This window comes from Zeus faber (assembly GCF_960531495.2).
Source record: "Zeus faber genome assembly, chromosome: 13".
NCBI lineage: Eukaryota > Metazoa > Chordata > Actinopteri > Zeiformes > Zeidae > Zeus > Zeus faber.
In genome coordinates this window covers 23,500,636-23,609,792 of record NC_137198.1, presented here as the reverse complement: position 1 = coordinate 23,609,792, position 109,157 = coordinate 23,500,636, and the positions used below count along the sequence as shown (strand labels likewise).

Below are 109,157 nucleotides of genomic sequence, written 5' to 3'. Positions count from 1 at the left end.
TCCGCTGACGGAGAGGGGACAGAGCCCCGTCCCCGGACGCAATAACCCTAACCCAAAGTTATTAGATCAGTTATTAGATCATTTTCAACCTGTCCTACACTCTCTGCCACCGGAGAAGGAATGTTCTCCACCCGTTCTCCCTCTCCATGTCCGCTCGCTTCCTCTGACTCTGGACAAGCGAAGCGTTTGTGCCCGATGTCGCCGCACTCTACGCACTTGATACTTCCTGAACTGACATAAACCATGTAGTGCCCTTCTTCGCCCCTAACTCTAAAATACACCTCTAGAGTCTGAGTGGCATTTTTAAGAAGAAAAATAATAAAATGTAAAAATTACAGACCTGTCTCCGTAGAGACTGGACGCATTTAAGTTTCTCGTATTTGCAGCTGAGCTCCACGGGTCGGATCGGACTCGTCATTTTTCAGAATGGTTTTTTTTTTTCCCAAAACAAATAATTAAAAAAATGTTTGTACAATATTGGAAAAATTTTGCTTTTCCTATTTGTTGTGCTTGGCCAGTATTCTGTCCAGAGTGGGGACATTTACGGAACCACTTTAACGGAACATCGACACCGGCTCCTGTTCCCACATTACGGCGATACGGAACATTGCCTGTGGATTTACGGCTTTGAGTACAAGTGGGAAAGGGACTTTATGATTGCGGTTCACAATTATTGTCGGTGGAAACTGAGCTGTATAAGCTGCCGGTGCTGCTGGGCAGCTGACAGGTTATTCTTCCGGTCTCACTGTGTGAGCACTCAGGCTTGTCCTTCACAATGATGGCTCTGTGCTCCCTCGCAGATCCCCACTTTTCGCTCACAGCGGATCATGTTGCTAGCTCTTTCACAGAATTTCTTTTTTTTTTCTAGCGTTGAGACTGTGTTCTTTTATGTTTTTTTTAGCGTGTGTGTCAGAGGATCGAAAGAGGTTTTCGGTCAATAATGCATGTTCTTTCTTTGAAAGGCCACAGTCAGCTGGAGGTGACTGTGTATTATTTTTCGTGTTGGTTTCGGCTGCATGAATATAGAAATATGACTTCCCTGACATCTCACCTGTGTCTAATGGACGAGTGGATTCACAACATGATGCTGGAAATGATCCTAGAGCATACTCATATTCTTTTTTCTGCCCTCCTTCTTTCCTTTATTGATACAACACATAGTGTGACCTGGCCTGACAAGACAAATTGTTATCTATTTAATTTTATTTTATACTTTTTTTTTTATTTGTTCTTTTTATTTATTCAGTTTCATGGGTTTATTTTAGTCATTATTTACTTGTATTTCTTTTAATATTTAATTTGTATTTATTTTATTATATTTATATTTTTTTATCATATTTATGCTTTTTCTGTCAATATACTACTGTATATACAGTGCAGCAGATCTGCATGAAAAAGCTCATCATCTCGACTAGAGTTCTGCATAATCTTTGCGAGCTCGGTTCATGGGGAATCAAAAGGAGATATTCATCCTTTCAAAAGCAACGTACCCCTTCAACCGTACCAAATCCTAAGCAATAGATAGAAAACTCAGCCTGCGTGTGTGTATACTGTGCAAACAGCAATTCCAGCAGGGTGACTTTTTTTTAACATTTTTGAGGGCATGAAGGGACCTCAATCACATGGTCGAGTGAGTGGTGTATTTCCATTTCGACTTCTCGCAAACCTGCATCTTAAAAATGTCACTGGCTGCAGAGGCCTCTCCCAGGCAAGGAAAATTGGAAGAATTGAATTTGTACAGTACAAGGCTTCATTTTGGCCACCACAGGGGGTATAGACAGGGGCAAATTTTCAGGACCGATGGATGTATGGATAGAATACACTCTGGGTGTCTGGGATGTATAAAAGACTCCCTGAACCCCCCCCCCCCCCCCCCAAAAATTTATTCACAATTTTTTTTTTCCCCCAAAATTAATGACAAGGACTGGAAGCCGGGCTGGCTCTGGCTCTCGAGGTGAAGAAGCGAGGTGGAGAGAACAAACATGGCATATTCACTGATGAAAGTTCTGCCTCAGGTCCTTCGGTACATGCGCCAGGGGGGATAGAATTATCCAAACCCCTGTAAAATATACCCAGGAGCAGCTCCCTATAAAAATCACAAATAATGAGAGGGTTTGAAAATCCCCTCCATTGCTTTGCTGCACAAGGCCGGCAAACGTTTATTCCAATAATAGCTTTCTGATTAATTCTTCAACTTCTTCTAAGATCAATGCGTGTTGGGAAACTCTGACAGTAGTTCTCGATCAAATGTCCTGATTGCCACAGCAGACTGAAGGTCATTTCTTATTTAAGAACATATTAACAAAAACTTTGTTTATTTTATAATATAAAATTGGTGATATTTCGTCCCCAACCCATCAACACTGTTTACCCCAAAGTGTTTATTGGGTTGTAGTGCTTATTTATCTTTCTCGCACTTATTTTAATATTGATTTATGACTTTTTTTTACATTTTACCAGCACTTGTACACGTCTTAGTCAAAGTCCTTTATTAATCGTTCCATTTATTTATATTGGTTTATATAGTTCTTCAGTTCTGTCCATCTCTGTGCAGACGTCCAGTTCCCTGAAAAGACGTGATGGGAATAGAGGGACCAGGTGAGAGAAGCCAGACACCTGTCTGGAGTGTTGCGGTGAGTGAATAAAGAGGACGCGTGTAAATTATTCACATGCTCGCTGCCTTTTCATTAATCTATGAGAAGTTGAAAGTTTTTCGCCTCTGCAGTGGTTATTAATAGCTCCTTTAAAAGAGTGGGAGAGGGAGAGGGAGAACGAGAGAGAGCGAGAGAGAGAGAGAGAGAAAGAGAATCGTTTGGTGGGAATACCCTTACCTGCAGGCTCTTGACGTGGTGCAGCGCTGCAGCATTCCAAACACAACGGTTACTCGTCCAGTACCTGGGGACCGGGCTGCAGCTCGGAATAGCGCAGTGATCGCATTGCAAAAAAAACCCCTCAACTTTAGCATTGTTTTGGGATCCTATGGTACACAGTATATGTACAGATTTTTTATATTTTAATAAGAATTTTTGCAAACTTTCTCAATATCCGAATATTGTCAGAATGTAAATTGTTGATATCGATTTTAATTGTTCATTTTTGTTTTTTTATGATTTGTGTTACTTTATCTCTATCTATCTATCTATCTATCTATCTATCTATCTATCTATCTATCTATCTATCTATCTATCTCTGCCGTTAAAATGTGTTTCTAAGATGGTTTTGTGAAAATTATGGGATGGAAAATGCAGTGCAGGAAACTAAGTAAAAGCAAACACTTACATTCATAGCTGATACTGAGCTTTCAGTTACCACTACTATAATTACTACTACTACTACTACTTATAGAATAGATAGATAGATAGATAGATAGATAGACAGACAGACAGACACACAGACAGATAGATAGACAGACAGACAGACAGACACACAGACAGATAGATAGACAGACAGACAGACAGACAGACAGACAGACAGACAGACAGACAGATAGACAGATAGATAGATAGATAGATAGATAGATAGATAGACAGACAGACAGACAGACAGACAGACAGATAGATAGATAGATAGATAGATAGATAGATAGATAGACAGACAGACAGATAGATAGACAGATAGATAGATAGATAGATAGATAGATAGATAGACAGACAGACAGACAGACAGACAGACAGACAGATAGATAGATAGATAGATAGATAGATAGATAGATAGACAGACAGACAGATAGATAGACAGATAGATAGATAGATAGATAGATAGATTGATAGATTGATAGATAGATAGATAGATAGATAGACAGATAGATAGATAGATAGACAGATAGACAGATAGACAGATAGACAGACAGATAGACAGATAGACAGATAGATAGATAGATAGATAGACAGATAGATAGATAGATAGATAGATAGATAGATAGATAGATAGATAGATAGACAGACAGACAGACAGACAGACAGACAGATAGATAGACAGATAGATAGATAGATAGATAGATAGATAGATAGATAAACAATAGGTGATAATAAAAAGTAATACAAATAAAAAAAAGAAAATGAGAAATAAAAAATAAAATAAAAATTGCAATACAAGAAAAATAAAGATACAAACATTTCGCAAATATAATAATCCTAATTTAAAAAAAAATAATGATCATAATAAAATTGTTTTTTGCATTTAATTGCTTTTTCCTTATTTTTAATAATCTTTTACTGTAAAATGTTCACAGAATAGAAGGAAATTAATGAATATCTACGGATCGCAGAGTCTCACTGACGAGATCCTATTGACCTCTTTGGGGAAAGAAACCGAGCTCCGAACGTTAATTAACGAATCAATCGCTAAACTCGATGACCATCGGCAGCGCTGCTTAATTAGCAAAACCCCTTCATGACAAACGACTGAGGGATTGAGATATGTCGAGATATATCTTTCTTTTCAGTTTAAGTTTGTCCTACTCCTCATCCCAGAACATCTCCCTCCGCTCCCTCGGTTTCGGTCTCCTGCGACCGACACCCACTCATGCCGAAAATAACTGATAACGGCTCGAGGATTAACTTCAGAGGAATGCGGTCACGCCGGGGGTCCCAGCTTTCCCGAGCTTCCACGCGAAGTCAACAGAGGACAACGCCTTCCTCGAAAACGTTCCCCGGGACGCCGAGACCCACAACAGTTGGAAGGTAATCATTATCAGCGGCGCGGTTTAATCCCAGGCTGGTCGCACTCAAGTAATTTTCTGAGACCGCGCGAAGATGCTAATCTCCTCTAAAGATCCGTACGTCACTACTCGAAGCTGGTGGTCAATAGGGCAAGAGAATTAACTGTATGGAAAAAGAAACAATGGCCTCATTAGCTAAATGGCTCCATGCGGAAAAGGCAAATACACATATAAGTCACTGTTGCCATTGCTACCTCTAGTAGCAATGGCAAAAAAAAACAAAGAATTTTTCCTCGATATCTGTATGGAATATTCCAAGGGAAATCCCAAATAACAGTGTTTATTCCACGTCTAACATGGTTGGTCTAACATCGACCTGAATGGACCGGCTAGGGTAAGAGAGCATCAACCTGAAGTTCACCTTCAAGCGGCAACTGGCCGACCATTCCCCTCATATAATTTGTCACGGCGATGATAGTTGTTGTATTTTCTACTGCTCATATATTTCACTTCATCGCAGCTAATGCATTATTCTTTCCCGCAGATGTTTCTCCATCCGCGGCGCGCGACATATTCGGCTGATGGGCGAGATGTTCGTCGGGTCAGAAGACGGTTTGGTTCTTTAAAGGCGATGGCTAGGTTCACTTTTTTTCAATCCAGGCTTCTCACTTTGCGTAGTTCAAGTCAAAATCGTGTAATCTCCTTTTTGAGAAGCTGACAATATTGCAAGACTCTATGTTATACCAGAAAAAGGGTCGCAAACATGGCTTTTATGACTCTTTTGCACCGTCATAAATCAGCTCTTTTGGCAACATCAGCGTGAGCGAGACCAGAAACAGGAAATTAAGCCGCTTCCTACTGACAACCTATTGTAGCCAACGTTATGCGTTGGGTGTACTGCGACGAGAAATTCAGTATAAGATGTGTTATAACTTTTGTACTTATAAAACGTCTTCAAAAGATACAGGAAAGAAACATGTGACCATAATGGGAGATTCCTGTTTTCTAAAAGATGATTTAACGTTACCCTTTAAGGTTTTAACATTTGCCCCATTGGACTGCATTCAAAGTATCGTGAGAAGAAGCAGCAGAGTGGTAAGTTTTTCAATAGTAAAGCCTTCACTGACAGTTGTCGAGTACATGTTTCAATGGTTAGCTTAAAGGCCTCACAGATCAGCACTAGACTGCGGCTGTGTGCGGTTACTGAGTCAGGGGCTGCGTCTTGCTCTGGGGCAGCAATGACTTTAACCGGCGCCCCGTAGTTTTGTAGCAGCATCGAGAGTGGTAGGAGAAGAAAACAATGAATGTCAAACAGAAATTGTACCCAAGCCTGCAGCAGACCAAATCCACAGGGAGGAAATTACTGTGTGCAATAAGTCAAGGTGACTCCAACTGGGGGTAAATGTACAGTGGTCAATAACAGCACTCCAACACTCCTTCCCAAGCCACTGTTCAAATATCTATGAAGCTATATTCAGGAGCCGAGCATTAAAATGAAAGACTGTTTTAGATGTGGTTATTATTGATCATTTCAATTTGATATTTTGGATTTCTTTCATGAACTTTGACTCAGAAAATATAATTGTTACTTGTAATTGTTGCCGGCAAAATAATTGTCCCTTTGATGCACATTATACACCAAAGGAATTAAACTTAGACATTTGAGTCCCAGAATTTATATATATATATATATGTATATCATAAGGGAATCTTAAGGAAATCTCTTGTCTTAAGGGCCGTTAATATTCGCTTGATTTGAGATGTTCAGAAACGCTTGTGATCAGTCTCACACTAGTCTGGGCCTCTTCGAAGGATATCTGGTTGCTTTGATGTTATCTTAAGTCTTGATTCCTGGGTCCTATACTATGTGCAAGAATCCCAAGATGTGTGTTCACTTACAGTATCCCTGTAATCATCCGTCCTTGCCAAATCCTCTGGTGTGTGCACTATCAGGATGGGGATAAGTCTTTAAGTGTGTGATGATACAATTTTAGAAAGAGAGTCTTTAGGATGTCTTTGAGTGTATCCCTAACATAATGGTAATCTAAACGGAAGGCATTTGGAAAAGATATATCTGTCTCCGTAGCAACATACAGTAAAAATAGATGAGGTTTAACAGATTCCTGTCCGTCCTACTTCCATTTACAAAACAGGTGGTTAATTTGAATATCCACACATGCTAGCATAATTAACGTCGGGTATGGATCGTTTAAGTGTACTGACAGCAGTTGGTTTTACCCACGTGCAGAATTATGCTTCCTCTCTCGCAGTAGACAAGTCACTACCCCCGCGGTGTGGAAGAGGGAACACGTCTGGTAGAGGAACAGGGAGAAACCCATCATTTGAGGAATCACTTCCAAGATAAGTGCCGGCTTTAAATACCACTGTTTAATCGCTGTGTCATGTTGGGATAATTACCCACATTGCCATTCTAGCGGTTCAAGTGGACTAATACGCTTTTGCCTTGTGGACCACCTCAGATTGCGTGCTTTGTTCAATGCCGGCTTGCCAGAGCGGAGGACATTTTTGTTGGTGAAAAATGAACCTAAGTGTCACGTTTTAGCATTTGAATGGGAGTGAGCGAGCATGAGCATTCATTAGCGGATCAATTTGAAAACATCATGATCTACTGAACAAAACATAATGCTCTAAATCAGTGGTATTCAAGGGGACCTACAACGTACCGGTAGGAGTAAAAGCTGTAGACATCAGGCTTTGCTGGACTCTAGCTGTTCTTAGACGATGCAGCAACGCCTGGTTCGACCTGGGGCTTTGGTGGAGGCCTCACAGGTGGAGATTCGGTGTGTGCATACGGATATTAATTTTCGTACCAATAAACATACCAATACATTTTACAAAATTTCCCTGTGTTTGAAAATTACAGGAAAATGTTATTACAATTACAACAAATAAGCTGTTTATTGAAAAGTGTCATTAGATTGAACAAAAAATATCTGTATAAATTGACAGCCTGTAATTTACTGCCTATACGACTGAGGAAAGAACAAACAAAGTCAGTAAAGTTTGTATTGTACTTATGTAGATTTATCACAACGGGTACAGCGATGGTGCACTCTGGTCTGATACTAAGGTATGAGCGATGAGAGGCACTTCTTTCTTTTCTTTATAGCCCCCAACAGTGGAAAACAACTGGAAGGATGGCACACAGAATGAGTTATAAAGTACAGAGTTGTACAAAATCGAAACACAAAGTTACAGAGTTTCTGTTATGACCAGGGCTAGGGGGTACTTGAACGCAAGACACGGAGATGGCTGGCAGACGGGGTTTATTAAGTAGAGTTTTATTGTCAGTCACTGGAGTGTGTGGAAGAAATTCTTCCGCAATGATCGGTGAGGTTAATCTGCCCGCTACAAGAAAACAAAACTGAGTTTCTTCATCTCCATAGAAGGTAAACATGGACAAATGTGCTCTGATTCTTTCATGTTACATATTAGACTTTGTAGGGGGCAAAACATTTCTCTTTACATAAACTCTGGGGGGTTCCTGGGGAAACGGAGACAAATTTTTTAAAACCCCCTTCTGGAGGTAGAGGCCTTTGTCCTCATTTAACATAGTTGATCGAATGAATTTTTCTCTCACAAGTGACAGAGGTTGAGACCAGGTCAGGCTGGATCAGGCGGACGGGTCCTGGAAGATGCGACCACTGGATGGGACGAGGCCAGACAGGGCAGGGACGGCGTGGATGAGGAAGGAGGGATCCAGGTTCCGTACGGGTGGACAGGAAGCCGGGATCGACGAAGCAAGATGGGAATGGCTTGGACGTGGAAGGGAGAAAGGCAGATTAGCACGGTGACTTGCACACACAAATTCTCAGAACTTTAGAAGGCGCCAAGAGGTAATAACTGAGTTAGAAAAGCTGGCGATGAGTGGAAGGAAGGCTGGGGAATAAATACTGCAGGCTTTGTTGAGTGATGGACCTCAGGTGTGTGGGACGGTGCAGGAGAAAGGAGTTGCAGAGGGGACCAGGAAGGGGTTAGCGCCAGGCGACATGTCCATGATAAAAGAGACCAACAGCCCCTAGTGGGGCTAGGAGGCTGTGGGCGTGACAGTGCCCCTGCCTCTACGGACGCCACCTGGAGGCTGCCTGGAGCCGGGAGGATTCAAGATTCACGATTCAAGATGTGTATTTATCACATTCTTATACATACGTTCATACATATATGTAGTGAAATGTATTTGCAACGCACCCGGAGATTATGCACAATAAGTACAAGGACACAATAGCTAAGTAATTAGGTGAGTAACTAGCTAACTAAACTAACTGATTTGTAAAATGAAATTCAGTTAATAAATCGAATAAAATAAGCATAAAAAGGTAATACAGTATACTGAATGGGGGAGTGGCACTGTGAATAAAGTGAGGTAGTGTGTGTTGAAATATACAGTAGAGTATACCACAGTATGACACAGCAATTCAGTAACAGTATAGTATGCAGTACAATGTGCAACATACATTACAGTAATGCAGTGGGGCCTATGTGTGTGTCTTATTGAGGGCCCCTGGCGAGTTCAGCGTTGACAGTCCTTCTGGTGTAATTCAGTTAGTAAATAGAATGAAATAAGAGTAAAAAGGTAATATACTGAGTGGGGATACACAATATAAATAAGAGGAATAGACTATAATATATAAACAGATAGGTACAGTAAAGTGACGTGAATAAAGAGAGGTAGTTTCTGTTGAAATATACAGTACAGTATACAACAGTACGGCACCGCAATACAGTAACACTGAACACAACAGGTTCTGGCCTACAATTGCTCACAGCCATTGGTCGATAATCCTGTCCAAGGGCACAATGTCAGGGCCGTCATCTCCTGGGAGAGGAGACAAAAGCAGGGGATCAGTTTACGCCATCATAGCCATTTGCTGCACCCCCACAGCCAAATCATAACACGGATGATCGGAGCAAGCTGGTGATATATTCTTAAGGGCAGGTACATGTGCATAGTGACAGGGGCCCCTCATAAAATAATAAGACCATATCTTTATCCAGTGTCCAGGCGTTCGAAACTCCTATCAAGCTCTGAGAAGGAGTTCTTTGTCCAACCGCTCTGACACTCACCATCGTTCCCCCGTTGGAGATCGAACACATCCACATAAGGCACGCAATAAAAGAGGCTTCAAAGAATGCAGAATAAAATGAATAACAATGAAATGAAAAATGCTTAACAAAATGAAAAACACATCCCAAAACCACACAACATCCGATGAACATCAGAATGAAACAAATAATGAGCAATATAACGTCGGCTTTGGCTAGTAGGGCTCACCATTTGCCGAACATTTTGTTAGGCCAGGCAGGATTCCACTGTCCATGGCTAGCATTGTCCTTTAACTCTTTCCTAAGGTTTTTAAGTTCGGCCCATGCAACAGTAAATTTTCCATCTGAGGCCCTGTTGTTAGGGATAAACGTATAAGACTTCACACCAAACATAGCACATACGCCTTGCTGTTCGGCTAGGATCATGTCTTGTGCCAAACGATTTTGCCAGGCCACTCAGGAAGTTGTGTCTAGCTGCTCGCCGAGGGCCTCGAACAATTCAAACGTGTCATTTGATTGTAATAGATGTAGTTCACCCGATGTGGTTCACACCTCGACATTTTTGTCAATCGTTCACCAGGGACAAAGTATAGATGCAAATTCACCTGAAATTTGTTAGGGGACGCCCCTTGGAATTCCAATGGCATCTCTTTAGACACCGGGAGCGTCCTCAAACTGTTTGACAGTAAGTTTACGGTGGATGTTCTGTGGTTCAACGCGCATAATCAAGAGAGCGTCCAAATCTGGCGATGGAATTACCGAAGTAATTGGCGATAGTGGCGATAGTGGCGCCGCCCCTAGCGGTCGCCTGCGCCGGCGCTCCGGTTTCTTTCTTACTCTTTAGTATTTTTTTCCTTTTTTTATCACAATGTTCGCCAGAAAAACATCAACAATTAACTCATACGGCCGCGATGCACTCATGGATATAAAAATTTCCCTAAACGAACAACTTTGGGACTTTTTATCCGTGGGAGCAGAGTGGCCGGCGGAAATCCTACGCGGGAACACTCGCAACAACAACAAAAATGGAGTCGCTGTTCCACGAGCCGGCCCACGGAGGAAGCACCGAGGTAAACGAGGCGGCATTCGGGTCAGAATGAGGACGCAACCTTACCGTCCACCTCTGCCAAGCATCCTTCTTGCGAACGTCCAGTCCCTGGAGAACAAGATGGATGAACTTCGAGCGAGGATTCAATTCCAGCGTGACACGAGGAACTGTTGCGTCCTCTGCCTGACGGAAACATGGCTGAACCCACTGGTGCCGGATGAAGCCATACGTCCAGCCGAGGCCTTCTCCGTGTTCCGCGGCGACAGAACGGGAGAGTCGGGGAAATCCAAAGGTGGAGGCGTCTGCCTAATGGTAAACAACCGCTGGTGTAACGCCAACAACACCAAATTCCTCTCCCACTCCTGCTCGCCGAACCTGGAACAGCTGACCATACTATGCCGTCCATTTTATCTCCCCCGGGAATTCAGCACGGTCATCATTACAGCCGTTTATATCCCACCGCAAGCGGACACCGACGCAGCTCTGTCGGTTCTGCACGATGTGTTGTGCGGATTTCAGAACAGACATCCCGACGCGGCTGTGGTGGTGACTGGGGACTTTAACAGGGCCAACCTGAAAAAAGTTCTGCCGAATTTCCACCAACACATCACGTGTGCCACCAGGGGAGACAGAACTCTGGACCATTGTTACACTCCTTACAAGAACGGATACAAGCCCGTGTCGCTTCCTGCTTTCGGGAAATCAGATCACGCCGCGATCTCGCTGCTTCCTGTTTACAGGCCTCTGATCGCGAGGGATCTGGTGATGACGAGGGAAGTGAAGCGGTGGACGGACCAATCAGAGGCTGCGCTTCAGGACGCTCTGACTGACGTAGACTGGGACATGTTCCGAGCGAGTTCAAGTGACGTCAGCGAGTTTACGGAGGTTGTAGTGAGTTTTGTGGCTACGCTCGCGGATGAAATCGTTCCCACGGTGAAAGTTCGGATTTTTCCAAACCAGAAACCATGGGTTGATAAATCCATCCGCTGCGCTCTGAATGCGCGCACGGCCGCTTACAACGACGGACTTGTATCTGGTAACATGGACAATTACAAAGCGGCGTCGTACAATCTGCGGAGGGCGGTGAGGGACGCCAAACGGACGTACAGAGAGACCGTGGAGCTGCAGATGGAGCGGGGGGACACAAGACGCTTGTGGCAGGGGCTGCGAACAATAACTAACTACAAGAGCAGCTCCTCCCCAGCCACGAGTGCGGACGCCTCCCTGGCCAACCAACTGAACTCCTTTTATGCGCGGTTCGAGTCTGGCAGCAGCACCGCTAGCTCGCCTGCTAATTGGAGCTACACCGCTGGGGATGAGCGCGCACTCTCAGTGTCCGTGCACGAGGTCAGGAGGGCTCTGATGCGGGTGAACACCAGGAAAGCTGCGGGTCCAGATGGCATATCTGGACGAGTACTGAAGACCTGTGCTAACCAGCTAGCTCCGGTGTTCACCACAATATTCAACATCTCCCTGGCTGAATCAGTGGTCCCATCCTGCTTCAAGAGGTCCACCGTCGTTCCTGTCCCGAAGATCGCCTCTCCAACCTGCCTGAATGACTACCGTCCGGTGGCCCTCACCTCGGTGGTCATGAAGTGTTTCGAGAGGCTGATTAAGGATTACATCTGCGCCTCCCTCCCCCGCACCTTGGACCCGTTGCAGTTCGCGTACCGGCAGAACAGATCCACGGATGACGCGGTCTCTCAGGTACTGCACACCACGCTCACGCACCTGGATGGCCAGAAGGGGGCCTATGTGAGAATGCTGTTCATTGATTATAGTTCAGCTTTCAACACCATAGTCCCCACCAGACTGGCTGTCAAGTTGTTGGAGCTAGGATTGAATGCTCCGCTGTGCACCTGGATCCTGGACTTCCTCACAGGCCGCCCCCAGGTGGTCAAGGTGGGGAAGTACATGTCAAGCTCCCTCACCCTGAATACAGGATCCCCCCAGGGCTGCGTCCTCAGCCCCCTACTGTACTCCCTGTACACACATGACTGTGTGGCCAGGTCCAGCTCCAACACCATCATCAAGTTTGCTGACGACACCGTGGTCGTGGGCCTGATCACCGACTGCGATGAGAAGGCCTACCGCGAGGAGGTGGCTGACCTGTCACTCTGGTGCCAGGACAACAGCCTCCACCTGAACGTCAGCAAAACCAAGGAGCTGATTGTGGACTTTAGGCGTGGATCACAATCGAGGACGCACGCGCCGTTGTGGATTAATGGGACTTCTGTCGATAGGGTGAGCAGCTTCAGATATCTGGGAGTCCACATCACAGAGGACTTAACATGGACTGTTCATACAGACACTCTGGTGAGAAAGGCGAGGCAGCGTCTCTACCACCTCAGGCAGCTGAGGAAATTCCGGGTCTCGGTGAGGATCCTCAAGTCCTTCTACTCTGGAGCAGTGGAGAGCATCCTGACAGGCAACATCACTGCCTGGTTTGGGAACTGTACTGCCCAGGACAGGCGGGCCCTGCAGAGGGTGGTGCGTTCAGCTGAACGTACCACTGGAACTACCCTCCCCCCCTTGCAGGAGTTATACACCAGGAGGTGTAGTAGCAGAGCCCGTAGGATCATGAAGGATCCTCATCACCCCAACAACGGACTGTTTCAGCTGCTGCGGTCAGGCAAGCGCCTCCGCAGTCACGCAGCGAGAACAGAGAGACTGAGACGGAGTTTCTTCCCTCAAGCCATCAGAACTGTCAATGCTGACCTCACCAGGGGTCCTAACTGAGCCATGCACTAGGCTCCACTACCTACTGTACTGTATGTAGCATACTGTACCGCATACTGTATCACTGTTCAGGGTTGTTCGTGATGCCGTATTGCTGCGCCGTACTGTTGTATACTGTGCTGTATTATCCCAAACACTACCTCACACTATTCACATTCACATGCCACTTTAATTCACATGCCACTTTAAATGCACATATCTGTATATACATAGCCATATTCCTTCAACCTATTCCATTTTATTTCAATTTATTTTTTATTGTATTTTATTCTATATATTTTTTATCTTATTCTATAAGTATTCCACTTACTGTATTACGTTTTAGGAGTCAGTTAGTCGGTCTATTAGAAAGTAATTTTCTACTTTTTATTTTATTTTATTTTAGTACTTTTTCCTAGGACTTCTTGTGTGCTATCACCGGGTGCGTTGCATTACATTTCACTGCATATATGTATGGAAGTATGTATATGTATGTGACAAATAAAAATCTTGAATCTTGAATCTTGAATCTTGAAGTTCGCAGTACTATAGTAACTTGTGCACAAGCGCCAGTCCAATTGGTGGGCAGGGTGGTATTATTTATTCAGATTTGCTCTCAGATTGCTGTTGTCATTCAGATGTATCAGCGCTAACTGGTGTGTATGTGTTTACTCAGCTTAAGATGTAGATTCTCTCTGAGTAATGTCCTCCGCTGGCTCTCTCAGGTTGCCTTGGATCGTGGCACAGATGGGTTGGCTTCTGGAGCAGGCCTGCAGTGTGTGACGTGGAACCAGACGTTCTGTTTTTTTTCGTTTTTTTTCCGTGAGCTTTCACAGCTGTGGGGTTAAGCAGAGTTATCTGAAAGAGGCCCTGTAAGTGGGGCTCATCCCACTTTTTTTGTGTACGTTCAGGTACACCCAGTTGGCGGCCTGAAGTGGTGAAGTGGTGTGCACTGGTCTGTCGTCTGGGATCACAGTTGGTTTAGCCTGTCGGAACATGGCTACAGTGTAGGTGAAGGGCAGAGAGATGTTTTGCATAGTTAATCAGTTCATTTTGACATTGCTGAAGGGAGAATCATTTGTGGGGCTCAGCACTAGGGCAATTGAGGCTTTGAATGCCCCATGATGGATCCAAATGTTTTGTTCGTAGACATCTGCTTGCATCTGGAGTGGAAGTAAATCTTCGACATTGGGTGGCAGCAGGATTTTTGTTACAGTAACTTTAATGGTCTGTAAATATTGATGTATAACATGTTTTATCTACAATGGCACTTCGTTCAATATTCCATTCATTAAATATCAAATTTGATGTAAAAAAAATAATACTATACTATTACACACACAAACATTCATGACCCACAACTCAAAGTGGATAAAACAAAATCCAATCTATTTGGTTAACTACAATTTTAAACAATTTAGCAGCAGCACAATTCTAGACCTACCACCTGGATGCACAATGGCTTGTACTGCTGCCTCACAGCAAGAAGGTCATGGGTTCAATTCCTGCGTGGGGTACTGCGCTCTGTTCTCCTCTCTGTGCATGTTCTCCCCGTGCTCACATAGGATTTCCTCCTTGTAACACCGGTAAGGACTCCCACCAAAAATAATGCAGCACATTATCATCTGACCAGCAATGGACATTTGTAATTTGTCACTATATGCTACCCACTGCTCCTGGCAGAAGGCAGGATGGGTCAAAAGCAGGGAACTTATTTCACCAGCTGCCACTTAAAGCATCTGTGTTGGTCACCATGTGTGATGAATAAAGATTCTTTATCTTAATCCATAAACAACAGCTTGAGCTGTCCTAATACTCATATTGTCCAGGGGGTTATCAACAAAAGGTCACATTCAGCTTCAACTAGTGGTAACTTTCTCGACTTTTTTCCAAACAATTTTTTCAAATTTTATCCAAGTGCTTGATATTCAAAAAAATAATCAACTTTTATAATAACAGTGATTCGAGAAAAAATAGAAATAACAGTTGAACATTTTACTTGGCCGCAGATCTATCAATTGTCGCTGCCCCTCTTGGTATTTAATCTTTTATCTTTATGTTTATTTGGGCTGTAGATCGACTAACTAATTAATCGCACAATTTGCTGTGATTAATCACGAGTAATTAAATTTTTTTTTTTTTTTCTTCTAGAGACTGAGGAGCTAACCATGTAGGAGATGCGGATGCTCACAGTTGGGAAACCGAGGGGCAATGAAAGCTACAGAACCGTGCCGAGATGGAGGTGTGAATGAAACAGCCAAACGCACGTAGCCAGAACGCCGACGAACATGTGGTCTCCCAAGCCGCCACAGCGTCACCGTCGTATTGCTCTGAGGTAAATGGGGCTTTAAAGTACCACCCGCTGAAAGACAAAGTTGGCACTAAACTGAACAGAAAGATGTTTAGGGAGTGGCTCACGGCTACATACAGTGAAATGGTAACCGAAGAGAGAAAGAGGGTGATTGATACTTACCCCTCAGACGCTGGTGCACAGATGGCCGCTAAAGTTAGTTAGCAAATACGGTCAGGGCCCTTTACCAGCCTACCTGCCCCGCTGCGGCATGGTTATGACAACCTGACCCCAGCCTAAGCCTGGTTAGCCACCAACCTCCCAGTCCAACTACTGCCACGGCCTTCACACAGGCTGTGGGGGTCTCTTCCCACGGGTAAGGGTTTAGGGAGGGAGGCGGAATCTTTCTGGCAGTGGTGTGCCGACATGGCGAGAGTTTTATTGTTCATTTCAATATGCGTTACGCAGACCACAATTATATGTATCGCTGAGGATTATTATCTTTTTGTTAAATGTTATTATTTCTTTTTTGTACCTGTGCTGTCAGCATGCTGGGCATACAACACAGAGTATTTGTAAGCCATTGGATCTAGGACAGAGTTAATCTGCAATTGGAGTTCAACTTCTCAACCTGCAGTGCAACTCTTTATTAATTCTTAAATCATCAAGAACTGCTGCAATAACTCTGTCCTGTGGATGACCTGTAGGATGACAAGAGCACAGTTTTTGGTTATAGAGAACCACCACCAACCCCTTTGGAGTACTATTTATCATGTTTGGGTCTATAAACAACTGATCACTACTCCAAGAGGGGGAGAATCACCACGGGTGAGACAAATAAACATAGAAACAAACAACATTTACACAAAAACATAAACTTTGGACGACAACATGTATTGAAAAACAGTTAATTAGGTCCAGGAAAACTGTAACTATAAGTACCCCCTCCCCCCAGACCCGACTGTGCCCTAGCACGCCCACCTCCCGTACCTGGTGGAGGCCAACCTACAACGATCAGCCACAGGCGCAGAGCGGTCCGCCATGCGCCTCCGCCATGCCGGGCAGCTCCACGCCCTCATCCGGCCCCTGGTCAGCCCCCAGCCGCTGAGCATATGGACCACAGAACAGAGGGCGGCAGATGGCACCCCCACCCACAGCCCAATGGCATGGCAGACGGCTCTGCGCCTGTGGCTGCGCCTGTGGCTGATCGCCTGAGGCTGATTAGGGTTAACCCTAACCCTAACCCTAATGACAGACCCCCAAGCCATAGCACGAGCTATAGAACGACAGTTTGGGGGCCCCATCTCTACGGCGGCTGCTGGGCGCCAGTTCAACGAACCAATACAGAGGAACGGAGAGAAGCTAGGGGTCTATGCAGCAGATCTAAGTTACCTGGCCTGCAAGCCATTCCCAGGGTCAATGAGGAGCAGTGGTTTATCCTGGCTAAAGACACTTCAGCAACCCAGCCTCCTGGGAGGTGGCACTGGAGCGAGCCCAAGAGGCGGAGCAGATTTTCTGGAAGGAACAGGGTTTCGGATGAAACGGAGAGCTCAGCAACCCACACCTGGGTAGCCACAGGTTCCACCCCCGCCTCTGTCTGCCCCCAGCTTCCCTGCTGATCCACAGACCCAGAGCTGTTGGAAGTGTGGTCAGAGAGGCCACATACAGTCCCACTGCCCAGCCCCCCCCAGTGAGTTCCCATCAGCCCTAACGGAAAACGAGTTGGGGGCGGCGCAGGAGGAAGTACACCCGCCCCAGCGACCAGGTCTCCCCATCCCTGCCGATGACCAGTAATTGTGTACAAAGAGTAGAGGCCAAAACTCCACCACAAATAGCTCATGGATGCAGTCTGCTGATGTAAATAGAGGGGACTACCGTTCATGCGCTTGTAGACACCGGGACTACAGTTACTCTGATTCGCCCGGATCTGTTAAAGAGCGACCAACCTCTGGCACCCACCACACTGCCCCTTATCACAGTGACAGGTGGCCGCGCTGCTATGGTGAAGAACCACCATGGTCAATATCCGGATGGGGAATAAAACCTACCTGCATCCAGTGTGGGTGGCTAATATTCTCAAGGCATGCCTGCTTAGTCTAGACTTTCTCATAGCTGCCGAATGTGTGATAGACCTACCACAGAACACAGTGAGTCCGATGGACGGGTCGACATTCTCCCTGATATCTAACGGACAGGTGCCGGAGCTGGTCAAAGGCAGCCCCTTGCTTGCCCCCCAATTAGAACACCCCCCGGCCGGCAGCCTAGAGGGCCCAGCCCTACAGCAGCCCACTGTAGGGCTGTGATTAATGGTCCGGGGACTGCTCCACACCTCACACCGGTGACCGCAGTCCCAGCGAGGCAACCACTACCTCAGCGATCCCGGCTTAAGCGGCAAGCCTGGGCCAACGCTAACAATGCAAATACAGGTGTGGACCCTGCACCTTCTAGGGTAGAAGTGACTGTCAAGGGTGTGTTTTAACAAAACAGAGAGGAGCTGACGGCAGAGAAACAACAACGCTTCGCCACCTCCCCCAGTGATGTCGGCCGCACCCACGTGCTGGAGAACGATATCAATACTGGCTCTGCCCGGCCCATCCGTCAACGCCCATGATGCATTCCTATTCACAAGCAGGCAGCAGCCCAGCAGTGCTTGGAGGAGATGTGAGCAGTGAGGGTTATAGAGCCTTCCGAGAGCCCATGGGTTTCCCCCGTCGTGATGGTGCCCAAGAAGATCACTGATTCATGGCGGTTCTGTGTACATCTGTGGAGGCTGAATGAAGTTACTGAAAGAGACTCTTATCTCCTACCCCGCATTGATGAATCACTAGACAGGATAAGGGGCTCTGTCTGGTTATCATCCCTGGATCTAAGGAGTGGTAACTGGCAGGTGCCCCTCTCTGCTGAGGCCAGGGCAAAAACCGCCTTTACGACAGGCTTGGCCTATGGCACAGTAATGCCCTTTGGTCTGTTAAACGCACCTGCAACATTTGAGAGGCTTATGGAGAAGGTGCTAGCTGGTGTACCACCCCAGAACCTACAGGTGTACCTTGATGATGTGCCTGTCCATGCACCGAACTTTGACACAGTCTTGGGGTCTTGCGGCTCGTCTTTACCAGGCTACAAGGAGTGGAGCTCAAGTTACACCCAGAAAGGTGTAAGCTACTGCGGAAAGAAATCTCTTTCCTTGGTCATCATGTGAGTGGTGACGGGGTGGCCCCCAAGTGAAAAAAGTTGTGGCGGTCCGGGACAGACACAAGAACCTGTCCCAACTGTGGTCCTTCCTGGACCTAGCCTCATATTATCGCCGGTTCATCCAAGGGTGGAGGGAGCTCCCCTTAATTGGCTGATGAGCAAGAATGTCAGGTTATACTGGGGCCTGGATCAGCAACAGGCATTCAATGCCCTCAAAGAGTCCCTTTGTCAGGCCCCTATCCTAGCTGCCCCTGACCCTGATGGGGAGTTCATCTTGGACACCGATGAGGGTTAGGGAGCGGTCCTGGCCTAAGTGATGCCCAGTGGCGAACGGTTTATTGCCTACTACAGCAGGACCCTTGCAAAGCCCGATCACAACTACTGTGTGACTCGGAGAGAGCTACCGGCAGTGGTTGAGGTGGTGAACCACTTCAAACATTATCTGTGCGGGCTGAAGTTTCTCATACGCACGAACCATGCCTCCTTCAAGTGGTTGCTGTCCTTAGGTTGACCTGAAGGGTAAGTGGCTAGGTGGATTGAGCAGCCACAGGCATTTAACTTCACCACCAGCCTTGCGTAAGGGGATTGTGGTCCAAGTGGGAGAGCTTGGCCCTCTGTGGTGGAGTACTCTGGAGACACTGGAAGGTTCCAGCCACTTGGGAGAAGAGGTGGCAAGTGGTAGTACCTAAAAGTCTGCAGGCTGAGCTACTGGACTTTAATCACGGCTAGCCTGGTGTGGGACACTTTGGGGTAAACAAGACCCTCAAAAGGAATCATCAGTCCTTCTACTGGAGAACCTGTCGGCCTGATGTGTAGACCTTCTGTTGAAGATGCGACCCTTGCATGGCATGAAAGGGTCGGACAGGCCAGAGTAGGGCCCCCCTCCAGCAGTACCATGTTGGCGCCCCTATTCGACCGAGTCACTGTTGACATTCTGGGCCCCCTTCCCCGCACACCCCATGGAAATCATTATGTGCTCATGGCAATGGACTACTTTATGAAGCAGCCCGAAGCCTATGCCGTGCCTGATCAGGAGGCGGCCACTGTTTGCGAGGTTCTGATCAGGGGAATGTTCAGCAGGTTTGGGGTCCCGTCTGAGTTGCATTCAGACCAAGGGAGGAACTTCGAAGCCCAGTCGTTTGCGGAGATGTGTAACCAGCTTTCCATTCACAAGACCCGCACCACACCACTCCTTCCACAGAGTGACAGGCTTGTGGAGAGATTTAATTGTAGCTTGGGGGCTCAGCTCACCCTGGTTGTTGCGAAGGATCAGAGAGACTGGGACCTTCAGCTGCCACTGGTCCTGCTTGCCTGTTGCTCTGCTACCCAGGAGACCACTGGGTGTACACCTGCCTTACTAATGTTGGGAAGGGAGCTCCGCACTGCCATAGGAGTGCCGGCTGGTTCAGAATATGCGGCACAGCTACAGGAAAGACTAGATAGAGGGGGAGGCAGTGTAACGCTGTGTGTGTTTATTTAACTGTGGTGAAAGACGGGGGCGTGTTCAGGTTAATTGGGGGGTTGTTGTGTTCTTGACTTCATTTGATTGGTAGGGAGGTGTACAGGTTACAGTTGGTAATTGGTAATTGGGCGAGGGTAGAGGGGGCAGGTGTGGAAAAAGAAAACAAGGAAGTGTTCGAAGGGTAGAGGAAATGGGACACGGCCAAACAAAGTTGGATTATTTAGTTCTTACTGGACACCTCAACCAACGGGGTTAGTTATAGGCCTCGCAGCAGGGTATAAAGACTGTTCAGCTTCCCACAAAGATACATTCTGCTTCTCCTTCATTTCGTCCGTCTGGTTAACACCGTTGAGCGTCACAATATCTATATATATATCATATGTAATATATGTATAAATATATCAATATAAACTAATCTTTGAATCTTGAATCATTCTTGGTCTACGTTCCATTCTCAATGATTTTTTTCTGCCAGACGGGAACAATGAAAGTCCCTATAGGATATTTTTGCAGTAGCTGGCGTCTAATGACTCTCTGAATGGGGTGGTCGTCACTCTCTATGTCGAGGACAGGCGGAGCTGACCCCATCGTGCTGTGTTTTCAATGGCTGCTATTTTGACAATCCTGACTATGTGGCTGGTTTAATAATTACTCAAGGTTCACAGTATCTTGCTTTATTGGCTTATATGTCAGGTTAAATATTAAATTGAGGATTGCTTTGGGTGTTTTCTCTAAGTTGTGGGGAAAAGACACGCAGTTCCCTTTGAGGCTGGGTTAGTCACACACACATAGGGGAATTTAGATCACAACCACACTTAAGCTACAAGGCGGCAGCTTCCGCATTCCTTCTGACTCTGCTCTAGCTCTCCGCACCAACACAGAAACGTTTCAAGCTATTTTACTTTCACCACAACCGTCTATTTTACTCAAACTATAATTCTCCGATTAGCCCAACTATTTTCTGGGGCTCCCATAATTCAATGTCCGTTATATTTCTGAGTTTGCATTAACCACAACATACACAATCAATCACAGTTTGGTACCATACAGATTCCATAATGACAGCTGTTTCCACACAATTTTCCGCTCTGCCTTCTATCACCGACTCTGGAGGGACAGAGACTAAGGCCTTCCTGCCTTTGACTTATCCGGATGGCAACGTGGCCCTGCGGTTCTGGTTGTTCATCCACTATTCAAAAAGCAGTAACAATTCTATCTTTTAACACTATTGTCCTGTATAATTGTTGGCCTCTCCTGACCAGAGTTGGATCCCAATAATTTTATGCGAATGTGCCCATTTTCTATTAATTACCATTTATCTTGTCATCAATTATGAATTACAGGCAATCTGACTGAATTAAGAATTTAGGTTTATACAGGAGGTACGCGATCCCCAAGACACACACAGTCAACGTTTCTAAAACAGATTTTTATGAAAAAGGCTCTGCTCACCGATTTTTCCGAGATTTGGCATTGGCTGACCGGACCAGAGACCGATGCGTGTCCAAGGATGGCGGCACCTCCTGCTTGCTCCCCAGATGATGGCCTGTAATTTACTGCCTATATGACTGAGGAAAGAACAAACAAGGTCAGTAAAGTTTGCATAGTACTTATGAGATTTATAACAACAGGTACAGCAATGGTGCACTCTGGTCTGATAACAAGGTATGAGCGATGAGAGGTAGTTCTGTCTTTCTTTATAGCCCCGACGAGTGAAAAAGTACTTGAAGGACGGCACACAGAAAGAGTGAAAAAGTCCAGAGTTGTACAATATTGAAACCGAAAATTACAGAGTTTCAGACTTCGAGAGAGAGAGTGAGAGAGGGAGAGGGGGGGGGGGGGGGGCAGAGAGGGAGAGAAGTTTGACCGAAGCTCGTAAAATAGACTTCAAAATGGAATACATTAAATATCTGTTTTTTAACACTTTTAAATGAAAACTTTAACAAAACATGTGCCCCCCCACCCTAACCACCTGGGGCTGGGCTGTGAGGAAGTCCAGGATCCAGGCACACAGCGAAGTGTTCAGTCCTAACTCGGGCAGCTTGACAGCCTGTTGGGGACTATGGTATTGAAAACTGAACTATAGTTGATGAACACCAATCTCATATAGGCCCCCTTCCAGGTGTGTGAGCGTGGTGTGCAGTACCTGGGAGACCACGTCGTCCGTGGATCTGATCTGCTGGTATGCAAACTGCAGCAGATCCAAGGTGCGGGGGAGGGAGGTGCAGATGTTATCCTTAATCAGCCTCTTGAAGCACTTCATGACCACCGCGGTGAGGGCAAATGGACGGTAGTCATTCAGGCAGGCAGGAGAAGCCATCTTCGGCACAGGGATGACGGTGGACCTCTTGAAGCAGGACAAGACCACCGACTCGGCCAGGGAGGCATTGAATATCCTAGTGAACACCGGGGCTAGCTGGTTAGCACAGGTCTTCAGTACTCGTCCAGATATGCCATCTGTGCCCGCAGCTTTCCTGGTGTTCACATGCATCAGAGCCCTCCTGACATCATGCTCGGACACTGAGAGTGTGCGCTCATCCCCAGTGGTGTAACTCCAATTAATTGGTGAGCTAGCGATGTTGTTGCCAGACTCAAACTGCGCAAAAAAAGAGTTCAGTTCGTTGGCTAGGGAGGCTTCTACATGTGTGGCTGTGCATGTGATCTTACAGAATATGTAGAATATGATGAATTGCTGTAGCATAAACTAACCAAAAGTATTATAAAGTAGTTAAAATTAGCACAACCATAAACATCTAGCAGCAGTAAAATGCAACATACACATTAATGCAGCAGTAATATTAATCCAAAAACATCTTATATAAAAGTAAAACACTAACGAATGATGAGTATTTTTACTTCTCATACTTTCAGTACATTTTGCTGATAATACTTACATACTTTTGCGGTTTTGAATGCATGACTTTTACCTGTACGGGGGTATTAGTAATTTAATTTTAATTATATTTTGTATTACTCCATGTGTTTCAGGTAAATGCAGACTTAACCCACATCACCACTGTACCGCTGCTGTCCACATTCATGTCCCAAATGGACTACTACGGAAACCAGTTAATGAATGCACTCGGAAAGAAGGGGGGGACAGCAGTATGTGACTGAAGCCTGATCATGCTCTCAACTCTGCCCCGGTCTCCGTCTGTTTTACCTCTCTGATACTTCATTCATTAAGTAATGGGCAACTATTTTAGTTATAATGTTCAAGTAATTTTTTAAACCAAAATGCCAAACAATAGGTTACCTCTAGCTTCTCAGATATATATATATATATAATTGCTACTTTATATATTTGCTACTTTCTGTTTTATATCATGGTAATCAAGCATCTTTGGGTTTTTGACTGTTAGATGGACAAAACACCTCAAGAAAATGCTTTGGGAAATTGTAATGGGTATCTTTTACTATTTTGTGACAATTAATAGACAATCGATTGAGAAAATTAGATTAATTCAAAATAACATAAATTTCTACTGAAAATGTATGATATTCTTTGAAAGAGATTTTCATTTATACCGTGTTCTAATCCCATTTTGAGTGTGTTGATCCTGGCGTGAGGAGAAAATAAAGGAAACGGTCTTTACATTATCTTCGTGAAGGAGCAGAGCCCACGGGGAGTTTATACCCTCCCCTTCCAGTTTCTCGCCCAGGAGACGACTTGGCCGGCAGAATAGTGACCGTTGGATGTGTGCATGGAATGCATTTAAACTCTTGGAGGCTGCTGATCATAGAAACAACTGGTGCAGCTGTGTGATGGGAGTTACAATACTTACAAAGTTGTGTGGTTGTTTATTATCTTGAGCATTATAAAATCTGGTGTAGTCATGGACTCGAGCAAAATTTCAACAGCCACATTAAAACAATTACAAAGTCAGCCTACTATCACCTTAAGAACATATCAAGGATTAAAGGACTTGTGTTTCAGCAGAATTTGGAAAACTTGTCCATGCATTTATCCTTAGTAGACTAGACTACTATAACGGTGTCTTTAGAGGTCTCCCTAAAAGATTGATCAGACAGCTGCAGTTGATTCAGAACGCTGCTGTTCGAGTCCTCCCTAAGACAATGAAAGTGAATCATATCACTCCAGTTCTCAGATCTCTACACTGGCTTCCTGTCCATCAAATAATTGATTTCAAAATACTACTGTTGGTTTATAAAGCACTGAATGGTTTAGGGCCAAAATACATTCCTGATCTTCTGCTACGTTATGAACCGTCCAGACCTCTCAGGTCGTCTGGGACAGGTCTGCTTTGTGTCCCCAGAGTCAAATCTAAACATGGAGAAGCAGCGTTCAGTGGTTATGCGCCACATAACTGGAACAAACTCCTAGAAAACTGCAGGTCTGCTGCAACACTCACCTCTTTTAAATCAAGGCTGAAGACTTTTCTGTTTGCCGCTGCCTCTTACTGAACCACATATTTATCTCTTGCACTGCAACTTTTGTGACTTTATTGTATGCATGTCTTAACTTTATAATGTGTTCTTAATAATCTCTTGCACTTAATGACTTAATGACTTAATGACTTAATGACTTCCTTTTACAATGTGTTTATTTTGCACTTTGTCTTGATGCTTCTAATGATTTATTTAAAGCTTTTTGAATTGCCTTGTTGAAATGTGAATACTAGTGGCTTTGTGTGCACTGTATTATAACTGCTTTGGCCTATCTGAAACAGCGATATCAGATCGGGGAATAGGTGCTATTCGGGGAATAGGCAAAATAATTGTTAACAAAGAGTAAAACAAGGTTTCTTTGATTCATTTCCTGCACTGCACTATAACTTTTATGCATTCTTTGTATTCTGTTTTTTAACTTTATGCATTATATGTCCTTTTATAATGTGTTTCTTTTAACTTTGTCTTAATGGCCCTACCCATGTGTTTCAAAATGAATTTAACTCAGGACTTGTTGGTTGAGGGGCACCCTCACTACCGCTTACGCCAATGTTCCCATGTTGGTGTATACAGTGATACTTAGACGTATATCAAACTATAAGACGCTATAACTGTAAGAACTTTGTGCATAGGATATTTTATTACTGGACATTTAACACAAAAAATAGGCTATATAGTATAATCCAAAATACACAAGCTGAATACAACACACAATACAATTAATATTTTTTATTAATACGAATTAAATAAAACAAAAATTACATCGACAATCTTTTTAAAACTGTACTTCAATAGAAAAATAGATCAAAATAAAAGTATAGACCAAAGTTAAGTAAAGTATAGTATAGACCTCCCCCGCACCTTGGACCTGCTGCAGTTTGCGTACCGGCCGAACAGATCCACGGACGACGTGGTCTCCCAGGTACTACACACCACACTCACGCACCTGGATCGCCGGAAGGGGGCCTATGTGAGATTGCTGTTCATCGACTATAGTTCAGCTTTCAATACCATCGTCCCCACCAGACTGGCTGTCAAGCTGCAGGAGCAAGCACTGAACACTCCGCTGTGTGCCTGGATCCTGGACTTTCTCTCAGCCCGGCCACAGGTGGTTAGGGTGGGGAGGCACATGTCCAGCTCCCTCACCCTGAACAAAGGATCCCCCCAGGGCTGTGTCCTCAGCCCACTACTGTACTCCCTGTACACACAAGACTGTCTGGCCAGGTCCAGCTCCAACACCATCATCAAGTTTGCTGATGACACTGTCGTGGTGGGCCTGATCACCGACGACGATGAGAAGGCCTACCGCGAGGAGGTGACTGACCTGTCACTTTGGTGCCAGGACAACAACCTCCTCCTGAACGTCAGCAAAACTAAGGAGCTGATTGTGGACTTTAGGACGGGATTACAACCGAGGACCCATGCGGCGCTGGTGATTAATGGGAATTCAAGTACCTGAGAGTCCACATCACGGAGGATTTAACATGGACTTTACACACAGACACTCTGGTGAGAAAGGCGAGGCAATGTCTTTACCATCTCAGGCAGCTGAAGAAATTCAGGGTCTCGGTGAGGATCCTCAAGTCCTTCTACTCTGGAGCAGTGGAGAGCATCCTTACAGGCAACATCACTGCCTGGTTTGGGAACTGTACTGCCCAGGACAGTCGGGCCCTGCAGAGGGTGGTGCGTTTAGACCAAACGTACCACTGGAACTACCCTCCCCTCCCTGCAGGACCTGTACACCAGGAGGTGTAGTAGCAGAGCCCGCAGGATCATGAAGGATCCTCACAACCCAAACAACAGACTGTTCCAGCTGCTGCTGTCGGGCAAGAACCTCTGCAGTCATACAGCGAGGACAGAGAGACTGAGATGGAGTTTCTTCCTGCAAGCCATAAGAACTGTCAATGGTGACCTCACCAGGGGTCCTGACAAAAAGCACTGAGACACTCACACAGGCCCCGCTGCCTTACTGTACTGTCTAGCATACTGTCCTGCAAGTTACTGTATCACTGTTCTGGGTTACTGCATACTGCGCTGTATTGCTGTTCTGTTCAGTGTTACTGTATTGCTGTGTCGTACTGTTGTATACTGTACTGTGTATCTCCATACACACTACCTCACTTTATTCACATGCCACTTTAATGCACATATCTGTATATACAAATAGCCTATCCCATATCCCTAACTCTATTCCCTTATATTTTCTACCCTCACTTTGTATTATCTTTTTGAGTCTTATTAAATTTTTTTTAATATTATTGATATTATTCTAAAGAGTGTCCGGAGTGATCTGTGACAGAAGGGTTCCAGCAAGAGTGAAGGGGAAGGTCTACAGGACGGTAGTGAGGCCAGCTCTGTTGCCCGGTTTAGAGGCGGCGGCTCTGACAAAATGCAGGTGGCTGAATTGGAGGTGGCAGAGTTGAGGATGTTGAGATTTTCATTGGCGTGACAAGGATGGACAGGATTAAGAATGAGTACATTAGAGGGACAGCTCAGGTTGGACAGTTTGGTGAATAAGTGAGAGAGGCCAGATTGAGATGGTTTGGACACGTGTGTAGGAGAGAAGGACGTTACATTGGGAGAAGGATGCTGAGGATGGAGCTGCCAGGCAAGAGGAAAAGAGGAAGGCCAAAGAGAAGGTTTATGGATGTGGTGAGGGAGGACATGCAGGCTGTTGGTGTTAGGGAGGAAGATGCGCAGAACAGAAGGTATTGGAGGCAGATGATCCGCTGTGGCGACCCCTAACGGGAGCAGCCGAAAGAGGAGGAAGAAGAAGATGATTGTATTCACTAACTGCATTAGGTTTTCAGTTGGTTTCAGTTAGTTAGGTAGTAATTAGGTTAGCTATTATGTTCTGTTTAGTAACTATTGTGTATAATCTCCAGGTGCGTTGCAAAGACATTTCACCACATACTGTATATGTATGATTGTATGTATACTGTATGTATGTGACAAATAAACCTCTTGAATCTTAAATCTTGACATTCATTGTTCTTTTCCGCCAACAATAGGCAATGTTCTGGCTTAGAAAACGCCACTGTGTCCACTCAAAATAAGGCAGTAAATGCAACCCAGCATTCCCAATCAACAAAACGGGTGTTTTATAAATATAAAAATAATATTTGCTATGAACAGCCAGTGTCAGTCAGTCCTCACTCATCGGTCTGACTAAAAAGGTGAGATTTATTAAAAACGAAACATACTAGAAGAGTCAGGAGGTCTGACCAAGCAGAACAAAAAGGAGAAGCACCCAGACTATAATCCATCATAGCCTTGCTGAGATATGCGGCAACTGGCAGTTGGAGCTAAGTGGTTTATTTAAATGTCCCTTGGAGCTACTGTAATCAGTCATGACCAGTTTAATTCAGGTGACGCTGGTGAGTTTACGTGCACGCTCCCACTAGATCATGGACACCGAGCTGTGGAATGCAGATTGCGACAATTAATAATTGCAGCCTGCGACGTTTACATTTCGGCCGCTGCACAGGAGATACTTATGGAAACATACGAAAATGAACACATCACAAAAAGGCAACACTGCAAGAAACAATAAAGCCAGAGGCCTCCAGAGGACTACACTCCTGCAGAGGAGCTGACCCTGGATTTTAGTGGCCGGCCACTCATGGATGGAATCTCGGGGGGTGGAAATACTTTCCACATTCTATCCCCTAAACACATTTTGTATCTGCAGACACTGACTATTGTGTTGTACCTCTGCAACCTCCCGCTAGTCATCCCAAGGTAAGCGGCTGGAAAGCAATGCAGTAATGCTTTGAATATTGACATAGTAATTTATCCTTACATGTATTCTAAGGCATCCAACTGCAGCTGGGTGATGAGTTTCTGCCTTTTCTGAAAGGCCTTTAGAGGCCGGTAATGGAAAGACTCACTCTACAAATGTTTGCCACAAGGTCCCAATTAATCCTGCACTTGTAGGAAGTACCAGGCACATCATGAGCACCTGTCTGGATTTCGGACTACTTTGCCTTTTGTTTAGCATAAATGTTTTAATAGAGCAATTTCTTTTTAACAGAGAGATGTGAAATCTCTGTTTAGAGACTTGAAATTGGAGGAGAGAAGGCACGCCATACAGAGAACTAAAAATGAGGAAGTTGGAGCTTGAAATGAGGAGTGACACAAACAGGGCCGTTTCTTGCTATATGCGAACTATGCAGTCACATAGGGCCCCAAATTCACCAGGCGGCGCCCAAGCTGCCATTTTAGCCTTTTTTTCCCCACGGTGAAGTCTGTGAGCTCTCACTTTTCAAATGGGTCCCTCTCACATCAAGATATCTGAATGAAATTGGGGTCATTAGAACGGCAAGAGTTTCACCTTTACAACAAAGACTAACATATGTAACTACAGGCACCCAACGCAAACACTCCAGCCCCTCCACCTCACTCGGATATCAAGAAAGGGGCTCGCTGCTGAAGAGGTGAAGGGTTTTTCTCTGATCTAGCCTCTTTTCCTCTTAAAGTGCACCAGATTAATGCATGTAAATGTTAAATGCATGGGCCCTGGACCACCTTTGAGGGTTTGGAACCCCCCCACCATAGTTTAACAAAATAGGGGCACCCAAACTGTGAAGAACACTGACTTGCAGTTAGAAACATCTGATTTTCACCCTGTCCTATTCCTTTTCAGGACAAATAAAATAAAATAAAATAAAATAGTTCGTTCAAATAGTGTTACTTTATTCAAATCAATTGTGTGCAATCACATCTGTCTTCACTCTGCCAGCCCTGTGGTCTATGCAAATAGGTCCACCTGCAGGTCCTCCACCGGGGTCCCTCTCCTGCCACAGCTTTCCCATGTTGTACAAAATGGCACAAGCAGCAGTAACATCACAGGCCCTTACTGGTGACACCCTGAGATGGCGTAGGTAGTTGAATCTTGACTTCAAATGTCAACATCATCTCTATGCACACCCTCAAGTGTCTTTGGGGCATCGGGGTAGGGCTTCAGGAGGCGTCGCTGCCAGGCATATCGCATGTCTCACCAAGAAGCTGGCCCCGAAATTCACCTATTTGACTTGCGCCAGAGTCCAAAACCGACTCAGATACATCACCTCACCTGTTGCACTTAAAATGCATTCTGATTACTTATGACATTTTAGGCTACCGTGTTTTGGTGTATAAACAGTAGATAAGCGTACTTTGTGCAAGTCTCCCGGCCACGGTTGAAGCTCTAAAAATCTGGGAATCGTGAGCTCTGCCGGGCCATCTCGCCTCAACGGCAGTAATGAGGCAGTTGGAATAGATCATCCAGGATAAGAAATAATGTGGCAATAATATTGCAATTCTTCTGCGCATTGGGCATAGATATGTTGTGCCTGTATGTTTGCCTTGTGAAATACTGTGAAAATGCTTGCGATTAATGAAGTCGCCCTCACGAGGTCCTGGGGGCGAGTTAATACGCACATGCATTGTGCAGCCCACTGTGCCTATAACATTGGGGAACCCTGGGTGGAATTTAGAATACAATCAGGATTCAAGCATTGGATCAACAGTATGTTCTGTAAAACTATAACTATAATAAATAAATACCTGCAATTGCGTAAAATGTATGTTTCGTGTTCCCCACACTTCGGTGGCCCAGGATTATGATAACAGCATGGCAGAGCCTCTCAGGGCTAGGCACATCTTTGACAACACACGGCACACTGCAGCTTCACTGAGATTTTCAGCATCTCGATAAAAGCCTCATGCAAATCATAGACAATGATCTGTTCTTATCTGGGTAAATCACACAAATACAAAATGTTAGTCCGTGGAGGCCTGGGGGACAGAGTAGAGGTAGAGAACATAGAAATTGAAAGAACAATGTCATTTAAACAGAAACGTTTAAGGGAGGGACTGAGAGAATCTCCCTGTTATGCACAGGGACTTTGTTCTTAATTATTTCATTAGGAAAATAGGAAAGGAAAATAAAATCATCTACAATAAAAACACGCTGCTTTTATTTGTTTGGAGAAACAGGGAACGGGAATGTGCAGTGGATCGGAGATTGTTTCTGAAATTTCTTTACACGTTTCCATTATCTTTATATTAACTGGTTTTTACTGATCTTACCGTGGGCATATAGCTTTATTTGAGGCTCGTTTTTCCCTCTTTTTTAAGTCCCACAATTTTTTTCATTTCATGGGGAATGTCTGTCGAGAAAAGACAGGAACAGAAAACAAACAATGTCACCATCAATGAAGGGTAGTTATTTAGGGAGAGCGCGCTGATAAATACCCGCATGACCGAAAACAAGTACGCAGCGCCATCTGCTGCACACAATATTGCTTGCAACACTGTTTTCCGTCCATTTGACAGTTTATTTGCGACCGAATTGATTTTAACATTGGTGAACTTATTGCCGTGCATCTGTAAATCATACCCTCATCCAAAAACGTTATTGTTACGGGCTGCAGTTGACGCAACACACGGCATGCAGCCGGTGAAGCGCAATTTGACAAGGAACCGGAGAAGGGGGAATGATGCTTTCCAGCGACGTCGTAAACTCGGAAAATTCAACCTTCTCCTGGGAAACGTTCACGCCTCACACCACGGCCGCACAGGCCGTTAACGGCGAACAAAGTTCCCCGATAATACACATTAAACCTCTGGTTTATATGTTATTGCACAACTTCCATAATGTGAGTTTGTTGATACAGCGGTGTATGCTTACTATTAGTTTTTTTTTTATGTTTATGACCATTCTGCTTACTGTTCAATTCAACCAATTTGTCGGTTGGTTTTTTGTCTATTTTTCAGGCTTATATTTAATGTTTTGTCATTGCATTTATTGTATGTTCACATTTTATGTTCAACTTTCTGCTTCGCTGGTAGCTTTATTTCATCAGTTGTTGTTATTTTTTTTGGGGGGGGATTATACATTCTATTGTGAACGCTGCAATTTCTGCAACACTGGGTGAATAGAATATGGATATTTGCCTCCGAGGCCCGGACGAGGAACCCACTCAGAGTCACCGACGTCCGAGTGGCACCAGAAGGCAGCGTTTTACATGCCTACGCCTCTTCCGGTCGGGAACGTGCACGGATTGGCCGGTAATGACCGCGCCCACTCCTACGCCCCGCCCACTCGAGCCCACTCCCCCGGCCCGCGTCGCGCCGCGCCGCGCGCCCGGCGCCCAGAGACGGCCCCGCTCCCGTGGCGTCGACACCCGATGGCCGCGATCGGAGGCTTGTGCCGGCGCTGGGGAGAGGGACGCGGCTCCCCCGGCAACTCCGCGCCGCACTTCGTCAGACTCTTGGCGCTGTGCGCGAACGGGAGGGGCCGGCGGTGGTGCTCCGGCGCGACGCGCCGCGAGAATGGGCTCGAACTCGCCGGGCCGGGTTCAGTTTCGCCCCCGAACTTGGACGGGTCCCCGCGGACCAGGCCCAGGCAGGTACGCAAGTCGACGCTGTTCTTGTTCCCTGCTCAGATGTGTAGTTGTCAGCGTTGAACGTAATCCACTGAAATACTGCAGCAGCTGATATGACGTGCGTGCTGTGTGCTGACCCCCCCCCCAAGAGAACTCTACGTCAACTAACTAACATTGGTTTGTCCGATCATTAGACAACAAAATATAACAAACAACAACTTTTATTATTCTGAGTGGATGAACTCTTTTCACTTCTCATGTGACCTGCTGTAATGTATGCTTGTTTATTTAATATTATTGTTGTTTTTTTTATTATTATTATTATTACTATTATTAGGGATCCTTCCTGCAGGGATATTGTAATAGTTCGGATTATTATTATTATTCTTCTTGGCCTTTTTCGAGCCAAAAGTGTCCGGAACAGGACAAATGCTGCAGCGGCGGACGTGGTTGAAGTCTCGTTAGAACCGGGCCGCGGTTCCAAGTTGAATTCGTGTCGATCCTCACACGGAGCAGAAATGAGTGGAAAAACGGTTCAATTCGCCCGGGAGCAGTCGACAGGTTCGTGCATCACCGCCGCGCCGACTTTCAAAAAACTTCCAGTCGGATGGTGGAGCGAGATGGGTTTTTGGAGCAAGATGCTTTGTGACATCATCATCCAATTTGCTATTTATGTGCAGGTTGTGGCGACGAACATACATTTTCACTTTGTCAACCACTTTGTAGTGCTTGCAAACCGCACGCACGTGTCTATGGCCTTACCTGCGTGACGTCGGCGGGGCTTTCGTTTGATATTTTATCTTTTGTCCTTTTTTGTAAATAGAAATGCATTCTGTTCGCATCGAACCCGGTGCCGCGTCCCTTCTTATTTTGCGGCATTCGAGCCAGTCGTAACATACAAACCGAAGGAGTCTTCAACAGTCAACAACATATTCCGTGTTTGTGTCTTTACACATGGAGTTTGCTTGCCGCTCCAGAGCAACGGGTCCGAATCGTTGTTTCAGTCCCAAAAGTTTAAAAAGTTGGTGAAATGTCTCTGAGGGACATGCAGTCAGCTGTGGACGCCATCCCGAGGGGGGGGTCACGTAGAGTGAGCGATTGGGGTGCATTTTGCGCACCTGTCTCCGCACACTGCTTTAACCTGTTCTATTTGGAGGAATGGGCATGGCAATCCGGGTGCACGGAGAGCCGTGTTCGAGTCCGTGTCTGGATGATTCACACATATAATAATATATTTATGATTCCCCTTATTTATAGTTCCCCATTCAAATGTTATCCCTATGTTATCAAAACACTGGGCATACAGTATGTGATAGCTTATTGCCCCTTTTAATTCATGGCGTGTTACATTTACCTTGGAGCCAACCCGAGTTCTACTACAAGTCAGAAAACCAATATAGACGAGGCGTCTATATTGGTTTTGTTAGCCTTTGTTATGCTTGCTCTTATTGGAATACAAACGACAAAGAACAAATATGGGACAGGGGAATGGAGTGCTCCCCGGGGGTCCATCCAAATAGACTATAAAATAAAACAAAAAACAAAACATTGTTTACATCACAGCCGTAACTACAGCTTTCACTCACTGCTCATGCGCAGAGCAGCCTTCTTGGATTTTTGAGGTCGGGGTTGGTGAGGGTCTTCCGCCTTTCCGAGTTTCCCACTGGTAACTCTGAAATTCTGACTTCCCAGTTCAAATGGAAGCAAATGGATAATGTTTTTTTTACAGCATTTTAGATTCAAGTGTTATGAAGTTGTATCATGCCCTTTATTTTGAAGAGAAAGTAGTCACAGATGCCTTCACAATGGCCACTGTGGCACAATGGCAATGTCCGCATTTTGGTTTTGTAAATGAAAAAAGGGTTATGTGTCACGTATTAACAAGTGATTCGCTGCTTTCACCATAACTGACTAACTGTATCCTCCGGAGCCATAGGCCGGCTCTGGTGTTGGGATCCTTATGCAACGCTTTATTGACATTCAAAGTTCACCTGCAACTTACAATAGCATGGGTGCACATGAGTAATGTATGTGTAAGTACAGTTCTCACAGTTGGGTCACGGTTCCCAGAAACTGTACGACATCTCTTCTCACAGGAGCTGGCATCTCTCCAGAGCCGGAGGCAAATGTTGAGGGACGACGACGTCCCCTTTTCGTCTTTCCTGACCGACAACTTTGGCCGCCGGCACAGTTACCTGCGGATTTCGCTAACGGAGAAATGCAATCTCCGCTGTAAGTCGCGCTCCATCCTCCACCGCCAACACCAGGCAATCTGGAAGACGCCACATTGACTTATGATGATGTGACGCCGTCGCGCTGCAGGGTGATATGAGGAGTGTACAGGATGTGGCCCGTGGCAGCCTTAGGAGTGGCTTTGTTTGACGCATTATCAGGATTCAGGCTCGAACTGGAAACTTCCAATGTAAATGAGATTCTCAACCTCAAACATCCTATCCAACCTTCCAGTTGTTGTTCATTACATCCACCGGCTTGTAACATATCACCACTTGGCCTTTTTATTGTATTTGAGTATTTGTCTTTGGGGAATTCCAAAGCCTAAACAAGGGGTTTTGGGATCAACGAGGGCCCCCAATTTGGGGTAAATAAATTCAGAATCAGAAATACTTTAATTATCCCAGGGGGAAATTACTTGGACATATGGCCCGCGGTGGCATACGTCTTCCCTTCCAAGACTTCCTAGCACCTACTTTATTTATATTGTAGATTTGCAAAGGATTCCCTCCAAGACGTCTCTCAATTTAGCGTGACACTGACTCAAAGCAGTGTTTCGCGGCCTCTTCTCTGCCACTGCCACGGCAACAAGCCCTTATTACTGTGCTTATTATTATGGCCTCACTTTTAGGGTGGAGCTTGAGTTTGTTCTGATGAACAGAGAGCTGCCATTCGGGCTAGAACTGATGAGTAAGTACAGCTTTGCAGTTTAGATCACAAAAGCTAATTTCCATTATTTGTCTCTTTTAAGTGGAATTAGCAACATTTTCACAGCTCAAACCTAAATCTACAGTAGCGCAATAAGCCACTTGTAACGCAGTGGGAACGATAAAGCTATGTCTGTGGTTGGATCGGTTGTTTTCATGTGATGTAATGGTAATGTGAATAAATTACAACGTATTCTGATTTCCATACTGTGTATGCTTATCAATTCCATTTTAGGTACAGTATACACACATAGCATTGGACACAGCAAGTTAAAGTGGTGAATGGTGGGAGAAGACTAAGAAATCTGACCTAATCTAACTCAAGGCATACCTTCCCAGTAAAAGTTGGTCTTGCGGCGTTTCTGACATTAATGACCACTCGCTCCCAGGTCAGTACTGCATGCCGGAGGAGGGAGTAAAGCTCACGCCGCGGGGGCAGCTCCTGTCCACCTCCGAGGTGCTGACGCTGGCCCGCCTCTTCGTCCGGGAAGGGGTGGAGAAGATCCGCCTCACCGGGGGCGAGCCGCTCATCCGCCCCGACGTGCTGGACATCATCGGTGAGGAGCCGCCGTCCATCCGTGGGTGTGGGGGGTGGGAGCACGGGAGAAACATGGGTCAGAGTGGAGAGTTGATCCGCTCATTGCGCTGATATGGTTGTGGTATTCAAAAAAGGAGTGGAATGTTTGAGTCTCACAGGTTGTCATAGCTACACTTTTACAGAAGATCCACCAACCCCTACGGTTGTTGGGAAAAGAAAGATTCTAAGGCTGCCCCCTGAGAGTCGACAAGTCAAATCCAGAGTTCCCATTAGAAAAAAAAAATGGTGCAGGTCCAGGTGTCCTGGAAGATTTCAACATCTGGGACAAATGGGACGATTCCAGTCAAATTGTGTGTGTGTGTGTGTGTGTATGAGGCAGGGTGTATAAACAACGAAATCATGAAGGCATGTTGATTCGTGATATTTTTTTTATTGACTATTGAAAATAAGTCAGTTAAGTTATTTTAAAAAGAAATAAATATTACAAATATTACTACTCTAAATAAAATTATTTTCGTTTGTGAACAATAAGTAACAAGTGCAGGTGCTTTGATTAACATTTCACTGAAATGCAATTTTGATAAAATCCAAAACAAAATAAATGACACGTAGGTCTTAAATAATTGCGTCTGTGGTGTTTGTCTGTCTTCGTCGGGGCGTTTCGTCGCCATATTTCACACACTTGACACAATGGATATTTACCGTCTCCTTTGGGTTGGAACTTAAATATCCAAAAATATTGCCAAACTATGGATGTATGTGTCCCTGTTGTCAATGATACATCATCTTTCTGCTTCTCCTCCGAGCTTTGGATGTTGCGGCTCCCTCTCCACTCCGTGTGTACTGTGTTTACAAACGGCACCTGTGGGCGGGACTTATTTCTATATCGACAAACGTGATTGGTTAGAGGTGAAAGGTCAGCTTTAGATCATCCAAACTGATTGGCTTTCAGTTGCAACTTGCCGAACGCGGAAATGAACACATCTGCGGGATCAAGTCTATTTTATTTCGACATCGAGGAAAAAAATATGGCGATAATTAACGTTATTGTTTTATCGTCCAGCACTAATTAAAATTCTGCTGAGAGGGAATTATTTTCACCGGACATATGTCCGTAGAGATTTAAATATGTCAGACTTTTCACGGTCACAAACCAGCAATTACCGGATGACGGAAATTCTGGTCGAATCATCAGGCGGAAACCCGTCAGTCGACTGAGATTCTCGAGCAGTGTTTTTTTATTTTTATTTTTATTTAAAAAAATGGTGTCAGTCAGTGTGCATTAAAAAAACCCAGGATAAAACAGATAGAAGCTTACAAAATGCACAGGGACACCATTTCAATGGGGAATTATAAATGTGGGGAGTCATAAATATATTTTTTATATGTGTGAATCGAACCCGGGTCTCCGTGCGTCGCGATCACTGTGCGACCTGATTGCGGAGAGCAAAGAGGAGAGCCCCGTTCCTCCAAATAAAACAACTAAAAACAGTGTGGGGACGGGGCATGAAGATTAGTTTCTTCGCATAACTCATGGAGTAGGGGGTGAGTCGCGGAGAAGGTGTCCCCATTTCGCACTTTTTCGTTCCATGCTGTTCCATAAGGAGACGTAAAATAAAATAACCTACATCTGAAATAAAAACGCACTGTTTTGCCGCGCCGATCACGGGGAACCCATCGCTGCTCACTAGCACGCGCACCCTTGGAATGGCGTCCTAGGCGTCTACAAGAAGAGCCAAGAGCCCTGCTGCCGCCCCCTGCTGCCGTCGAATATTTGCATTGAACAGCCGAATCCGATCCGACTGACAAAATTCTGAGTCGGGTACAGCCCGAAAAAAATCCCTAACAAGTTATAACTATACTGTTTGTTGGCATCCTTTTGAGTCACAGTCAACACTTATTTTCACAATCTTAAACAGTGGCTAGTACTAGAAGGAAAGACTTATCTCATAGAGCTAGATCCAGGGAATTTTCCCCAATTTAGTAACTTTTCAAAAGAAAACGGCAGACTTGGATGCTCTTCGCTCTAATGTCAAGACAGTTTTTATTCTTGCTTTAATTGTACTTAGTTAAAGTGTGTGTAAAGAATGCCATTTTCCCTTCACACCCAATTGGCAGATAATGTTGTATTCTACATTTTTTTTCCCCACCTAAATGTGCGCCTTTTCTACTCTGTTGGCATAGAAGTTTAGCTGTGAAAAGTGGAAAATGCTACCCTGGTTTTTGTTTTGCTGAGATGAATTATGTAATTCACAGTAGGTCTCAACAGCCTTTACTAAAGAATAATGAATATCATTTGGACCTCAAAGCGTAGTTTTGCAGACATAGATCAGGCCTAATCTTATACAGTCCATACATATATGTAGTGAAATGTCATTTCACTACATATACTGTATGTATGCTTGTATGTATATGTTTGTGACAAATAAACATCTTGATCCCGAGACTATATTACCCTTTGAATCTGGACTAACTGGGAGGATTTTAAACTGTGACTGAGAAAGGCCATTTCAGAGTCTTGGTTTAAAAACAACTCTGATTTCCCAGAAGGAAGATTATAGCTAGATCTAGGTCTCAGTGAAGGTTTCAATTCAACCTGGCTGGAGGCAGGTTTATCTATGGATGAATGGATGTGGGCGTCCAGGTGGAACCTTGACAACAGACAACATGGATTATCTGGACTCAGACCAGAACCAAGACCAGACAGAAGGAGCCGACTAGTCCTTCATCACCTTAGTCTAGGACTTCCCAGTCGAGCACTAATTCATCCTGTATTAGGCAACCTCTCAGAAAGGCATTTTTAAATTCTGGATTCTTTTAAGTAGGATTATTTTAGTCCTGATTTTGATTAAAACCTGTCTGCGAAACCGCCTGCGAATAACTCATGAGGTTATTCTCTTCTTTGAGCAGCAGCAGACACTTTTGGTGTATTTGTGCGTCTGAGTGGGTGAGCGGGGCAAATCGGATTTAGCCATACACCCCCGCCCCCCTCCTCTCCATTCAAATTCACGGCCTGATCTGAATCTGGACTGGACAAGAAGGGATGCGGTTGTTTCTTAACCTTCTGATCCAGCTGAGGGGAAGCTGATGCCGGGTGTCGCCAATGCTGATGTTCTGCTAGCAGCCACCTCCTCGCTCACATGAGCGCGGGCAGTGGCCGACAGTCATGTGAAGAACAGCACATGGCCTCCCGCAACCCCACGAAAAAAGCCAAACGAAGCGGATGTTTTTGATGTCGTTAAACGGAACCACGAGGTCAACGGAGCTTTTTGTGAATGACGCGGCCATGGGCACAATCTTTAGTTCCTGTGTTCACTTCTTGTACGTCACATGTTGGTAAATGCTACCTCACTTTCAGGTGGATATAGCATTGAGCGTAGATAGATGGATATATGGATACATAGATGGGTAGATAGGTATACTGTATACTTAGATACATGGATGATAGATAGATACTAAATGATATAGATAGATGGATATATACTCAAATAGATGGATCGATAGATAGATACTTATATATTTAGATGAATAGAAGGATAGATACTTTCATACTTAGATGAGTGGGTAAATACTTAGATTGATAGATAGATAGATAGATGCTAGGGATGCAACGGTACAATGGGCTCACGGTTCGATATGTATCACAGTTTTGGGGCCATAGTAACGGTACAGTTTCGGTATCTTAATATAAAAAAAAAACAATTAAAAAGTTAAACGGTGTAACAAATGTTTTTATAGCAGTCTGCCACAAATAACCAGTGTAACGCTGTGTGTGTATGACTGAGGTGGGAGACGGGGGTTCAAGTTCGTTGGTGGGTTGTTATAATTTGCATAAGTTCATCTGAATCGAGGAATGGTGTCCAGGATTGTTCAATGCTATCAAATATTCATTTCCGTCAATATGTTTTTATATGTATATTTTTTTTTTAGTGTTTCACAATTAAAATAAATAAAACCAGTACCATAGTTAGTTATTTTTTGTGTAGAACAGTTATAAACAGTATTTTTCCAATGTAAATAACAATAGTAAAATAACTTAAAACCTCACAGTCACAGGACTTTGTGTGTGCCTTCGCTTTGTGAACCTGACGTTACAGTGGGTGTGCTCCTTTTCCACCAGGGCACCTCCCACCGTGGGAGGAGCGTCGGTGTTCTCTTACATAGAGGGGGAAACATTTGCCGGCTGCAGGAGACGGCAACTGAAACAAACAACACAATATAGAACTGTAAAACTTGACAAAAAAAAATGAAGGGCTCATTACCCAGCGAGACTCAGTTCCCTTCATTCATACAAAAGAGCCGTTCAAAAGAATCATTAAGCGAAGTTTGTAATAAAGAGGGACACGGCCATCCCCGTGGTTATTTTCCGACTGGACACCTTGTTTGATTGCACTCTTTACAAAAACTTTTTTTTATCTCGTGTTTCTATTGAAAAGGCTTGCGTAGCTGAGTGCAGTTGAAAAAAATAATAATAATTATAAAAAAATAGACCTCTTGCACCAAAATACAGAAATGCTGCTCGACTCCACGTGGACCCTGCACGACTGACGTGGCTGGTGGAGCCAAAGTGGTGGATTGCATAGGAAGCAGCACTTATGGCACAGCGCGCCAACACATCCAGTGGGCTTCTACCGTGATATCGTAATACCGCGGTTCACATGTGCCCCGTGTCGTGTAAACTTTATTTCACCTCACCTTGTGTTGCCGCTATGCAGTAGCAGACGGCCAAATGTTGTAATAATCCGTCCAATCAGTAATTTCGCCAAGCGCTGGGTTCCGCCATCTCTGTTAACACTTGCTCCCATGCGCACGCAAGTAACGTAAAGCACCGTGCAGGACTCAACGCTACCATTTAAAATTGGTTGCCAGGCTGACAACCAGGCATCAGCTTTTGGTTGCCAAAACTGAAAATATGGTTGCCATTTTTAGTCACCTTATATTTTGAGTAATTAAGATATTATGCAGTTGTGGTGTAGAGATGGGATGGTTTGAGCAGCCACACCGGACCTGGATCTAGGTGACTGGGTCAGGGTGGCTGCATACTTGTTGCTCAATGGTTGGGCTACTGAGCAACAGGTTAAAACCACGATCCTCACACACACACTCAGGATAGGAGCCCTGTCATGACATGTTCCATCTGCTCCTGGCTAATTCCACCTACCCTCCTCTCTACAATAAACTGATGTCTACAACCATCGTCGTCCGTGTCTCTGCCGGAGGGCACTGGAAATGCCACTTTGGGGGCATGTGGTAGGGGAAACAACCATAGCAGTAATATGTCTTAATAAGCTTAATTAGGAAAATGTGGCATAAAAGAATGTTTAAAAGCTTTATTATAGTGAACAAAAGACTCTTTGTAGTTTGTGTTTTATGATACTTGATTTTGAATAAGAATCTCATCCTGTTTGTCTGCTTTCATAACAATGGTAAATTATAATTTGCATCTTACCATTTAAAAGTAGTGCTCTACCAGATGGATACCAGAGGTCTGAGTCATGCTCATTATTAATGCTCTCTGTCTACAAAAATAAGAACTGGTTATTGTAATGGCTATATTTTGACAAATTGACTAGAAAAAAGACTTAAACTAAAGACATTTCCTGTATATTTTTATTTTTGTTAGTTTTGTAAGGACACAATATTGCAAAGGGGTCAAATTCTGGCCCGCGGGCCAAATATAGCCCGCAGTGTAATTTATATTTGGCCTGCGAGGCAATACCAAATGACTACAAGAGCTGGCCCGCCAGTATTATACGGCGCATGTACCGCTAATACTACAAATCCCAGAATGCTCTGCTCGTGTTTTGGCGCGTCAATCAGTACAGGACCCATAAACACTGTTGACTGTTGACAGTAGTCATAGCGACCTCATGCTGCTACTGGCACCGTGCTACCCATCCCAAAAATGGCGAAAAGAAAGGCATAATATCTGTTTACATATGTAAAAGACAGACCTGTTTGTCTTGTATGTGGAGCCAACGTGGCTATAACCAAAGAGTACAACATTAGAAGACACTATGAAACGGTACACCACGACAAGTACAAGGACATGGACATGACTCAAAGGCGCCAGAAAGTAGAGGAGATGAAAAGAAGTTTGGTTTCACAACAGACTATGTTCAAAAAAGTAATATCACAAAGTGAGGCTGCTGTAAAGGCAAGTTTTATTGTGGCAGCAGAGATCGCAAAATCAGCCCGGCCCTTCAATGAGGGAGAGTTTGTGAAAAAGTGCATGATGAAACTTTGTGACCTCGTGTTCCCAGGGAAAAAGCAAGCATTTTCAAATGTGAGCCTGAGCAGAAACGCAGTAGCTGATCGCACATCTGATCTTGCCACAAATCTATATGACCAGCTGATGGAAAAGGAAAAAGATTTCATTGCATTCTCCTTTGCTGTGGATGAGAGCAGCGACACATCTGATACTGCCCAGCTGGCAGTCTTCATCCGTGGAGTGGACTCCAATCTGTGTGTTACGGAGGAACTTTTGGGATTAAAATCACTGCATGGCACAACCGCGGGAAAGGAAATCTTTGAAGAGGTTTCCAAATGTGTTACTGAAATGAAGCTGACTTGGGATAAACTCGTGGGATTAGATGGTGCGCCAGCGATGTGCGGTCACAGTGGCGATAGTGGCGCCTGCCCCTTGTGGTCGCCTGCGCCGGCGCTCCGGTCGACTTTTGAACATTTTAGTATTTTTTTCCGTTTTTATCATAATGTCCACCAAAAAAGCATCCGCAGTTACCGCTTACACTCATGCACTCATGGATATAAAAACTTCCCTAAACTAACAACTTTGGGACTTTTTATCCGTGGTAGCAGAGTGGCCGGCTGAAATTCTACGCGGGAACAACAACAACAAAAAAAAAAAAAATGGAGCTGCTGTTCCACGAGCGGGCCCACGGAGGAAGCACCGTGGTAAACAAGGCGGCATTCGGGCCAGAATGAGGACGCAACCTTACTGTCCACCTCTGCCAAGCATCCTTCTTGCCAACGTTCAGTCCCTGGAGAACAAGATGGATGAACTTTGAGCGAGGAATTCCAACGAGACATGAGGAACTGTTGCGTCCTCTGTCTGACGGAAACGTGGTTGAACCCACTGGTGCCGGATGAAGCCATACGTCCAGCCGAGTCCTTCTCCGTGTTCCACGGCGACAGATCGTGGGAGTCTGGGAAATCCAAAAGTGGAGGCTTCTGCCTAATGGTAAACAACCGCTGGTGTAACCCCAACAACCCCAAGTTTCCCTCCCGCTCCTGCTCGCCGAACCTGGAACAGCTGACCATCTTATGCCGTCCATTTTATTCCCCCGGGAATTCAACACAGTCATCATTACAGCCGTTTATATTCCACCGCAAGTGGATACTGACACAGCACTGTCGGACCTGTGCGGATTTCAAAACAAACATCCTGACGCGGTTGTGGTGGTGACTGGGGACTTTAACAGGGCGAACCTTAAAAAAGTTCTGCCTAATTTCCACCAAAACATCACGTGTGCCACCAGGGGAGATAGAACTTTGGACCATTGCTACACACCTTACAAGAATGGATACAAGACCGTCTCGCTCCATGCCTCTTGCTGGTTTCCGTTTACAGGCCTCTGATCATGCGAGAACTGGTGGTGACGAGGGAAGTGAAGCGGTGGACGGACCAATCAGAGGCTGCGCTTCAGGTTGCACTCGCTGACGTAGACTTGGACATGTTCCAATCAAGTTCAAGTGACATCAGCGAGTTTACGGACGTAGCGGTGAGTTATGTGGCTACGGTAGCAGACAGCATTGTTCCCACGGTGAAAGTTCGGATATTTCCAAACCAGAAACCGTGGGTTGATAAATCCATCCGCTGCGCTCTGAATGCTCGCACGGCCGATTACAAAGCGGCGTAGTACAATCTGCGGAGGTCGGTGAAGGATGCTAAACGGACGTACAGGGAGACTGTGGAGCTACAGATGGCGCGGGGGGACACAAGACGCTTGTGGGAGGGGCTGCGGACAATAACAAACTACAAGAGCAGCTCCTCCCCAGCCACGAGTGTGGACGCCTCCCTAGCCAACGAACTGAACTCCTTTTATGTTGCGGTTTGAGTCAACAGCACTGCTAGCTCACTGGCTAAAAGGAGTTACACCACTGGGGATGAGCGTGCACTCTCAGCTTCTGTGCACGAGGTCAGGAACGCTCTGATGCGGGTGAACACCAGGAAAGCTGCGGGCCCAGACGGCATTTCTGGACGAGTACTGAAGACCTGTGCTAACCAGCTAGCCCCTGTGCTCACTAGGATATTCAACATCTCCCTGGCTGAATCAGTGGTCCCGTCCTGCCTCAAGAGGTCCACCGTCGTTCCTGTCCCGAAGATCGGCTCTTCTGCCTGCCTGAATGACTACTGTCCGGTGGCCCCCACCTCGGTGGTCATGAGGTGCTTCAAGAGGCTGATTAAGGATTACATCTGCGCCTCCCTCCCCTGCACCTTGGATCTGCTGCAGTTCGCTTACCAGCAGAAAAGATCCACGGACTACGTGGTCTCCCAGGTACTGCATACCACGGTCACGCACCTGGATGGCTGGAAGGGGGCCTATGTGAGAATGCTGTTCATCGATTGCAGTTCAGCTTTCAACACCATAGTCCCTACCAGACTGGCTGTCAAGCTGAAGGAGCTTGGACTGAATACTCCGCTGTGTGCCTGGATCCTGGACTTCCTCACAGCGTGGCCCCAGGTGTTTAGGGTGGGGAAGCACATGTCCAGCTCCCTCACCCAGAATACAGGATCCCCCCAGGGTTGCGTCCTCGGCCCCCTACTGTTAGATGGACAAAACACCTCAAGAAAATGCTTTGGGAAATTGTAATGGGTATCTTTTACTATTTTGTGACAATTAATAGACAATCGATTGAGAAAATTAGATTAATTCAAAATAACATAAATTTCTACTGAAAATGTATGATATTCTTTGAAAGAGATTTTCATTTATACCGTGTTCTAATCCCATTTTGAGTATGTTGATCCTGGCGTGAGGAGAAAATAAAGGAAACGGTCTTTACATTATCTTCGTGAAGGAGCAGAGCCCACGGGGAGTTTATACCCTCCCCTTCCAGTTTCTCGCCCAGGAGACGACTTGGCCGGCAGAATAGTGACCGTTGGATGTGTGCATGGAATGCATTTAAACTCTTGGAGGCTGCTGATCATAGAAACAACTGGTGCAGCTGTGTGATGGGAGTTACAATACTTACAAAGTTGTGTGGTTGTTTATTATCTTGAGCATTATAAAATCTGGTGTAGTCATGGACTCGAGCAAAATTTCAACAGCCACATTAAAACAATTACAAAGTCAGCCTACTATCACCTTAAGAACATATCAAGGATTAAAGGACTTGTGTTTCAGCAGAATTTGGAAAACTTGTCCATGCATTTATCCTTAGTAGACTAGACTACTATAACGGTGTCTTTAGAGGTCTCCCTAAAAGATTGATCTGACAGCTGCAGTTGATTCAGAACGCTGCTGTTCGAGTCCTCCCTAAGACAATGAAAGTGAATCATATCACTCCAGTTCTCAGGTCTCTACACTGGCTTCCTGTCCATCAAATAATTGATTTCAAAATACTACTGTTGGTTTATAAAGCACTGAATAGTTTAGGGCCAAAATACATTCCTGATCTTCTGCTACGTTATGAACCGTCCAGACCTCTCAGGTCGTCTGGGACAGGTCTGCTTTGTGTCCCCAGAGTCAAATCTAAACATGGAGAAGCAGCGTTCAGTGGTTATGCGCCACATAACTGGAACAAACTCCTAGAAAACTGCAGGTCTGCTGCAACACTCACCTCTTTTAAATCAAGGCTGAAGACTTTTCTGTTTGCCGCTGCCTCTTACTGAACCACATATTTATCTCTTGCACTGCAACTTTTGTGACTTTATTGTATGCATGTCTTAACTTTATAATGTGTTCTTAATAATCTCTTGCACTTAATGACTTAATGACTTAATGACTTCCTTTTACAATGTGTTTATTTTGCACTTTGTCTTGATGCTTCTAATGATTTATTTAAAGCTTTTTGAATTGCCTTGTTGAAATGTGAATACTAGTGGCTTTGTGTGCACTGTATTATAACTGCTTTGGCCTATCTGAAACAGCGATATCAGATCGGGGAATAGGTGCTATTCGGGGAATAGGCAAAATAATTGTTAACAAAGAGTAAAACAAGGTTTCTTTGATTCATTTCCTGCACTGCACTATAACTTTTATGCATTCTTTGTATTCTGTTTTTTAACTTTATGCATTATATGTCCTTTTATAATGTGTTTCTTTTAACTTTGTCTTAATGGCCCTACCCATGTGTTTCAAAATGAATTTAACTCAGGACTTGTTGGTTGAGGGGCACCCTCACTACCGCTTACGCCAATGTTCCCATGTTGGTGTATACAGTGATACTTAGACGTATATCAAACTATAAGACGCTATAACTGTAAGAACTTTGTGCATAGGATATTTTATTACTGGACATTTAACACAAAAAATAGGCTATATAGTATAATCCAAAATACACAAGCTGAATACAACACACAATACAATTAATATTTTTTATTAATACGAATTAAATAAAACAAAAATTACATCGACAATCTTTTTAAAACTGTACTTCAATAGAAAAATAGATCAAAATAAAAGTATAGACCAAAGTTAAGTAAAGTATAGTATAGACCTCCCCCGCACCTTGGACCTGCTGCAGTTTGCGTACCGGCCGAACAGATCCACGGACGACGTGGTCTCCCAGGTACTACACACCATACTCACGCACCTGGATCGCCGGAAGGCGGCCTATGTGAGATTGCTGTTCATCGACTATAGTTCAGCTTTCAATACCATCGTCCCCACCAGACTGGCTGTCAAGCTGCAGGAGCAAGCACTGAGCACTCCGCTGTGTGCCTGGATCCTGGACTTTCTCTCAGCCCCGGCCACAGGTGGTTAGGGTGGGGAGGCACATGTCCAGCTCCCTCACCCTGAACAAAGGATCCCCCCAGGGCTGCGTCCTCAGCCCAATACTGTACTCCCTGTACACACATGACTGTGTGGCCAGGTCCAGCTCCAACACCATCATCAAGTTTGCTGACGACACCGTTGTCGTGGGCCTGATCACCGACTGCGATGAGAAGGCCTACCGCGAGGAGGTGGCTGACCTGTCACTCTGGTGCCAGGACAACAGCCTACACCTGAATGTCAGCAAAACTAAGGAGCTGATTGTGGACTTTAGGCGAGGATGACAATCGAGTACGCATCCGCCCTTGGTGATTAATGGGACTTCTGTCGACAGGGTGAGCAGCTTCAAGTACCTGGGACTCCACATCACAGAGGACTTGGTAAAGAAGGCGTCTTTACCACTTCAGGCAGCTGAGGAAATTCTGGGTCTCGGTGAGGAGCCTCCGCCCAAGCCATAAGAACTGTCAATGCTGACCTCACTAGGGGTCCTCATTGAGCCACACCATAAGGCTCCACTACCTTCTGTACTGTATGTAGCATACTGTACCGCATATTGTGTCACTGTTCTGGGTTGTTCGGTGATACTGTATTGCTGCGCCGTACTGTTGTATACTGTGCTGTATTATCCCACAAACACTTCCTCACTTTATTGACATGCCACTTTAATGCACATATCTGTTTACATAATTGTCTCATATACATAAGACTATCCCATATACGTAAGCCTATTCCCTTTATCTATTCCATTTTATTTTAATCTATATATTTTTATTTTATTCTATAAGTATTCGACTTACTGTATTACGTTTTAGGAATCAGTTAGTTGGTCTAGTAGAAAGAAATTTTCCTAGGACATATTGTGTGTAATCACCGGGTGCGTTGCATTACATTTCAATGCATATATGTATGAAAGTATGTATATGTACAGTATGTGACGAATAAAGCTCTTGAATCTTGAAAGAGTGGAGTGGTGGGCAGGGTATGGGAGAAGATCTGCGGGTGAGCTAACTGTTTAGCATTGCATTGCATTATTGCATTATTTCACTGCATATATGTATGAAAGTATGTATATGTATGTGACAAATAAAAATCTTGAATCTTATACATCAAGAAGCACTGTGTGGCAAAGCCCTAAAGATGGAACATGTTATGACCACAGTAACACGAGTACGGTAGAAGAAGAAACAGTCTTTATTTATCACGCAACACACCACACTATAACACATGCTTGCACACACACACACGCACATGCTTTTGATGGTGGCCGGTGAAATGGATTCTCTGCTTTTGACCCATCCTGGGTTGTCCTTCCTCCGGGGGCACACCGGGGGATAAATGTCCATTGCTGGTCAGACAATGATGGGTGCATGTTTTTGGTGGGGGTCCTTGCTGACGTGAGGTGGAGGAAACCCCATGTGAGCACGGGGAGAACATGCAAACTCCACACAGAAAGGCTCCTGTTTGGGAGATAACCCGCCGGAGCACGGTGCCAACAGCGCCCCAGGCGGGAATCAAACCCAGGACCTTCTTGCTGTGAGGCAGCAGTGCAATGCACTGCGGCACCGTGCCACGGTAGTTATCTTTATAAGAGCCAAAGGTCTAAATCACCGCTAGTTCAAGTCTCTTTTGGAGGAATGTGGTTTGGAATACGCAGACGTGCCTTATCACACAGAGGTGAGATGGTTAACCCGAGGAAAAGTACTGAACAGATGTTTCGAGCTCCATGAGGAAATATGTCAGTTTCTGGAAAGCCAAGGGAAAGACACAGCAGAGCTCCGGGAGAAAATCTTTTCTGTGTGAGCTGGCCTTTATGTGTGACATCACGAGCCATCCTGATGTGCTGAACCTGCAGCTTCACGGGTGGGGGTGTATCATCACAGACATGTACGCTGCAGTGAGGGCTTTTAAAACTAAATTCTGCCTGTGGGAGAATCAGATGCTGCAAGGAAACCTGGGCCATTTTCCCTGCTGCCAAACAGTTAAAACGCAAATCTCTACCGCCCTGTTCCCATGTGCACAGTTTGCTGAAAAACTCAGCGTACTCTGCGCCGAGTTTACCTGGCGATTTGCCGACTTTGATGTCCAGAAATGTAGGTTTGAACTGCTCACTAATGGGGTGGCGCACAGTTTCCACATTTCATCCCTGACACAATGCCTCAGCTCCGCACCCAAGCTGCTCAGATGCTCTCCATGTTCGGCAGCACTTATCTATGTGAGCAACTGTTCTCCTCCATGAAGATGACCAAAACATCTCACAGGAGTCGTCTGACAGATGAACACCTTTGCTCGATCCTGAGGATTTCCTCAGCTCAGAGCCTGAGTCCAGATATTGATGAACCAGCATCCAAGAAGAGATGCCAGGTATCTGGCTTGAACACAGGGTAGATCAGTGTGTAGCAAACTGAGCTACTATTAAAGTTGTCTCTATGCACTTTTTCTTGCTAGTCCAAGGCATGGGCTTGAATGGTTGCACGTTCATTGAAGGATATTATTTTTAGTCAATTGGTTTATTATTGTTATTTTTAAATTTATTATTAGCCTGTGGAAAAAGATAACTGTTAAATTTAAAGAAAGCTGCAAATAAAAAAGGAGGCATACAATTTTAATTTTATTTAAGAAATGAATGCCATTGATGTGCTGTTTTTTTTATTTGAAATTTGATTTTGCATGTGTGCAATATTAAGTTATATCAAGCTTTGCTTGTTCCATATTGTTTGAACTTGTTAAGGTCCATTTTTTCAATAAATATCAACGTTGTCCCGCGACTTTGTCCAAGTTTTAAATTTTGGCCCACTGTATATTTGAGTTTGACACTTCTGCAATATTGTTTCAGTTCATTTTCTTCTGTCTAATTTTAACTAAAATGTTTTTTTCGCATCTAGTTTAGTTTTAGTTAAATGTACAGGGATGCAAACACACATGGTGAAAAAAGGTCTAATATAAACTTATGGTGGTAGCTAGTGGTGTAAAGGAACGTAGATGATCCGTGATCCGTACGGGTTGCCCCCCGCGGTTCGTCACGCATGTGAACCGCAGATCAATTGCAAAATTTGATCAGAGTGAAATCCAGTTTTACTGCTGCTGTTACTTTTTATCTCGATGCAGAGTTGCAGCGAAAAGAAGATAGACAAGACAGATGCGTGCTGTGTTTTACTCTGAAGCGCAATGATTGCTTTATGGTACGTCGCCCTATGTTGCTGCCACTTAACCAAATACGGTGAAGCAAATGTTGCTTCTATGCGTCTGTTTGTCTGCCAGTTAGTTTGTTCTAAATGTGGGAACATGATACTGGTAAGTTATTGGAATTAAAGTCAGCGATATAATCATATTTTTTCATTCACCAATATGTTTAAAGGAAGGAGAAATTTAATTGAACAATTGAGTATTGTTGATAATTGTTATTATATTGTTAAACAATTGTATTATTTTCTATATGTTAAGATTTTATTTTAACATTAGACCTGTCTTGAATGTTGTTTTCATTTAAGACCATGGACGCGTCACTTCCTGAAAGCAGCATCGCTTGCTTGCTTTCAAGCTGTGTCTGCGTCTTAGTTTGAACGTAATATCAGAGAATATATCAGAGTCCACTTGCGAATCGATTGCGGATGGGGTCGTTCTCTCGGACGAATAAAAAAAATGCAATAATGGGCTCCCTGCACCCGAGAAAAAAAGTGTTTTTTTTAATTTCGGCTCTGGACGAGTCACACAATTAAGTCACCCAAATTGACGGGAAAAAAATACATTCGCCGAAAAGCGAGTTGTTTGCCCTGACTGTAATAACCTTGCTCTACTGTCGTCCCCTGGTTGACTCTTCGGCAGACAGCGCTGTCAGCAGCCCGGCAGGAGAGTGGGGCACTGGGATATTATAGCTCGACTATGAGAAGGACTCACACTTTTACTTTCTCCGACTACGTGGAAATCTGATGTTTTCACATCGTAGATAACGAAGAAAGGCATTAAAATGTGAACAGGTGCCCGTGTGGACCGGTGCGCATGTGAGTTAACTAAACGCACCAACGCACGTGCAGTGGTCCAGTTCCGACTGTAACAACAAATAATAACAATTAATTATTAAATAAAATAATCTGAGTTCCAGACAGATTTTTTTAATGTTATTTGTCTATAGAGTACGTGCCAATCCTCACCACAACATCAGATTCCTCATATATGTAAATGTACTCGGCGGAATAAACTACATCTGATTCAGATTGTTTTGGTTGTTGAAGAACAGCTAATAAATGGAGAATTTGAAGCCCCACATTGTTTGGTTGATCCTTGGTCTTCTTCCATTGGTCCAGCGGAGTTGAGGAAGCTTGACGGCCTGAAGACCATCGCGGTCACCACCAACGGCATGAACCTCTCCCGGCTGCTGCCCAGGCTGAAGGACGCCGGCCTGGACCTGCTCAACGTCAGCCTGGACTCACTGGTTCCTGCCAAGTTCGAGTTCATCGTCCGGCGGCGAGGTGAAGGAGGCTGTTTGCTGAGGCTGTTTTTGCGGGAAATGAATTTGCTACCTATGGGGGGGGAGCGATTTCCCAGACGAGGTTTAATTGAAATTTAATTGAATAATCCTACGGAAAACTAGTCAGCTAGTCCTTAATTTCAGGTTTAAGTTGAGCTTCATTTAGACCTAGATTAGCTCTAATCTTTCTTCTTGAAATCAGATACTTTTAAACCCAGACTAGGGCAAGACTGAGACTATTCTAAACCATGACTGACTGATTTGAGTTATTGCCATGAAAATAAGCTTGAAATTTGCTAATATGAAAAAATGGGACTCGTCACATTTTGCCATTTTGGATGCAGCTGAGCGGCAGCTGGAAAGGAGGTGACGCTCGGTAATTTTTAAAAGAAAAAAAAAAAGAATGAATAAAAAAAAAAAAATTGGCAAATTGTCTGACTGAGATAAGAGAGAGAGTGGGTGAGAACAAAAGGAAAATTCAGTGGAAATTCTGGACTTTCGGTGAAAGGCCGATCCACGGATCCGGCAGTAAGGAATGCACCTTTTGCATCCACTTTTCAAACAATTTAGCAGTCGAAAAATTTGCTTTCTCGGCTCCAATTCGCTTTTGCTGGGTTTTTGGAATTACCGTTGCGATTATACTTTGGGTACAAATAGTTGCAAACTTAGAATGAAACGTTCGGTCTTGACATGTTCAAATTCGCCTTCACACAGGAATTTGCGATAATGACGGAAGTAAAGCCGACCTTGACAGTCTGTTAAAAGCTTTGACTGTTTTGTCTGCTCAGGATTCTGGTGCTTTGAGGGTCTGGGGTTTTGGGCAATGCAAAAAAAAAAAAAAGTCTGGGGTGAGAACACAGCAAATAGTTATTTTTTTACTTTACATTTTACCTCTGTTTCTCTAAGGTCACAAAATCTGATTGTTTAACAGGCTTCCACAAGGTCATCGAGGGAATTGATAAAGCCATCGACATGGGCTACAACCCCGTGAAGGTAGTGTCATACACACTGTTTCTGCATGAAGTAAATAATCAGTTCCGACATTCCCAAAGACTAAATAAAACGCCATTTTGCACAAAGTATCCAGATGAATATGACTACACCGCGTTCCAAATTATTATGCAAAATATATTTTTCTCTGATTTTCCTAAATAGTCGATGCAAATGACAGTATAATTTTCAAGTCATCAACCATTAGGGTATAATTTGAAAGTTATTGAACAAACCTCCCAATGATAACAGTATTTTTTTCAAAAATAAAAAACTCAAAATGCACGGTTCCAAATTATTATGCACAACAGAGTTTCATGAGTCTTCATGTATTTCTGGGCCCACTGCAACCGTTTCTGCTTGTGAGCATTTGCTTAGGGGTGGCCCAATAGTAGGTTTATGCACAACTGCACAAGCCTCTGCAGGATCCTACACCTTGAGGTTCGCTGGACTCCAGAGGCACCAGCAGCTTCAAATACCTGTTTGCTGCTTTGTAACGGCATTTTAGCAGCTGCTCTCTTCATCCCATGACTTTGTCTGGCAGAAACCTTCCTCATGATGCCTTTATCTGCACCAACCCGTCTGTGCTCTGAATCAGCCACAAATCTCTTCACAGTACGATGATCACGCTTACGTTTTTGTGAAATATCGAATGTTTTCATACCTTGTCCAAGGCATCGCACTATTTGACACTTTTCGGCAGCAGAGATCCTTTTTCTTTCCCATGTTGCTTGAAACCTGTGGCCTGCTTAATAATGTGGAACGTCCTTCTTAAGAAGTTTTCCTTTAATGGGGCTCACCTGGCAAACTAATTATCACAGGTGTCTGAGATTAATTTCAGTCATCCAAAGAGCCCTGAGACACAATACCATCCAAATAAATTAAATGTTTATGACACTTAAATCGAATTTGTATAATAATTTGGAACGCGTTATATCTGCAATATACTGGATATGTTATCTATACCTTTCATTAAAGGGATACTCTCGTCAATACCAATTACATCCCTGTGTCTCCAGGCAAGATTACAGTTATGGAAAGTGACAAATACTTTGTTTCTGTACTTAAGTACCTTTTTCCATGTATCTGTACTTACTGATGTATATTCAGTTTCGGGGACTTTCAACTTTTACTTAATTCACTCCAAAGCAAATATTTATTCATTTTATTCAACATTTCTAACTTTAGTCCAAAAATCAGATTGCTTAGCTTAGAAATGTCAATGTGGTATTTTCATTTGGACTCATCATTTTGTATAAGGGTATTTGTATTTTAACTTAAGTAAAGGATCTGAGTACTTCTTCCACCACTGTGTATGCTAACTGTGTTAGCTCAGTGCATGGCTGCGGAGGGGATCAACTAGCCTAGCTTCTGTGAGGTAGGAAGTCAGGAAATACACCTTCCAGCTTCTCATAAGTTTAACTAGTTAGTTATTTTAGAAAAACATCTTGCGTCTTTATGGCCTATAAACATAACAATTAGATATTCTCTTCTGAATATGGGTAAGATGGACAAAAAGAGAATTTCCCCCAAATACTGAAGTAAGCCCCCTGCAGGTGAACTGTGTGGTGATGCGAGGCCTCAACGAAGATGAGCTGCTGGACTTTGTCGCGCTGACAGAGAAGAAGCCCGTGGAGGTTCGCTTCATAGAATACATGCCCTTCGACGGTGAGTTGAAGTTCCGCAAAACTCTGCTCCAAGGTTCTGATAAGAAGTCTCTTGTAACATTGAAAAAGTGAATTTTTCCACAGATGGATTCTTTAGTGTTCAGCGACAAGGCCTCTCCTTTAACTTGTTTTTATATTCAGCGAAGCTGACAAGACGGGTGTTCTCATTTAAAAATTGTAATTATTTTAAGTCAATTATTTGCTGTTTTGGCGATTTTATGGTGTCCGTCACGAAAGCCAAATCAATGGTAAATTTGCCTTGTTTTTAATTTGTCATTTTTATTGATTTCTTTTTGTTACTTTATGGCACTTCGATATAATAATATCAAATATATTGTGATTTTGATATAGTAATATACTCTGACAGACACAACATTAAAACCACTGACAGGTGAAGTGAATAACATTGCTTGTCTCATACCAAAGGCACCTGTCAAGAGGTGGGATATATTAGGCAGCATGTGAACAGTCACTTCTTGAGTTAATGTGTTGGAAGCAGGAAAAATGGGCCATCGTAAAAATCTGAGGGACTTTAACAAGGGCCAAATTTTGATGACTAGACGACTGGGTCCGAGCATCTCCAAAACGGCAGGTCTAGTGGGGTGTTCCCGGTATGCAGTGGTTAGTACCTAACACAGGTGGTCCAAGCAAGGACAACCGGTGAACTGGCAACAGAGTTATTGGCGTCCATGGGCTTGATGGCTCGGGGAACGAAGGCTAGGCCGTCTGCTCCGATTCCTACAGAAGAGATACTGTAATACAAATTGCTGAAAAAGTTGATGCCTCTATGATAGAAAGGTGTCAGAACACACAGTGCATCACAGCTTGCTGCGTATGGGGCTGTGTGGGGCGAGACAGAGTCTGAGCAAGAGCAGGGAGGGAGAAGTGTTCAGTGGTTTGGTTGTTGGTTCGATGGTGTAGGTTATGGCCAAAACAGTGGCCTGGGAGTTAAAAATAAACCTCAGTGTGTAATAACAACTGTGTTGGCTTCTTCCGCCGTCCAGAACGTTTCAATACCATAATCAGTTGAAGGCACGGTGAGACGCAGCGCAGGGTTCAGGCTGAACAGCGGAGCTGCCAAGTCTCACGCTTTGACCGTGAGACTCACGCCACTGTTTCCCATAAATTGATTTATTTCTGGCGGCCCGCCACAATATCAACATTGACCACCACAATTTATTTTTCTAGTCATCTCTCTTATCCCGCTCTCACCAACACATTGACAACGGACCCGTCTGTGAAAAGCCCCTCCTCTCCGTTAGGGGGGTCATGGAACGTAGTTGATCCATACGGATCGCCCCCCATGGTTGGGCAGACGTGAACCATGGATTTATTATGGATAGACAAGATAGATGGGTGCCTTGTTTTACTCAGAAGCACCGTGATTGGGTTACAGTACATGACACTATGTTGCTGCTACTTTACGGTGCTCGTGAATGAGCTGTGGATATAGCTTGGTAATATCTGAATTGGAGTCTCTGTCTATGTCCCATGTCAATTATATTATATATCCCAGCCAGCACATGGTCTGCTTTATTCAGTGATCTATCACCCATGGCTTGCTCTCAGTGGCAAATTTAAGGAATTAAAATCAATCACTCCAGCAGCTGATTCACCTAATTTGTTCCCCCCTGTTGTGTTGATGATGTGTTGGCAACATGTGAGTTGCCAAGTGATTTTGCTGAGTCTGACCCACAAAACCTCTTGCTCTCCCTGCAGGCAACAAGTGGAACTTCAAGAAGATGGTCAGCTACCAGGAGATGCTGGATCACATCAAGCAGCAGTGGCCCGCCCTAGAAAAGCTTCCCTCCGGACAGTCGGACACAGCCAAGGTCAGTTCCCCCTCGCTAGGAACCTCTGAAGCGATAAACTTGTACCTGTTGAACGCCCAGGAAGAAATATTATTATTATTAGTAGTGATAATAGTAGTAGTAGTGGTATTATTATAATAATAACAACAACAATAATATCATTCATTATCATATCAGTCAGAATTGTATGGAATATTATCCTAATTGCCCAGGGAAGCACTGAAAGATCCATGAAATGCACACACCACTGCGTCAGTGGTGTGTGCATTTCATGGATCTTACGCGGTCACAGACAGGATGAATAAAATGTGTATTTCGAGGCAGTCCCGACATGCTGTTGTCCGAGATTGATCCAGATCGGTCCATTATTGTGGAATAAGTTAGTAAAAAACGTAATTCTTTTATCGCTGTAGCGTGCGCGTATGCGCAAATGATGGTGTGCACATTTCACGTGATAGCATTGCAGTCTAGTGATTGGTCAACAATCTGGACCTAACCAAGATTGGCGGCACAGGCAGATGTAACTGACGTCAGATCTTTCTGGATGTCATTGAGCCGCCGATCCCACAGACAAAATGAATAAGATGTGTATTCGGGGCAGTTCCAACATGGCGTCATCCAAGTTTGATCCGGATTGGTTCAGTATTGCGGAAGAAGTTTGGGATCAACAATAGCAACCTCATCAACATGGCGCCACCCACAGTTCTATGTCGCACGTAGTACACGGATCACGTGATAGAGCTCCAATTAAAACCTCACCAAGATAACACTACGCACAGATACAGAATAGACCACAATAGGACAACCGCTGCAGCTACGGACGCCTGGTTCGAGTTTCATCCAAATCAATCCCCATAAAGAGAAGGAATTAGTGAAATACTTACTAAATATGACCAGAAGTAGCCTAACATTCAAAAACTTCCGGTCGGGTTGCGGAGCGAAATGAGTTTGTGGAGTAAGACGTTTTGTGTCATCATTAGCCAATTGGCTTTATAGAGGTACTCCTCACTTAACGACCTACCTGTTTAACGACCAGCTCTCTGACAAGTCTGTATTGTACGCTGCGTCTCAGAGTCAAGCATGTCATCACGTATCACCCTTTATATACATCTCGTCTTTGTTCTCAGTCTCGTTCCTGCAGTCTGTCAGTATTCACTACGGCCACGTCCCCTTACTGTGAATCAACAGGGGTCCTTGCTTATTGACCAGTTCGCTTTACGACTTGGTCCTAAGAACGGAGCTCGGTAATTAAATGAGGAATACCTGTATTTGCAGTTTGTGGCTACGAATGCACATTTGCACCGTACAAGCTACGTTGTGTGGACTCAGTCGCTCCGTAGTGGTTAGTAACCGTATGTGTGGGCGCATCGCTTTACCTGCTTGACTTCCATTTCGTTTGATATTTTATTATTTCCCCATTTTTGTAACTATAAACGTATTCCGTTCCATCTAACCCGGTGCCTTGTACCTCCTGCGGCATTTGAGTCAGTCCTAAGACTGGTGAGACCGGAGCTAGGAGGGACCCAAACGTACGACACAGAGATGGGAGGCAGACAAGGGGTTAGACGAAGGATGTTTATTCGACAGCGCGGTGGAGATGGCCGGAGAGATCCGGTCGGGTAGGGATGGAGCAGGGCAGGGCAGGGATGATGACGACCGGGCAGGAGGGGTCCAGGATCCGGGTGGAGAGAAGGGGAGCCGGGCTGGATGGAGAGGGACGGACAGACTTGGTCGAGGAGAGGAGACAAACAGGTTCGGGCAAGATGAAACAAGGAGACATGGACAAGGAACTGGCCAGTAGCAGTACAACTTGGGTAAGCTAGTTGACGGTCTGGCAATGAGTGACTGGGGAGCTGGAGAATAAATATTGTGTGGGTGACGATGGTAATTGTTCCCAGGTGTGTGGAATTGGCCAAAGGGAGGCGCAGCGGATGGGGCAAGAGCGGCCCCTAGTGGCGCTGGGAGGCCTTGGGCCTGAAAAAGTCCAAAACATACTCCATGTTTGTGTCCTCACACATGGAGTTCACTTGCAGCTCCAGAGCAAGGGGTCTGAATTGTGTCCGTTTTATTTAAGTCGCGAAATTGTAAAAAGTTGATGAAATGTCAACACTGCTTCTAACACGTGGTTATATCAGAATACAATGTCTTCATTTACAAAAACACAGAAGAGATAAAATATCAATCGAACAGCCCCTACAGGATGGACCCTTAAATATAATAATAATAATAATAATAATAATGAATGATATTATATCATTCATTCTTTCACATGCACTTTACTGCACATATCTGTATATACAAATAGCCTATCCTAATATACATAACTCTATTCCCTTCAATTTTGTACCCCCACTTTGTATTACCTTTTTGAGTCTTATTTTATTTAATTTTAATTTATTTTATTTATATTATTCTATTCACTAACTGTATTACATTTTAGTAATAGGTTTGTTTCAGTAAGTTGCTAGGTAGGAATTAGGTTAGCTATTATGTTTAGTTTAGTAACTATTGTGGGTGCGTTGCAAAGACATTTCACTCCATATATGTATGAACGTATGTATATGTATGTGGCAAATAAACCGTATCGTATCTCGTATCGTATCACTCACCAGTCAGAATTGCATGCATTACTAGAAGACTAACAAACAAAAAATGCTTAGTGGTGTATGCTTGTCTTTCATTTATTTTCTATCTCTTATTTATTTTTTTCAGAATGAAATGTTATGTTTTACCTCCCTACATGGTATGACTTGTTTTGTTATACATGTGATCTGTTCAGTTTATGTACGAGACCTTTGAATAGTTTATAGAATTAAAATCGACACATTAAAAATAAAAGGGCAAACATTTGCCGAACTGGAAAAGCGGGGCAATGCTTAGAGTCTAAAATGGGTTATGGGCCCCCAAAAGGACCTATGATTGAGTCCTTTTTAAGTTGAAATGTTTGAAAACGTGTGTGTATATATAGAACCATACCTCCCCTTTTTAGTTGAACGTTTGCCTACCTTGTCTTCAAGACCTATAAGGTGCCAGGTTTCCAGGGTCAGGTGGGCTTCATCACCTCCATGTCCGACCACTTCTGTGGCTCCTGCAACCGACTACGCCTCACTGCTGATGGCAACCTGAAGGTAAAGCCCTGAATCTCCATTGTCAGGCTTCCAGGAGTTATTTTTTGCGCGTGTATTTTCATCTACTTATTCGCTGTGGGTCCAGGTGTGTTTGTTCGGCAACTCTGAGGTGTCCCTCAGGGATGTTCTCCGCTCAGGGGTGTCGGACGAGGAGCTGCTGAAAATCATCGGGGAGGCCGTTGGACGCAAGAAGAAGCAGCATGCAGGTAGAGATGGCTACTTCTTCGTCATGACATCCCGTTGTCCTTCACAAAACATCTCAGACTCAGGTGTTACGTTTGTAAATTCCTATAAATGAGGCGTAGCTCGTAGAGCTAGTTCTGTCAGACAACTCGACAGCGCCTTATGCTTCCACGCCCTTATGGGCCAGCCTATTTAAGTAGCCAATCCCTCTTGCCCAACGTGCCTTGCTGCCTGCTTTGCTGCCTGCTTTGCTTGCCTGTTGGGCTCTACTCTTCTATCCGGTGGATAGACGTCTATCCAAGCTCATTAAGTACGCCTATGTTTTCATCTCGCTGGGAGTTATGACCGCAGAGCCTCGATGCCAAATCTCAAATGATGATAAATAAATAAAAATAATTTCAAATTAAATCCAACAGTTGTCCGTCAGAACTCACTTTAAGGCGACAGAGATGAAGCAGGTTCGTTTTGAAAGACCATCATCTTAGATTTATTTTCTCCATATTGACTCATTCGTTTGACTAGATGAGCATCAATTTATTCGTTATGTACTTATTCATGTTGTCACAATGTTGTTAAAGGTCTACATTGGAGGTAATGGTCAATCATGAGCACTTTACTTGAGATGGAGGCTAACCCCCCTGGTTTGAATGGAATGGAAGACCTGTTGAGTTTAATGAAGTGCAGTTTCCCATGATTGCTTCCCCTCTTTCTCCCGGTAGGAATGTTTAAAATCTCCCAGATGAAGAACAGGCCCATGATCCTCATCGGTGGGTGACGTGGCTGTACGTACGTACACACAGGCGGTCTCCTTTAACTGCCTCAAATATCGGCTTTTTGGCGTCTAATTGTCACTTACGTTTGTCTTGAAGGCCGTTTCTACCGTGTCTTTTCTCCCTCTATCAGTGGTGTTCAACCGGGGCTCCGTGACCCCTGGAGGTTCTGCAGAGGTGCTGCAGGGGGTCCGCTTTTTTTTTCCTTTTTTTTTTATGTCAAAATTATATCGTAAAAATGTTAAAATGGATTTTAGAAAAAACATTAATATTGAGTCGACTCCAACCATTAACACTAGAACAGTGGCATTTTTATTTTATTTCAGTGATCAGCTAAATAACTGGCGCATGGCTCAACTTCAATAGAAACACTTGGTAAATGGTTTGTGTTTTGATATTAAACAGCCAAAAAAACCTGATTTTTGGAAAAAAAAAGAAAAATTTACAGAGAGAGGGTGGATTTTTCCATGACCAGGTCTAGATCAAAAAAATAAATAAAAACACTGTACTTATAGTAGTCAAACCTGGACTAAATTATAATTAAAAGCATTTCAAACTCTATTTCAGATTTGTGAAAACTTTATTATATTTGTGAAAACAAGAAGGTAGATTTCAATGTATTTTTATAATTGAACTAAACAAATGGAAATTAATCAAAACCTAAAACAAAAACACTGGAACCGTAAGCAGTTTATAAAAAGGTTAATAAGGCATTATAAATGTGTTCATTATAGGCCAGCTTTTAAATGTAACACTAAACCTTAATACAAAAAAATCTAGGGGGGGCCCCTGCTCTGTTTCTGTATCCACCAAGGGGTCCTTGGGCTGATAAAGGTTGAAGACCCCTGCCCTATTTAGACTGTAGCCTGTCCAAATTGAGCGATTCCAGCCTTTCCTATAAATGCCCAGGTCTCAACCCTCTGCTTCATCAGTTACATAGCCATGCCTCTCCATGAATTTCAGTCATCCCTACTGTTGCCAATCTCACCTTTTTGTCTCAGCAGGGGCTAGGTCCCATCGAGATTTTGTTTTGTGCCTTCCAGACTGCACCGGTTTGACTGCTGGGGCCGCTGGCGGAACCCTCAGGGGTCCGAAGCACAATACGAAGAAACAAACCCCCAGCAGGCCCGACGGCGTTCGAACGGAAGCCCCGCTCCATCCTTACGACTCCCCTGATAGACGTCCTTCAACCCGCCGTCATGATCCGGCGGCAAATTTCGCAGCACGCACAAGAACAATCACAGGCCATCTCAGGTACACGCAGCCCCGGGGTCCACATCCAACCAGCCACTCAGTCAGGACCCTGGGAACCCCTTACTTAAGCACACTAATGGAGAGCTCCAAACCAAGCCCCCTCGAGCGTCACGGCGTCCGGCCGTACCACAGGGAACCCTCCGGCAAAGAAGTGCGCGTTAATGTTACACGGTCTTCCGGCGACCAGGAGGACGAAGATACCGGCGCCGCCCGACTGACGCACACGGACACCCAGGGCCGAGCTGCCATGGTGGACGTGGGCGGGAAGCCGCCCACGCTGCGCACAGCCTCGGCCTGTGCCACTGTCCTCTTGGGCGCCGCTGCCTTCCGCCTGCTGCGCAACAACCAGCTAGCCAAAGGCGACGCGCTGGCCGTGGCGCAGCTGGCCGGCATTATGGCCGCCAAGCGCACATCGTCACTGATTCCGCTTTGCCACCCACTGCCGCTGGACCACGCCGCCGTTGCCTTCGACGCGGACGAGAGCCGGGACGCTGTGGTCGTCACGGCGACCTGCCGCACCACCGGTCGGACCGGCGTGGAGATGGAGGCCCTGACGGCCGCAGCTGTGGCGGCGCTGACGCTCTACGACATGTGCAAGGCATTGAGCCACGACATCAGCATCACCGACGTCCAGCTGGTCGCCAAGACGGGCGGCAAGAGGGACTTCCACCGATCGCCATGACGACCCTCATATGCACACGCTAGTCAGCGCACACATTGTGTCACTACATTAAATGAGCCTTGACGGTAGTTTTCAGCGCTGTTGTGATTTTCAACACACTACTGCCAACGCACGCCGGCAAGTTGCTGGATTGCCTGTTTGCCGTTCTGTTAAAGTCTGCGTTCGCCATTGTTGGTTTCCATCATTTATTACAGTTCACAGCACAACCTCTGAATGCTTTACTAGTGAGAAGCTCACCACTCCGCTGCAGCTTCTCACTGTGCTTCAGTGCAGCCCAATGGGCCCGCCATAAAAACCAGAGAAGAAAGCTAAATTGAAAAAAAGCTTTTGGCTGATTTGCGGAACTGGCAACCTACTATAGATGGACTGCGGCAATTGCAAAAGTGAGATTCAATTCGATTGTGATATAAGAATAAGTCTTGTGGGACGATAATGAGTTTCCCGTTTTCAAAAAGTTTTTGCTTCTGCCCCATTGGACTGCATTGAAGTACAAGGGAGAAGCTGCAGCAGAGCTATGTTTCTCAACAGCAAAGCCTTCAGCGCTGAGGTTGTTCTACGTTGTGAACAGCTATAAATGGCGGGAACCAACGTTTTAATAAGGCCTCCGCTGAAATATAGCCAAACCCCATCTCTTAACCCCTTCCTCGCATCGCCACCAACACCGATCACATGATCTGGATGTTTGCACTTAGTTTGTTTGCTTTATTTGGCTTTTGTCTACGATTGAGTGATTCAATTGCGTCGCCAAAAAATGTTGTTTGATTCATGCCTGATTGAGACTTAAAGGTGTGGCGAGCGACAAGGTTTATCATGCTGTCCGCTTATCTTGTCTTATGCAGGCAAGTGTGAACTTTAACTGTGTGTGTGTGTGTGTGTGTGTGTGTGTGTGTGTGTGTGTGTGTGTGTGTGTGTGTGTGTGTGTGTGTGTGTGTGTGTGTGTGTGTGTGTGTGTGTGTGTGTGTGTGTGTGTGTATGAGATCGTAGCCAGTTCAAGGAATCACCGCAGGTGTGATGTGTTGAGACGTACAGTACCTTGTAGTGTTCATTCGGCCCATCAAGTCCATGACAGGTGTATGTTGTCATTTTGATTTTGTCTGTTTTGTTTCACGTCAAGCAGGTGCTGAAGTTTTCACATCGGTCTTATTTGATGTCGCTTTTTTTTTTTTTTTCCCGCTCAAAATGTCACTGGTATGTGGGTGGATTAATCATAATGACAACCTTGACAATAAACCAGAATTAACAATCAGGTCCGCCTTCTGTCCTGGCGTTTTCTGTGTGGTCGGTCTCATTTCTTCAGGAAAGTTACTGATTCTGCCCGTGTTTCGGAAAAAGTAACTTGCCCGAGCGAATTCCGACTGATGAAGGAAATTGCGCAGTGTTGGTGTCGATCGCCATAAAGCTGGCTTCACACCGAAAGCGTATCCGCATCCGACAGTGGGATCCTCAGCCGCTGGACGGACTGCGTCTTAGTTTCAAATCACAAGATGGCGGGTACTTTGATCAGTTGGATCATTTTCCATCAATGAGAGTTTAAAATCCCCTTTCTATAATGGTTGCAAAGTGTGAACAAGAATAGAAAATACACCATTCACTTACTGTACCTTAAAAGAGATTTATTCATAGTGCATATGGTGACATCCAAGGTTAATGTTAATAAGGTCATTATTCTCAATACTCGACTTATTCACTTAGTTGTAAACCCAGTTCCTTAAAAAAGAAGCTGCACCCTGATCGCTCCCTTCCGAATACCCCCGAATAATGTTAATCAAATTATTCTCTGAACTAAATGTTACATTCATTCACGTAATCATCTTCTTCTTCTTTTATCTCTGAGTGAGCAGCACAAGCGATATATATATATAAATAAATTCAAAGTCTGAGGATAGAAAGGTTCAAGGTTAAAACCATGCATGTATGTATTGTTACTGAATATATTGTCCTCTTAGTCTCATAATGAATCCAATAATTTTGTCCTCATAATTAAGTGTCCGCATAAAAGGGCTTTAATGCTGTTTAAAACAAATTCTGTATGTTTTAATATGCATTTCCTGATTTACTCTCTTGAATCAAAAATGTTACACCTGAGGAACTCTTGAAAACTTCCAAGATCCGAACTAACCTATCGTTTAAATGCTTTTCTAGATTACCCTATTAACCACCGATACTCGTGCGTCGCCACAAGGCGGCAGTACAGGCCAAATAAATGGACAAATTGGAACTGTTGCGAAATGATTTGCAGAAGCCAATTATAGCCTCCATATATACTATGTTGGATACTGTAGGTGTTATATATGTGTATTATGTGTTTTATATATATATATATATATATATATATATATATATATATATAGATATATATATATATATATATAGATATATATATAGATATGTATATATATATAGATATATGTATATATATAATATTTTTTTTTTATTTGAATATACATTTTAATTTAGGGATATGGACAGAATCTCAATTTAATTGTCACACAAATGCAGATATAAAAGAAAACAAGTCATCAGGGACTCACTGTCGTTGATTCGCGCCGTTATAATGGTGCACACTCCTCAATGTCAATGGGGACATTTGCTTTCTTCTCCCACTCCTTCCTCTTGCCATTTTCACCACTCATTAAAGAAGAGTGATGGCTTCCACAGATGCATGACACACTCAAGGGAGAGACACACACACACACACACACACACACACACACACACACACACACACACACACACCCACACACACACACACACACACACACACACACACATCAGGTACAACGGTTAAACCAGAACAAGAACCTGGCAAGTATGGGAGCAATTACCTGGAGGCCACATGGATCGACTCTTGGGTGAGGTCCTAGACACGTGTGTACACACGCACACACACACACACATACACATACACACACACACACACAAAGTCACCACTTGGATAGAAAAACGAGTACACACGCACACACATTCTTGTACTGGTCCAAAAGTGAGGACCGGCTAAATACACCTGGTAAGTAAGGACCCATGCTCCTGGTGCACTGCTAAACCAAATAAATTGTCAATTCGAAGACCATTCCTCACAAGTATAGGAAAACAAACACACACACAGTCGCCACTAAGATACACACAGAGTCCTCGTGGGGACTGTGTGTGTGTGTGTGTGTGTGTGTGTGTTACTAGTGAGGACCGGTCTCTGAATTGACTATTTCCTTGGTTTACACACATGGTTAAAGCCCTGTCGCGACCAACTGTCTTCAAAGAGGGTCCATCAAAAGCGTGTGCTATTCTACCGACAAATTCATATTCCATTAAGGTAATTGTGTCATTACAGGATGTGTATGACAGAGCTTTACTGCCAAAGTATAGTTCATATTATTTTTTAGGTTTCCAACACCGAGTTATCCTTATTCCTGATCTTATATTGCCGCTAAACGTAGACCCCCCGTCTCCAAAAAAAAGGTACGTCAGTCCATAGCAGGGTCACACATGGTGTCCACACATGGGCAATTATTGGTCTCAGATGAGTCCAACCTGCATGTTTTAGGATGTGGGAGGAAATGAGGAGGAAACACAGGTAAAAAAAAAAGGCAAGAATATTCAGAAATGGAGTCCCCAATGTAACTTTTACGCCCGTTTCTGCTCTGTGAAAGAGCAACAGACAACCTCTTTGCATTCACCTCTCATTATGATGTTAAAGTACCTGTGAAGTGAAAATAAATGTGTTCTGAGTTTGTCACACCACAGAAAATGTGTTCTTAACCACCCAGCCAAACGACAAAAAAAAATTGCAAAGTATATCAAATTAAGTTTAATAAATTGTGGAAAAGTTCCCTCTGATCTGAGGGACGTTGGGGACGTGTCCACTGAAGACGTGGAAACCACGACTGGCTGCGTTAACCGTGTAATATTATGTAAACGTTCACATTGGAGTAACGTCATGTTTAAATGTTCTGCTGAACCCCGTCCTCTGTGCCTTGTCCCCTCAGAGCGCTGTCCGGCTGCGGGACTCCGTACTCTCTGGGGCCCCCTGCTGGCTCCTCCGGGAGGGGTCTTTTAAAATAACTTTTGGCTTGGTTCACATCCTCACTTCACATCCGCGTCCTCCCTGAATAATGCCTCTTACTCCAGGTGTTTATTCCTGAAACAGCGTTTTATCCCAAACTCCAGGCTGTGTAGCGTAGCTCAGCTTGTCTCACCGCGGATGCTCCGCTTCCGACCTGGTGTTTGTATGGCGTTGGGGGGCGGGGCCAATGCAACGGATGACCTCGCGTGCGTCATCGGGTCATGATTCAGTCCTGCCCAAAGAATCCAGAGCAGAAACTGTCAACAAACAGTTTAACGCTCTAACTCCACAACTCAGTACTGCACCGTTCAGTGTTTTCCACATGTTTTCAGCAATTACTTTCTAACATTTACAGTGTGTTTAAAAACAAATCACTGAATTCACTTTGCAGGGACTTTAATGTTGATTGCACAGTGTAATGGTTATAGAATAATCACACCAATGACAGCGTTTAGATTGCTTCCCTATAAGCCTCTATATCACTATGCACTCGGACTTCCACCGGGTACGATCTCCCGGGAAAATGATGGATTTACGGCAGTGCGAGACAGAAAGTGCGTCAACCAATGCACAAGCATTAGTGGAAACGGCGGACGGAGAAATCTACTCCATGCAGATCATAAACCCTTGAATATAAAAAGTACTCACCGAAATCGGTTGAGGAATATAAACGTTACAGTACGTTTTATCCAGAAAATAACGCAGCTCCCTGTTCACTTGCATTTGTTTACAGGCCAGTCTTTCTCGTTCCAATATGGCGGCGACGCTGACGTATCACAGCGACGAGCTGAAGCGGTCAATGCAGCGTCTGTGTAAATATGTCTGTGATTGCGCGACAAGAAGAAAGGAAATCAAACTGAAATTGTGACAATTTCAATTTAGCTCTTCAGTGAACATGCTTCTTTCTTCTCTTATTTCCAAAGGGGTGTTGATCATTTACACGCAGCGCTCTGAGGAAGACATGGAGCGATCCAGTTGTCTTTGCAACAGCGATGCAAACAATAAAAAAAAAACAATAATCAAACAATAACAAAACAATAAAACAATAATAAAACAATAATCAAATAATAATGCCACTTGGAAACGCTAGGGCGGGGCAGTTGAAAAGTTGTCTATCGCCCCTTTTCAGCTAAAGCACGAGATGAGACTTTACTGCATAAGATGAAGATGTTAACATTCAGCTGGTGCTTATATTTTGTATTCATTGGGCGCAGTGGTGAGGTTTTTAAATGTCCATTTCTCCGGCGTCATTGTCTTAAACTGGAATGTTCGTCTGATGATACTCTTTTCAATCGCATTGTTCAATCAACTGTTTTTCCAACACTTTTTGTCATTCCTTTAGTTAATTATTCCCCTGTTGTTGTCCTGCACTAGTTAAACCCCACCGGATTTTCTTCAAAAAAAAAAAATATATATATATATATATAAAAGACGTTTTTTTCCAGCAGACTTATCTAGAAAGGTAGCCTACAAAAAACAATTAAAGGTAATCTCAGCAAGCTTCATGAGTATCACTGCTCGAGAGGTTTTTGAAAGGACTGACCCACATCGGGTTCTTTGCAGATCCCCGAAATGGTTCTCCCATGGCGTTGCCCTGGACAACCCTAACTGGTTGTAGCCTTTAACTTCCTTCTTCTTAAGGTTGCAGAGGCCACGTGGGAGGAATCTGCTCTTTATGCTTAAGTGATAAGATGAGATAACACAAGGCTTTATAATATAAGGGGAAATTCAGGCGTTGGCCCTCATCCAGTAATATTTTTCATTAATCGAGTGAAGCGTTAGTTTGACGATATGCCTCTTCGCAACATCGTTCAATCAGTGGATTTCCCACGCATTTTCCCGTTCCTTAAGTGAATCATTTCCCATTTTTTGTTTCGTATTTGTAAAGATCCTGACGGGTTTTCTTTGTCTTTGGAATGTTTGTAGAATCTTGCATTTTTCCGCCAGAACTAGAGTATCTAGAAAGGTTGCCCACATCGAACCAATTTCAGGTCCCAATTTTACGTCCCTTGCCTCCATCAAGCCATTTTTTTGCATTTTAAAATAGGCCGTCTAGTAATATCTTATTAAGGAATGAAAAGCATGACGTATGCAATAAGTGTAATGTATTATTATTACCATACCATATTAAAATTTTTTATTATCATTGCAACCACAAATGTATTATGTATAATTATGCATAAATGATGTACAAATGTATAAGGACAGATGGAGAAGTCAAACTGGAGGTTACGTAAAGGAAGCGACGAGCCCACTCTACTGCGGGATATCGAACTTACATTAAGTTAAATGGGTTAAATAAAAACCATGGATTGATATAAAAGCTGTTTTCTCTATTTACTAATTGCTTGGAGGCCGTTTGGTGCTTGTAGCATAGAAACCGAGGGAGGACACGGTGGCCTCGCGTGGCGCGGTGGGTCCGGTGATAAGCTGCGGCTCCTGGTTGTTACATATATACGGTAATGATACAATTGAATATGAATAATAATAATGATATGAATAAGAAGTGATAAAGTTGCCAGTAGAAACCAGGTGATCAGCCGTTGATCGCTCACTTACCAGATCATTGATCACCACCAGGAAACAGATCTCTATAGGTGCGCTCTCTCTCGAAGCTTCCTAGGTCCATGTGTCTAATGGGAAATTGAGTCGTTTACCGCAGACGATGTCTCAGACGAAGTTCATTGAAATACCCTTTTAGAATTTTTTTTATTACATTTCAAATAACACTTTAGAGATCCAGGTGTTGAGTATCACTGCCCTGGAGCAAGGCATCAAGAACAGGTTTTTTAAAGGACTGACCCACATCACGTTCTTTGTGGATTACTGAAATGGTTCTCCTAGGGCATTACGCTAAAGAACCTTCAATGGTTGTAGCCTTTAACTTTACTTCTTCTTCTTCTTAAGGTTTTAGGCCTAGAGGCCACATTGTCCCAGTCTTTGATGAGGTCCCTCACAGCTGGTGTGTGTGTGTGTGTGTGTGTGTGTGTGTGTGTGTGTGTGTGCGTGCGTGTGCGTGCGTGTGCACTCTCGAACACATATGGACACATACACAGCATTCATTCATTCACACACACACACACACACACACACACACACACACACAGAGACTGCTGTAGTGCACGTGGGCAAATATTTACACTTTCCCCCCAGCGATCCTTCTTCCACAGTATACTCACCTTTCCAAGTGATCCACGTCCTCCTCTGTGGGCGTTCGCTGATCAAAGTGCTGATTCTTCCAACCCCACTTGCAATTAGCTCGGAGCCCGCTTTTGTCCAAATAAACCCCAAATGGAGTATCTGAAAAGATTTTTCTAATCAATCCCTAATCCTAAATGAAGGAAAGGAACATTTATGTGTTGGCCGCTGGGATTAGTGTATATAACAAATACCATTTATACCTTACGCTGAAAACGCCTTCACGTTGACACATTTCCAAGGACTGGTTCTGATTTTTTTTACATAAATCTTTGGGGGAATTTTTTTTTTTTTTTTACATTTTCCCTCATAGCAATGAACAAAAATTAAATAGCTTTTTCATAAATTACATTAATTTATTGACTCGGACAATTATCCACATGGGCGAATATGCACAAAATTTGCAACCGCCTCGACCTTGGATAGTTTCCACCGTGAACAGAAACGGAGAAAAGGAATCGTTCAGGATTTTGAATGTATTATATTATGGGTTATAATAGGTTTTTACATCAAACCAAACTTTCCTCCCATGCCAGATCTCATGGAAGTGAACTGCGAGTTAAACATTTGTTCGGTTCCGAAAAGCATTAAAAACATCATCTAACGCCACAGGAGACTCAATCTTATACACCGTGAAGGTTGGATTCGACTCAAAATCACATTTACTCTTCAACAAAGTCACTTGAAGGTAATCTGATAATGAGGTTAATTCAAAAAAATAAAATAAATACAAACAAATTCAAATCCAATTTCCTTTCACCTCTCTTAATTTGCTTAAATGGCACGTCTATAATGTAGTTACTTATTATCATAGTATAGGTAAGTATATTCATTAGAATAATTTAGTATTTCATAAATTATATTTGCGGGCATATGTTGGATACAGACACGTCATTTATTAAATAAATAATTTAAATGCATATTTTTAGTTGTGACCTTTTTCTCTGCCCGAGCACACTTTTTTTACGATGAAGCAGCTTATTATTGAAGTGCTTATTATTTTGGCCTCCTAATTGTTAGTGAGCGAGGGTCGCGAACGGTTCGTTCGTAGCGACTCTTTTCAACGACTCAGCAGTTGAGTCACTCTGGCAAAAGAGTGGGTGAGTGAATCTTCCAAGCCACCAGCGGAAAATATTTAACTCTTGTGCATCGTTCACCGGAAGTGCTCCCTCGCTCACCGGCCGTCTGAACCAAATGAGTCGGAAGAATCGAACAACTCCTTTTACCGAGTGGGTTTACTGAGTGAAAAAAGAGTGGAACCTCTCGCTACGATCGCGACAAATAGTCATTACCTTCTGAGCGAAACTCGTTCTGGTGAACGCATAGCCACTGTTCCTGCTGGTAACGATGGATCTGATGAATTAGGTGAATTAGCGCCGTCTTGCAATATTGATCTTGCAACACAAGAGCGAGTTCATTATTTTTTCTGGTGAGCCCTTTTAACTTCCGGCGACCTTTATATCTCTAGTTTGGTGCTCAAAACCCCCTTTCATGCTGTAAAAACGTAGCTGTCAAAGTAAATGCGGCAGCTTTCAAGTCTCTACAGACCTAGTGTAGCAGCGTTTATCAGAAATCATGGATCTGTGTGTGTGTGTGTGGCACGTGCGATTATGTGCAATTCACGGCTGCCTTAGTACACATCGTGCACGGGTGGAGGGTGGAGGGTGGAAGAAACACGCTTCGGTGGCTCTCCCTTTCATCCTCCTGGAGGAACGTGGCGATGCAAGCAATTAGCTGGCTGCAAAACAAATTATTCCATGACGATCTGACCTTTGTTTAGGAAGGGGGGGGGGGGGGGGGGGGAGGGGGGAAGACTTTGGCAACAAATCTGTTCTTTACTGAAGGGTTCCACTGTTGAGGGTGGGGTGGTTGGAAGGGTGGCGTTCCAGTGGGGCGTCTCACCTTGCACCCACCCATGGGCTCGCCGAGCCGACAGGAACAGCCTTCGGCGGTTCTGGGGTAAGGACGTAGAGTTGCCTTCCTTCTCCCCCTTCGGCGGCGCTACCTCGGGCTGGAAACCTTCCAAGATCCAATCTGTAGCCATATGGAAGCCATTCCTTTTGTTTGTATTTATTTATTTATTTATTTTACTGTTCTCTGTGGCCCTTCGAGATAAGGCGTCCGGCGCTTGTGCGGTGATGTATTCTTTTTCTTTATGTATTAAATTATATTTGATTATATTTCTGATGGACAAACTTCGATTTATTTTGAAATTATCTAAAAAAAATTGTTTTTCCCCGCATCGTTTGAGTTTGGCCGTCTGGGCTCTGCTGCTTATCACTGCCGGCGAGGTGTGCAGCAAACGCAGGCACACTTCGTGAGCTGGAAATAGAGGAGTGATGAGCTCGAAACCCCACCCTTGAATAGAAGAGTAGAGCCCAACAGGTGGATGAAGGGGAGGAGGCAGAGCAAAGCAGGTAGGGAAGCGGGGATTGGGGCGTGGAAGCATGTGGCGCGGGCAAGTTGTCTGACAGAACTAGCTCCGCAAGCTATGCCTTATTTTCGGTCATATTTGTGCATCTATCTAGTACTAATACTAACACGGAAGCACGTATTCGATTTGAGCGAGTGGCTGAGTTCCCGCTGCGTTAGCCTCTGCCGCGCTTTTATTTTGACGGACGATTCAGTCACTCGGTTGCAGGGCGATGTGTACGCGAAGCAGACATGAACAATTTCCAGAAAACCGCCTACCTTAGTTCATCTAAAACAATGAAGGAATTTCTCCTTTTTTTACCTTTAATACAGGAAGTAAAACACAACAAGCACGCACACACACACACACACACACACACACACACACACATACACACACACACACACACACACACACACACACACACACACACACACACACACACACACACAATGCACACATCGTGTATATTCCACTTCTCTTTGGCTGAGAGAAGGAAGCGAAGAGGAACTTTCATTTAAAAGAGAAACAGCCCCGACATCTGGAAGCTCTTTCCACCCTCTCGACCTCGTCCCCAACCCCACTCCTTCCTCTGCGCGCACCCCACACCCCCACCCCCAGCACCACCCACCACCACCACCCCACCTCCGCCTGTGTCTCACTCCAGATCATCCAGAGCTATGTCTGGAAAGAGTTAAGTGTGTGTACCTGTGTGTGTGTGTGTGTGTGTGTGTGTGTGTGTGTGTGTGTGTGTGTGTGTGTGTGTGTGTGTGTGTGTGTGTGTGTGTGTGTGTGTGTGTGTGTGTGTGAGAGAGTAAAGTTGGGCCTCTCCTTGTAAGCTGGGCTTCTGATATCCTCAGGTCAAAGGAAATTATCCACAATCTCCATAACTGACTGACTAACTCACTGACTGACAGACTGGTTGGCTGAATGAATGGCTGACCGTCTGGCTGACTGACTAGTTGCCTGACCGATTGAGTGGCTGACTGACTGACTGACTGGTTGACTGGCTGACTGACTGACTGACTAGTTGACTGACTGACTGGTTGACTGGCTGACTGACTAGTTGACTGACTGACTGGTTGACTGACTGAATGGTTGACTGGCTGACTGGCTGACTGAATGGTGGACTGCCCGACTGAGTGGAGGACTGACTGACTGGATGATTGACTGAGTGAACGACCGACCGACTGGCTGACTGACTATTTCAGTTCACAGAAAACCCCCAAAAAAGCAGACTGAAGAAGGAAGTACTATTGGTAGAAGAACAATGTGGGATTATTCCTCTCTTGGCGAGCGAAGCTATCCAGCACAGCAGCTAATGTCGAGCTTTCAGCAATGAGATATTAAATGTTTTCTACTTACTTTTCATCAAGATGGAATTCCAATAATCTTTTTTGCTTGTAATTTATTCGTATTTTGGAAAGGTTTAAAGTCTGGTTTATATTTCCCAGCGATCAATTGTGCCAGCAATTGTTACCGCATAAACCCCTCAGCAACATTGTCTCTAGTGCCATGGAGGTATTCTTGCAGAGTTAGAAGCTTGTTATGAATAAATATATGGTGTGGTATGGAGACGGTGTGGTTTGAGCAGTCACACCTGTCCTGGCTCTAGGTAATTGGGGCCCAGGATCAGAGTGGCTGCATACCTGTTGCTCGTTGATTGGTCTTGTGAGCAACAGGTAAAACCCCCATCCCCACACACACTCAGGAGAGGAGTCCTTGTCATGACACGTGTCCATCTGCTCCTGGGCTTGTTCCACCTTGCCCACACTCTACAATAAACTTGTGGTTTCAACCACATTGTCAGTGTCTCTGTGCTGGAGGTCTGCCACATATGGACAAATATATTTATTACGCATTGATAAGAGTAGACTTAATAGTAACGAATTCTGGCTACGTGAGCTAGCTAGCTAGCCAGCATGATACATGTTGCAACCCCCAAAATAGGCCAGAGGACAACAGCGGATGGGTAAATCTTTAAAGTTACAATAAGTTATATTAGCTCATTGCACAAATTGACCACGATATATGGCTTTGCATATGTTATCAACCAATGCTAGTCAGTCCATTGCTATCGCCATGGCTGCTGAGAACTCACGCTTTCAAAACAAGCAGTCCAGTGCGGACTGCCCCTCACCCCTAGACCCGCCAATGACGGCTCAGTCCCTGCCCAACGAACTATACACTTACACGCCCAAACTGGTTTCATTTTAGTTTGCGCAAACATGAACGAACATTCGGCGACCAAAGGACCAACATTGCAAGACCCTTCTGGACCCTTGCAAGACTTAGCCTCCTACTGAGGCTAAGTCTCCTCAAGGAGGAACTGTCATGTTTGGCAACGTTGGTGTAGTTTATATGGCTTCATTTAGCAGTCTCTATCTGTTGCTAATTGTCCAGTGTTACTGATTACGCCTTTGAGCTGCATTACTGAAGATTTTTCAAAATTGCATATATATATGCATATGACCCATGAAGTACCTTCTTCTTAATTTCCCAAGGTCCCCATTGTTGTTTTTTTTAAACTGTAGTGGAACCATGATATTTAAAAGGTCGGATGCATTGTCATATTTGTTGATTATTGAAGGAAGGAAGGAATTCAGCTATTACATCATCTACTGGACAAATCAACCATAAACAGCTCATAAAAGTACAACAGGTCAGGTGCTGTTGATAGAATCTAATTAAAAGTTTAGTCATGCAAACTTCTTGGAACACGCTGCAGACTCACCGACTCACTGTTAGCATTGGACTCTCAAAACCAGACAACACATGGCATTATGATGGCCTTGCGTATCAATACAATGTGCCCTTGAGCCTGTAGGGATTTGTGTCGTAGGTGTAATTTACATCCATCTATGAGGCAGATTTGCGCTGCTGCTATCCCCCCCAAAAAACCTTTGAAGCTCATGGGCTCTCGTCCATGCCTGGCAGTCCAACACTTGTCTTCAAACAAACGCAGGCGTAGGCTCCATTGAAACTCAGCAGGCTTAACAATATAAGGCGTAAATTCACCGTTGTGAAGAAAACCTTGCGGTGCAACCATCTCCAAAGCAGGTTCAGAATAATTTTATTGGACTACATTGTAAAAAGTGTTGCTAGTGGAGATCACCATGGAGAAATGGCAGAAAACCAAGCCCGTGCCAACTTTGGTATCGCGTTACATTTTCGCAAATTCGCCAAATTGACTTGTTTTTCTTATTTACCTCTCGTAAATGTTTTGCCATATTTTTCCGCTAACATACAGCTTGCAAGCACGCGAGTGCACCTAGTTTGTGTGTGTGCGTGTTGTGTCTGCACATGCTGCTCTTGTTTATTTGCTCTTTCTGAGAGTACGACTTGGAAAGCAAATGTGTGTGTGCCGCCAGCGTTGTTTGTGCGTGTCCTCAAGCTGGACTGCGGTTTTGTTTGCTGCGAAATTAGCTGTTGAAAGGCCCCGCGGAGCCATTTCCTTTGTCGGAGGCGGCGGCCGCCGAGACTTCGATCTCCCCGGGGAGCCCTGGTGCGCCAGCAGTTGGGTGAATGAAAGCGCTTTGGAAGAAGGTTCTGGAGTGCGCTTCTCTTCCATCCGCTCGCTTGCTCCGGTGAAAATATATGGAGTCCTTATTGTTTTCAGATGCTCCGTTCACCCCCCGCCCCCAGTTCTTTCCGTTACGTCTCATCACACTTTTAATTTTATATTTTTCTGAAGGAAGAGGAGGCTTTGGGTTTTCTCTCTGCGTTTTCCTGAATCAGTCATCGGGAAAGAATCTTTATTGCAGCTCGAAATGCGATTGCATTGGAGTCAACAAAGTCTGTATAGTGCAGCTGGGAGACCATAAAAATGGACACTCAATGAAAATTGGGGGGGAAACTCCAAAGAAGAGTTCCCGATTATCTCTAGGCGTTTGACAGAACTCTGTCTCACTTCAATCCGTTTTCCTAGATTATGACCAATTGACTAGCCCCAGAGGGCCAAGAATTTGGCGCACGACATTGGCATCAAGTCTCTGGACTAAATGCCAATGTACAGTAGCTTCACCAATGGCCCAGAGACGAACATGTGCTCCAATGGGAAGCACGTGGTGGTGTGAGGAGATCGCCGAGGGAGTTCCCAGATCTCCACTGTTGGTGGTATTTTGACCAATTTTTCATGCTTGGGGGCCAGATTTTTCTACACATCCCCTTCTTGGAGCCCCCATCTGGTCTGGTCTGAATCACAGACTGTAGATGATGCAACATGTACCATGAGGCACGCGGGCCGTTTTCCGCACGTTCCATAGATCTCCGCATGTGTCCGCCATACATATGTACTCGTCTTTCTGTGTCTCTGGGGTCTTAGGTGCACACACTGTACACTCACACACTGTATGTACAGGGGCGTGCATTCCCTCTTCCTGACACACAGCGTGGAAACACTGGGCTGTCCGTCAATAAGTCTTTCGCCGTCAGCTGCGTTTTCCCACAGTGTGCCGACGCAGCTGGCTCGAGGATCTGGGAAAAGGAAAGTTTCGAGAGTGTGTGTGTGTGTGTGTGTGTGTGTGTGTGTGTGTGTGTGTGTGTGTGTGTGTGTGTGTGCGTGTGCGTGTGCCCACGGGTGAGTGCCCACAGGCATGCATGAGTGTGTCAAGTGCTTAGATAAATTACTAATTGCATGTGTGTGTCTAGAGAGAGAGAGAGCGAGAGAGGGAGAGAGAGAGAGAGAGGGAGAGAGAGCAGAATTGGTTGCAAATGTGGAGTTCTCAGATTCCTGAGCACTCCACATTTGTAACCATTTGCTATTGGAGAGTTCCCGATCCCAAAAGGATTATCTCCACAGAGGATACTGGTCGTGAACTTGCTTCTCCGTCCAGATCGCAACAGGTTCTTAAGCCAATTAGGACTTTCCTCATTATTGTTTTGCGTACTTTCGTATTTATAATTTGGAATCTTAAATAAACCCCAATAGTGTTTGACATCTCATCTCCGCATTATGTAAAGGCATTTTGTTGTCACAAAGATATTGCAACTTCATTGTTTTCGACATACGGCATCATGGCTTCTGTTTGGGATTTGAGTGAACAATTGAATGAATTGAAGCCTCCATTTCACTGAAGGTATTAAGATGTCTTAAGACGTTTGCCGCCAAAATACTACAATGTCTCCTTTATGGTGTTCTCTCTCATTCGTGGCGGTGGTGGTCGTTGTCAACATTTCGGCCATTCTATATGGCCATGCAAAATGTGCTTTTGTCCTACTGCCTGGATTCTGCCCTTCACCATGACGCTTACCCGGGGAACTGATGAGAGGAATCCGTGTCCTTCGCTTCCTAAAGGAAGTGATATCTGTTCTTCCCCCAGAAGAGACAAACAAGGGTGTCTACTCTACCTCTACCTCTACCTATGGCATTATTTGAGCTTTACCTGGCATCAACAGGCATCAATATATCATGGTGATGCCCATGAGATCATGTAGGTTAACATAGCAACCACTGACGTTTACTCAATTAGGAATGAACTTAAATGGGAATGAAGGTTGTGTTGATATGGACATTACTATATTACATTCCAAGGACTAACTAACTGTTTTTGTCTGTTTAGCTGTTCTTAATTGGCTAGTGTACTGCAATTAAAACAATAACCATTGGCGAACATGTCCCCCAACACCATTGTCATTATGCCCAATAGTTCATCTATTCTCAACAACACAGTGAGGAAATCTACTGTTTCTAAGTCTCTAAATGTGTCTTTTTTCCGCGAAAACCTCTCATGACCCATGAGCATTGGGTATCCCTAGCACCACCTATAGCAAACCTGGAAAGTCCCTCTCACATGTCTGTGTTTTCAAGGTCTCCTCCATTTTCCCCTCTGGGCTTTTTGTAAGAGTTTTGTCTTTGTCCGTTTGAGGAACTTTAGAGACTCTAACTTCCTTGATTTGCCTCCAGCGGTATTAAGGTGACGGTACACACCGTTCACCTCGGAAAATTCATTTGTTTTGGATCAGGTTGACATATTTCCTATATTGTCATATTGGATTTCTGTGAAGTCTACGGTGAGGTTACAGTCAAAGATGTGTCCAAGAGGAAGGCCAATGGAAAGAAAATGAGGGGAGAGGTAAATTCGAGCTTAATCCCATTCAGATGTTGAATGAAATGAAATTATATTCACAACTTCGGGACCGTACGTCTGCCCCAAGTTTGTGAGACCAGGCTGGGTTGGGACCGGGAGGGCGGGGTGTTCATGGAAGAATCCTCGAAGTCGTCTTCGGAAGGCCCGCCGCGCACAGCGACCCTCGGCGTCCACCTCCCTGCTTCCGGAAATGTTGTCCCCGCTTAAGTAATTCTTACCAGTCCTTTGGCTCCCGCCGCCCTTTGACCCCCAAACCGAAAAGGGGGGGTTGGGGGGCGGACGCAAATAAGGCCAAATGATCCCCCGGGGATCAATAGAACATAATTCCCTCAGTCGTCTTGGCTCCGTCCGTTGGAAGAAAAACAAAAACAGTTGAGTGTCGGGGGGCGTGTCGGAGTCCACTACTCCCTCAGTCTTTGTGCGAGTATATGGATTTTGTGTACATCTATAGTATATATATGTATCTATGAGTGTATATGTACAGTATATCCGTGCACCGCTCAACAGACTAGGTTAAGTTAGGGTTAAGTATTATAGGTTGGGTTCATAGTACTGCTTCAACTTCCAGTCCATCAGCCTTCCGTTGTTTTTTTTTTATGGCGCGGGCCCCGGACCCTTTCCCCCCTCCTGGCAGAACTTCAAACAGACCCCTAATCTTCCCTCCCTCTGTCTCTCTCTCTCTCTCTCTCTCTCTCTCTCTCTCTCTCTCTCTCTCTCTCTCTCTCTCTCTCTCTCGCTCTCTGTCTCGCTCGCTCTTTCGCCCTCTCTCTTTGAAATGTTGTTGAAAGCAGCTCACTGCATACCTACCTCCTCTTCTTTCTCTTCCTTCTTCTTTCCTCTCCTCTCAATTTTTTTCCACTTCGATACATTTTTGAAAATACTAAATCACATCTATCTATCTATCTGTCTGTCTGTCTGTCTGTCTGTCTGGATGATAGATAGATAGATAGATAGATAGATAGATAGATCTGTGCCCAGTTTGGGCTGCTTGTGTGTGCGTGTGCGTGTGTGTGTGTGTTGGGGGGGGCTTTTTGAGTTGCCATTTAAGTTTGAATTTCAGAGCTGATTGCTCGTGCCTGAGTTTACCAAACAAACCTGGCGTCACGGCAACATGGTGCCGCGCACTGTGAACAACGTTCCCTTCCTTTAGATTATTATTTATTTGAACACGTATGACATGGCTTTGAACCACTCTGTAGATTTGACGTTATGTGGACATGGGCACTACCGACACAAATTACAGTTTTCCGAGTTACCGTACAACGCAGCATCACTTCCTGCCGTCTCTCGAGCTGATACGAACTTGGAGTGCTTTCTAATCCACATGAACCAGAGCGTGTGGGCAGCGGCCTTTACCAACAATGGCACCAGAGCTGGTGGAGTAGATAATGAGTGAAGCCAGCTGTTTCCACCAAAAAGGTGCGTCATAGAAAACGCAAACGGGGATGACCACCATCTAAAGAAATCCCCCGGCCATGTCCATATGATCAATGACGTCATGGCAACCCCGGCCGGAGTGGAACAGAGTACCGGCAGCTTGTCAGAAGTGCCGGTACGCAAGACAAAGTCACGGTACACCAAAGAGTAAAAGGTAGAAGTGCCGGTACTACATACCAGTGAGTACCGGCCCACTTCTAGCACTGGATTAAACTAAATGTTGATTATTTTAATGTGGCATGTTAATGATTGGCCAAATCAACAAGGCCCAAATACAATTTTGGCATGAAGCGGGTCAATTTGGTGGGGGGCAGTCGGAGCATTATGTGGGGCAATCCCTCTCCTCCCCCACGCAGAACCACCCCGGTATCTATCTATCTGTCTGTCTGTCTGTGTAAAAGCCTGTCTGTCTGTCTATCTATCTGTCTATCTATCTGTCTATTTGTCTATTTGTCTATCTATCTGTCTGTCTGTCTGTCTGTCTGTCTGTCTGTCTGTCTGTCTTACACTTTGAGGACATAAACAGGCCTACCTGAAATCATCATACTCATTCGTCTTGAAGTATATGACAAAGAGTCGCGTCGTTGCAACTTAATTTCTCTCTCTCTCTCTCCTGTCTCTTGTTTCCACACTATCTCATTCTATATCTCTTTCTGTCTCTTCTTTCCTTCTCTCAACCCTTTGTCATCTTTTGTCATCGAGCTCCTTTCGCCCCAGGCGCGGCATGTCCCGTGACCTCCTTCTCTCGTGTTGGTGAATGACACACACTCACTCTCACCCACACACACACACACACACACACACACAAACAACCCCCCCCCCCCCCACACACACACACACACACACACATATGATACATGTGCACAAGTGACCTCAAACCTTTCACTGGTCATTTGAGTGTCCTCACATTTTTTTTTATTAGAAATAAAATGTGTAAGTACACAGTAATACAGTAATTCATATTTATAATTGATACCCTATATACCCATAACAATAATGTATCCTGTTCATAGCATCATATTCTGCATATTCTGTATATTTTTATATATCTGACTATTTTCTGTTTTCATTTTTTGGGGGGTATTTTTTGGCTACTTATATAGTATCTTTAAAAATTTGTAATTACTTTTTTATTTTTCCTTTTTATTATATTAATCTTATTCTCTAAGCTTTTTTCTATACAAATGGTCCTTAGAGAAATGCGCCAAACCTCACCAGAACAAATTCCTTGTATATGTAAATGTGCCACTTTTGGGTGCAGGGTGTGTCATGGTGATACATGGAAAAGTAAGAGAGTGTGAGGGATGGATAGATTTCCAAAGCGGGATTCCTTTTACATGATTTCCCTTTATGAAGAACCACAAATATGTGTGTTTTTGTTTTGTCCTAGTACTAATCTGATATATGCGTCTATGCTTATGTTATGCGTAAATGATATCAAAAAATGATGAAAATAATGAAAAATGCTATCATTTTACATAAAGGGAGCCCTAAAGTCACCACAAATATGTGTCTAGACATGTGTGTGCGTGTTTATACCCCCTAAGAATCGTGTTTGGTTTTCTCTCTTATGCTGGAGAATGGACAAACACGTTTATTCCATTTCTTCAGCGGTTTGAAAATCTTAAAATTGTGAATTTTCTGGCCGAAGGGTTCACGTAGCAAACATAGTTCCGGTGATCGCCGCTTGGGGCCAGTGTAATCAATCATTCTCTCGGAGCAACCTCCAAGACGCAAGATTTGGATCGTCAAAGGCACGCAGACAACCAGGGTGCAATACTGAGTCATGTGTAGTGAGGAATGATGAGAAAAACAAAACATTTAAGCAATATCAGCAAAAAAAAAAAAAATACATATAAATATAATCGGCAAAAATAAGAGCAAAGAATAAACATAACCAGAAATTGGGCAATTTACCTACATTGACTTGACCTGACTTTTCCCCTGGAAGCTGCCTCGTTTAAAAGCAGGACAAGTGACCCCAACACACGGGCTTAGACACACGCGTCATTACAGTAAGCCAACCCAATGCGATGTATTATTATTACTATCATTATAAGCCATGTCATATAAACCAATGCGTAATCAATAGGATAAAAAAAAAAAAAAAAAAAAAAAAAAAGCCGCCCTTCCTTACGTCACCGTGCGTGTGTACGCGTTTTGGAGGTTGGTGGTGGCGCGCGCAGTGCCATACAGCTCCCCAAAACCTGCGCAGACGGACCGAGGAGCGCGCAGGCCGACGCGCGCCATGCGAGTCCGCAGCTGCGATTCCGACTTGCAAAGTTGCTCCCCACATTTCGCAGGTTGGTTGGCGGTATCTCATCGTCATCACCGCCACCGTCATCTTCATCGCCAGGTAGTCAGAAGTTGGCTTTTTTTTTGGGGGGGTGGGTGGGTCTCATTCAAGGCGGATCTCGTGCCGGGCTTGCATTTGCGTGTCAGGGTGGAATTGTCCTCCGGTCTCCAGCCCCCCGCAGACTGGATCCCAGCGACGGGTGCGAGGAGGATTTGTCTGTGGGAGAAGAACAGCCCCCCCCCCCCCACACACACACACCCCCATGCCCCCCACCCACCACCTCCCCCACCCCAGATAACCGCGGACCGTAACGCGTCCATGGACTAGAACCATGGACCTTGATTTTACGCGCCGCACGCGTAATGGGAACGGAGAGTCTTTGCTGAGATACTGAGTGACAAGAGCTTTGCCTTGGGGGAGAAGTCTCTCCATCGCAGCGATAATATTCTATTCTGGAGATACCAGCCACACGGGAGTAAAAGTTTCTTTTTTTTTTTTTTTTGTTTTGTTTTTTGCGGTGGAGAAGATGCGGAGCAAAGTGCCCAAGCTCTGGATGGTCGTCCTGGCGCTCGGATTGGTGTCCGTCTGCGGATATCCCACCAAGGGTCTGAAGAGCATCGCGACTAAGGATAAGGACACGTCTTCTACCATCGAGGTATAAAACTTATAGTCCATTATCCGAAGCTTTGGTAGTGGTGTCAGTGAGTAATTAATTATACATGGCATTATATAGTTCAGTCTGAAGATCAAACCCCATTTTAATCGTAGGTGGAGTAATTGGAACAGTATTGCCTGGTTCGTATAATCTGGTAATTTCACTTTCATTATCTGTTAGATGTTGACAATTAGAGATGTTTCCGATATTTATCCCGCCTCCAACACACTCTCAACATTGCTGGTTGTACTATATCAGTGATTTTCAACTTTTTTCATATCGAGAACCTTGAACTTTTCCCCATTTGATAAGATTTTGCCATCGGGACTGTGAGAAAATCTGAGAAGATTTGCATTGTGGATTGGTGGATTGTAAACTTCCATGCCTGGATAAACTATGGTTCATCTAGTTGATATGATCAAAAAAGTCATACATTCAAGTATGACAAGTATATTCTCTAATGGTGAAGTTTCACTATTGATCATTTTGCCGCGGACTCCCTGGAACCTCTTGGCCGGTTCCCTGGCAGGTCCCCATGCTGAGAATCACTGCACACTATATCACACCAAAAAGGCTCATCATTACAGGTTTATTGATATGAGAAAAAAAAAAAAAATTCATAAACAAACACCTTTCACAACTCAACTCTCAGTGTAAGAGTATCCCGGCAGTGAACTCCGCCTGCTCCCTGGCTCTTGCCACAGGTAAAGGGGTCAAAGTTCCCACAGCTCAGAGGCAGAGGAAGTGAACACCGGCAGGCTGTAGATTTGCCTCTGATAACCAATGATATATGGCAGGAAGCAGGTAATAGCCCCCTCTCTCTCTCTCTCTCTCTCTCTCTCTCTCTCTCTCTCCCTCTCTCTCTCTCTCTCTCTCTCTCTCTCTCTCTCTCTCTCTCTCTCTCTCTCTCTCTGCCTCCCTCTCTTTCTCTCACCCTCTGTCCCTAGATTTTTGCCTCCATTTGGCCCCTTTCCAGGTTTCACCAACCCCCTCGTCAGTCATCTCTTCCTTCGTCTGTGCCCGTAAAGAGCGTTTTAGCTATGCTGTATAAGTCTAAAGGTCTTAACTGTACGGACAAATTATACGAATGTGAATAAAGTCCTTCTGGGCGTCTGCGAAGGGAAAAAACCCTTTTGACGAGTCATTTGACTGACACAATTCTCACTAAAATGTCAAATTTGAAGATTTCTTTGTGTTTTGGCTTATTTTCCCATTGGAAGATATAAGCAGAGCTAACAGAGCGCGCTCATAGCCTCCCCAATACCACAGTTGCACTTGGTTAGAAAGAGAAGATCTTAAGATCCAATTTGAAGAAAGAAAGAGCATTAAACAGACTTGTAGTGATTCTTTCGCGGCACCGTCAAACAGGGGACATTCACTTCTTGTTCGTTTTTCCAGCGGCGTCATTCAAAAAGAATCCCATATGTTTCAGTCTCAAGGGTGATGCTGGGATGATGACAGCAGAGCGTCATCCCCGAAACGCAATCCGGAATTAGGAATGAAGGATGAACCCGCAAAAGGGACGATTGTATCGCGTTTTGCAAGGCGGCTCACTAGCGACGGGAATTCAAAATTCTCCGGACCCGAAAAAATTGCCAAAGCTTACCTGGGAAATGTTTGTATTAACCCCTCTTCGTTATTCCCTCGGCCTTTCCCGTTTGGCGAAAAACGGTTTGCCGTGTTTGTTGACACGTTTCTTCTTCTAAAGTTGACATTTCAGGCCACTTCAACCGTTACCCTCCATGATCCCCCACGAATGAGCTCTGCATCGTCACCTCTGCTCTCCACCTTGACACCCCCTTCCGTCTCTCTCTCTCTCTCTCCCTCTCTCCCTCTCTCTCTCTCTCCCTCTCTCCCTCTCTCCCTCTCTCTCTCTCTCTCTCTCTCTCTCTCTCTCTCTCTCTGTCTCCCCTTCTCTTTTCTCCCTTACTCTGTGTTTTCATTAAAGTTCACATTTTGCCCATGGGGTTAGGGTCAGGGTTATGGTTAGGGTTATGGTTAGGGTTAGGGTTAGGGTTTCGGTTCCGCTCAAGTCCTGCTATGGAATGCGAATGCTGCGATATTTCAGACTCTTCTCTGAACTGAAAGAGTAAACTGGGTGGGGTTTGGGGTTTGAGCGCTTGGGTGGGGTTTGGAGCATCTACTGAAGACCCCCCTCCCATCACACACGCACACAACCACACACACACACACACACACACACACACACACACACACACACACACACACACACACACACACACACACACACACACACACACACACACAGGCCTAGGTACCAAATAATGGCACTGATAACCTGTTGCAAAATAATTGCAATTGTTAACTAAATAATCCAACTCCCCCGCCCCTCTCCCCTTCCCCTCCCCCTCCCTCTCCCTCCGTCTCACTCCCTAGAGGGTTGCGGTGTCGAGGGCGCATTTCGTGGAGGGTGTCAAATATTTCAGCCATTTGGGTGTACAGTGAGCGGTTTTTATTGCGGAAAGGATTACACAGGGGGGATGGGTGTGGGGGTGTGGGGCTGTGGGGTGTGTGTGTGGAGGGGGTCACAGGGGGCAGGGGGGTCGGTGGGGGTGAGCGACGGTGATGGGGGACGGTGGGGGTGTCAGCTCCGAAAACTCTCAAATGTCCGGCGCCGTAATTGAGGTTAAGGCGAAATCGTATACCATAATCTGTGCGTTGGCACAGGGGTGGGGGGTGTTTTTTTTGTAGATTTAATCGTTAACTCACTTATTTATCTATTTATTTATTTATTTATTTCCTAACAAAATGTTGTGTTAATCTTTATACTTATTTAACTTACCTATTTTATTATGTTTTATGTATTAATTCATTTATTTACTTACTTACTTATCTAATCATATATTTATTTTTTATTTTTCTGTCATTTATCCATTACTTAATCTTATAATGTATTTATTAAGTTATTAATTTATTTAACTAATAATTTATTTACTCAGTTATTTTTCTAACCCTTACCATTATTAACTTACTTACTTACTTACTGACTTACTCATGTAATTTATTCATGTATCATTAATTAACTAATCTAATAGTTCATTTATTAACGTATTTATCTAATCAATTATTCATTCAATTATTTATCTGAGCCTTACCATTATTTATTTGTTTGTTTGTTTGTCTGTTTGTTTGTTTGTTCATTTTTTTATTTACTTACTTACCCATTTAATCATCATTATGTAATAATTTATTATTGTATCTACTTACTTACTTATCTTACAATTTATATATTAATTTGGGTGATGGAGAAGCACAAGCTCGTGTTTCATTGGACACAACTGGTGCTGAGTTTAAGAGCACACACAGACTTATGTAATTAGGCTCAAGTGCACACACACACTACATGTGCCCACACACACACCACACACTGCAGACTCTATAGGGAATGAAGTCACATTTCTCTCTCTCTTAAACAACCTCGGTTTGTCACGTTGAGGGCAGCACTTGTGACATTTCTATCTTGGATTGGAGTTTGACTCCCCTTGACTCGTTTTCATTGTTTAAACATTTTATTTTTCTACCTTTTTGTGAAATGTGATGTGAATAAACGTTTCCGTGCAAAGCGCTAATGTCATCTGTTGTCCCTGGGAGGGCTTGGCTCCGCTTTGGGGATTGCTGGGGGGCAACAAGGGAGGGTGGGAGGCTGGGTGGATGGACGGTCGAGGTGGGTGAAGCGTCCATTCTACGGGTCAGAGAAGGCGTGCCAAACCCCTTGCTTTCTTTCTCTCTCTCTCTCTCTCTCTCCCTCTCTCTCTCTCTCTCTCTCTCTCTCTTTCGCTCATATTCGTCCTGAGGTGAAGTCCTTGGGCTTGACATCCGCGTTGGCCACGGCAAGGTGTTTAACAGCCCACCGTCCCCTCCCCCAGCCAAGAATATGGTGGGGGGGGGGGGGGGGGGGGGGTGTTGGCTCTCGTGGGGTTATTAATATATGGGAGGAGGGATGGGAAAATGTGCATGCACACACACACACACACACACACACAGACAAACACACACACACACACACACACACACGCACACACAGACAAACGCATACACACACACGCACACACACACACAAACAGACAAACGCATACACACACACACACACACACACACACACACACATGAGCTTGCCAGTCCAGTGTGTCCCTTCAGTTAACTTACGAGCTGGGCCCACCCGGTATTTACTGCCCCAGACTTTTAATCGGCTCCGAGTCGTATAAGGTTTATTGTGGCTTGTCACTTTCTCCTCCAAGGCCACTCGTTCACTCTGGATTGATCCGTTTTCTTTTTTTTGAGGGGTAGATGTTCTGATTAGTCTCGTCTCACCTCCTCGAGTAGGTATGACCTCAGTTTTTTGACTCAGAAAGTGGGGAAAATACAAAAGCAAAAGTCCAAGAAAGAAGGGAACCTACTCCAGTGAAAAGGGCGTGTGTGTGTGTGTCTGTGTCTGTGTCTGTGTGTGTGTGTGTGTGTGTGTGTGTGTAAGACAGAGTGGTAGATGTGAGTCAAGGTGAGACGCGTGCGAGAAGATCGCCAGAAGGCTTTCATCATCGTCATCATCATCATCATCATCATCATCATCACTGTCAACTCTCTCCATCCAGCCGTTCTCCTCCTGCCTTCCTTTTCGTTCCAGCCCTCCCCATCTCATTCATATACTCCACCCACCCCCCCAACGCTCCCATTTTCTAATCCTTTAAACTCGTTTCCTGTTCATTTTCTCCCTGTGAAACGTCCTTAAGTAGCTGCAAAAAATGTAATTAACCGAAGAAGGAAAAAAACCAAACGGAATGTCCCGATATTTACTGTATGTTGATGTTCTTACCAGCTGCAATTTCACACGCCGGAGGTTCGCCATTGGGTTCATGGTCATATCATCCCAATTTTTCCACACAGATTATTTCAGTGGCATTTATAAATTGGTTTCCTGAAACATGAATAATTGGTCATAAACCAGAAGCGCAGATCTCTTCCTGACCCTCTAATCTCGTCTGATTTGGCCAAATTAGTGATACAATGTCGAGTTCGACTCTTTTTTTTTTTGAGACTCGTTTCTCGATACTTCACTCAGTAAAAACATTTGTTACATTTTGTGAATGAAAAGAATGAAGCAAATAAAGCAAGCTACTCCCAACTTATTTAAAATATTTGTTAGGCTATGAACAAATGGTTTGTGAGTCTCGCATCCCAAAGCCCAACTTCTTCGGTATATTTTTCTTTTTTCAATATTCACGAGTGTGCAAGTGTGTAAGAGCAATGCACGTCCGGAGGTTGCTCTAGGATTTGTTTTATTCAAGTTCGTCCTCTGCTTTGCCCCCACGCTCTCTCACGCGACGTCTCAGAATGGCCGCGGAAACGGGCGTCCCAGTCTGGCGGAGCTGGAGCAGGAGAACCTGCTGCAGACGCTGCCCTCCACGCCCTCCTCTTCCTCCAGGGGAGCCGGAGGAAGACGCTGGTCGCAGCGGCGTTCCCAGGGCGTACTGCCCCAGCCCGAACCCGAGGAGGAGGACAATCTGGAACCCTTCATCCTGGACCTGAGGAACTTTCCGGAGCTGGCCAACGCAGACCTGGGCTCACATAACCCCAACATCCAGGTATGCCATCAGTACCAGTACCGGTATCGGATTTGGAACTTTCAAACCACACAGGGGACTGTCTTTTATCCCAGTAGTAAGGAGCATCGTGTTGATAACTAGTCTTTCCCAGTTCCGTGACCTGGTTCATGATTATCAGATTTTAGCTCAAATCAGAGGCGTACTCGTGGTACGCGGGTATACGCAGTATACTCCAGGATTTCCGTATTGCCACTTAAAAATGTACAGGGGTACGTAACAGCATTGTTTTGTGACAGAACTTTCACTTTAGTGATTTTGTTTTGCATATACAGTATAACTGCAATAAAAATATGTTTTGCCGGGGAAGGCTTCACCGCCATTCATAGTATTTACCCTGTGCGCTGTGAAGGGGAGCTCTGCGGGTAGCTCACCTATGGGGACGCGCACACACACACACACACACACACACACACACACACACACACACACACACACACACACTATTGTTGGGTCGTTCGCAAACAATCTGATTTTTTTGAACTTTTGTAGGAATGAAGGGAACCGGGTCTCGCTGGGTGATGAGCCGTTCTTTTTTTGCTGCCAAGTTTTCCAGTTTTATGTCGTCTTGTTTGTTTGAGTTGCCGTCTCCTGCCATCGGCAAATGTTTTCCCCCTCCATGTAAGAGACGGGCCTTCGCCAGGAGGCGCCCTGGTGGAAAAGGAGCTCACCCACCGGTCACGTCAGGTTCACAAAGCGAAGGCACACGCACTATTCTGACTGTGAGGTTTTATTTCAATAAGTTATTTTACTATTATTATGTATGTGTGAAAAATACTGTTTAAACTTGTTCTGCACAAAAATAACTAACTAAAGTACTTTTTTTATCTTTTCTTTTTTATTGTGAAACGTTTTTGAACTTTTATTCAAAAATTTAATATTAACGGAAAATAAATAAATATACGAACGGAGCCATGAGATCCGGTTCCCTTATAAGAGCCGTAATTCCCATCACTACACACCACATATTTCTCCCCTCTGCTGGATTCCCGAGTAATTAACCCCCTCATTGCCACATTGCATTTCTGCCTCTGTTCCAGTAATTCTCCAAGGGTGCACACTTGGACTTGCACTTGCTTATTTATTCATCCATACTCTTTGTCTGTGTTAACGCGGTGGCTTCCCATAGAGGAAGGAAAATAAAAGGGAAACAAAATAGGTTTTGCTGGGGAAGGCATGCCCTTCACAGGCTGCGTCGAGCTCCGGGTTCCGGCTCGACCAACGGGCTCCGGGCTCCCCCCTAATTATCCAGATTCTTTTAGATTAACCTGTTAAGCCGCACGCAGTCTGTGTTTGACGAGCTCTCGCAAGCTCAGTTTTTAAGCCCGGTTTAAGCTCCCGGTATTAGCGGATTAAATTAGATTTCCAGATCAATCCATAACTGTAAACCGTGTCATACTAGCTCGCTGAGAAGCGGGCGTAACGTAGCTCCAAAGTCGGGCGATGGGCATGACTATTTTAAAAAGGATCTCTTGAGCTCTCACATAAAGATATCTGAATGAAACTGGGCTCATTAGAACGGCAAGAGTCTCATCTTTGCAGCCATTCCTGACCTATGTCAGCTACGTAGGGTATGTAAGCTTCAGGGTACTAAACAGACCGTTTTCTGTATGCAGTGAAAATATGTTATTTTTCGCCTTTTTTCTTTTCCCTATTGCTGCACAGTGTGGCACCTCAACACTCATGGAATTGTACAATGAGCATGGCTACAAGGCTGAGACTCTTGTGAATCATAAGAGCCCAGTTGCATCGAGACACCTAGACCATTCATAAAATGTGTGAGATGCACAGGTACATTGAAGATACGTGAGTTTTTCTGAACCATTTTTAGAAAAAAGTGCTCGTCATCCAATCGTCAAAATCGCACAGATCGCCAATTTTCTAGAATTATTGATCCTGCGCCGCAGCGTTTTCTGAAGTGTTTTTCAAGGTCATCAGGTCTTCAGGTGGTGTTTTGGGGGTATTTTTCACCCTTTTCCCCCTCATTCTCGAGTTGTTAAAAATGTCTAGAAAGTGCACCGAAGCTGTGTAATTAATGGTATAAACCTACAATTTGGTGCGGCGGCTGAGAATGGGCATCATTAGGCATGAGTATAATGTTCAAACCCCTTATAGTATTTAGTATATTAACTATACTAGTCTAGTATTTAACCTTTTATTTGATAGAAAGGATTGACATACAGTGTCAACCTGCATCTCAAATTATTCCATAGGGTAAGGCACTTGTATGTGGCATCAACAGGTGACCCACTGCCTCCCCCAACTCCAACCCCCCTCCTCCCACATGAAAGGGGCTCTGAGCTTAACAGATTCAGACCTTGTGTTATAAGAATAGAGAGATATATAGATAATTTATGAATAAAAGGTAAAAAAAAGGTTATTCCAGAGCAGCAAATCAAATAGCACTGTGGTAACCTGCATCCAGTGGCTTTATGAAGGCTTCACGTTCACCATTCAGTCAATGGCGGACTCCCATACAATTCACATCTGACTGTATGCAGAGAAGGTCTAGCATTGCTCTATTGGTGCAGCCAAGTAGTGGCACAGGGCTTTTTATGTTGGCTACTTCATTCATTGATACACAGGACATAGAAAGTATGTCCCAATATATTGCCCGAAAGTATAAGCTTGATGAAGGTATACCAATATAGATCTCAAGAATCTGTGTACACGCGTTGCCCTGAGCAAAACTAGGGAGTAAAGTTCAGTTCAGTTCAGTTCAGCCAGTTCAAAGGAGAGATGCACTTCACACGTTTGAGCTGTTTTCGACTACATAATAATAGCCTAATGTTGGATGCCTTTTCATTTTCACGGATTTGGGCCACATTAGGGTACTTTCACGGCCACACAAGGGTAGCCTATTTGACGCGCTTTAATTTTACTCGTTTTGGGCTCCATAATGTTTTCTGCCCAGAACAACATACTGTAGTAATTGGGTAAGTGGTGCTGCAGGCGGGTCGATCGAGTGCCTGCACTTGCCTTTGCCTAAGGACACTTTGAAAGGAAATCTGGCTACTGATGTGACAGCGTGACAGCGTTGCTACCCACTAGGCCTCTCAGAGAGACCCGCCTTAGGTGAGACCAACAGGACCTGTCGCTGTCGGCCGTTGTTAGATCGGTCGTCTCCTAAAGTGGAAGACGGATTCTAGTGCCAGAGATTGCTGAAATTCTGCCTCTTTCCTCCCCAGTTCCTCTGCTAGCTGTTCTCTCTCTCTCCCTCTCTCTCTCTCTATTTATCTATCTATCTATCTATCCATCCCTCTGCATATTTCTTTACAGCTGTCTCCAGTCAGGAATTCCTCCAAAATTAAATTACCAAACGCACAAGGCTTTTTCACCAGCGGGCCGCTTCGGATCGTCCGAGAAGGCCAGACACCGATCCACGAATACACAACAAAAACAGCGAAGGACGTGAAAGGACTAAGTTGAGTCGGTTACATCAACGCGACGAGCGTTGATTTATTTTGTTTACTTATGTCGCTATGGATTCAAATCCCATCTCTAAGTAGCCCTTTAAAAACCAAAGTACAATAGAGGGTTAGTTTTATTGGTACTCCGATGGATTTGGACAAGAGCGCTGTTAGGACTCGGGGGGGAAAAACTTACCACAAGTGATTCATGTATTAAGTGATTCATCCTTTATTTTTGCTCCCCTTTTATATCGAGGAAAATGTGTCCAACATCCAAGTGGAGCCAGGGCGATCCTCGCTTCGACCCAGACGACGCTATTTATGGGCTTTTATGAGCTTTTTTTTTCTTCTGGAGCCCGAAGTTGAATATACTACGTATGTTTTGAGCCGGATTTTTCTTCCCTTGTTATCCCGTCGAAGGCCGTTCGCCGGTCGCGACGGTTGAGGGTGAGTTCTGGGCCAAATATATCAACCGCACAGCGTTCCTACTATCTACCGCAAGAGGCCCCTACGATCTGGAGACGGACTGTCATTCGAAACGAAATTAACTTGAGTCCCCCCACCTTCGTATCTGATAACTGCAACCTCTGTTACTCATAAAGGAGGCTACGGGTACAAGAGGTTTGACCGCCTAGGGTTCGCGCTGACATGATGGTGATGGCGAGATTAAGCAACGTAGGTAATGAGATACTGGAAACAGTTTTGACAGAACAGGTACAAGGGACTCATATTGAAGACAAAGAGGATTTCAAGTACTGTCACGTACTTTATACCCAAGAACCAATGACACATTGAAGTAGAATAGCCTTGTACACAATAACAGTGAATGGGGAGTGAAAATGTTTTCTTTTCTAGTGCCAATAGAACTTTAAATCCACATTTCGCCTCATTATTTCAATTTTGGTCAAGGATGTCAATGCGTTGTGTTTCAAAGCTAGATGTATCTCATTGAGGAGGTTTAAATATGATCTAAGAGTGTGCTTTTGCCCCAAAAATGCCACTTTTTGCCTCCCTGGCCAGACCTGGCGCCAAAGGAAAGTAACTGACCGGGCATTTCGGTTTTTATGGGCGGGCCCGGCTCCAGCCATTTTGCTGCTGTGGTGGGAAAGTGCGAAAGTGTCCCCGTTGTGCACAGGGTTTTCATTCAATGATGAAATAGAGTAAAATGAATACACCTAAAATCAAAGCACATTGTTTTTTTGTTATTTGTTTTATTTGGAGGTACGGGGGGAGGGGGACAACGCAGCGTCTGCGATCACTGCTCCTTTGCGCCACAATCTCTCCCTCTCCAGGGAGGGCCAAATTCCTGGATGGGCGGAACTGGCGCCCTGGGCAGGCCAATAACGCCGGGTCTGTCTCTGGCTCTCTGCCTCTCGGCTTTTATTTGTATATTTAGTGCCGGTTCAGTCCTTCAACCCCATGGCGCGTACAGTCAACGTCCATAGGACCTTGCAGGTAAGTGCTTGTACATTCCTAGGCCTGGCCTTCTCCCGTCAAAGGGGATTGTACTTAATAGGCACAAAATACATTTCTTCGATGTAAACTTAAGATTGATTGATTGGCCAGTAGAAACAGCCGCTCTTTTCCATTCCTGTATATTTTTATTAATTTGGGGGGGTTGTGGCGGGGGGGGAGGCTAAGCCAGATCTTTCTTTAGAGCCGGGCCAGGATCCGGCCACGTTCTCTTCAGCCCTGATTGATAATGTTCTTTATGGAGCGTAAAAATAAGTGCGAGGGCAGCCAGAGAAAAGAGATAGAGAGAGAGGAGGTGTGTTTTTCGTTTCCCCCTCCATCGCCCCACAAACACAGCGAAAAAAAAGTTGTTGTTTCTTGATATACAACCGCCACGTTGTAATCTCTGCTCCTCCACATGCCGGTTCGTCCTTATAAACAGTTGCAGCCGGGAACATAAACAGCCGGGGTTTTGTCTAGACCTGCAGGGGAAAAAAAACATAGACAAGTGTATGTATGATACCAGTTATCTGTTCATCTGTCTATCCCCCTACTTTGTTTTTCATCCGTGCACTATCCCCCCCCCCCCCCCCCCCCAATTCACAATGGCCCTGTTTATAAAGGCAGAGAACGCTGCGATCTGATCTTTGAAAAAATGAACACGTGCTCATTTCTTCAGAAAATGGCAGGTTACATATATTTATAACGTGATCAGCAACACAACCCTGTGACAAGGTGTTCACAGGCAGTTGATGTCAGTTCTACAGATTCTACCGAAGGTTCTATAGAATCTATAGACGCTTCCCATTATTTCCCATAGGGAAATAATGTAATCTAGAATAAATAATCTAAACCAGAACTAAACCAGATGGATATTATTTATTGATCGTAAATATATCAAATTTTTTACACGTTTCGTCACTGTTTGAAAGTTTTTTTGGGGGGGAGGGATTCTTAGATGAAGACCATTCTATATCTTGATGTACCCCCCCCCCCCTAAACATTAGATTGGACTCATTGGATCAACTTAAAAAAAAATTGCTTCAGTTTGTTAAACCTATATACTGTATATATTTTCTCATATATGTCCTTAATTTCTAAATTGTAAATTGAGGAACCCTGAAAAATATAGAAAAATAAATAAATAAAATATTTAGAAAAATTGGTTTTATAGGTTTTACACATCCAACGACTTGTTTTCAGTGTATATATATTTTTTCAGTGTATATATCTCAAGCTCAAGCTCTTTCACCTCACTTCTGCTCACCCTCCCCTTTTTCTGACCCCTGTCCTCCGTTTCACCCTCTCTTCTTTCCTTCACTCGTCGTCCTCTTCGTCTTCCGCTCGCCTCCCTCTCTGTTTCCACGGCACGTGCCGCGACACGCCTGTCGCTAACCTGTCAGCACCGTGGTTAACCACCAACGGACCCACGGTAGTGGCGGCATGTCGACGTCTACGTGAGGACCAGGCGCTCGCGGTTTTGCCGTCTTCCAGCCTCTGGCGTGGCGCACCGTCAGGAAAAAAAATGACGGCGTTTTGTTCTTTTGTTCTCGGGAAAGTGAGTGGCCCAAGCTCATGAGGCGTTGCACTGGGTTTCAACGTGTTGTACATTAAAAGTGGTAAATCAGTCAGTTGGCACTTCGATTTTCTCTCTCTTTGGAGGATGTTTGATCAAGGTTGGGTGTAGGGGCGTCAGGATTCCCATTCGAAATCTAAAACCTTAATCCATATCTAAGTGAGCGTTGGATTTCAACCGTCAATTTCAGTATTTTTGTGGGTAATGTTGTGCGACATTTTGAGGTTGTATCTGGGATCAGAGAAATCATGTTGCTGCTGCTGCTGCTGCTGGCGTGAGGACACCGACAACAGCAGCACAATACTCCCCCCCCCTTCCCGATGTTAACACGGTTCGGGGCAGGGTTGGACAGGCGGCGGGTGACAGATTGGTGAGGTCACAGGCGGATGCATCGTGGTCGGTTGTCTGTTTCTCGAGGCGGAGCCGCTTTTCATTCTACTTTTTCGCGCAGCAGAGCCCAGTCGCGCCGAGTCAGATCCCGGGACGAGAGCAAGACGGCTCTAGACCTGAGGGTGACACAAGAGGAAGAATTTGAACATGTAAATGACAATTGTGAGGGAATAGAAGCAATGTGTAAATAGTTAATGGCTTGGTTAATGTTCAACTGTTTATCATTCTAGAGTCTAGTTTTGATAAAGCTCTTTAGGTTTGCTGTTTAAATATTCTTATATTTTTGTGGGATGCGACACTAAAGGACGAAGTATATCAATTGCGGACGATAGGCGTTTATATCTTCAGGAGAGAACCAGACAATCGTGCTTTGAGGTCGGTACTTCTACTGAAGGTCATAATCTCACCTCTTGTGGTGGAAACGTGTGAGAAACAAGTGCAAAATGTTTTTCCGTGGCGAAAGTGCTTGGACGCAGTTAAACTCTCACAAATATGAACTGTTGATTGTGAGAGGTCGATAAGTGGATTCACAGAATGATCTGCTTCAAAGTCGTTTCACCCTCCTTTGACGGACATTTGGAGGTAATGATGTATTTGCTCATCTAAATTCCGCTCTATAAGGTGTCGCATGCTTTCGAAGCGAAACTGCATCTGGCCTTGACCTCTGACGACAACGCCACGTGTAGTACCGATAAGTTTAACCCCTTTAATGTTACGCTCTGGTCATTAACTGCATTGTTTTCTGCGACTTGTCTACGGCAGCGGTTGTGTTAGCGAGGCCTCTCTGCGGTTTTGGCAGCTCTGTGCGAAACGCTGTACGTTGGGTAATTGATAGCAATCAGCTCCTTCATCACATTACGGAAGCACTTGGACTAAATGATGTTTGTGATGATGTGTGCTTAAGTCGCTAAACCTTTTCTCAGTTTACTTCCTCACAAGTTGCCGTGGATAATTTCAATACAATGTTGTGTAATCTCACCGCAAATCCCCTGCAAGCAAACCTCTCCAATACGGTCTATGATCTTCACGGTTGTTCTGTGGAAGCCTTGGCTCTCACTCAGACTGGTGATTATTTGAATAAATATTATTTGTGTAATGGATCTGTAGGCTCTGATATCCAGAATAGCCATCATCCATGAGGGGCAGGGTGTTATGGGTGTAGAATAAAGCTGAACTTGGGGAAGCCGGAAATCTATTTCCTACCGTACTCTACCCTACCGTACACTAAAATAGGGTCTTCATTGATTACCTTAATTTTGGTTGCTGTTCAGAAATCAAATGTCAAACATTCAGGTTCAAACTAAAGTTGGGGAAGGGGTTTCTTTCTCCAGTTATCCTTGTTGAAAAGGGTTTTAACAAGCAACCTAACCCTCCCCTGCCAGGTGACCATCGAGGTGGTGGACAACCCCCAGACGGAGACGGAGGTGGAGATGGACCTGGCCAAGGAAGGCCAGCGCAACGACTGGTCTACCTCCTCGTCCTCCTCTTCCTCGGAGTGGGCAGAGGGCCACAGAAAGCTCTTCTGGCCCCTGTTCTGGGAATACCCCGAACAGGCTGAGAACGGGCCGGGCCGGGCCGGCACGGGGGAGCCCAGCGAGGACTACGAAGGCTACGACCCGGAGGAACCTGTCCTCAGCGGCGTGGGCGGAGACTGGGGGACTCGCTGGAACAAGGGCTGGGACGCCAAGGACAACTACGGTAACTATCTTCTCAAATTGTTGGTAAAGTTGTAGGTTTTAACCTCATCTGATATAACATCCAGCCATGTGGAGGTAGCATGTTCTCCCTGTGGTGAGTTCTTCCAGGTACTTTAATAATTGGAGACCCTCAATTACCTTTGAGTGTGTTACCCGTGAACTGGTGTCCCGTTAAGGACCTTTCCCAGCATACCTTTATCCAATTTTCCTAGGAAGTGAAGGTAGACACCCCCCCCTAAATACCCTAAGTAGGAACAATTTGACCATGTCACGCCAATCAATTTCAGCACTGCCATATTTTATTTCCCAATTGACGGAGCACTTTAGAATAGAACAGAGTAGAACTGTATCAAGATTTACCTGAAGGCACAGCGATATACGCCAAGAAGAAGAAACACAAACAAAGATTTTAGATTTAGCCCCTGCACCTCCACATCACAAAGGCCCCTACTGTCTTAACTGAGTTGCCATCCTAAAAGTGTGGTAAGTGTTTAGTCTGTTTAGATTCAAGGACCTGTTTCTTGGTAGAGAAGGTGGGAGAAAAATCCCTCAGAGAAACCTCCTATCTTCGGAAACAATGGGGAGATAAGGTTAAGGACAGCAGACCCTTCAGCTTGCATAACACTGTTCCTCTGTTTGGACGGTGTTCGCTTATCTCTGAGGTATGTGTGTGCATTTGTGTATGTGTTGATATGTGTGTGTGTGTGTGTGTGTGTGTGTGTATGGGGTGTATGGGGTGTATTGACTCACCTTTGTGTGAAAGGAGAGGTTGGATGGATGTCCAGTTCTTGACAGACGCTCTCCATCACACACTCATTTTTCCCATGACTAGTGACAGTGTCCTTTCCCGGTGATTAATGATGCTTTTTTAATGCTTTCTCTACATAAACATGTTACACACCATGCAAATACACACTCATGCACACGCCACGCAAAGTGAGCCAAACCTTACTTGGTTTGGCTCACTTTGCGGTGACACATGGGAAAAGAGAGAACATTGAGGTTAATGTGGCAACATGAGGGGTTAGAGTCATGAAGGACAGTCTAAACGTCATTTAAACATTCCTGACACACCAGCTATTACAACAAATGCATCTATAAACTACAGCTCCATATTTATGCTAGGTCACAAATATTACATAATCGTATGATCGCAATTATTTTGGCTGATCGCAACCAATTTTCCCAATTGTTACATTCTATAATTATCTTTTCATCCAGACGTCAAGGGATTTTCAAGCCTCTGCGAGCAATGTTGCAACAAATAGAACATGAATTTGGTGCATTTCCGTCAATTGAGTCGAGGAAAATGTATTCCCAAATTCCCATGTTCAGGGCCAATAAATGGCCCTTCTTCTTAAGGAGGATGTGTATTATTACACTACTGCAGACTCATACTAGGACTGTGACATAAAATGAAGGAAAAGCCAATTAAATTGTTTAATCGCAATTATTATTGTCTGTGACAATAAATGGCCCTCTAAACTTTGATGATTCTCTTATAGTAGACAGTATATTATCGTGTTGCAAGAGTGTTTTTGGTAAATGGTATTTAAACATAAATCAATTATGTGTAATATTATTATATTATATTAATATTATTATATAGATCGATATAGTAAATTCAGTGTTCCATGAAATTTGGTTTGACAAGTACTAGGATGTATAGAGTTACCTTACCTACATAATATTACAATATACATGTGAAATAACACATTGCTGCTGCTCAGTTGAAAACCTCATATCTCAAAGTAAAGTTTGGAACGTTGAATAAAAACAGACATGGTAAATATATATCTAGTGGGTCTCAGGGTCTGTAGTCCCAAAGGTCTCTCTTTAGGTTCTCTAGTCAACAGAGCCTCGCTGGCTCTACCCTGAATCCAGGTGTATTTACCTTCCCATGAGCTGTAGTAACTAAAAACTCCCAACTGATGAACGTCGCAGCTTCCCAGTGACCGTTAAACTCCCGCTCCTCGGTGGCAAGGGAGACATCTGGGGGAAAAAACGGGGTTGATGTTTGTGCAGCAGATTTACAGGACAAAAATACGGGACAATCTCCAATTTCAACCAAATCGGGACATTTGGTCTAAACAGAGATCCGCGCTTTTTTTCTTCAAGGCAGGAGCAGAAAGTGTTGTTTCACAGGCTGCCTTGTACGTTTCTATGTTCGCCTATGGCTCCCCCCAAAGGTTTATACGACCCCCGAGTGGGAGACACACCGGCTGCATGAAACTGAGCTTGTGTTGGCGCCGACCTGATTCTGCGGAATTCCAGGTGTTGCTTCAGACTCTGCACCCCCTCAAAAGTTCTCTCTCCATCACCGCGGAAACATCTGTCTGTTTGATGTTTTGTCTTTATCACTCCTTTGCTGTTTGTTTACATCCTTCCCCACTGGATCTGACTTTATTTGGTTCTCAAATGAGCTAGAAATTCACCTAACGACGGAAATTATATCTGTGAAGTTTGGAGTCTTAATGTGCATGTGCACTCACACACATAACTTCAATTTCATGTTCTCACACTCGTTTTTTTCACCCTCGAAAACACACGTGCGCGCGCATTACACACAAACACACAAATCGCAGGCCAGCTGGCTTGAGTTCCTGGCCGATCATTAGTGCCATTATGACTTTCCCGAGAAGAATGCGATATACATTTTGGATTTGCAGTGCATCATTAACTTCTGTGTGAAAACAAGCTCTGGGCCGACGAGCTGTAAATCTCCGGGGCGGCGGTGAAAAGTAAAAAGTGCAGATGTGCTTTAGCGGCAGACCCGGGATCAGTCCAGTGCCGGCTCCCCAATGGAGTTAGCGAGGGAAACCGATGCGGATTCGGCAAGAGAGATGGCTGGTGAACACCCCCCTCCGTGCCCCAAGCTCCTTCACCTGCCCTAAGGACTGGACAACCACCAGCACTGGGCACTTGACTTCAGTGGGGGATGAACTACTCTGAAAGTACTGTACTTAAATTATTAAAAGTAAAAGTACTTGTCATATCCTGTGCTCTGATCAGCAGTTTACATCCAGTCCCTGACTTTTTCTCACAAACTAAAGTAATGTGACTGAGTTAGAAATGTGGTAGAAAGGGAATAGTAGTACAGATATTTGCTTTGAAATGTAGCGGAGTATAAGTCGAAAGTCTCCGAAATTTAATATACTTGAGTACAGTTACTTGAAAAAGTACCTCCACCGCTGCGAAGTAACTCCACCACCTCTAAGTAACTCTACCACAGAGAACCTCCACCACTGCTAAGTAACTCCACCACTGCTAGGAAAGTCTACCAATAAGTATCTCCATCGCTGATCAGTAACTCTACCACAAAGAACCTCCACCACTCCAAAGTAACTCCACCACTAAGAACCTCCACCACTGCTAAGTACCTCCACCACTGCTAAGTAACTCGCCCACTGCTAAGTACCTCAACCACTGCAAAGTAACTCTACCACAAAGAACCTCCACCACTGCTAAGTAACTCTACCACCAAGTACCTCCACTGCTGGTCAGTAACTCTACCACAAAGAACCTCCACCACTGCTAAGTAACTATCACTAAGTACCTCCACCGCTGATCAGTAACTTTACTGTGGCACTGCTAAGTACCTCCAGCACTGCTAAGTACCTCCACCACTGTAAAGGAACTCTACACAAAGAACCTCCACCACTGCAAAGTAACTCTACCACAAAGAACCTCCACCACTGCTAAGTAACTCTACCACTAAGTACCTCCACCACTGTTCAGTAACACTACAGTAGCACTGCTATGTACCTCCAACACTGCTAAGTACCTCCACTGCTGCTAAATAACTACCACTGCTAAGTAACTCTACCACCGCTAAAGCCTGGTTTATAGTCGTCCCAGACGTATGTCGTTTAATGTGCATAAATGCCGTAGTTGTGCCACTCGCTACAGTGCTGCTCGGCGAATTGTCGTGAGGGCGCTCACCTCCCAGTTTTTTGGAACTCTGCACCGTGCACTTCAGGAAATTCAAGATGGGGGCGTTCCGAAGGAATGTTGTAAAGAGGCCCATTGGTATAATCTGTACAATCCATCCATGCATGGCCACAAAAATAACCAGATGGCATAGAATTCATGAAAGGAGACAACTCAGATTTGGACTATTTTAATACTTCGGCACTTCTTCGTAATGTTTACACCTGAGAATATCACCACGGCATCTACCCGGCATCGTGCAACTATACAGAATATGCTTGTGCTGTCTGGTCGTTCGCGTGCCATGAGCCGCACGGCTTGCTTACAGCGACTATATAGGAGCCTTAAGTATCTCCACCCCTGCTAGGTACCTCCACCACGGCTAAGTAACTCTACCCCTAAGTACCTCCATTGCTGCTAATGCCGACTTCAGACTACGTGATTCTGGCCTGAATTTCCACTCACCGTCAAGTTTTCGGAGATCGCTGAGCAAAGCCCCAAATCGGAGGAAAATCACGGCGCGCTCCGAGCGACGAGCGCATGGTGTGAACCTGCTCACGACGCGATCCTACTGCGCGCCGCACGCTCGGCGGCAGACACCAGCGAGATATCAAGCATGTTTGATATCTGGTTGTGTTGGGCTTGACTCGGGAGAAAGGCAACGAGCTACAGCAAACGAAAGCAGACACGGAGTGGGGGCGGAGGAGTCAAGAAGGAGAGACGGGAGTGCACGGAGCAGTAGCCAGAAACACACAACGTACATATTTTACTTTTCTTCTCTAGGTTTTAATATACTTTTTACTCCAATAAAAAAATATATAATCCTGTCCTGCGCATGGTATCGCGCCGTTTCCGGTGTCACTTCTTACGTGTGTTTTCGTGACAAAACATAGATTGGAGACCCGACGGACTTGTTGGGATTCCTCCTGGTGAACCGCCACCACTGCTTTGCCTCACATGTTATACTTATTTTAATGCATTTGAAGGCTTCTATTTAAACCAAACTTCCACTTTCCCCAAATGACAGATAATATGAGAACGTTATTGATTTAATGGATACATTCGCAGTCAGTACGATGCTGCTTTTTGGGATTTCAACTTTCTTGTTGTATTTCTTTTTACTGCGCACAGCTGTAAAGGTTTACTTCTCACTCTTGCAACTTCAGAGAAGAAGGACTCTTCACTCCCGCCTCACTTCCCCTCCTCTTCCTCCTCCTCCTCCTCTTCGGCCCCTTTGAAGTGCCTCCGTCCTGTCTCCTGGAAGGGAGCCTTGTTTAAATACGGTGGAACGTGTCTCTGAGGTCCTGGCGCTGTCGTCCACCCCCCGACCCGGTCTCTTTCTTGGCTGCCCCTTAATTGCATAACTCACGAACACCAATGTGCACGCTGAAAAACACATCCAGACACACACATTCACACACGCATACACACACGCGCGCGCACACACACACTCACACACACCAGCTGGGCGAGGAATTCGAGGAGGCCCGACTTCAAAGACGGACCCCTGATATGTCCAGTTCTGTCTGTCTGTTTTTCTTCCCCTCCCCTCTTCGCTCCCGCTCCTCCTCTTTATCTCTGACCCCCCCCCCCCCCCCCCCCCCCATCCCCACCTCCCTCCATCATCCGTCTCCCAGAGTATGAGGAGGAGTGGAGCGACTGGTCCCCGTGCAGTGTCACCTGCGGCCAGGGAACCCAGAAGCGCTTGCGTTCCTGCGGCTATGCCTGCACCGCCACCGAGTCGCGCACATGTGACCTGGAGGGCTGCGCCGGTGAGTGGGAAGCCATTTTGTTTTAACTGGGTGACATAGTGGTTTTTTTTTTGGTTTTTTTTTTAATCATCATTTACAACAGTCCACTGTTCCTCTCTTTGCTCCACTCACCCGCAAACCACCTTGAATATATTCACCGATATATCCCATGTTTAGAGGTTTGGCCAGAGGTGACAAGGGCCACGCCTGAATTTGGTGTGAGAGGCCACCTCACGGGCCACCCAAGTCTTCTAAACTTTGATATTTCTGATCTGCCAGGTCAGAGGTGGGACTTGTCGAAACTGTTTATAAGTTAGTGAGGAAATTGTCCAGGTTGTTTATTTTATTCCGTTGGTGTAGCGAGGTAGGGCTTCCCGTGAACTATGAACGAGAGTCAGAAGAATCGGTTTTGTCTCTGAGTTGTGAATGGAGATCTCACAGGAACCATTCCATCCGGACTCAGTGAAAGCGACGCTTTCGTCAGAATTACTCACGACTCCTGAGTCATTTCCGAGGCTTGTTCACTGCTGTACCAAGGGGTCATTCGCGGGTCTTCCATCACTATTGGAAATGTAGCTGCAAGCCTGTCCAGAAGCCTTAGGACGGGAAATGTAAGCAAAGTCCTATGTTTATAGGCAGTCTAGCTAAAGCCACTTTGTTCCATTGAAGGACGGCTGTAGTATTTGGTGATTGGGTACGGTGATTTTAGGGTGTATTAATGTCGTGTGTGTACTAAAACCATCTTTGTCTCGCCGCTACACAGACGCAATGGGTGCGGTGACCGAAATGACTCCCATCCAGATGACCAACAGCACAGACGGACTCGACACAAGTAGGTTAGACGGTCTATGAGTGTGTGTGTGTGTGTGCGTGTGCGTGTGTGCGTGCATCCGTGTGGTGAGGGCGCAGTTTTAATAGCCTCTTCCCCCCCCGCTTGATTGATGGAGAAAGTGTCCTCCTTGGACCTCGACCGTAGGTGTCCAGTTTGGAAAAAGTAGAAAAGTCAGCTTCCTCTCCCCGCTGTCTGCTCCTCTCTGCGGGCGTCCAGACAACTTTGAAACATGGAACCTCTCTTTCCAGAGATATTCACTACTTTCATTCTTTTATTTTTTTATTTTTTCACTTTGTTTTACTGCTCTCCTGCCGCTAATCGCCGGCCAGCGAAGGCGATAGCTCATTTCACACATCAACCATAACAAAGAATACACCGGGAGAGAAGAACATAATATAGAGTTTGACATTTCTTTCCTCTCTCTCTCTCTCTCTCTCTCTCTCCCAAACCGTCCAATCACTATGGAAAACAAACATTAGAGAGAAGAATGGTTTTTAATTCAACCAGAGACAAGTTTTCATATTTTGGCATACAGCACCGCAGCCCCAAGCTCAGATTTCTCTTGTGTTTCAAAGCAGGAATTAGGCATTGAAGAGAAACATTTTTAGGTACCCTTTCTTTTAAAAACCTGCTCGCATGTCTATGGTTAATGAAAACCATGCTTGACGTCTGAAACGTTCTGAAAATGGATATGTTAGCTGTGTACAGATTGTCCCCTGAAGAACAAAGTATCTTGATGGAGGATGATGAAATTGCTTACATTTGTCGTTGTTTACCCTATTCATAAATCCTTCAAAAAGAACAAGAACAAACATGCACTTGCGAACATGAAAAATGCCAAAATTTGCTGTACTGACTTTCTTCATCAACATGAATAAAGTGCAGTAAACTGATGATGAACCTCTGAGTGTCTGAGCACAGCTAACCTGTTTGTACAGTAAATAAATAACACTTCCTCAAACCACAATTGGCCCCCATTAAACACTTTCCATGCTAAGGAAATAGTTTATTGGTATTAACATGGGATTAAGCACAACTTGACCCTTTTTATCACCTTTCCTTAATCTTGGTGAATACAGTTTGTTGACATATTCTAACCTTTTTACAACCCCCACCCCGTCAGATGTGGACAGCTGCGAGAAGTGGCTGAGCTGCAAGAACGACTTCCTCCAGAAGTACCTCCACCAGGTCCTGACGGAGCTGCCCAGCTGCCCTTGCGCCTACCCGTCCGAGGCCGTCTACAATGCCGTCAACCTCGCAGACCCCAAGCTCCGCAAGACCTACCGCTGGAGAGACGCCAGCGGCCCCAAGGAGCGCCTGGACATTTACAAGCCCTCGGCCCGCTTCTGCATCCGCTCCATGCTGTCGTACGACAGCACCACCCTGGCGGCGCAGCACTGCTGCTATGATGACCAGATGAGCCTGATCACACGGGGTAAAGGGGCCGGGGCACCCAACTTGATCAGCACCGAGTTTTCCCCGGAGCTCCACTACAAGGTGGATGTGCTGCCGTGGATCCTGTGCAAGGGCGACTGGAGCCTGTTCCACTCCGTGCGACCTCCCAACAACGGGCTGGACTGCGTCCACAACCCGGTGGACGAGGTGTACGAGGCGGACCTCAAAGAGGCCAGGGAGTACTGATCTGCTGGGACTGCGATAAAGGCCACACAGCAGAGGAGGTGGAGGGAAAGGGATTCATAGCCCGCCGGCATTTTGAGGGTCAACAGTGTTCTTTTGAAGCGCAGTTTGACTCCAGGGTGCCCCCAACCCACCAAACTCGAAGACCCCTCTTTCCGAGTTTTAAACACAGCGGAATTCCTGAGCTGGGAGTTGTTGTTGTCGCATTATCATGACGTCCACCATCAAACTACTACACCTCATTAAACTTGTCACTTTGACAAGTATACAGTATACAACATTATGTGGTGGCCATTAAACCATGGACAGCCAATGTTGAGAAAGCTATTTTATATTGTTTGTTGTGCACAGGGACCCCTGAAATAACACTGGCATGGAAACTATTGGAACTATTGGACAAAACAAACACTTTGTAGATGTCAAGTTTGGTTACACCTTCAGTACGTTTCTTCAGTGGGATGCCATTCAACCAGTGTCTGGTGATATATAGACTCTTAACGTTGCTGCTACGCCATCAGGATGTGCTTTGCTGAGCTGAGAGTGGTGGTTGTTGTAATAGTGTGTATGTGTGTGTGTGTGTGTTAGGAAGGTGTGTGGTTGCCGTTGCGCCGGCTGGAACAACCAGCCAAAATGGACACATGTATTTATTGGTCCAACACGGGCCTGAATCTCAAAGACTCACAAGACAGATATGACAGGACGGATACCCAATGCCTCGTTTCCCTGACAAGCTGCTAAAATGGACGTCCAACGGAGCGTCGGCCGCCGCGCTCGACCCCTCTCTTCCTTCATCCAACTACCTGGTTCAGTTAAAAACCCTTCAGTCAAACGCAATGTGAATTAAACGTACTGAGACTCATTCTCTATTATTATCGGCCTTTGTTTTTTGAATGCCCTTAAAGACGAAGCAAAAGGATTCTCAGCGCCTTCGAGGCTTTAATGGGGATTCTGGCCTCAGTGAACTGACTTCCAGTTCTCCCAAAACAACAAACCCCTTTTTCTCGTTCTCATTTCCCGCCATCTCGGCCGCGCGGCGTTGAAGTGTTTTGCTTTCTCACTCTGGGTGTCATGTCGAACGAGACCTTCAAGCGGGGGCCGCTGGAAGAGAGGGCTTTGAAAGATCGGGGTGTGAGTGAGAAGTGAAAGGCTGGAAAGTGAGAAGGCGTTGATAGTGGAAAATTAGGTGTAAAAGGAAATACGGAGCCAAGGGAGGCAGAGGGGGAGAGAGGGCGAGGGAGAATGAGAGAAACCTTAAACTCGATTTTTATTTTATTTTATTTTTTGCGTTTGTAGCCACCATGTGTTCACAAGCTGCGCTGTCTCATACAGATAAAAGTTTGGGAGTGAGGGAAGAGGAAGTTGTGGGGTTGAAGGATGGACAAACTCTTCCTACCCGACAACGACTCTGTGTGTGTTGGTGTTGATGTGTGTGTGTGTGTGTGTGTGTGTGTGTGTGTGTGTGTGTGTGTGTGTGTGTGTGTGTGTGTGTGTGTGTGTGTGTGTGTGTGTGTGTGTGTGTGTGTGTGTGTGTGTTTTCTGGGCTATAGCTGACACTGGACTGGGGGTGGGATGGAGGGGTGGTGGAGAGAGAACAGAGGGTCCTCTCAGTAAACACAGCAAACCCTTTGAAGTTTGACTTCTCCCAAACCTCCCCCACCACCCACCCACCACCTTCTCCTCTATCTGCTCCTCTGACTCCCCCATGCCCCCTCCACCCCCCGCTGTTCTGCGGCCCCTGTTGGGTTTGTTGGGTTTAGGGCCCTTGACGGCGTTGTTGTTTTTGAGGAAACCTAATCCCGCAGCGGGGTTATCAGTGGTTTCTGAAGGTCCGCGGTGTGTATGGGCGGGTGGGGTGGGGTGGGGGTCACCCGCCCGAAAGACTAAATGAACAAGAGCATGATTCGATCAGGACCGGCGGCGTTGACAGGAAAATTTGCTGTCGCTGCAGCGATGGGGGAGGGGGTTGGTTTGTTGGTTTGGGCGTTACGAGGTGTGTTTGCCATTCTTTCTCTCTCTCTCTCTCTCTCTCTCTCTCTCTCTCCAATCTTGTGCTTGTCCATCAGCTGAGGACCAGGAACTCCTTTGTGCTTTGTACTCTCCATCAGGTTGTCACGCACACCATCCTACAGCAGCAGACGTTCAGTGTAGGTGCGCACGGGTTATGCACAGGTGCGCCTCCCGACGGAGGTCGACTTGGGGCGGTCGGTTCTGTGAAGGCGACAGCGTCCGAAAGAGAGGAACTCAGAGGGATTCCCGCCCTTTCTCTCTCAGCGCCAATCCCAAATATGAGACCGGGGCAGCGGACTGCGCACGGGTGGAACGCGCAAGCTTTTTTTTGTTTGGGATCAAGCAATAAGAGGGTGCCGCGGCCAGAGAATTCTTCTGGCCGCGGCACGCTCTTATTCCGCGGTAGGTTGAGCTGCCACGGAGTCGGATGAGATCCCGACGGAGCGGTAATTTTGTTAGGGTTTAATGTCAGATGGGCTTTTTTCAGGGAACACAAGGGTTTTATTTATTCATAAGCTTTTCCTTCGGAAAAAATACGGTCTCCTATGCTTGGCTTCCCAAGGTAGCGGGCGAGAAAGTGAACTACACCTGTCACACTATACTGTTACGAGAAATTCACGTAAACATTTTTCGGGAGGGGGCGGTGGCGGAGGTTCAGCGCGTTTGTTACAGTTGGCCGCCATCGCCGGGTCGGGTCAGCGGCCCTTGGGGTGAACTGATCACTGGGAAAACCGAGATCTTATCAGCGCCAGGAATCGCGGCGTTTCCACCGACCGTCACCCTGTCTGCACTTTAGTGCAGTGCCAAGATGCCACCGGAGGGTCCAGCGCCAGCTGACAGGAGGCGTCCTGCACCCCATTAACCGAAAAAAAATGCAACGGAGATTAAGGCTGGAGTAATAGATCCCCGAGGCGAGTGGGGTTTATCCGTCGGCGCGTCCAGCTGAATAAACTTTGTAATTTATTTTTTAAAACATTTCTCTTTTGGCTATTAACAGGTCCAAGCCTCTGCAACACGACCCGTTTTGATTTAACACGCACGTGTGCCTCACATAAAACACAAATGCGCCGCTTTCCACGGTCCTACAGTTGCTGATCGTACAAGGACGGCATGTGCGGAGGAGGAATGTGCCTGGGTGATACTTACCGAGGCGCGGTAAGGTCAACATCTCACAGGTCCAGTTATCATCAAATTCGTTTCGTATTTGCACTGCCTCACCACAAGCAAACCAAAAGTTGTAAACCACAGTCGCATGAACAAACAGGCCCTACACCGATTGGACAGTTTTGGAGGCGGCATTCTGCTGCGTTGCTATCATACCGATTGTGTTCTCTGAAATCCATTTTCCCTTTGAGGTTCTCTTGGGCCAAGATATCCAATGGGATCTGCTTAGAATTGGACGGTCAGCACTGTTAAATGGTACAGACCTCTCGCCCAATGGCGTCCTTCTCCACTCGAATGAACGGAGCAAGCGGACGGGCGAACGAACAAAACTACAGGAGCAAAAGACATCACAGCTCAGTCAAATCCAACCAAACAGGCTTAGGTTTGAACGTACCTTTCCGGTCCTCTCTTGTGTGGGTGTAAAATTTGAATATTATTGGGTGTGGCATATCCTGTACGCTAAAGGTATACCGACCTGAAAAAGGGTCTCTCTCGCTCTCCCTCTGTCCTCTCTTTGTCATAAAGAGAATGACACTCCAACAGAGAAGTGGAGCAACCTGGAGAAGAGAAAATGCGTACCCCATAGGCTGGCAGACAGGAGACAATTCCCAACTCTGTGTTGGGGGCTCCTTAATTTGGCCTAACTCTTTTAACAACAATTGTTTTGAGAGCAAGCCAGCGACTCTCAAGCCTCTCTCTCTCTCTCTCTCTCTCTCTCTCTCTCTCTCTCTCTCTCTCTCTCTCTCTCCAAAGTACCACATCAAATGATTGAAAAGTTTCACTGGTCAACATTTTTACACATCAACTGTTGTACCACAATAAACTGGTCTTCATCAACACTTTGCCCGCCGCAACCACGTGAGTTTGTGCTGGACAGCTCGTCCGGAAACCTAATTTCTGTTGACTTGATTAATTAGCTGTTACCCATTGCAAACAGCTCTGGCGACGCGGGATTTTAAAAATAAAGCGCGCAGTCCAAGCGCACAAATTGTCCATAAAAACCTGTCGGCTAACGGCCGTTTGAGGTATCCAGTCGAGGCACGTTTCAAAGCGTATTCCAAAGAAAAATAAAAGTCCAAGAGTTTTCAACACCATCTGGAAATGGAAGCGGAGTAGCCGCGCGCTACAAAGGAGTAGCTGGCACGGCGCGTGGAGACTCGGCGACGGGGCCAAAATCGCTCCGAGAGGCTAATCTGATATTTCTGCAGTTTTCACACTAATTGCCGAGCTTTAGGGATGGAACGGCGCTCGGGGTGCAGCTGCGATGCATTTCGGTCTTTTTTTTTTTCTCGCGTGCCCGCCGCGGTCGTTGTCGGTAATATAATCCACACACCGGCGAGTGCAAAAGGTTGGATATCAAACAAACAACCCTCGAATAACTTTTTCTTTGTGTTGTTGTTCTTTTTAATTCCTTATACAGGATTTGGCTGAAGGGCGGAAGGAAAATAATAAAAAGAAAAACTCATCTGTTTCAAAGTTCACTTGTTTGCAGCTGGAAAAGCTCTCCGTTACAATTGTTGGCACGGCCGTTCATTTGCCGATTCGGGGCCTTGGCCCCGACTTCAATGCCGCTCGGTAATTACAAACATTTTGAATGTTTATGTTCCAAACATTTAAAACCAGGAATAGAATATTTTCTTTTTCTTTCCTAAAACGACTTTTAACGTAATAAGGATTTTTTTTTTTTTTTTTTTGTGAAGAGGTACTTTTTTTATTTTATTTTTTTCTCCAACACATCCATTTTATAGAAGAAAAAGGTTTTTTTCCCAAACACTATTCTCAGTAATTGGCTGTGCAGACACATCATAAAACATTTTCCTTTGTTAATGCATCGTAATAGCAACATATGCTGCAATTTATCTTTTACCTCTTGAAGTTTTTTGCTTGTACCACAGCACGTGAAATTAATTTGTATAGTATTTATTAAACATAACTGCAGATCTCT

General features: G+C 44.8%; 2 protein-coding genes across 5 annotated transcripts; both read left to right on the top strand.

Annotated features, from left to right (window-relative positions):
* The first annotated feature begins 32,010 nt into the window (after window positions 1-32,010).
* On the top strand, window positions 32,011-62,845 carry mocs1 (molybdenum cofactor synthesis 1). 4 transcript variants are annotated; one of them, XM_080012834.1, is made up of 11 exons: window positions 32,011-32,238; window positions 34,311-34,446; window positions 35,543-35,710; window positions 50,951-51,115; window positions 52,046-52,107; window positions 53,661-53,772; window positions 55,491-55,603; window positions 58,600-58,710; window positions 58,796-58,916; window positions 59,613-59,660; window positions 60,707-62,845. In XM_080012834.1, the coding sequence occupies exons 1-11, from the start codon at window positions 32,017-32,019 to the stop codon at window positions 61,597-61,599; spliced, it is 2,151 nt and encodes a 716-aa protein (XP_079868960.1). In that variant the 5' UTR covers window positions 32,011-32,016; the 3' UTR covers window positions 61,600-62,845. The 4 variants fall into 4 exon arrangements, with proteins under 4 accessions (XP_079868960.1, XP_079868963.1, XP_079868962.1 ...); XM_080012837.1 differs by having other exon boundaries at window positions 59,613-59,679; window positions 60,707-60,847; XM_080012836.1 differs by having other exon boundaries at window positions 59,613-59,675; window positions 60,707-60,845.
* Window positions 62,846-81,497: 18,652 nt separating this feature from the next.
* ism2a (isthmin 2a) lies at window positions 81,498-104,876 on the top strand. Its single transcript, XM_080012267.1, has 6 exons — window positions 81,498-81,747; window positions 87,096-87,347; window positions 95,576-95,891; window positions 101,458-101,592; window positions 102,335-102,403; window positions 103,527-104,876. Exons 1-6 carry the CDS (start codon window positions 81,619-81,621, stop codon window positions 104,042-104,044), a joined length of 1,419 nt encoding a protein of 472 aa, XP_079868393.1. The 5' UTR covers window positions 81,498-81,618; the 3' UTR covers window positions 104,045-104,876.
* Window positions 104,877-109,157: the final 4,281 nt, after the last annotated feature.

Bases quoted from the DNA above. Each gene is read 5' to 3' on its own strand.
- mocs1 (XM_080012834.1), top strand. From the start codon at position 32,017: ATGGCCGCGATCGGAGGCTTGTGCCGGCGCTGGGGAGAGGGACGCGGC. The intron at 35,711-50,950 runs GTGAGGAGCCGC...CCATTGGTCCAG, and splicing joins CGACGTGCTGGACATCATCG to CGGAGTTGAGGAAGCTTGAC. The intron at 52,108-53,660 runs GTAGTGTCATAC...AGCCCCCTGCAG, and splicing joins TGGGCTACAACCCCGTGAAG to GTGAACTGTGTGGTGATGCG.
- ism2a (XM_080012267.1), top strand. From the start codon at position 81,619: ATGCGGAGCAAAGTGCCCAAGCTCTGGATGGTCGTCCTGGCGCTCGGA. The intron at 87,348-95,575 runs GTATGCCATCAG...CTCCCCTGCCAG, and splicing joins CACATAACCCCAACATCCAG to GTGACCATCGAGGTGGTGGA. The intron at 101,593-102,334 runs GTGAGTGGGAAG...GCCGCTACACAG, and splicing joins TGACCTGGAGGGCTGCGCCG to ACGCAATGGGTGCGGTGACC.